Source organism: Euprymna scolopes, chromosome 20 (assembly GCF_053919585.1).
Source record: "Euprymna scolopes isolate OS-2025 chromosome 20, ASM5391958v1, whole genome shotgun sequence".
Lineage (NCBI taxonomy): Eukaryota > Metazoa > Mollusca > Cephalopoda > Sepiida > Sepiolidae > Euprymna > Euprymna scolopes.
In genome coordinates this window covers 80655332-80760698 of record NC_136501.1, presented here as the reverse complement: position 1 = coordinate 80760698, position 105367 = coordinate 80655332, and the positions used below count along the sequence as shown (strand labels likewise).

Here is a 105367-nt window from a genome sequence, read left to right as displayed (position 1 = left end):
ATAAAAGAACTGGTTCTGGTATAGTTGCAAGAAGAAAAAGCTGCTGTTAACCAAGGAAAAAGTTTATCAGGCATGTGTACACTCAGCATAATGATGCATGGAAGTGAAATCTGATAACTGCTGCACAAAAATGATACGATGAATGTGTAATGTGAGTTTTAAAGATAGGCTTAGATCTGATGCTTTCAGAGAAAGATTAAATCTGGTCAATATAGAGAAACATGTCCTGAGCAGGAAATTTCATTAGTTTAGTCACATTGAAAAAATGGGTAAAGGCATTTAGATTAGTAGATAATAGTGGATCTTGTTGGGATAAGAAGGTCAAAGAAAACATAGGAAGAAGTGATACGGGTGGATTTAAGAGAAAGAGGGATAAATAAAGACCTGGCCAGAGATAGGCTCTTTTGGAAATCAATTTGTAAAAGCCGTCCAACATATGTCAACATGTAAAACGGACATTTAATTAATAATGGTGGATTCCTTTAAGCTTCAGATTCTTCACAATGTAGGTCCATCTCTGTAACAAATTCTTTGTTAATCTTACGCACATAAAAATAATGAACGAAGATGCTGGTTGATATAGCAAAAGTAGTTGCAGTTGCCTTTTTATTGGGGGAAAAAATTTCTTTTTTATAATTAATAAAATCTGAAACTTTGCCAGAGGAAAGAAAATTAGAATCTGTATTATTTGGATTAGTTGAACGACTATCCTCATCTTAGTTGTTTTCACCAACATTCTTCAGAATTCCTTTTGAACTTGTAAAACTTTTTGTTGTATTTGGAAACTTTATAACTGAATCCTTTATGCAATGTGTGAGTGAATAATTATAAATAATAATAGATTAAAACACCATTATGAAAAATGAGGAAAGGAAAACCGAAAATTGTTTTATATGTTTACCAATATTTCATCTTTATTGCTTAAATTAGCCCCCCCCCTACACACATGTATATATTAATAAGTAGTAATATTACAAATCTAAACAAGATTAAGTTTAAAACTCCCAAAATGTATACTATAATTATGTACAGTGGTTAATGACATTGATTACAGTGACAATCCTCTAGGGGTTTAAGAATCAATCTTTACTACAAGCAATAATGACTAAAAATAGTATAATTAATTAACACTTCTACTATATCATGACTGATAGAATGAGAACAATCTAACCGCAGGAATTAAGTAAAGGATTTAGTTCGAAATTTCATATAGGTTCAGTATAAAGATCCCCAAATTGTAAAATATTTGCATGAAGAAGGTTGGGTGTTACACTGGTCGAAACATTGTGAATTGTTCGTATAATCCAAATAATTCGAATTATCAATCCTCGTCTCAAAAATTCCGAAACAGAAAATTAGAAGTTACTAAAATATATGTAACTCAATTGAGATCTTTTGATATTTACAATTTTCCTCAACAAAAAAGTTTGTGTTTCACAAAGATGAAGCCAATTACAATGATCTTCATGCATTAACAAATAAATGGCTGCAGTTGTTCTTGATGTAAACTTTAAACTTCAGTTGACAGTTTTTTTTTTGTCGAAGTTCAGATGTTCTTAAAGTAACATGGACGGCAACTCTTTTCAACACAAATTGGTTTCAGTTAGCTACATTAAAAAAGATGCATTATTTAATGAAATTGAAATTCTTTGAAAATAATATAATTGCCATTGCTCATAGGAGAATCCATTAATTCTGTGTGTTGGTGTATAATTTGATGGTGTAATTTGAAGAATGGACAGAAATTAATATTCTTCTCCTTCTTCTTCCCCTTCGCCTTCCAACGAATCAATTCCAACTTCTTCATAGTCTTTTTCTAGTGCTGCTAAATCCTCCCGGGCCTCAGAGAACTCCCCTTCTTCCATGCCTTCTCCAACATACCAGTGAACAAAAGCTCTTTTGGCATACATCAAGTCGAATTTATGATCTAGTCTGGCCCAGGCTTCTGCAATCGCTGTGGTATTACTCAGCATACACACAGCACGCTGCACTTTAGCAAGGTCACCTCCAGGCACAACAGTTGGTGGTTGATAATTGATGCCGACTTTGAATCCTGTTGGGCACCAATCCACAAATTGGATGGAGCGCTTAGTTTTAATCGTTGCTATAGCAGCATTCACATCCTTTGGTACAACATCACCTCTGTATAACAGACAGCATGCCATGTATTTACCGTGACGAGGGTCACATTTAACAAGCTGATTTGCAGGTTCAAAACATGCATTTGTTATTTCGGCTACAGAAAGTTGTTCATGATAGGCTTTTTCAGCGGAGATCACAGGTGCATATGTGGCAAGTGGGAAATGAATCCGAGGATAAGGGACTAAATTCGTTTGGAATTCAGTTAAATCTACGTTAAGAGCGCCATCAAATCGCAATGAAGCAGTGATAGAACTGACAATCTGGCCGATCAACCGATTAAGGTTTGTATAAGATGGGCGTTCAATATCAAGATTTCGTCTGCAAATATCATAAATAGCTTCGTTGTCAACCATAAAGGCACAATCAGAATGTTCTAATGTTGTATGGGTTGTTAGAATCGAGTTATAAGGTTCAACAACAGCCGTAGAAATCTGTGGTGCTGGATAGACGGAGAATTCTAATTTTGATTTCTTCCCGTAGTCGACACTGAGTCGTTCCATCAACAAGGAAGAGAAACCAGAACCAGTACCACCACCAAAACTGTGGAAAACGAGAAATCCTTGAAGCCCTGTGCATTGGTCAGATAACTTTCGGACTCTGTCAAGTACAAGATCGATTATTTCCTTGCCAATGGTGTAGTGACCACGGGCATAATTATTGGCGGCATCTTCTTTTCCAGTGATGAGTTGCTCTGGGTGGAAAAGTTGTCGGTACATGCCCGTACGGACTTCATCTGCAATTAAAACATTAAACGACATTAAAATACATTTCAATAACAGTAATTTTAAAATACAACTTTTTCTTTCTTTCATTATCAACTACTTGATATGTCTAGCTGGTGGTTAGTTAATAAAGGCACAATGAAATAATATATAACAAGTAATATAACAAGTCACAATTTTAATTAGAAAACATGTCTCAGTTAATTATTAATAAAGTCGATTAGAGTAAAGTCAGTTCTCCATTTCTTTGTGATTAATAAGTTTTTAATGAAAACACTTAATTCTGTTTTGCAAGATGGCAAATATTGGGGAGTGCTCATAAAGAAATTGTATTTCTAATCGATTTTAATAGTTAATCCTGATTGATATTTTATTTTTGAGTCATCATAAATAAATGAGAAGTCACCCATTAAAAAGATATTTTTATATGCATTCGTGTTATACATGTTTTGATTGGATAATAGTTAATATTAACCATTAAGAAAGTGAGAATTCTATAGTTAACATTAAAAATACTGAAGATATAAATATTGCTAAAAAATTTTTTTAAGCTTATGACAACTTCATCTGGATTCTTCCTTCCAAACAAACATGACAATATCTTTTAAAAATGTACATTATTATAAAATATCTTGTAGTAAAACACGGTTTTAGTGGTCTTGTAATCTGACGTCTGGTTACCAGTTTGCAAATACAGGGTGACTCCTTCCCCAAAATGTTACCCATGGATCGCTAAGAAATTCACAATCCTTTCTACAATACAACCATATTTGATACAAATAAACTTTAGTCAGTGTCTGACTTGTCTATCAAGTTTCAATCATAAACAAATCTAAACAATACCACCCCAACTTTTTTTTGTATGGTTTTATCTCGCGTATTGCAGAAAAGATTATGAATTTTATTAACGATTTCATGTGTGGGATCTTGGATAATCTAGATAGCAGCGGCCAGCACAAATATTAAATGCTTAGCATTACAAGAGCTATAACCAGCTGAAATGGCTCAGCTGGGAGAACGTCAGACTCAAACTTTAAAAGTCATGGTTTCAATCACAGGTCTGTGCATCAGATTTTTTTGTTTTTGCTGGAAATAATATTATTTACTATAAATAAATAATATTATTTACTATAAATAAATAATATTATTTACTATAAATAAATAATATTATTTACTATAAATAAATAATATTATTTACTATAAATAAATAATATTATTTACTATAAATAAATAATATTATTTACTATAAATAAATAATATTATTTACTATAAATAAATAATATTATTTACTATAAATAAATAATATTATTTACTATAAATAAATAATATTATTTACTATAAATAAATAATATTATTTACTATAAATAAATAATATTATTTACTATAAATAAATAATATTATTTACTATAAATAAAGCACTATAATGCAATAACATTACTAAAATAAACGCATTTTCGTTTCTTCATAAAAAATCAGTTAATTAAATATTTTATTATTTGTTAAAAAAAATTGTGACTTTTTGCAAATTTACAGCAATTTTTAAACATTTAAACTGTTGTTGAGCCATTTATTTTTAACTAACTTTAAATTCTTATGCTTTAAAAGATAAAAAGTTTTGGAAGTAATTTACATTTAGTAATTTTATAAATACAAATTGTAACAACATTACCTTAACAACAAATAATTATAGTTTTCTTACAAATTGCTTTACTTAATAAATTAAGTGATATTGTAAGAATTAAATTTAACTTGGAAAATTATATTTAATAACAAAAAAATACTATTTTCATAAAAATAAAATGTCACAGTAAAAAAAACAACAAAAAAAAAAACAAACAAAAAAAAAACAGAAAGAAAGTAAAAATAGTCCCGAGCAACGTCGGTTATGTAAACTAGTTAGAGTATAAAATGTACGATGTATAAGTGTCAATAAATCATCAATTATATATCTGTTAAAATAAAATAATGGTGCTGCTGCTACAATTGCAGCGTATCGCTACAGATCAGTCACCGCCATTGGTTATTCATTGTGCAATACTGCATTAATCTATTTCAACAACAAAGTCAAATAATTTAATCACGGAGGTCACCTTGGCTTTACTTTGATTTTACTACTAAAACTGGTTACTCAGTGATTTGATTGATGGGAATAATAGAGACGCATTGTGGGGGTATTTCCATCTTTCAGACGTATTAATCCTTTAAATTAGATTATTACTCGTACTAGTAGTTTTCACGCAGGTTTTCACCAGTGATTGCTGTTGGCGTTTCTGCTGTTTTCACACAAATTATTATCAGTAATTGTTCACTGACAATAACAAGGGGTGTTCTCTTGGAGTTCGAGTGACAAGTATCTTCAAATTTCCAGCACTCTACACCTCTCTCGATTATTGTAAATTTTTGCATTATCGCTAGTAAGAAATTCTCTATAATTTCAGTGGCAAGACCTTCTGCATCCTTCGAATGAAGGTCTGATCAACACTCCTCCTCAGTCTTTTAATCCTTCTTAATTTTTTATGACCATTTTATGTGCTATCACAGGATATAAAATGGTAGCACAGCATGTTTGTGTGTGTGTTTCCTATGCTTTTTACTTCTTCCAAGGCGAGTGAGCATCAACTTATGGAATTTTTGACAGTTTTAGTTCTTTTGAGTTCTTTTTATTCATTTATTTTTTCTATTCGTTTGTTAACACTTGTTAATTATGTAAGTTGACTTTCGTAATCAAAGCTCTTATTATTTTTGCTGTTTTTGTATTGTCTCAATCTTCGCTTTTATTCAAATTTCTTCTAGTCTTTTATACAGGTTTTCTGCAATTGCTCTTAGTGGTCCTATAATCATTAGTATTGCAGTTATTTTCTTTATGTTCCATATTCCATTTCTCTTCTAGTTCTCTGGTAAGAACCATATATTTGCTTTGTTCTCCTCCTTGCGTTGTCTTCAATCTCTGAGCTGCTGGGATAGCGAATCTATGATTTTTTTTTTTGTTTTGTTTTTTCTTCTTATTGATTATTATCATGCTAAGTTTCATTGCTTGGATGCATTTGTCTGTTTGCCCTGTCATGTCTTAAAGGCTTTGTTGATTAGCATTTTCCTATACTGTCCTGTATTTGTTTGTATATCATTTGTCTGCATGTTCAAATTGCAGATGTTTGCATAGTTTTCAGTGAACTGCCTTTCCCATGCAATCGTGTTTTTTCTTGTATTTTGGGGGGAAGGGTCTAGTTTGCTGCATTCACTTATATGATTTACTGTTTCATCTTTTTGTCCACACGGTGTTTGCTGGAGTCTGAGTGACAACAAGTCTTCTAAGATTTCTTGTGCTCTCTACCTCTTTTGCTAATCATTACAAATGTCTTTGTATTATCGCAACAGCTCCTTACCATTTATTTCTTGCTGACAATAAGCATTGGACTTCGCTAGAATTTAAATGGCAATAAGCCTCCTCAAGATGCCAGTACTCTCCACACTATTCCAGTGGAGGTCTGGTTAGTGTTCTTCCTCCTTGGTCTATTCATCCTCTTCCTTCATGACTATTTTATGTGCTATCAGCCGAGGCCAATACTGGTTCTTTTTTTTTAGGTACAGGTTATGAAATTTCTTGTAATTTTAGTTTCCTTTTGTTGATGTCTGGTGTTCTATGTTTTATGTTTATGTTATATTTTTATTGCAACTTTCATGTGACTCTTATTTTATTTCGGTTGCTTTCCGCATTTGAGGATTTCTCTTAAAGTTTGAGCTGTTTTCATCATTGCTGTCCATTTTATAATCTCAGTCTTTCCATTCTTCCAATTTTTCTACAGAGTTTTCATAAATATTCCTAGTGCTTCTATGATTATTGGTATTATATTAGCTTTCTTTATGCATCATATCCCATTCAGCTGTCTGGCACTTGTTCTGTTTTATTGTCTCCTTGATCTTTATCTAAAATTTAGCAGGATTTTCTTTCTTCCTATTATGACATCCGGTTTCCTTGCTTGAATGAGCTTATCTGTTTTTACTTTCATGTACTAAAGGATTTTGAGATTTTCATTTTCCAGTTTGTATCTGAACTATTTGTCAAGGTGTTCAAAATACAGCTTTTTGCACAGTTCCCAATGTACTGCCTTCCGTACATAGTCATTATATATCATTATATTCTTATATTCCTTTTTAGCAAATTTGTTGCATTCACTTATCATGTATCAATACGCTTGTTTATTCGCATCAACCATTATCATCCTGATTTACCTTCTAATGAAAATGGAATATTCTAAATCTCCAACCGTTATCATGCTAATTTCCCATTAGAATGAAAACTAAAGAATGTTCCAAAATGCCCAATAAACAATTGTTTAAGATCAACAGAAAAGATTTGATGTCGCAATCCTATCAAGTTCAAAAGATTAATTTAAACATAAATATATATCATATAACTATAACCAAAGGAAAAAATGAATTATTTTTCTACTTAGATGTATGAGTTTTTTGTGTTTTAACATGTTTTTCTTACAAATAAATGAAGTCAATAAAAAATACAGATGAAAACATAAATATGAAACACATAACTAAGAGCAAAAGCTTACTTTTCTGGATAAGTTTTTGTGTTTAAAAATTAAAGTAAAACTTTATATATTTTCAAAATATTTTATATATTGAAATTTATATTTAATATTGTTCCTTTTGCTTTGTGTTATGATTAATATGTACAGAAAATTTTATCGTTTAAAACCTTTATAAATATTTAGAAATTTGAATTTAGATATTACCTTATTTCAATATAATAAAATATTTTTTTATATATATCTCTTATTAAAATTCCAAGAAAATTTTAATTGCTGATATTTTTAAAACTCAATTTATGATGAGTTTTGATTGAAACTTGAAAAGGACATATTTTTCCTGATTTTCAAACACATTGTATATATTCAAGTTTGCATTTGAATAAAAAATGTTTTCTTCATTTTGATCTTTTTATACTTGTAATTTTATAGGAGTTTTCGGAAAACATTATTTCAGTGAATACAAAACCATTTTATTAGGATTTTTAATGCATAAAATAGCTTTTGCCAGTCTTTCAAAATGTTCATTAAATAGATTATAGCTAATGATTAAATGAAATTTTGTTCCATGTGAACACTTTATTAAACATTAAGGAAATTTTTTTTTTTATTTGTTTCACTAAGATATGAAGAAATAATTATTTTTCATATATATATCAAAACACTTTTTCCAAAAATGAGAAAAAGTATTAGATATGGTATGACTGTAATTTATTAATACAGTAGATAATCAAACAATATTCTCTCTTACAATTTACAAGATTGATTGAATTGTTTTTTATTCAAAATGAAATATGAATTTATTTTCATTTACTAATTGGTTGTGTTGATGCAAGACATTTTAAAAGTCAATGCACCAGATCTTTGCAACCAGATTCTTTACAGTATTCAGAGTTGATATCACTCTTTGAAAAAGTGATATCAATTCTGAATACTGAGCAATATCCTATGGAATACAAATTCTGCAAATCAGATTAGCAATATCCATTTTAAAGATAACAATCAAAATGAGAGTAAAGTCAGATTAATTTGAATAATGATAACCATCAAAACTCATCTAATAATTTCTAACAATCAATATCTATTGCAAAAATAACAATAAAGATGTGATTAGAAGTTCAAATAACTTTAATAATCATAATAATCCAGACAGTCAATTTCATAATGAAATAAGAATTTTATATATGAAATTTTGAAATATATTTCGACAAGTGTTGCCATATGCCCAAATCATATCCTTTTATTTTTTTCTTAAACCAAATCTCACCAATCACACTACTTAATGATTTATTCAATCATTAACTCCCATTTCAAATTGACCCTCATTTTCTTACCATTATAAAAAAAGATTGCAAACAGTTGACATGTAACAGGTTTCTATTAAATCTTATTACTTATATACCAAATTATCAGATTATTAAGAACAGATAGTGACATAATTATTACTAACTACTAAACTTAGTAATTTTGATTAAATTATAATCTGCAGAAAAAAGATGTCGCACCGTACTTTTAATTTTTGTAATAAAATCTCAAGCAGTTCTTCATATTTGTTTACAAAAAAGCTTATTTTTTAATTCAATATTTCACTGATTATTTGCTGATGTGATGAAAAGGTTCTTGCTGATGTGTGGGTCGATGTATTCAATTACTGTGAAATTTCCACGGGTTCTTCTTCTTCTTCTTCTTCTCGTTGTTGTTGTTGTTATTTATTTATTTATTTATTATTCATTATTTTTTTTGTCTATATTTAAAATTGATAAGTAATTTATCATTGTGTGTGTGTAAATCTTTCCTTTCCATCATTTATGATTTCTTAATCTTTTTTTAATCTCCATTCTCATTAGCAGTCTAAGGTCATCTCATATGAACATGAATTAATCCATATTAGGAGAATATCCATGACACGTTGCTTAAATCGTGATTATCCTTCAATCGGATTTGTCTCTTCTTAACAAAACATCTGCGCTTCTCTTGCCATCATATTATCATCATCATTATCATTTTCATCATTATCGTCATCATCAAGCAATTTGCATCTGCTAATCAGATTGTCTGATCTTTCCAAAAAACTTGGCCGATTGTGTAAACTATTCATTTGTAAAAACTAGACTTGATGGTATATTGGGCTTCGTCTATTATAATAATAGATAAACGCCAATAATAAGTCTAAAGCTGAGTTAATCAACGTTTGTTTCCTTAAAGCTTTATTCTTATTTTTAATCACATAAAATGCATGTTAAAATACTCTTCAATTCTCAGATTACATTTTACTTAGCCACCAATTTGAATTAACTCACTAAATGTATCATCTCTTACTAAACTTCTATCTGTTGTTTGACCACCATTATTTAATATGGTTTTTATTACTCTTATTTCTTTTACTTTCTCTTTCTTTTTTCTCTCTTCTCTCTTTTTCTCTCTGTGTAAATTAACAACTGAAGACAGTAAAGATAGAAAAGAATAAAAATATAGTAATAGTCTATATAATGAACACAAGTAGTGATACTATTTAACACATAGTTTAAGAAGAAAACAATGAGCAAGTGAGTGAGAGAGAGAAAGAGACAGACAGACAGACAGACAGACAGACTAATTTTAGATTTTGTTTAATTTATTTTTTTGAATATTTAACTAGCTTTTTCAAACTCACTTTTTTCCTCATTCAAACAATATAATCTGAGCTCAATCCCCAAACAAGTCACACTATTCTAGTATTTTACTATGAAAAAGCAATTGTTCTTTGGAATTATATATTTTGTTTGGATTATCTATATATCTATAAAAGTGAAAGTGTCTGTCTGTCTGTCTGTCTGTCTATCTGTGTACATTTCCCTACACAATAACTCTGTCAACTTTAAGTCTACAGACTCGAAATTGGATATACAGGGTAGTGAGATTTGGGAAAATCTTTGTAATCGGTTTTCAGACAGAAATTTGGCTATTAAGGAGTCAAAGTTCAACGATTTGACCTTTGAGAACTCTATCAAACTACTCCGCCAATGTTGGGTCGAAACACTTGAAATTTTAGATACAAATTCTTTGGACATGGATCTAACTTAATAACTTGTTTTGAGCATAAAAAAATAAATGTTAAGGGGTCATAATAATTTTAAAAAATTTGACCCATGCGATCTCTACAAAATTACTAAAGACAATTTCTGGTGTAAACATTTGAAATTTTACCTAAAGGGTATTCAGAGATACGGCAAGCTTTTTAATCGGTTTGGGTCGAAAATTTTAGCTAAAAATATATAAATGTATGTATGTATGTTTGCATGTCTGCCTAAAACTTTCGACAGAGGCGACGGATTTTCACAAGAATCAGTATCGTTTTGAAGCTCGACCTTTCAGACGACAAATACCGAAAAATTGGCTGAAAACATTAATTTTTTCACCCCCAACTAGGCACTTTTCTACACGGAGGGTTGCTTTTTTCACCGATATTTTTGAAAGTCATCCCCTCTTTTCGATTGTCTAGCCTTAATTTAAACCTACATCACTTCCAGTTTGGCGGTGGTCATAACAGCAAAGACGTCACATTTTTTCCCTTTCTTTTCCTCATTCACGGTACGGGTTCAAGCCTGCCTTACTACTACCATTTTTTTTTTTTTTGCTCAACACACACCTCCAAACACCCGGGCAACGCCGGACACCCATCCTAGTTTAGTATATAATTCATTGTATGTGCTACAAGATTGGATATTTGTATATTTTAGTTAAAAAGAAATATTTTTAACCATATGAGAAATAATTGGATATTTAAATTGTAGAATTTTGTAAGGAAAAACCTATTTTTTATTTCAGTTTTTGCTTTTTACATTTTTTCTTGAAAATGAAAGATTTTAAGGATGTGTTGGTAGATCCGAAACATCCCTCTTTGGTCTCCACTACACAATTAGCACAAGCCGGCCAGAGGCTTACTTGGCCAAAAACTTGGTGAGACGACAACAACTATGCAAGGCAGTAATTGCTGAGAATGCAGTTAGGAGATTTGGAGTTCCTATTCCATTGCGGTTACCACCTGATGAAGGCCAGAGGAATAGTTGGCTGAAACGTCGTGAAACAACCAAAAAGAAGATGAGGATAATAGTTTGCAATAAATAAAATTAATAAATAAAATGAATAAATAAAATCAATAAATAAAATCAATAAATAAAATAAATAAATAAAATAAATAAATAAAATAAATAAATAAAATTAATAAATAAAATTAATAAATAAAATAAATAAATAAAATTAATAAATAAAATTAATAAATAAAATAAATAAATAAAATTAATAAATAAAATAAATAAATAAAATAAATAAATAAAATAAATAAATAAAATTAATAAATAAAATAAATAAATAAAATTAATAAATAAAATTAATAAATAAAATGAATAAATAAAATGAATAAATAAAATAAATAAATAAAATAAATAAATAAAATAAATAAATAAAATTAATAAATAAAATTAATAAATAAAATAAATAAATAAAATTAATAAATAAAATTAATAAATAAAATAAATAAATAAAATTAATAAATAAAATTAATAAATAAAATAAATAAATAAAATTAATAAATAAAATAAATAAATAAAATAAATAAATAAAATTAATAAATAAAATAAATAAATAAAATTAATAAATAAAATGAATAAATAAAATTAATAAATAAAATAAATAAATAAAATAAATAAATAAAATTAATAAATAAAATTAATAAATAAAATAAATAAATAAAATTAATAAATAAAATAAATAAATAAAATAAATAAATAAAATAAATAAATAAAATAAATAAATAAAATTAATAAATAAAATAAATAAATAAAATTAATAAATAAAATAAATAAATAAAATAAATAAATAAAATTAATAAATAAAATAAATAAATAAAATAAATAAATAAAATTAATAAATAAAATAAATAAATAAAATAAATAAATAAAATTAATAAATAAAATAAATAAATAAAATAAATAAATAAAATTAATAAATAAAATAAATAAATAAAATAAATAAATAAAATTAATAAATAAAATGAATAAATAAAATCAATAAATAAAATAAATAAATAAAATTAATAAATAAAATTAATAAATAAAATTAATAAATAAAATGAATAAATAAAATCAATAAATAAAATAAATAAATAAAATTAATAAATAAAATAAATAAATAAAATTAATAAATAAAATAAATAAATAAAATAAATAAATAAAATTAATAAATAAAATGAATAAATAAAATAAATAAATAAAATTAATAAATAAAATTAATAAATAAAATAAATAAATAAAATTAATAAATAAAATAAATAAATAAAATTAATAAATAAAATTAATAAATAAAATAAATAAATAAAATTAATAAATAAAATTAATAAATAAAATTAATAAATAAAATAAATAAATAAAATAAATAAATAAAATTAATAAATAAAATTAATAAATAAAACTCATCTCAATAATGAATTCCAATTAAATAATATAAATCTTTATAATGTTACATAAATATGTTTACAGAATAAACAAATTATTTCTGTCTGCATAACAAAGGATATAAATTATTTCTAAAATGTATCAATAGTGATCGAACGTCAAAATTGTAGCACAGGTCAGATACTCAAGCAAAATTTTATCAACTTTGAATTCGAAATCTAGTGTTAAGAATGATAGCGAATTCATATGATAGAATTTATTGCTTGATTCATTTAATTATCCGTAGGAGGTGTGATTCTGAATAGGTTATACACTCTCCGAACCACAACACCCCAGATTGTTATTTTTAGAATGATCTCAAAGATAATGTCTATCAAAACAATCCTAAACTATTCCTAAACTGAAGAGGATAATACAAGCCAAGAGAAGACTATGTCAAATTATTGTTGACAATTTATGATTATGAACAGTGATAAAACAAAGACTGTTTGAACTTAGTGGACAAGTCAGACAGATTGAAGTTTATTTGAACTTAGTTAAAATAGGAAATTAAGAATTTTATTAACGATTCCATGGGTGGCATCAAAAGAAATCTTTTTTTACATGTTTTAGAATATTTTTATATGCTGGATTATTTCTATTTATTTGCCTCCACACGAGGGCAGAGTTAGACACAAAATCGGTTTTTAATATGGGTAAAGTGTTACAAGAAAAGGCTGTCCCTTTTCCATGTAAATAAGAAGATCATTAGATAAGTGAAAATGAGATTAGGATAAGCCGAGACTCGAACCTTGTAAGCAAGGTTAAGAAATAGAATGTTAGAATTTAGCTATTGTTAAATTCTATTGAAAATAGTTAGATATTGTTTGTATTGTAAAAAGAATTGATTGTTCGTTCTTTTATGAAAACTGAATTAAAAATATCAGCTAAAAAGAATGAACAATACAAATTAAAAATTTATTGTAAAAAATAGGTTAAGTTAAAAAATAGTTTAAGTTAAAAAATAGGTTAGGTTAAAAAATAGGTTAGGTTAAAAAATAGGTTAAGTTAAAAAATAGGTTAGTTGAGAATTCTTTGTTTGCAGAAGTGTGTTTGGAACAAACGTGTGCTTAACCACGTGAGTTGGTCACGTTTTGGAACCACACATCTGACGTCATAGCAAAAAGGGACTTCTCAATATAGGAGCTAGTTTTAGTCAGATTAAAGCAGTCTGGTAGTCGAGTTCGAGAGTCAGCATAGTTGGTCGGAAAGAGTTGACATGGTCAGAGGAGGGTCCCCTTAAAGGCGAAGGGGTAGAAGTTTAACCATGTAGAACAAATGTGAATTCCTGACGTCATCATCATTCGACCGGTCAAATGACCTAAAGAATCACCATCGATATTTGTAACTGTTGTCTTCGTGTCATTATTCCACAAATTGAAGGTAATGTGTCAATCATCTTAATATGAACTCTATGTAACCTTTACAAGAAATGTATCTCTCCTCCTCTCTAATATATGTTATAAAAATCCGCAGAACTGTATAAATGTCTCTCACCCTCATCATTGTTATATATATGTCCCCGCCGTCTCTCTTCAATATGAATGTCCCCATCATATCTTCTTTTAATATGTACTCTATGCAACAAAAGTCCAGTTTTCTAAAGAGGATCACTCTTAACTGAAACAAAAATACAAATTGTCTTAGTCTGAAAAAACCTGTCGTTCCCTAGTCAAAGACAGAAAAAACCAAGTGCAGGATCAAAATAGAAACTGCACTTTGCTCCCAGCCAAAAGGACAAGGAAATGGATAAAATATTTGATATTTCAAAAAAACATGAGAAACTGGAATAGAGGAGAGAAGATTGTATGACATTATTGGGGGAATTAGAAGGAATTTTGAAAACGAGAACTAGAAAGTAGTCAAAAGCGTCAGTGGAGAACAAATAAAATTTTAGGGTGAAGTAATAACTGATATAAAATTTTAGGGTGAAGTAATAACTGATATAAAATTTTAGAGTGAAGTAATAACTGATATAAAATTTTAGGGTGAAGTAATAACTGATATAAAATTTTAGGGTGAAGTAATAACTGATATAAAATTTTAGGGTGAAGTAATAACTGATATAAAATTTTAGGGTGAAGTAATAACTGATATAAAATTTTAGGGTGAAGTAATAACTGATATAAAATTTTAGGGTGAAGTAATAACTGATATAAAATTTTAGGGTGAAGTAATAACTGATATAAAATTTTAGGGTGAAGTAATAACTGATATAAAATTTTAGGGTGAAGCAATAACTGATATAAAATTTTAGGGTGAAGTAATAACTGATATAAAATTTTAGGGTGAAGTAATAACTGATATAAAATTTTAGGGTGAAGTAATAACTGATATAAAATTTTAGGGTGAAGTAATAACTGATATAAAATTTTAGGGTGAAGTAATAACTGATATAAAATTTTAGGGTGAAGCAATAACTGATATAAAATTTTAGGGTGAAGTAATAACTGATATAAAATTTTAGGGTGAAGTAATAACTGATATAAAATTTTAGGGTGAAGTAATAACTGATATAAAATTTTAGGGTGAAGTAATAACTGATATAAAATTTTAGGGTGAAGTAATAACTGATATAAAATTTTAGGGTGAAGTAATAACTGATATAAAATTTTAGGGTGAAGTAATAACTGATATAAAATTTGAAGGTGAAGTAATAACTGATATAAAATTTTAGGGTGAAGTAATAACTGATATAAAATTTTAGGGTGAAGTAATAACTGATATAAAATTTTAGGGTGAAGTAATAACTGATATAAAATTTTAGGGTGAAGTAATAACTGATATAAAATTTTAGGGTGAAGTAATAACTGATATAAAATTTTAGGGTGAAGTAATAACTGATATAAAATTTTAGGGTGAAGTAATAACTGATATAAAATTTTAGGGTGAAGTAATAACTGATATAAAATTTTAGAGTGAAGTAATAACTGATATAAAATTTTAGGGTGAAGTAATAACTGATATAAAAGTTTAGGGTGAAGTAATAACTGATATAAAATTTTAGGGTGAAGTAATAACTGATATAAAATTTTAGGGTGAAGTAATAACTGATATAAAATTTTAGGGTGAAGTAATAACTGATATAAAATTTTAGGGTGAAGTAATAACTGATGTAAAAAGAAAAAAATTGAAATTGAAATGAAATTTGTGATGAACAACTCATGGATTGGATGCAGAAATTTCAATCATGGAATATGCTCACATCGCCCTTCTGGCAAAAACATTAAATATTGATTTAAGTGATGTATATCTCTGGACGAGGAGTGCTCAAAACTACTTTGTGTATATATTTATAAGAGGGGGGACATAAATTCGAATGATTTACTTTTACAAGTAATGAACACATTGCTTAGTGGAGTAAAATTTGCGACAACTTACCTAATGGTAATCACATGTACTCAAAATATTTAAAAGAATCCATATTTAAATATAGATTTGAATTGAAAGAGAGAAATGCGATTTCTTAATAACAAAAAATATCTTGGTCAAATTTTAGACAAATATGGTAGAAGACCAGACCCAGAATGAGCAAGTGCTATAAAAATATGCAAGCTCTAGAAAACACCACTACCAAGTTTTCTTGGTTTAGCAAATTATTACAATGTATTTATTTGAAACGTGGACAAAATTTGGAAGTGTCTTTTAATGAACTTTTAACAAAAGCAAAAGAAATTTGGGTTTGGACGATCAATAAGAAAGAGAGGTATTTAAAAAAATAAAAAAAACATTTTAAAAAATAAAAAAGAATTTAAAAAAATAAAAAAGCATTAAAAAAAAATTAAAAAAAGCATTTAAAAAAAATTTAAGAAATAAAAATGCATTTAAAAAATAAAAAAGTATTTAAAAAATAAAAAAAGCATTTTAAAAAATAAAAAAGCATTAAAAAAAATAAAAAGCATTTAAAAAATAAAAATGCATTTAAAAAATAAAAAAGTATTGAAAAAATAAAAAAGTATTTAAAAAAATTAATAAGCATTTAAAAAATAAAAAAAGCATTTAAAAAAATAAAAAAGCACTTTAAAAAATAAAAAAAGCATTTTAAAAAATAAAAAGCATTTAAAAAAATAAAAAAGCATTTAAAAAAATAAAAATGCACTTAAAAAATAAAAAAGCATTTAAAAAAATAAAAAGCATTTAAAAAAATAAAAAAGCATTTAAAAAATAAAAAAGCATTTAAATAAAAAAAGCATTTAAAAATAAAAAAGCATTTAAAAAATAAAAAAGCATTTAAAAAATTAAAAAGCATTTAAAAAAATAAAAAAGCATTTAAATAAAAAAAGCATTTAAAAAAATAAAAAGCATTTAAAAAAATAAAAAAGCATTTAAAAAATAAAAAAGCATTTAAATAAAAAAAGCATTTAAAAATAAAAAAGCATTTAAAAAATTAAAAAGCATTTAAAAAATAAAAAAGCATTTAAAAATAAAAAAGCATTTAAAAAATAAAAAAGCATTTAAAAAATTAAAAAGCATTTAAAAAAATAAAAAAGCATTTAAAAAAATAAAAAATCATCCTCATATCAAAATTATGTTGACACACTACAATCTAGATCTCAAAATCATTGTAACTTGTATGATATTTTGTTTCAAGAAACAATTGCAACAGAAACTGTTAGAATCAAAGACAATTGCAAAACAATAACATTTGGCACTGTTTCTTGAACTTGCCATCGACGGATCCATTTCAGTCATTCAATGATTTGGTTACTACTTTCCTCCCTGGAAACTGTGTCTAAAAAGTCCCAAAGGCAAAAAACTTCTGAACATGAGAGCATCCAAGTCTCCAGCATATTCTTTACCAAGACAATTTTTTGTTTCATCTCCTCCACAGTATCTTCCAGGTCTTCTACTATGGTTAAGGAAATATTTTTTTTCCATGTTAGTACACAAGCATTCAACCAATGCCTGGGTTTGGGACTTGGTTTTGAATCTGATTTATTTTTCACAGTATTTTTCACAGAAATGTAAATGCAATAGCAAAGACCATGTTGTAACTTAGAAATAAATGTCTATGAATTTTATTAAAAAATAATCTAAAAAATGATCTCAATCTCGAGATTATTTTCTTACTCTTGAGATTCCATATTCAGTTTTGATATCTCGAAGTTTAGATTTCCAGAACTGACAATCATTGATTGATTAATAGACCTACTTGCTTTAAGACCTTATACAGCTGAACCTTATTTTATGGAATATAGACCTTATTAAATACATCTACATTAATCTGACTTATTAAATAACTAGTGGGAGCTGTGTCGCGGTGTTGCCCGAGAAAGTATATTTCATCATGAATTTTCAGGCCTCATCATTAAACTATGGGAGTGAAATAAATTATGTTCCATTTTTAAGTGGAAATCGCTCAAGACAAGGCGTCAAACCACTTTATGTAAGGAGCTAACAAGAACGAAAGATGTTATCACAAGACAGGAGATGTCTATTGACCTTTTGAAAATATAAATGTAGGAGTCAGCAAGAAGAGAGTTCCACAAGCTTGCAGTTCTTAAAAAGAAGTTACTGGAATCGGAAGCTGTATTACGATGAGGTATTAAAACAATGAATTGATGGAGACCACTAGACTAACAAGCTAAACGAGCTGGAACAAAATAAGAAATAGATCAGATAATTCTGGATAAGACACATCATAACAGTATTTATAAAAAAGACTGAAGCTACAAATATCACGTCTGTGAGAGAGAGAGAGATTGCCATGTAGAAGAAAGGTTTGGGCTAATCGCATTACAGATACGTTTCTGCACTTTATCAAGAACCCTCAAATAGAACAGAGATTTACAACAGTACTCCATACTTTAATAGTTAAAAATAACCTCAAATGTGAAAAAGTGTTTAGAGCAATAGAGAGAACCAACTTCACAGGAAGTAGAAAGAGCAATGACAGATTTGATGAGAAATAATTTTTTGTCGATTTCTCATTGCCATACATGAGAATCTACAGGGGAAAAAATGACATGCCTACAATTAAAAGACACAAGCTATTTCAACAAGATTAAACAAAACAAGACATTTTTTATCCCAATCTATATCTAAACCTGCACTTAAATATGAAAGACAGATAATGTCTACAGTCTCTCATCAGATGGACTCCTTGACATCTGAAGCATTTACCGCGGAATCGTGAGAGTAAAGAAAAGAAAACAAACAAACAAATAGACGGGTATGTTTGAGTAGAGAAATGTCTGTTTATTCATCTATCATTCCTCACCTCGATGTATAATTATTTTGCAACCAAGTTGTTGGTATGTCCGGTGCAATGTGCATATAAAGTCCATTGGTTCTATGGAACTTTGATAAATTTCGGGAGAAAAACATCCCCCCCCCTTTTAAAAAAGAAAACAAAAGTATATTCAAGATCGCCATCTTCAATACACTATCGTTTTCTTTTCTTTGTTTTCTTTTTTTTGTTTCTTTTTTCAAGATACTTTTTTGTTTTCTTTCGTTATACTTTTGTATATTGAAGATAGCGATCTTGAATATACTTTTGTTTTCTTTTTGAAAAGTGAAACTTTGCTGTGCGTGATTAAAGAAAATAAAATAAAAATAAAAAATATTTAGATAATTTTTTTTAATATTTTTTTATTAAATATTAATTAAATATTTTTTATTTTATGTTTTAAAACTTTCATAATTCGTAATATCGTGATTTGACGGTGTAAATACTGATGTAACCCCCCTAGAGCTGTCGAACTTACATTTGAGTTTGCCAGGCTTAACTGCAAGACTGCCAAAAAACTCGTTTTTTCCTTATTTAAGAATTAAAATGCTTACACAAAATAAATTTAACCCGTTTTTTCCTTATTTAAAAATTAAAATGCTTACACAAAATAAATTTAACTCGATTTTGGTCTTATTCGAAAATTAAAATGCTTACACAAAATAAATTTAACTCGTTTTTTCTTTATTTAAAAATCAAAATGCTTACACAAAATAAATTTAACTCGTTTTTTCCTTATTTAAAAATTAAAATGCTTACACAAAATAAATTTAACTCGATTTTGGTCTTATTCGAAAATTAAAATGCTTACACAAAATAAATTTAACTCGTTTTTTCTTTATTTAAAAATCAAAATGCTTACACAAAATAAATTTAACTCGTTTTTTCTTTATTTAAAAATCAAAATGCTTACACAAAATAAATTTAACTCGTTTTTTCTTTATTTAAAAATTAAAATGCTTACACAAAATAAATTTAACTCGTTTTTTCCTTATTTAAAAATCAAAATGCTTACACAAACTAAATTTAACTCGTTTTTTCTTTATTTAAAAATCAAAATGCTTACGCAAAATAAATTTAACTCGTTTTTTCTTTATTTAAAAATCAAAATGCTTATACAAAATAAATTTAACTCGTTTTTTCTTTATTTAAAAACGAAATGCTTACACAAAATAAATTTAACTCGTTTTTTCTTTATTTAAAAATCAAAATGCTTACACAAAATAAATTTAACTCGTTTTTTCTTTATTTAAAAACGAAATGCTTACACAAAATAAATTTAACTCGTTTTTTCTTTATTTAAAAATCAAAATGCTTACACAAAATAAATTTAACTCGTTTTTTCTTTATTTAAAAATCAAAATGCTTACACAAAATAAATTCAACTCGTTTTTTCTTTATTTAAAAATTAGAATGCTTACGCAAAATAAATTTAACTCGTTTTTTCTTTATTTAAAAATCAAAATGCTTACACAAAATAAATTCTACTCGTTTTTTCTTTATTTAAAAATCAAAATGCTTACACAAAATAAATTTAACTCGTTTTTTCTTTATTTAAAAATCAAAATGCTTACGCAAAATAAATTTAACTCGTTTTTTCTTTACTTAAAAATCAAAATGCTTACACAAAATAAATTTAACTCGTTTTTTCTTTATTTAAAAATCAAAATGCTTACACAAAATAAATTTAACTCGTTTTTTCTTTATTTAAAAATCAAAATGCTTACACAAAATAAATTCAACTCGTTTTTTCTTTATTTAAAAATTAGAATGCTTACGCAAAATAAATTTAACTCGTTTTTTCTTTATTTAAAAATCAAAATGCTTACACAAAATAAATTCTACTCGTTTTTTCTTTATTTAAAAATCAAAATGCTTACACAAAATAAATTTAACTCGTTTTTTCCTTATTTAAAAACGAAATGCTTACACAAAATAAATTTAACTCGTTTTTTCCTTATTTAAAAACGAAATGCTTACACAAAATAAATTTAACTCGTTTTTTCTTTATTTAAAAATCAAAATGCTTACACAAAATAAATTTAACTCGTTTTTTCTTTATTTAAAAATCAAAATGCTTACGCAAAATAAATTTAACTCGTTTTTTCTTTATTTAATAATCTAAATGCTTACACAAAATAAATTTAACTCGTTTTTTCTTTATTTAAAAATTAAAATGCTTACACAAAATAAATTTAACTCGTTTTTTCTTTATTTAAAAATCAAAATGCTTACACAAAATAAATTTAACTCGTTTTTTCTTTATTTAAAAATCAAAATGCTTACACAAAATAAATTTAACTCGTTTTTTCTTTATTTAAAAATCAAAATGCTTACACAAAATAAATTTAACTCGTTTTTTCTTTATTTAAAAATCAAACTGCTTACACAAAATAAATTTAACTCGTTTTTTCTTTATTTAAAAATCTAAATGCTTACACAAAATAAATTTAACTCGTTTTTTCTTTATTTAAAAATCAAAATGCTTACACAAAATAAATTTAACTCGTTTTTTCTTTATTTAAAAATCAAAATACTTACACAAAATAAATTTAACTCGTTTTTTCTTTATTTAAAAATCAAAATGCTTACACAAAATAAATTTAACTCGTTTTTTCTTTATTTAAAAATCAAAATGCTTACACAAAATAAATTTAACTCGTTTTTTCTTTATTTAAAAATCAAAATGCTTACACAAAATAAATTCAACTCGTTTTTTCTTTATTTAAAAATTAGAATGCTTACGCAAAATAAATTTAACTCGTTTTTTTCTTTATTTAATAATGAAAATGCTTACACAAAATAAATTTAACTCGTTTTTTCTTTATTTAAAAATCTAAATGCTTACACAAAATAAATTTAACTCGTTTTTTCTTTATTTAAAAATTAAAATGCTTACACAAAATAAATTTAACTCGTTTTTTCTTTATTTAAAAACGAAATGCTTACACAAAATAAATTTAACTCGTTTTTTCTTTATTTAAAAATCAAAATGCTTACACAAAATAAATTCAACTCGTTTTTTCTTTATTTAAAAATTAGAATGCTTACGCAAAATAAATTTAACTCGCTTTTTCTTTATTTAAAAATCAAAATGCTTACACAAAATAAATTCTACTCGTTTTTTCTTTATTTAAAAATTAGAATGCTTACGCAAAATAAATTTAACTCGTTTTTTCTTTATTTAAAAATCAAAATGCTTACACAAAATAAATTCTACTCGTTTTTTCTTTATTTAAAAATCAAAATGCTTACACAAAATAAATTTAACTCGTTTTTTCCTTATTTAAAAACGAAATGCTTACACAAAATAAATTTAACTCGTTTTTTCCTTATTTAAAAACGAAATGCTTACACAAAATAAATTTAACTCGTTTTTTCTTTATTTAAAAATCAAAATGCTTACACAAAATAAATTTAACTCGTGTTTTCTTTATTTAAAAACGAAATGCTTACACAAAATAAATTTAACTCGTTTTTTCTTTATTTAAAAATCAAAATGCTTACACAAAATAAATTTAACTCGTTTTTTCTTTATTTAAAAATCAAAATGCTTACACAAAATAAATTTAACTCGTGTTTTCTTTATTTAAAAATCAAAATGCTTACACAAAATAAATTTAACTCGTTTTTTCTTTATTTAATAATCTAAATGCTTACACAAAATAAATTTAACTCGTTTTTTCTTTATTTAAAAATCTAAATGCTTACACAAAATAAATTTAACTCGTTTTTTCTTTATTTAAAAATCAAAATGCTTACACAAAATAAATTTAACTCGTTTTTTCTTTATTTAAAAATCAAAATACTTACACAAAATAAATTTAACTCGTTTTTTCTTTATTTAAAAATCAAAATGCTTACACAAAACAAATTTAACTCGTATTTTCTTTATTTAAAAATCAAAATGCTTACACAAAATAAATTTAACTCGTTTTTTCTTTATTTAATAATCTAAATGCTTACACAAAATAAATTTAACTCGTTTTTTCTTTATTTAAAAATCAAAATGCTTACACAAAATAAATTTAACTCGTTTTTTCTTTATTTAAAAATCAAAATACTTACACAAAATAAATTTAACTCGTTTTTTCTTTATTTAAAAATCAAAATGCTTACACAAAATAAATTCAACTCGTTTTTTCTTTATTTAAAAATTAGAATGCTTACGCAAAATAAATTTAACTCGTTTTTTCTTTATTTAAAAATCTAAATGCTTACACAAAATAAATTTAACTCGTTTTTTCTTTATTTAAAAATTAAAATGCTTACACAAAATAAATTTAACTCGTTTTTTCTTTATTTAATAATCAAAATGCTTACACAAAATAAATTTAACTCGTTTTTTCTTTATTTAAAAATCTAAATGCTTACACAAAATAAATTTAACTCGTTTTTTCTTTATTTAAAAATTAAAATGCTTACACAAAATAAATTTAACTCGTTTTTTCTTTATTTAAAAACGAAATGCTTACACAAAATAAATTTAACTCGTTTTTTCTTTATTTAAAAATCAAAATGCTTACACAAAATAAATTTAACTCGTTTTTTCTTTATTTAAAAATCAAAATGCTTACACAAAATAAATTTAACTCGTTTTTTCTTTATTTAAAAATCAAAATGCTTACACAAAATAAATTCAACTCGTTTTTTCTTTTTTTAAAAATCAAAATGCTTACACAAAATAAATTTAACTCGTTTTTTCCTTATTTAAAAACGAAATGCTTACACAAAATAAATTTAACTCGTTTTTTCTTTATTTAAAAATCAAAATGCTTACGCAAAAAAAATTTAACTCGTTTTTTCTTTACTTAAAAATCAAAATGCTTACACAAAATAAATTTAACTCGTTTTTTCTTTATTTAAAAATCAAAATGCTTACACAAAATAAATTTAACTCGTTTTTTCTTTATTTAAAAATCAAAATGCTTACACAAAATAAATTTAACTCGTTTTTTCTTTATTTAAAAATTAAAATGCTTACACAAAATAAATTTAACTCGTTTTTTCTTTATTTAAAAATTAAAATGCTTACACAAAATAAATTTAACTCGTTTTTTCTTTATTTAAAAACGAAATGCTTACACAAAATAAATTTAACTCGTTTTTTCTTTATTTAAAAATTAAAATGCTTACACAAAATAAATTTAACTCGTTTTTTCTTTATTTAAAAATCAAAATGCTTACACAAAATAAATTTAACTCGTTTTTTCTTTATTTAAAAATCAAAATGCTTACACAAAATAAATTTAACTCGTTTTTTCTTTATTTAAAAATCAAAATGCTTACACAAAATAAATTTAACTCGTTTTTTCTTTATTTAAAAACGAAATACTTACACAAAATAAATTCTACTCGTTTTTTCTTTATTTAAAAATCAAAATGCTTACACAAAATAAATTTAACTCGTTTTTTCTTTATTTAAAAACGAAATGCTTACACAAAATAAATTTAACTCGTTTTTTCTTTATTTAAAAATCAAAATGCTTACACAAAATAAATTTAACTCGTTTTTTTCTTTATTTAAAAATCAAAATGCTTACACAAAATAAATTTAACTCGTTTTTTCTTTATTTAAAAATCAAAATGCTTACACAAAATAAATTTAACTCGTTTTTTCTTTATTTAAAAATCAAAATGCTTACACAAAATAAATTCAACTCGTTTTTTCTTTATTTAAAAATTAGAATGCTTACGCAAAATAAATTTAACTCGTTTTTTCTTTATTTAAAAATCAAAATGCTTACACAAAATAAATTTAACTCGTTTTTTCTTTATTTAAAAACGAAATGCTTACACAAAATAAATTTAACTCGTTTTTTCTTTATTTAAAAATTAAAATGCTTACACAAAATAAATTTAACTCGTTTTTTCTTTATTTAAAAATCAAAATGCTTACACAAAATAAATTTAACTCGTTTTTTCTTTATTTAAAAATCAAAATGCTTACACAAAATAAATTTAACTCGTTTTTTCTTTATTTAAAAACGAAATGCTTACACAAAATAAATTTAACTCGTTTTTTCTTTATTTAAAAGTCAAAATGCTTACACAAAATAAATTTAACTTGTTTTTTCTTTATTTAAAAATTAAAATGCTTACACAAAATAAATTTAACTCGTTTTTTCTTTATTTAAAAACGAAATGCTTACACAAAATAAATTTAACTCGTTTTTTCTTTATTTAAAAATTAAAATGCTTACACAAAATAAATTTAACTCGTTTTTTCTTTATTTAAAAATCAAAATGCTTACACAAAATAAATTTAACTCGTTTTTTTTTTCTTATTCGAAAATTAAAATGCTCACACAAAATAAATTTAACTCGTTTTTTCTTTATTTAAAAACGAAATGCTTACACATAATAAATTTAACTCGTTTTTTCTTTATTTAAAAATCAAAATGCTTACACAAAATAAATTTAACTCTTTTTTTCTTTATTTAAAAATCAAAATGCTTACACAAAATAAATTTAACTCGTGTTTTCTTTATTTAAAAACGAAATGCTTACACAAAATAAATTTAACTCGTTTTTTCTTTATTTAAAAATCAAAATGCTTACACAAAATAAATTTAACTCGTTTTTTCTTTATTTAAAAATCAAAATGCTTACACAAAATAAATTTAACTCGTGTTTTCTTTATTTAAAAATCAAAATGCTTACACAAAATAAATTTAACTCGTTTTTTCTTTATTTAATAATCTAAATGCTTACACAAAATAAATTTAACTCGTTTTTTCTTTATTTAAAAATCTAAATGCTTACACAAAATAAATTTAACTCGTTTTTTCTTTATTTAAAAATCAAAATGCTTACACAAAATAAATTTAACTCGTTTTTTCTTTATTTAAAAATCAAAATACTTACACAAAATAAATTTAACTCGTTTTTTCTTTATTTAAAAATCAAAATGCTTACACAAAATAAATTTAACTCGTATTTTCTTTATTTAAAAATCAAAATGCTTACACAAAATAAATTTAACTCGTTTTTTCTTTATTTAATAATCTAAATGCTTACACAAAATAAATTTAACTCGTTTTTTCTTTATTTAAAAATCTAAATGCTTACACAAAATAAATTTAACTCGTTTTTTCTTTATTTAAAAATCAAAATGCTTACACAAAATAAATTTAACTCGTTTTTTCTTTATTTAAAAATCAAAATACTTACACAAAATAAATTTAACTCGTTTTTTCTTTATTTAAAAATCAAAATGCTTACACAAAATAAATTCAACTCGTTTTTTCTTTATTTAAAAATTAGAATGCTTACGCAAAATAAATTTAACTCGTTTTTTCTTTATTTAATAATCAAAATGCTTACACAAAATAAATTTAACTCGTTTTTTCTTTATTTAAAAATCTAAATGCTTACACAAAATAAATTTAACTCGTTTTTTCTTTATTTAAAAATTAAAATGCTTACACAAAATAAATTTAACTCGTTTTTTCTTTATTTAAAAACGAAATGCTTACACAAAATAAATTTAACTCGTTTTTTCTTTATTTAAAAATCAAAATGCTTACACAAAATAAATTTAACTCGTTTTTTCTTTATTTAAAAATCAAAATGCTTACACAAAATAAATTTAACTCGTTTTTTCTTTATTTAAAAATCAAAATGCTTACACAAAATAAATTCAACTCGTTTTTTCTTTTTTTAAAAATCAAAATGCTTACACAAAATAAATTTAACTCGTTTTTTCCTTATTTAAAAACGAAATGCTTACACAAAATAAATTTAACTCGTTTTTTCTTTATTTAAAAATCAAAATGCTTACGCAAAATAAATTTAACTCGTTTTTTCTTTACTTAAAAATCAAAATGCTTACACAAAATAAATTTAACTCGTTTTTTCTTTATTTAAAAATCAAAATGCTTACACAAAATAAATTTAACTCGTTTTTTCTTTATTTAAAAACGAAATGCTTACACAAAATAAATTTAACTCGTTTTTTCTTTATTTAAAAGTCAAAATGCTTACACAAAATAAATTTAACTTGTTTTTTCTTTATTTAAAAATTAAAATGCTTACACAAAATAAATTTAACTCGTTTTTTCTTTATTTAAAAATGAAATGCTTACACAAAATAAATTTAACTCGTTTTTTCTTTATTTAAAAATTAAAATGCTTACACAAAATAAATTTAACTCGTTTTTTCTTTATTTAAAAATCAAAATGCTTACACAAAATAAATTTAACTCGTTTTTTTTTCTTATTCGAAAATTAAAATGCTCACACAAAATAAATTTAACTCGTTTTTTCTTTATTTAAAAACGAAATGCTTACACATAATAAATTTAACTCGTTTTTTCTTTATTTAAAAATCAAAATGCTTACACAAAATAAATTTAACTCGTTTTTTCTTTATTTAAAAATCAAAATGCTTACACAAAATAAATTTAACTCGTGTTTTCTTTATTTAAAAACGAAATGCTTACACAAAATAAATTTAACTCGTTTTTTCTTTATTTAAAAATCAAAATGCTTACACAAAATAAATTTAACTCGTTTTTTCTTTATTTAAAAATCAAAATGCTTACACAAAATAAATTTAACTCGTGTTTTCTTTATTTAAAAATCAAAATGCTTACACAAAATAAATTTAACTCGTTTTTTCTTTATTTAATAATCTAAATGCTTACACAAAATAAATTTAACTCGTTTTTTCTTTATTTAAAAATCTAAATGCTTACACAAAATAAATTTAACTCGTTTTTTCTTTATTTAAAAATCAAAATGCTTACACAAAATAAATTTAACTCGTTTTTTCTTTATTTAAAAATCAAAATACTTACACAAAATAAATTTAACTCGTTTTTTCTTTATTTAAAAATCAAAATGCTTACACAAAATAAATTTAACTCGTATTTTCTTTATTTAAAAATCAAAATGCTTACACAAAATAAATTTAACTCGTTTTTTCTTTATTTAATAATCTAAATGCTTACACAAAATAAATTTAACTCGTTTTTTCTTTATTTAAAAATCTAAATGCTTACACAAAATAAATTTAACTCGTTTTTTCTTTATTTAAAAATCAAAATGCTTACACAAAATAAATTTAACTCGTTTTTTCTTTATTTAAAAATCAAAATACTTACACAAAATAAATTTAACTCGTTTTTTCTTTATTTAAAAATCAAAATGCTTACACAAAATAAATTCAACTCGTTTTTTCTTTATTTAAAAATTAGAATGCTTACGCAAAATAAATTTAACTCGTTTTTTCTTTATTTAATAATCAAAATGCTTACACAAAATAAATTTAACTCGTTTTTTCTTTATTTAAAAATCTAAATGCTTACACAAAATAAATTTAACTCGTTTTTTCTTTATTTAAAAATTAAAATGCTTACACAAAATAAATTTAACTCGTTTTTTCTTTATTTAAAAACGAAATGCTTACACAAAATAAATTTAACTCGTTTTTTCTTTATTTAAAAATCAAAATGCTTACACAAAATAAATTTAACTCGTTTTTTCTTTATTTAAAAATCAAAATGCTTACACAAAATAAATTTAACTCGTTTTTTCTTTATTTAAAAATCAAAATGCTTACACAAAATAAATTCAACTCGTTTTTTCTTTTTTTAAAAATCAAAATGCTTACACAAAATAAATTTAACTCGTTTTTTCCTTATTTAAAAACGAAATGCTTACACAAAATAAATTTAACTCGTTTTTTCTTTATTTAAAAATCAAAATGCTTACGCAAAATAAATTTAACTCGTTTTTTCTTTACTTAAAAATCAAAATGCTTACACAAAATAAATTTAACTCGTTTTTTCTTTATTTAAAAATCAAAATGCTTACACAAAATAAATTTAACTCGTTTTTTCTTTATTTAAAAATCAAAATGCTTACACAAAATAAATTTAACTCGTTTTTTCTTTATTTAAAAATTAAAATGCTTACACAAAATAAATTTAACTCGTTTTTTCTTTATTTAAAAATTAAAATGCTTACACAAAATAAATTTAACTCGTTTTTTCTTTATTTAAAAACGAAATGCTTACACAAAATAAATTTAACTCGTTTTTTCTTTATTTAAAAATTAAAATGCTTACACAAAATAAATTTAACTCGTTTTTTCTTTATTTAAAAATCAAAATGCTTACACAAAATAAATTTAACTCGTTTTTTCTTTATTTAAAAATCAAAATGCTTACACAAAATAAATTTAACTCGTTTTTTCTTTATTTAAAAATCAAAATGCTTACACAAAATAAATTTAACTCGTTTTTTCTTTATTTAAAAACGAAATACTTACACAAAATAAATTCTACTCGTTTTTTCTTTATTTAAAAATCAAAATGCTTACACAAAATAAATTTAACTCGTTTTTTCTTTATTTAAAAACGAAATGCTTACACAAAATAAATTTAACTCGTTTTTTCTTTATTTAAAAATTAAAATGCTTACACAAAATAAATTTAACTCGTTTTTTCTTTATTTAAAAACGAAATGCTTACACAAAATAAATTTAACTCGTTTTTTCTTTATTTAAAAATCAAAATGCTTACACAAAATAAATTTAACTCGTTTTTTCTTTATTTAAAAACGAAATGCTTACACAAAATAAATTTAACTCGTTTTTTCTTTATTTAAAAATTAAAATGCTTACACAAAATAAATTTAACTCGTTTTTTCTTTATTTAAAAATCAAAATGCTTACACAAAATAAATTTAACTCGTTTTTTCTTTATTTAAAAACGAAATGCTTACACAAAATAAATTTAACTCGTTTTTTCTTTATTTAAAAGTCAAAATGCTTACACAAAATAAATTTAACTTGTTTTTTCTTTATTTAAAAATTAAAATGCTTACACAAAATAAATTTAACTCGTTTTTTCTTTATTTAAAAACGAAATGCTTACACAAAATAAATTTAACTCGTTTTTTCTTTATTTAAAAATTAAAATGCTTACACAAAATAAATTTAACTCGTTTTTTCTTTATTTAAAAATCAAAATGCTTACACAAAATAAATTTAACTCGTTTTTTTTTCTTATTCGAAAATTAAAATGCTCACACAAAATAAATTTAACTCGTTTTTTCTTTATTTAAAAACGAAATGCTTACACATAATAAATTTAACTCGTTTTTTCTTTATTTAAAAATCAAAATGCTTACACAAAATAAATTTAACTCTTTTTTTTTCTTATTTAAAAATCAAAATGCTTACACGAGATAAATTTAACTCGTTTTTTGTCTTATTCGAAAATTAAATTTTTTTTTTTTTTTTTTTTTTTAATAATTAAAATGCTTACCAAAAATGATATAATTTGAGGTTCTTCTTATTTAAAAATTAAAATGCTCACAAAACATAACCCTATTTTTTTCTTATTTTAAAATCAAAACAATTGCTAATAAAATGAATATAACTTGTTTCTTTTTTCTTATTTTAAATTAAAATACCTGCCAAAAATTATATAATTCGGGGTGGGGGGTGGGTCTTATTTAAAAATTAAAATGCCTACCAAATAAATCTCGTTTTTTTTTTTCATATTCAAAAATTAAAATACCTAACAAAAATGATATAATTCGAAGTATTTTCTTATTTTAAAATTAAAATGCCCACAAAAAATAATATAACTGTTTTTATTTTATTTTAAAGTCAAAACAATTGCTAAAAGAAATAATATAACTCGTTTTTTATTTTAAAATTAAAATTCCTACAAAAAACTCGCTTGTTTTTGTTTCATGAGGGACTAACAAGAGTTTTTACCGTCTAGAGTTGCGTCCCTTACCGGTGTACGGTTTTGCTTTGTTTACAAATGTTAAATAAAGACGCCATTATGTAAAAGCCGATCGCCGATCTATCGTTATATCTTTTTTTTTTTTTTTTTTTTTTTTTTACACAGGTATCACCACATTATCAAGGCCAAGAGGCCACTCAAGGATAAGGGGGTAAAGAGTGTACAGTAGAAATTGGACAATATAGTAATCATTAGTAATGAAAATTCGGTAAATTTGATAACGAGTTTGTATTACTGTGTACACATAGATTCGAAAAAGTTGTCAAAAAACAAATATATAACAAATAAATGTTATCAAACGCAAGATAAGTTACTTTTCTGCCAAACTGGATATATTTTTTGTGTTTTTATTCAATGTAACATTTTTATTCAGCTCGAAAAGCATACAGTGTTTATCGATGTATTGGAACATTCAAGATGGCGTCTTATTCTCTCTTTAACACGGTAAGTGTGGGAAAAGATGTTCTAAATAAAAAGCCGGATAAAATACTGTTAAAAACTCGCTCAATATATGTTACCGTGACATAAGTTGACATATATTCGGTTGTTTTTTAATAGTATTTTGTCTAGTTTATTATTTATAACATCTTTTCCCAAACTTACCGTGTTAAAGAGACAGTCGGGCGCCATTTTGAATTTTCCAATACATCGGTAAACACTGCATGTTTTTCGAGCTGAATAAACATGTTACATTGAATAAAAACACAAAAAATATATCCAGTTAGGTAGAAAAGTAACTGATCTTGCCTTTGATAACATTTATTTGTTATATATATATATTTTGACAACTTTTTCGAATCTATGTGTACAGTAATACAAACCCTTGATAACTTATATGGAACGGCTCATCAAGAACTTATTTACGTTAGACTTGAAGACAACCATATTGTAGTCAGCCAGAAAGCAGGAAAACGGAAGACAATTCCACAGGCGTGCAGTTCTAAGAAAGAAGCTTTGTTCATGGAATCTACGTTTAGGTTTAGGCACAGATAAAGAGTGGGGGGAATTATTGATAGTGTTTTCAGCTAGACGAGTGTTTCTTGTGAAAGTTAGGCTCAGTCGAACACTTTCCATGAAAGTAACGATACATCAGAGACAAACTCGCAACATCTCTTCTGTGAGATAGAGGTTGCAGGGAAGAGAAAAGGACATCTATTAAAGGAAGTCTATTTTGAACTCTATCAAGGCAGGACAAGTCCTTTCTAACAGCTCCTGCCCAGATGTGGCAACAGTATTCCATCCTTGGACGTACTTTTCTAATCCATTGACATCCTCGATAAGATAACGACACATGGCGGCAGCGGTGGGATGGAAAGAGTCCAAGATGTAGAAAAGAATAAGAAGTGGAAAGTTGCAGAAGCAGATAACTTTATTGTTCTTGTTTCGAATTCTAATTTATACGTATGTCACATGGACGAGAAAAAAAATGTCGGAAGCGGACATGGAAGAAACAAACAGATCAGTGGCTGGCATAAGGCCTCTAGCACTCCTATGTATGGAAGACAATTTAGCGGCGAATTGGAAGTTGTTTAAACTGAAATGGTATAACTGCGCCATTATTACGTGTTTGATGAAACAGTCATTACAATATCAGGAGGCACTTTTGCTTCATACGTTGGGAGACGATGCATTGAAAGTTTATTACAGGTTTCAATTTTCAACACCCGAGGACAAAAGAACACGCACCGAAATTATTCAGGCATTTGATAAATATGCTATAGAGGAAATGAATGAAACCTACGAGTGTTATGTATTTCATTCTGGAAAGCAAGGAGAATCAGAGACTGTGGAATCTTTCATTACGGCACTTCGGACGTTGATAAAAACGTGCAATTTTTGTGACAATTGCGTTTCATCAGTACTCAGGCATCAGGTAGTACTGGGAATACACAACCCTCAGACACAAGCCGAGTTATTGAAAATAAGACAGACTTACAAAAATGTATTGACATCTGTAAGCTGTCTGAAAATGCTACAGTCCAGAATCCTAAGGCCTGAAGGAGTGAACAGGGTTGATTTTAAACCCAGGAGAAAGACATTGGTATAATCTGACTGAAACTGCTGGGCGTGTGCATTGCGGCATGGAGTGAGCAAAGAGTTATGTCCTGCATTTGGTAAAACCTGTTATAAATGTAAGGGAAAAAACACTTTGCTGTGAAATGCAAAGTATCAAGGAAAAAGAAGGTGCAGACTGTCAAAACCCAACATTATGACCAGAAAAACGACATTAGTAGTTGTTCAGACTATGGACATGTAGACGGCGTAACAATAAAGGAAAGGGTGAACGTTGTAAGTCAAAAGGTGATAAAAGTGGAAATGATGGTGAAAGGAAAACCAATGCCTTTCAGCTCGATAGTGGAGCGTCTGTGAACATATTGAATGAGAAACACGTGATTGGAAAAACACTGGAACATTCAAATAAGACTCTTGTCATGTGGAATGGAGCAGAAGTGAAGCCATTGGGAAGGTGTCGAATAAAAATGATAAACCCCCAAAACTGGACAAACGTATGCATCAAGTTTGTCATTGTGAAAGAGGATTTCCATCCCTTACTTGGAGCAAATGCAATCCAGAAAATGGAACTTGTCACAATCAATAACGACAAATTAAAAAATGGTTGCCCAAATGAATGAATCCAACAGCCAGTACTTAGACAGCATTATCAATGACTTCAGAGATGTGTTCAAGGAAGAATTGGGTCAGTTACCAGGAGAGGTACATTTACAGGTGGATCCAGGAGTAACACCAAATGTTGCAGCAACACGAAGAATACCAGTGGCACTTAAGGACAAGCTAAAAGTCGAGTCAGAAAAACTGGTTAAGAAGAATGTTATTGAACCAGTGAGTGACTCAACACCATGGGTAAATGCTTTAGCACGTAGCTAAGAAAAATGGAAGCCTACAGATATGCATAGACCCAAGACCACTGAATAAAGCTTTGAAGAGGGAACATTTTCAGTTACCTACACTGGACGATTTACTATCAGAACTGGCTGACAGCAAGGTATTTTCTACCCTGGATTTACGAGATGGATTTTGACATGTGAAATTAGATGAAGCCAGCAGTCGCTTAACAACATTTTCTACACCATATGGTAGGTTCCGGTGGGAAGTTTTACCTTTCAGGATTGCTCCAGCACTGGAGATATTTCAAAAGACCCTTTTTGACAATGTGTCCGATTTAGAGGGGATGGTTAACAAAGTGGATGATCTTCTGGTAATTGGGAAGAGTAAAACTATGCAAGAAGCAACAATTGATCATGACCAAAAATTCAGGAAACTGTTGCAGAGATGTCGTGATCGTGGGATGAGATTGAATGCTGAAAAATTGAACCTACGACAAACGTCTATATCTTTCCTGGGGCACATGATACGTCTGATCCTGGGAAAGTAAGAGCCATAAAAGAGATGCCGTGCCCAACAGATGTAAAGGGAGTGTAACGATTGGTTGGATTCGTTAATTACCTGGCAAAATTTTTACCACACATATCTGACGTGATGGCCCCAATCAAAAATTTAGTGAAGGCAGATGTGCCATGGACATGGTCCCAAATCCATGAAGAGGCTTTTGGGAAAATTAAAGAGTTAGTAAGTGAGGCACCAGTATTAAGATATTATGATCCCAACAAATCTTTGGTCATTCAATGCGATGCAAGTGAGAAGGGCATGGGGGCTGCACTACTGCAAGAGGGTCAACCGCTAGCCTATATCAGCCGTGCACTGACTGACACAGAAACTCGGTATGCACAGATTGAGAAGGAACTACTAGCAGTAGTCTACGCATGTAAATGGTTTCACCAATATACGTTTGGTCGACAGATAACAGTACTAACTGATCATAGGCCACTGGAAGCGATCATGAAAAAAGAATTGGTGAAATGATCAAAAAGACTGCAAAAAAAGCTGATGCGACTACAGGCTTACGATGCTACAGTTCTGTACCATACAGGTAAGAAAATGTTCCTTGCAGACACGCTATCAAGAGCATACATCTATGGATTGGGCAGTGAATATATGGACGATGAAGATGATGTCAAGGAAGCAGAATATATTCCTGTAACAGAGAGAAAGCTGCTTGAACTGCGCTCAGCCACGAAGGAAGTTGCAGTTGCAGCAAGTAATTCTGGAAGAATGACCAGAAGACAAAATACATCTTGACCCAGAGGTGAGACCATTTTTTAATATATGGAGTGAAATGACGGTGCAAGATGGGTTAATTTTCAGAGGAAACCAGGTAGTGATCCCACTGACACAGCGGGGAATGTTGAAAGAAAAGCTGCATTCCACACACCTGGGAGTAGAGGGATGTTGCAGAAGAGCTAGAGCATGTTTGTATTGGCCAAATATGAACAGTGACATAAGGGACTACGTTTCAAAATGACCCACATGTAGAAAATATGAAGTAGCCAATCCGGCAGAACCATTAGGGGTCCATGAAGCCCCTGATAGACCCTGGGCAAAAGTTTGCAGATAGAGACTATCTCTGCACAGTTGATTACATGAACAACTTTTGAAAAATCGATCATCTTCTCAATACACAAGCAAAGACAGTGATAACTAAACTGAAACACCATTTTGCACAACATGGAATACCAGATGAGGTGGTAACTGATAATGGGCCTCAGTTTAGTAGCCAGGAATTTTCTACCTTTGCAAAAAAGTGGTGTTTTACACATACACCGGTCAGTCCATACAATAGCAAGGCAAATGGTAAGGTGGAATCTGCAGTAAAGATGGCAAAAAACCTTTTCCGGAAAGCGATGGAAGATAAGGCTGACCCATACCTAGCAATGGTGGATCACAGGTATACGCCAGGCGCAGGGGTCTCTTATCACCAGTTCAGAAGCTGATGTCAAGGAGAACAAAAACACTTCTCCCAACCAGAGAGGATTTTCTCAAGCCAGAATTGCCCCAAAATCTAAGAAAAATGGTGAAGCAAGACCGCAGGAAGCAAGAACATTCTTTCAACCACAAAGTAAAACCACTGAAACCATTGTATCCTGGAGATGTAGTACAGATGAAACCACACATAAATGGTAAAAAAGGTGGAGGAAAGCAGTGGTATGGTGGTGTCTGGATGAGCGATCATATCATATAAAAGTGGATGGGGAATTATATTGACGGAAAAGTAGATTTGAAGAAAACTGCAGAGACACCCCCACTCACATTAGTAATACACCAGCCATATGAAGTGCAGAGCGAGTTACCCAAGAATGCAGGGCGGGGTACAGAAGAGATATGCACCACAGAACCACCTCAATATGAAGGTGAAATAAGAGAAAGCCCAAACCCAACCCCATCCCCAACAAAACCAAGCCCGGAAAAGTTGCGGACAACACTGTTGGGAAGAATAGTAAAAGATTTTGTAAGATTCAGGGATTTCACAACATAAGTGAAAGGGCAGAATAATCCCTGTTAGGTATGAGGGTAGTCAGCCCAATAAATGCCTAGATTACTATATTTTATAGACTCTGTTTTCATTCTTAGACTTTTTGTGTTTTTTTTGTTATGTTTTGTTCTGTTTTGTCATTGAGAAAAGGGAAGATGTTGCATGAGGGACTAACAAGAGTTTTCACCATCTCGAGTTGCGTCCCTTACTGGTGTACGTTTTTATTTTGTTTACAAATGTTAAATAAAGATGCCATTATGTAAAAACCGATCTATCATTATGTCTTTTAGAATCCATTGATTCCTCAATAAGATAATGACAGGGTTTTCTTATTAAAAAATTAAAAAGCCTACCAAAAATAATATAACTCGTTTTTTTTCTTATTTAAAAATTAAAATACCAACCAAAAATAATAAAACTCGATTTTTTCGCATTTGAATATTACAAATTACTACCAACAATCATATATCTCGTTTTTCTTTTTTTCTTATTTAAAATTGAAACACCTAGAAAAAAAATAATATAACTCATTTTTTATTTAAAATTATAATGTCACTATTTTAAGGATGCATAATCTTCTCCTGGGAAAATAATCTATTTCAATATTTTTCAAAAAAAAAAAAAAATAATAATAAAATAAAAATGAGAATAAACCTCGAAAGCAATTTATTAAAAATCAAGTTCTTATAAAATTTCAGAAACAACTATCCATAAAAAAACAACTGACAAACCAGAATCAAGCATTGGTTTTGTAGGAAAAATGAAATTATCCATAAGATTTGAGAAACAGACTCGCTTTACTTTATATAATAGATATCGCTTGTGCATATGCCAATATTATCTTACCTACAACGGTTGGTTCTAAATCTACAAATATTGCTCTGGGTACGTGTTTCCCAGCACCCGTCTCGCTGAAGAAAGTATTAAAAGAATCATCCCTTCCTGGTTGCATTCCATGTGGCATTTGCCCATCCGGCTGGATCCGATGTTCCAGACAATACAGTTCCCAGCAGGCATTGCCTATCTGCACACCAGCTTGCCCGACGTGGATGCTGATACATTCCCTCTGTCGAGAAAAAAAAAAAAAAAGAAAGAGTTAAGACATGAAAAAAACCTTTTTATTGAGCATAGAACGTACGATACTGTTTAGGGGATGGCTACTACACAGCGAGACATGATGGAGTATGCAAGTACCTCCATTGGACCATCTGTAAAAAATTAAACATCCAATGTAGTAAAAAATCCTGGGAACATCAACCTGAAAGAACAGTTGGAAATGACTTGTATACCATACATTACGACGACCATGTAATCCTTACGGCCACCTACCTTGAAAATGCTGCTGTGAAAACTGACATAGATATATGAAATAAGTTAGAGAGAGTTGCAAGCTTGATTGAAGTGAGTGTCCCTAATGATCCCTAATGATCCCTAATGATGGAGGTCTGAACAGAGCTGAAAGGGAAAAACAGACCAAATATCAAGGTCTCATGTACGATATGAAAAGAAACTGGAATCTTAAAGAGATATCAATCATACCAGTTATCATAGGTGCCACAGGGCTTATGAAGTAGAGCATGAAGTTTTACTTAACTAATATTCCTAGTGAAACAAGTGCAAAAGAGATCCAGACAATTGCACTTAAGGGAACAACAAGGATACTGAAAAGAGCTCTCGGTTGGTTTCAATAAAAAGCAGGGTAATTTTGGCAGCTGGTTTGGCTGCCCCATACCCAGCGTCACAATCTTGAAAGGAAGAAAATTAAAAAAAAAAAAAAAAAATTAGAAATCATTGTGGTTGTATATTCAATGTTTTTGATTTTAAAACCGCTTTTGGAGACAAATATGTAATTGTGAGTTAAAATTAATATTAAAAAAAAAAAAAACTTGTAGCCATACAGTTTCTTCTTATAATTATTTACAATTATTCTTTTTACTATGATTCTAAGTAAAATTAAAATATTTACTAGTAATGCAAAAGGCTAATCGACTTTCTAAACTAATAAATTGCCGTTATATTTTTCATAAATTCACTTTATTCACTGTTTAATTTGCTAATTTTCGTTGAAATTGTTCTAGAAACTAAAGCTATCTCCCTTGTAAATATTTAGTTTTGATGGGAAAGTGTGCTATTGTCTCAATTTGTTAATTTTTATTTTTTATTTTCTTCCTTTGAAGATTGTGACGCTGGGTATGGGGCAGCCAAACCAGTTGCCAACATTGCCCTGCTTTTTATTGAAACCAACTGAGCGTTTTTTTAGTATCCTCGTTATTCTCTTAAGTGCAATTGTCTGGATCCATGTGACAGAATCTACATTTGTTGTCATTACCGATACCTGCCATCTTCTTGAATGCATTGGTCATCAATCCCTGGTCTTGAGCAGCCATTACAACCCTTTCCTGGGTGGAGGGATCCCCTTTTGAGCCAGTCCAAGGAACCTTCTTTGTCTATGTATTCTTGGGAGAGTTCCCCACTCTCATGACCCATGTGGTCTTAAATCCAGGAACAAGATTCAGCCTCTTATTGATACTATCTTCAAACTAGTTGGATAATGTCCAACCTCTTTCATTCTGAGCATGGTTTTTAAACCCCGATTACTTTTCAGATTGAGGTAATCAACTCAAACAATGGTCAAGAAAGCAAAGAATTTTGTACATTGAAACTACATAACTTTTCATTTCCGTTCATTCATACACTTAATATCTAACAATTTGGACATTTCTTGATTGTCATGAAACATTGTATTTCTGGCTTAAAATGCAGTTTTCCTAGTTATTTTCTTTGTCTACTTTCATACATTTATATGCCTTTAATAATGGTTATTGGTGTTTCTAACATATATCGACAAAAAGTAAATAAATGTAAATTTTATGTTAACCTTTTATTTTTTATGCTTCCTTTTATTTTTTGCCACAAGAATACAACAAGAAAATGCTCGTTATGTGTGAAAAGAATAATATATGCCCAACACGTAGGCAACTAAAATGCTATCAAATATTCAAATTTCATAATGTTAAAAAATTGGATAATTGGCGCTTCTACAGAATTGGGACGAGATTTTGTAGTCGATCAATGGAGTTTTCAGATAAAAAACAATGGTTTCAACTGATTTTTCAAAGTATGCAGTCGAAATTACCTGAATATTACTGAATTATTAAACAAAACTTTAATAGTGTTAGCAGGTGAAAAATTGCCGCCATCTTGTTTAAATAAAAAATTACCTCCCTTTTGAACCCTCCTGTGTCTTACAATCGTTTCCATCAAATTCTATTTTTTATTTTGTTTAATAAATAATTTTCTACCTTATCGATTTTCGTAATTTTTGGATATAATCATTTTAAAAATATGAGGAATACATAGATATTGTTTTCATGTGAAATTCAGTTTTATGATTTCCGAAATTTCGTCCCAATAGTGTAGAAACGCCGTATAATCTTTATTTTCTGCTCTTGTCTCCACCACAAAAATTTTTTATGCATTTTTTTACTGATATACTACTACTACTACTAGTACTACTACTACTACTACTACTAGTACTACTACTAGTACTACTACTACTACTACTACTAGTACTACTACTAGTACTACTACTACTAGTACTACTACTACTACTACTACTAGTACTACTACTACTACTACTACTACCACCACCACCACCACCACCACCACCATTAGTATTATTTTTATTTATTTTTTTTTTCTCTGTATTTTTATTACAAATTAACCTTAACATCTTTTTAATGCTGGTGACATCTGTTTTCATTTTTCTATCTCATGACGTGTCCCAAATTGTCCCTTTCCCTACGGGTTTTCTTGATAATGAGTTTCATCAACCATTTTTACTTGATCTTTTCTCACTTCTCTTCCTGAATCATGTTCTATTTCCTCTTCCTCTTCATCGAGTTCTTCTGATCACGCTGTTGTTAGTGTTGAGATTGATTGAGATTAAAGTGATCATCGCTTCCATAGGAAGACGTTTAACTACAGGAGGGCTGATTGGAATGGGCTTCGCAGCTTCCATGGCGTCCTATTTTTGGTATGTCTCTGAGTGCTAGTGCTAAGGTTTTATATTGGAATTGACACTTTCATTCTTTATCGCCAGTTTCAAAGCAAATCACATTCTCTTTCCTGGTTTTCGGCTTCCTACAGAAGAGCTAGCAATGCCTGTAAGAGAGTACTTTTGGAGGCCAAGTCTAGCTATTCTGAAAGGATTTGTGACTCTATCTCATCTCAAAAGCTTGGCTCTTGTGGCATTTGGAGAATCTATAATAGTGGCAAGTCTACTATTTCTCCTTTTTTTAATGGTCTCAAGGTCATTTCATCTTCTAGGAATAAGGCTAATCTCTTTGCTCATCTTTTTGCTAATTCTTCTATCGATGATCCTGGTGCTGTTCTTCCAGATTTCCCTTTGAAAACTGACCAGACTCTTGATTCTGCACTCCTAAGATCTTGACCAATCTAATGCTTCTGATTTGATTCCTGTTCTTAAGCGTTGAAAATTTCTTCTATCCTCTTGAAATTAATCAATCTCTGTCTTTCCTGTTTCTCCTCTTGTTGGAAAGAGTCCTCTGTTGTCTCTTTCTTTAAAAATGCTGGTAATCGATCTTAACCCAACAAAATATTGTCCTATTAGTATTCTCTCTGTTATTAGCTAAGTTTTTGAAAGGTGTGTCAACAGCAGGCTTGTTCATTTTCTGATAAATCTGGGCCTCTTTGGTGATGTTCATGGCTTTCATGGTTCTGTTGTAACTGAAGTAATCTGTCAGTTTATGGATAATTCAGGCAAGTGTAGGATCATTGCACTTAACATTTCAAAGGCATTCAACAGAGTCTACTGTACTGCATAAACTTTGAGGTTATGATATTGGTGGTAAAGTTTTTGACATTGTTAAGTCTTTTCTTTCTGATCAGAGCTTGTGAGTAACTCTTGATGGAGTATATTTATTTTCTTTTTCTATCAATGCCGGTGTTTCTCAGGGCTCTATTCTAGGTTTAATACTGTTTCTACTCGATATAAATGACCTTCCAGAGAATATTATTCAGAAAATTTACATTTATGCTGATGACACCATTCCCCATTCTGGTATTGCTTCTCGCCCATGTGTCTCAGAGCAGTTGAAATATGCTGTTGATTTAGAAGTTGAGTTGAGTTCTATTATGGATTGGGTTAAGAAATGTCTCATTTCATTTAATTCTGTTTAAACTCGGCTATTGTCTTTCAATCGTAATCATGTCCCTTTTCTTCCTGAGATTTTTATGGATGGTTCTACTCACAATGAAAAATTAACTCTAAAACTTCTTGGTCTTTCTTTCTCATCAAATCTTTCTTGGACTTCATAATCCATTGCTCTTTCTGATTCTCATAAAATTGGTTCTATCGCTCTAAACACGTGCTCACACCTGACGCCATTTTCTATCAGACCATGCATGGACTACTGTTGTCATATTTGGGCTGGTGAATCTGTATCCTAATTGAAGGTTCTTGATAAAATGCAGAAAAATATCTGTAATTTGATTGGCCTCATACTTTCTTCTTCACTGCAACAGATGTAATGTTGCTAGTCTCAGTTTTTTCTAGTAATACTATTATGGTACGTGTTTCCCAGAATTGTCTGATCGATTCCCTGTGTTTCAGCTCATTTGACTCGTTGGTCTCAAGGTCTCCATCAATTCATTATTTTAATACCTCATTGTAACACAGCTTCCTATTCCAATAGATTCTTTTCTAAGGACTGCAAGGTTATGGAACTCTCTTCCTGCTCACTGTTTTCTTCCACCTACAGCCTTGGTCTTTTCAAGACTAAGATCAATAGGAGATATCCTTTGCGATAATCAGCTTTCATTCTTGTTAGCTCCTTACATCAAGTGATTTCATGCCTTGTCTCGAGCAATTTCCATAAAAGTATCAAAATTTAATTAAAAGAATCTGAAATTATACTGGAATTTATAAGTGACTCGTAAGTGTGGTTATGATCACTTTTCTCTTTAAGGATTCCATAAATATATACAACCACTGCTTCTTTAGGGATCATGTGATCCAGTCCATATAAGCTCAAACATTTAGTGCTCCAATCTCTTTTTCTATTTTCACCAACGGTTGACTGCATTACAACACAAGCTCTCAGGCGGCTGTCACAGCAACAGCACCCTCCTCCCACAACTGAAACAGTCACTGTTCCGGTCAAACATGCACACCTGGTAATCTAATTTCTTTGAATGCACAAACTCTATTTCTGTAGATATTTTTTCACTGTTTTGTATATCATTGTTTAGTATTTGCTTAAGTAAAATTGTTTAGTATTTGCTTAAGTAAAATTGTTCAATTAATATACACGATCGTTTTCTCTTTTCTTCAAAAGCTTTTGCTCCATTTCAACATTCAAGATTTATCTTTGAGTCTAATTTCTATTTTCTCTTGAGCATGAATTTAGCTTTCTTTGCAGATAGAAATCTCAGATTTATAAATTTGTTAGAAAGATTGTAATACTTCATTTGAATCAAGTGATACTAGCAATGCTTGTTCAATTCAATTCACATGAATCTTTTGCATCGATGATTCAAGAAAACAAAATCCTGATGTTCAGAGATTCTATTTAATACTGGCACAATAAAATAATAAGCACATTTATCCTCATTTGTCATGCCCGATTATAACTTGTCACTCATGCTAATAAAACTGCATGTAATATCCTTTTAAAAGTTCTCTTTATTTTGTCTCCCTTTTCATTGACATGAAGACATCGCTAACAACAACAGTATAAAACAACACACATTTTTACCATTAGAGGCATTTTCTGTCACGACGAGAACAACGTTCAGCGACTTTACTGGCAGTGATCCATAACGACTATGATAACACTAGCAGCAGCTATTGATCCTGGTTTTACTTGCAGTGCAGCAGTGGCAATTATGATCTTGCTCACAGAACTAGCAGCAGCTTCCTATCCTACTCACAGAATTAGCAGTAGCTCTGAGCTTCAATCCTGCATGCAACACCAGCAGAAGCAGCGATTTCAATAGCCAAAAATAATCATCCTCGATTATTGCAGTAGCAGGGAGGTGACAATGTCTCAGTGGTTAACGACACAAATTGATAACCTAGGTGTGCCAAGTTTGAACCCAGTTCGTTCCACAGAAATACTTTCATTTAGCAACGTTGGCAACAGTTATGTGGTCTCTCTCATAAGTACCCAATATCCTTCTATAAAGAATTCTCAACAGAAAGATATCAGGAAACGAATGCCAACAAAAGCATCATAAATGATGCTCCACAAACAAACAACAGCAGCAGCAGCCTTACTGTATGACATGTTAATGTAGACATATTTATTTTCATGAAATGAAAAACACTATTCACACACACATTTGTTCTTTTTGTTCATCGCATCTTTTTCAAAATGTTTTACTTGTGATAGGAGTTGTGCAATATTAGACAACTATCTCAATCATGCCACTATTTCGACTACAAATTCAACATTCTTTAAAACTGAAGCTAGAATAATAATTCTTCATATTCATTTTACTTCTTTTATAGACTGACATGTGTTGGACGGCTCTTAGAAATTGATTTCCAAACTAACTTATCTCTTGCCTGGTCTTTATTCATTTAATTTATTTTCTTAATCATTTTTACTTCTGTGCCTTTCCCCTGCCAACTGATCCTGCAATTCTATATCTACTAAACCAGTTTTTTCGATGCGACCAAACTAACAAAGTCTCCAGTTCTGCTCACACTTCCCTATACTATCCAGATATAATCTTTCTTTAAGGTCATCAGATTTACACCTGTCTTTAATATCCATCTTATCATTTTTCACATTCATTTTATAATTCAATTTAATATATTAGCAAAAGATTATCCGTGTAAAAACGAGTTATGAAATAGGGGTGGGGCTATATATATAGGGGTAATCACCCAAAGACCGATGACCATGGCCTTAAAATATTTGGACATCTTGAGGCTAGTCACAGCTTTCGGCACCTTGTTCTACAGCATAACCTAAAAAAGAAATCTTCTAATGATTCAGCTAAAATTGTCTCCTGTACAACTTTTTGAATTTCCACGAAACCCCTTCTGTGGAGTTAGTGAAAAAGAAGAAGAAGAAGAAGAAGAAGAAGAAGAAGAAGTCACACAGCACATTATAGTTGCCATGCATGATACTAAAGGATAGAAGGAGGTCGTTACACAACCACTTACACTCCAACGAATACAGGTTGAGGGCCTCTAGCTGTTGTTCATAGTACTTTGTATGAAGTCCATAGCCCATCCATATTGCCAGCATTTAAACTCACTCTACCTACTGCATATTTCAAACAAGATAGGGAAATGAAACCGGAATAACATATTCCAAAATGGGTAACACCAGCAGTGACACATATGGCAGAGGAGGGAATGTTATGCTGGCAAAGAAGCATGATCCCTATTTGCTGACTATATTTAGTAGTTTTTTTTATTTCAAGCAAAAGTTATCTTGTTTACTTATTTACTTTTTTTTTTTTTGTAAAAAATTACTTGGATGTTATTTTTTTTGGTGGGGGGGGGGAGATAAGTTTTGCTTCGATTAGTTGTTTCGTTTTTTCCCAATAAGATTTATCTCGCAGGTGACAGCAGTATAAAATCAATTATTATCGATAAAAGTAAGTTACTCCCAAGGGCGATGGTGGGTATCTCTGCCAGTATATATATATCAGTGTCATATAATCGACTTTTCATAAACCGTTCATTTTGCGCAGTAAAGTAATATCTAGAATCAATTAAAGGATTAATACGGAATGATGACAAAAGAACAAGCGCTTTCAGATGAGTACACTATTACAGATTAGTCAAAAACATGATAATGTGGATTTGTTATTTTGATGTTTTTGTTTTGTAAAAGTTCTGTAGAATCTGTATTATGAATATTGAATAAGTCTTCTTTCGTTTTGATCTTCTTGTGTGTGTGTGTGTGTGTGTGTGTGTAGAAGAGGAAAGCATAAGTGAAGTCTTTTATAAAGATTATTTAAATACTGCAGAATATATATATATATATATATATATATTCTGTTTTAACAAAAACCAAGACTTCAAAGAATGGATTGATAGCAACAAAAAGTGTATTTCATTGTTAGTTACAATTGTTTCAAAGCCATTTGGACAAATTCAAACATTTTTGTTGCTATCAATCCATTCTTTGAAGTCTTGTTTTTTGTTAAAACAGTATATGAATGCTCAATTATGAAATATGATAATTTTGTAGCTTACAGTTTAAGTCATCTCTTTTTGGGTTAAAATTTATTGGTATATGAACGATTACTGAATTATATAAACCGAGAAAATTCGGAATACTACAAATAAGACTATATATATACACACACACGCGCGCGCTTTCTCTCTCTCTCTTTTCTCTCTCTCTCTATCTATATATATATATATATATATATGTATGTGTGTGTGTTTATTTATACAAACATTATTGGCTACATATATGCATTCAAGTTTCTGCTGCAAATTCTTTAGCTAGATCTTACAATGACACAATATTTTAAATAATAATTCTTTTATACAAAATTTTCCTATTATTTGAAAAGGACTGAAAAATGAAATAAAGATAACAAAGAAAGAGTAGAAACAAGAAAGAGGGTACAGGATTTAGGCGTTAGGAGGAGTGGGTGAAGGGAGCTATCCTCCCGATAAACTTGAGAGGATTACTTTCTTATGTAAAATCCTAACAACTTAATCTCCATTTTATTATAGTGAGATGTTTATTTATGCCAACAGTGGGAATCTTGGAATTGGAAGTTGCGTTACGTAAATAAACTTATGTTCAAACCGATTACAAGATTCCTTTTTATTTTTGGTCCTGGATATGACCTTAAACTATATCCGATGGTGAGGGCCCCAGCTTGCAGGCCTTAGGGAGTGTGGAGCCACCCTTTAATTGCCATTGCTCCCAGGTCCACTCTGACCCAGAGTGGTAGTACCTGTTAGGGTCCCAACTATGGGTTAAATAGAATACAACTTAAAAAACAAATACACTATATTAAAAAATCATTCTTCAAAATCACCAGATTTGGCATTAAATAACCTGAAAAGGGTTGATATGCCGTAAAACAAAACAACCAACCAACTTTTTATTTAAAAAAATTTTTCTAATGAACTTTTTGTGTTAAAATCCAAAAACTTAACGTATGTTCCATATTTTCGATTTTTCATCGAATCATCTTCAAGTTACAAAAGCAATGAACAAAAAAAGCTGAAGAAAAGAAGAGAATTTAAAAAGATGGCTGCAAAACACGTGAAGTCAGTTAGATGCCAAAAGAATAAGTCTAATTTTATTGTTATTATCAACTAGTAGTTCAGCCCGGCTTTGCTTGAGCTCTATGCACTGTTCATAATGTATGTGCATATGTATGTTTCGTTTTGATCTTCTGGTGTGTGTGTGTTAAAAGTTTGACTCATATCCAGGTAATATACATCTAAAATTTCATGTTTTTAGGCTCAAAATTGGCGGAGGAATTTGGTAGAGTCTGCAAAGGTTAACTCTTTCAACTTTGATCTCTTGCCAGACAAATTTTCGCCCAAAAACTGAGGTAAAAGCTTGCTGTATGTCTGAATACCATTTATGTAAAATTACAAATGTTTAGACGCAAAATTCGCTGAATAGTTTGCTAGAGACAACAAAGGTCAAATCGTTTGAACTTTGACCTCTTGGCAGCCAAATTTTCGGCCAAAAACCGATTAAAAAGCTTGCCCTATGTCTGAATACACTTTATGTAAAATTTCAAATGTTTACACCAAAAATTGTCTTTAGTAATTTGGTAGAGACTGCAGAGGCCAAACTTTTTTTTTTAAATTTGACCCCAATTTTGACTCTTTAACATTTATTATTTTGGGCTCAAATCAAATTAAAAAGTTTGATCCATTTTCAAGTAATCTACATCTAAAATTTCAAGTACATAGACCCAAAATTGGCAGAGGAGTTTGGTAGAGTTTTCAAAGGTCACATCGTTGAACTTTGACCCCTTGACAGCCAAATTTCTGGCCGAAAACCGATTAAAAAGATTTCCCCAAATCTCAATACCCCTTATGTAAAATTTTGAGTCAGTAAACTGAAAATTGACAGAGTAGTTTGGTAGGGAAATGTACACACACACACACAGGCAAACAATTTTACTTTTATATATAGATTCTATATATATACTAGCAGAAGTACCCGTCGTTGACTGGGTTCAAAAACAGCCTACAGAAAATGGACTGTGATTGATGAAAGTATGATAGGTTATGAAAAGGAGGGGGGGGTGTAAAGAGATAGGTTTTGATACTCAAAAATTTTACCCTAAGCAAAATATAATGAAAGTAAAGATAATTTTCGCGAAAATATATTTTTTTATATCAACTTTGTTTCCATTCGTAGCCAAGAGTGACCAACAAAATGATGTTTCCTTACAATCAGAAAATGTTATATATATATATATATATATAATATAAATATACAAGAAATAAATGTTACCATAGTCAATAAAAATTACTTTCATGGTAGAAAAGTTCATTGGTTTGTATTTTTAAGTAGTTTGTAAAAACATTTTTTTTTTTTAATTCATGAACCGGTTTAAAAAAAAATAAAAATGGCAGCGACTTTGAAATGGAGAGCCCCATTTTCAATTTGAAGGAGGGGCACCTGAGCATTCTGTGTTAACAATTTAAGAGAGTTCCGTCAACGTAAGGAATATTTATAAACATATTTTAATGTTTTCCGTTATTTTGTGCTTGAGGAATATTCGATTGTGGCATGTGTAGTTTATATAAAAATTCATTTAAGTAGTTATCGCCTCAAATTTCGTTTTAATTTTGGTTCGCTGAAATTATTTCAAATAAAGAGCATTAAAAGCTATTTCAAAAATCAAAATCAAAACATGAACTGAACTTTAATTGACTATGGTAACAGTTATTTCTTGTATATTTATTTTTCGGGTAGTCGTTTGTTGGCTTTTCTGCTAAACACTCTTACTAAATAATATCGACGAAATATCGAAAAACAAAGAAACAAAAACAGTTTTGAAAAATAATGAAGCTTTACTTACTTTAGTAAAATAATCCGAAACAGCAAAATGGGATATTAAAAAAGTAAACACGTAATTACTTTAGTTTTTTAAAGCAAAGAATCGATATAAATATGAATAAGAAGAAAATGGCGCCCTTTTCAAGCAGAACAGCTTTGTTTCAGTTTTACAGTATTGAAGCTGTCGGATTCAGGGTTGTACTATTGTAATGTAAAGAACACACAAAAAGGGTTGTAATAAACTGAATTCCTTTTAGTATACTGACAAAAAAGCCTAAACAGATATATAAATAAAAATATTTTTATAATTTATCCATTTATCTATTTTCGAAAGAGTGCCACGTGCAAGTGGAGAAGGAAAAAAACAGAGTTATGCAAAATTTGTGTCGAGAATTGTCTAAAGTTCTGACTTTTTGGGGGGCTTTCACTTTGATAAGAACATGAATTTATGAGGTGAATTTATTTGGCACAATATGATTCAACTAAAAAAAATAAATAAAAGCTAACGTGAGGGTCTGCAATAATACCTTAACTTTAATCTAATTAAGGTGTTATTGTGGACCCTCAGCCCTTTTAAAAAACCTTGTTATACTTTGTGACATATTTAGTCAGGTGCGAACGAACACCCCATAATTTTATTATACCATATTTCTTCAAACTGAAACATAATTATCAAAGTATACTTACACAAATAGATATGAAAAGTCTTTGTTAAAGTTTGAGCCATATTTCCATGGAGTACAGGCGCGAGCGCAGACCCCACAATTTTATTATACCATCCCTATTTAAGTTGAAACATACTTATCAAAGTATTCTTATGTACATCTATATCAAAAACCCTTGTAAACGTTTTTTTAGTTTTTATTTCCATACTTTGGGGGCAGACCCCACAATTTCCATACTTTTGTGCAGACCCCACAATTTTAATGGATCATCATTATGCCAGATCAAACATACCCATTCCTGGTCCTCAATACATCTTCTATCATTATATGTAATCAGTTTTTTAAAATAGTCAACCATATAGGAGCCTATTCGTGACCAGACACACACACACACACACGTTCAGCTTTATATTATAGATATATAGATTGGGGATATGTATCAGTATACAATATTTTCTATAGCTTTTTCTTCTAATCTGAAGTTTGGTTGCATTTGATTAAAATAGAATATTTTAATAAACTTCGAATTGTGATGTTGGTTATTTGTAATGGTAATTTTTAAGTTTGGAATCATAAAATTTATTTGTTCATCAATGATATAATTAGTGAATTCATTATTATAAGAACTTGTTTTGTATTTTTAATTCATTGAATAGTGTTTTGGGTGGGAGATTAGTTTTCATTGTTTAGTAGATATTTAACAATGGCTATTTTGTAGCTCTTGTGATTGATATAGAATTCAAAATGGTTTAAGTAGAAAGGTTAACCGTATTATTAGATGTTTCAATAAGAATAGGATTTTAATATTTATGTTTATTTCTACAGTGAATTTAAGAACAGAATTTTTTAAGAGTTTTTTCTTTCCTGAGGTCATTATTATCAGTTATAATAAGAATATCATCAATAAAGCCTATAATATCAATAGCATTTTATTATGTTATTAAACTATTTATAAAAATATCATGATTAATGGATTGCCAGCAGACCATAAACATTCCTGGAACAAATGGAATTCATTCTTAATTATGAATAAGGTCTTCATTTTTACCGAATAAATCGTCACGCTTGCAGTACTGTGTGCCTTCCCTAACTGCAATGACACTACACCAAACCTTAAAGACCACGCAGCAACTATTGCAGTTGCACTCATTATAACCCATGGTGCTGTATACACTGCTGGTGCTTCAGTTTGGACTGTCATAGTTGAGAAAGTAAAACAGCCAACCATAACTGCCTCAAGCGAGGATTGAGCCTTCTTTTAATTATACTGATTATGAAGAAGCTGCAAAGGTATCAGAGCATGACAAAGTCATCCAACTGCTCGAGTGCTGTGATGAACCACTACGCAGAGACTTCACCCACACATCCTGTGCCAATCTAACAGACAAATCCATAGATTAGCATGAGCCATCCAGAGATTAGCCATTGATAAGGAGAACACAATGGCTGCGATGATTACACAGCACAACATGAAACAAGAAATGAACGAACCGGTGTCACATTTTGTTGCTCACCTCTGCAGATACATGCAAATTTATCATTACATTCGCAAATTGCAAGTACAACATCAACTATACTGATGCTATTGTACATGATGTACTGAGCCGAGGCATTGCCAATTCTGACATTCAGTTAGACCTCCTCTGGATATGTCATTGGAGAAGTGTTTCAATTTATTGAAGTTAAAGAAACTGGGAAACGATCAACTTTGAGACTCATAAAATGAACTCAGTAGAGGCTGCACATTCATCATATCAGAGAACCAAGCAACCATTACATGAGAACAAACAGGGCTTATGTCCATATGACACAAGAAGCACCGCAAGCATCTGCAGCTCCCAGTGCCCTGCATTTGAACACAAGTGTGAGTGCTTTAAAATCATATGTCGCAGCAAAGGCAACTCTGGCAAAGCAAGACTGACACAGATGGAAAAATTTAGCAAATGCTGTGTTTGATTCTTTAAGTAATGAAAAAAATAGTGCATCTAAGAATAGTGTATGCAAGACTAAAAGTAAATGTAAAGAGAAAGCATCATGAGTATGACAGCTTTTCTGGCACTTGGATCAGGAAAAACTCTAAATAAATCTGACAATTTATAAATTGATTTATAAATCTCACTAGGGAGGCTCTCCCAGGAGATCATAAAGTTTTAGGCATGTTCAAGAGCCTGATCTAATACTCATGACGATGCGGATGCATACTGCAATGAAGAGCAGTATCAAAATCTTAGCGGCTATTCTACTATGCTTCTCCAGCAAAGATCCACACAAACAAATCATCAAAACAAGGCAAATGACATAACACAGTCGTCAGACAAATTATTCTTAAGTAGAAAAGCCTGTGTCGACCTTGCCACTATAAAAAGTGACTTTTCTATCCTGCACATAACACTATAAAATTACAGTTTTGACAGCATATACACAACAGACAAATCATCATGTGGGTGCCTAATGCACTGACCCTCTCCACTTGTACCAAACATACTGCCATTTACAGCGATAAAGGAAAAAAGTGAGAAATTGCAGCAATTCTTCCCCAATTTTTATGGTGCTAGCATATTTAACACCTGTGAGCACCAAACATTACATATGCTGGACTGCCCTTCTGTTAAACTAATGGTGAATCCAAATGTAGAATCTATCGTCTATTGCAAGCTTGTACCAGTTTCCATGCAAGAAAAGACTTGACCGAAATGTACAGTTGGGTGTCATTGAGTCAGTGTCCATCGGAAAACCCATCGTCGGATGGTTATCTGTGCAAAGAAAAGCGGTTAACCTGGATACACCATGGATCTTCAAGCTTTGAATGCTCATGCGACCCATGAAATACACCACACACCATCACCAGGTGTAATTAGTACCCTCTGATAAGAAGAAAACTGTCCTCGATGTGAAGAGGACCACCACCTTATCATCTGTCACTCCTAGACATCAGTATCACTAAAAACGAGCACCACAGCAACATGTGGCGATGTAACAAGATTGGCACAAACATCCCAAAGAAGATTAAGTTTAGGTTGATGATGCTCAAATTTAGGTTGACAATCCAGAAGAGAGTCTTTTTCAGACACTGAATTGGTTGAATATTTGTGGGAGAAATGGCATCACACTGACAAGTTTATCTTTGGAGGTTGTTGGATTTGCTGAGTTTGAAATAACAATGCAGGAAATACTTACAGATCATTTTAGATTTCCTGACATCAAAAATATCATGGATGGTTCAGTCTCATGAATCAAATTGCATACACTTTCAGCATAGCATACCACATGTACCAGTTTTAAGGGCTTCTCAAACTTAACATACAATTCAAGTAAGGACTTAGTATCTATCTTTTAAAGTTGAAAGCATCAATCATTGTTAAAATTGAACACAGTGTCTGCATCTTTGATCCAAACAAATCAATATTCTTGGCTACCGACCGATGAAAATCTAGTATTAGATTTTGTCTATTACAGAAACATTGTAACTGCATTAAAAAGTGAGTCATTTTGTTGTCAGTCTAATTGAAAGTTTACACTGGTTGGTAGCCAGTGCACCCATGCAGCAGAGTCACAATACACATTGACAGAAGGTGAAACTTTTGCTGCTGCTGACTCGCTATATAAGGTTAGATACTTTTTTCTAGGCTCCAATCTCATAATTGCAGTTGACTACAAATCTTTGCTGAGAGTTTTCCTTGAGAAATCACTTGAAAACATCTCAAACATGCACTTATAGAATCTCAAAGAGAAGATTCTATGCTAGAGATTTACCATGGTGTAAAGCATCGTGCCATTCACTGCCTATCATGCCATCCGCCAAGCAAACTTTTCAGCTCATATTACCTGACAACCTAGCATCGTCACTGTAAACTGTGATGCTTCCCTATACTTAACCCAGCTAATGGTTGACCTTCAGCCATATGACACCACTGAGATTGATATCAAAGAGTGCATAACTGCTACCACTGCTACATCACTTAATGCACTGAACAAATCAATCACATAGGATAGAATACACACTACCATACTCAGCAATGAAAATATACTTGCCATTTTCAAATTCATTTAATCTGCTTTGCCTGAATTTCGCCATGAGTATTTTTAGTTTTGTGATGACCTTTAAATTATAGATGGGAATTATAATCTATAAGAACTACATCATCATTTCACTCTCACTATAAGGTGAGGTATTCCATACTTTACCTTCCACCCATCAAGGAATCACATTTATGACTGCCAGGGCTCAACCATCTGTATTTTGGCCAGGGATAGCAGGCATTATGCTTGGCTAAAATACAGTTGTCTTCAATGAAACAGTAATGCACCATCTAATCATACCTCCAACAATCCCTCCACCGAGCCCAGAATATCTTTTTCAGTGCCTATACATATCAAGAGCAGAAATACCTCGTTATTGTGGACTATTATTCTTACTAGCAAATAATTGTAAGATCATCTGATGGGATTTAAGGACTCATTTCCTGTTTCAGATGCACCGTCGTAACATATGGCATACATGTTGAGTTGGTTTCTGATAGAGGACCTGAGTTCATCACTCAACAGTTGATCACTCAACATTTCTTATTCGATTGAGTATTCTAACACAATAACCACAGAAATCGGTGTAAAGGTTGTTAAGCATCTGCTTAACAACACAGATCTCCCCAGAACCATTGATATGGATACCTTCTACCATGCCAGATAGAGACACTAAGCCATCATCTATCATGCTTATCTTTGTGTGCTCCATTCATGATTTTATACTCATCATTTCCAGTAAGTATAAACCGCATGAAACATGGTGCAGCACATGGAAAGCATGTGAAGAAGCTCTATGAAACTGGCAAATGAGATGCACTGAACGACTATCAGAGCATACAAAATGGCTCCCACAACTTATCGTTGGTGACCACTGCAGATTCAAAACCAAATTGGACCTTATCCATGAAAATGGGATAAAACTGGGGTAGTAATTGAAGTTCGTCAATTTAACTATTACATGATAAGCATTGATAAATTGAGAAGAATGACACTCTGAAACAGAAAGTTCCTACAGAAATATGTTCTAGTGCACCCCCCTCCCCAAAGCTGACGATTGATAACAACATTGGTGGGCAATATGCAGATCCCACCTTGAAACTGATAATCATTTTGAATGACTTGACTACACCGAAATTCATGGAACCCTAGAAATCCTCTCCTACATGAAAGGAGACTCCAACAACAGGATAAAAAATCCCACTAAGTAGGCCTCCAGGGATAACCAACAACAAACAATGATTGCCGGAACCTTGAGTCACCAAGTAGAACTCCACAAGCCAAATCCTCTATTCAAGAGACAACACCATCCTCCCTATGTATGTTGACTGTGCCAAGACTATCAGATCAAGCCAAGCATGTGCCAAAGTGGTTTGAAGACTACATCATGATGGTTCAAACCCCACATGACTCATATCCAATATTTCCAGATCATTCTCTGACAAGCAATGGGAGAAATAGAAGAGTATCAGGATTAATGCATTTCTAATTTTTTTTTCAGATCTTATTCATTATCAGCAAACAATAAACGAAGCAGTAATATAAAACTGCCTAAAGACGATCGGAGAAAATCAGTTAAAAAAAAAAAAAAATCAGACAAAAAAAATGTGGAACTTTCCTACACAAATTCGACCAAGACGTAAGAATGACCATTCGCAAAATGAAAAAATTACAAAAAAAAAGATCATTAAGCAAAAACACTCTGTGCTATTTAACAATATCTGCCTGAATGAAAACATACTGCTTAAATACACAATATATATATATATATATATATATATATATATATATATATATATATATATATATTAAAATAAGGGGTGGTAACCAACGATGTGTATTTTTTAACATTATTTTATTATTCCATGTCTTGGTTTTTCATTGAGAATTATGTAATTGTAATAATGTTTTTAAATAATTGAAATCGTTTTTAACGCGTTTCAGACTTCTGTGAAGCATCCTCTTCAGAAATTATTTAAAATGCTTATAATATATTCAAAATGTGTTGGAGATGATAAAATAGCATTTTCGTAGTTCATTTGAAATGTTTCCAAGAGGTGGAAACGTGTAAGTGTCTACTATTCATTGGAATGTTCAATTTTTATTACTGTTTTATTGGGCTGTGGTCACTCCGGTCTTGTGTTTCTCTCTCTCACTCTCTCTTTCTGCTTGTGTTTTTTCTTTTCCTTTAGGGTAGGATGTGTGTATGTGTGTGTTTTCTTTTTGAAGAATGTGTGTACTGTTTTATAGTATTATGAAGTTATTTGCTTCCCTAGGAAGGTAACTGTGATCCAAGGTCGTTACTAATGTGCGAGGTGGGGGGGGGAAACCAGCTCTTCTGAAATAAGGGTAGGGGTGTTTTCATTTAATTTTGATATTTACTTTTTTGGTTCTTAGATTTTAGTATTGTGAGTTTTCGTTTCAGTCTTAGACTGTTCGGGTATTCTTTATATTATGTTTGTTTAGATAGAGGGGTGTATTTATAAATATGTATAGAGGATTTTTTAATGTTTCTATTTATTTGTCTCCCCATGTGGGTATGGTCAGATCCAGGACCAGTTCCTAGTGCGGGGAAGATCTCGTTCCCCAGTGGGGAGGGGCCAATTGGAGGGGTATAAGTATGGGAGGGGGGATGATAGAAGGGATGATAGTTTTCTCAGTCATGAGAGATTTCTCCTCCACTAACTGAAGAGAGAGCGAGGTGTTGGAACAGATATTACACTTTGGTTCTAGGTGTTTCCTAGTGTTGTTGGTTTCGAGGTTAAGTATGGTTGGTATTGTTCAGTGTGTTGTATTGGAGATAGGGGTGTTATGTCTGTGTGTGGTTGTATGCACGCACGCGTGTGTGTGTGTTTTAATGTATCGGTTCTGATTTATGTGTGGGTGTGTATATGGAATTTCTTAACCCATTTTATATATATATATATATATATATATATATATATATATATATATATATAAGGTTGGTGCAAAAATAATGGCGTTTTTTGACGGTTAACTATATATATATAACCGACATTATTTTTTGCACCAACCTAATATATATATATATATATATATATATTTCATACTGTTTTTAGGGATACAAAATTTAAATATAACAATTAGGAAGGGAAGACTTTTATGATTCATGATTAAAAGTAAATTTGTATATATATAAATATAGATATATTTAAAGGAGGTTAGAGCAATTTTCTATAGAGCAGAGTGTATTTTAATGTTATAGTAAAAATACTAATTTAATTAAAATACAGGAAAAGAATAATGCTCGTTGTAAAGCTGATGTATCAAAGCTCAATAGGCAAATATCCTAGAGCTATTATAAAGAATTATAAATTATCAATCACTTTACCAAATATAAATATATATATATATATATATATATATATATATATATATATATATATATATATATATTCCTTTAATCTTCTCTCCAAAAAGGGGAAAAAAGGGGAACAGGGGAGGAATGAAAGAGAAATGGGGAGCCAGCTGACCGGTTCCGACCCTCGCTTCTCAAAGCTGTATTGAGGGAATTTTTAAAACAAAGAATGAAAAAGCGATTAAAATTGCGTTTTATTCAATTTACGGGGAGGGGGGAGTGGGAAAACGATTGAAATAAAACAGCGTTATGGTCTTTCTTAGAACTGCACACCTGTGGAACTCTGTTCCGTCTGCCTGATTCCCACCGGACTACAACTTGGATGTGTTCAAGTCCAACGTTAACAAATTCCTAATGAACCACCCCCTTAAGTAAACACTTCATCAAATCTCCACACTAACGTAATGTATTTGCAATAACCCTTATCCCTGAGTGGCTTCCGGGCCTTGATAAGTGGTGATCACTGTGTAAAAAAAAAAAAAAAATACTCTAGAGATTATTCACGTTTAAACCCAGGAGGCATTCCCTTTGCTTGAAAAGGGAAGGTTCTCTAAGTCGAATGTGAATAGTCTCCAAGATCTTAAGGTGATATAGTGAATGAGCACGACTCAGAATAGAAAAAGAGTCCACTGCACAAGACGGGTTTTTAAGTAAATGATCAGTAATTGAAGACCCGTATGTGTTAGTAGCATGTGTTAGGATGCATTCCATTGAATAAGGAGAAAAATGTGTTTGCTTCCGTTTGGTTATTAAATAAACAGAATGTGTTGTCAACATATCGGAAGTACACTAATGGTTTTATGGGTCCAGATAGTAAGCACTCTTCATAGAACCCCACAAAAATATTCGCCATGGTCGGTCCAAGTACTGAGCCCATGGCCACACCATCTTTTTGCCGATACATAATATTGTTGAAACTAAATTCCACAGATGTCGTTGCAAATTTCATAAGTTCAATAAAGATGTTTTCAGGAATAGGAGGAGGTGATATTCGGCTCCAATAAAAAAAATCTGCACAGATATTTATAGTTTCCAAAACAGGGACACAAGTAAAAAGATTGCTAATGTCATAAGAGCACATAAATCTATTAACAATCTTAGACTTTTTAATAAAGTCAGCAAAATAAAATGAATCTTTAAGACAATATTTACTATAATGCTGTAAAACAGGTTGTAAAATGTCAGAAATCAATTTTGAGACCTTGTGTTGCGATGATCCTACCATGGAAGATAGATCCAGAAGGTCTTATCTCACTAGCTACGTTCGTTGGAAGTACACCGTTTTTGACCGTTTTTATATATATATATATATACATATATATATATATATACATATATATATACATATATATATACATATATATATACATATATATATATATATATATATATATATATACTAGCTGTACCCTGCCATGCGTTACTGTGGCATAAATGGTGTAAATCGAATAAAAAAATGCATGTGTCTGATGTTTAATTTTCCAATACTTGTGGATACACAATATTCTTGGCGGTTCCTGATTCAGTGCAAATGAAGAGATTTCCTGGTTTACCGACTCTAGAACATGCAACATATAATTGCCCATGTGAAAAGCAATCAGTATGTAAATATAAGCCACACAATTCTAAAGATTGTCCCTGTGCTTTGTTGATCATGATATCAAATGCCAGTCTAATTGGGAATTGCAATCTTTTGAATTGAAATGGCATGTCTGTAGGAATCATAAGAATGCATGGAATCAGGACATCCTCACCTTTGAAAGGCCCCGTTAAAATTGTGGCTTCTATTAGGTTAGTCATTAATTTTTTTACTGAAAGACGTGTGCCATTGCAAAGCTTGGGCTGGTTAATATTTCGCAACAGGATGATTGGCATGCCAGTTTTCAATTACAGTATATGTGGTGGCATCCCTGGCAAATCTAGCGAATTCAAAAATTCTGTTGGATAGTTGACTGTTTCGTCTTCTTCAAGAACAGTTTCGACAGAGTTGTATGTGACTAACTCACCAGGAATGTTCAACTAAATAGTACTGTTGAGTTCATGAACATCTTTGTTCTTGGGTGCAAGAATAGCTCGTTCACTCAGCCAAATGGGATTCTTATAGTTAATTTGGTTGTCTGCAAATACTTTTCTAATCAAGTCTTGTCACTAAATTACAGAAGTTTTGTGGCAATGAAATTCGCTCTGAGGTAAGATTAGCCAGCATTTTCCATTCCCAATTTTCAGTAATTGATTTAAAAATAACTCTGCTGAGTGATCGTTTTGCTGCTGGACATGCATATTTCTAGTCAAATGGAATGTTCTCACATGTCGCCAAAAAGTGGAATATTTGAGGAAAGCATTTATTTCATCTGCTGGTGTTGATCAAGGAATTATAGGTACTGTTTGCCTGAAATCTCCAGCTAGCAATAATACTGCATTTCCAAAGAGTCGGTCATTTCCATGCAAGTCTTGCAATGATCGATCAAGAGCCTCCAGTGATTTTTTGTATGCCATTGTGCATTCATCCCAAACAATAAGTTTACATTTCTGCAATAACTTTCCCATATTCGATGTTTTGGAAATGTTGCACATGGGAGTTTCCATAAATTGCATATTCAATGGTAGTTTATAAGCTGAATGAGCAGTTCTTCCACCTGGCAGTAATGTTGCAGCTATTTCAGATGATGCAAGAGCTAAGGTTATGTCATAATGTGATCGAATGGTTGCCAAAATTAATTTAATTAAGAAGGTTTTACCAGTTCCTCCTGGTGCATCTAAGAAGAAAATGTCTGCCACCCCATTATTGACAGTCTGCATTACTTTGTTGTAAATATCTTTTTGCTCAGGAGTTAGTTGTTTAATATTTGAATGAATGTACAACAAAAGGTCATCTGTGTTGTAAGTTTATTCCCAACATAATTCGAAATCAAACAAAGTCGCAGCAGATGATGGCATTGCCAAATTGAGTGAGAACTTTGTTTGCAATTTCTAAGCACAAATTTTCAATCCATATTAATGCCTCATTATAAATTTCTGCTGTAAAATCCAGCAAAACTTTGCATTTTCATTGCGTCTTTGATGTAAAATATCTTTGGCCAGGTGTGATTTATATTTCTCCCATAACTCTATTGGAGATGAAAGGGAGCAAGTTGTCAATATGATCGCAAACAATGCACGAATTTGAATTAGATGCGATGTGTTACATGCACCATTAATGCATTCATCCCAATGTCTGTCATTCTTCAATAAATTCAGAGCTTGACATGCATTGCGAAAAGTGGCATGTGTAACACCGTTGACAATATTTAATTGCTGGAAAGACGTTGGATCACGGACATTTACCAACAGCATGCGAAGAAAAAAAACATCTTGTTTGGGATGAATAGTATAAAGTCATCCTATTGTGTTTTCTTTGGAAATTGCAGGGTGTTTGTCTACTCTATCTCCTCGTTTGTAATACATAGGTACTTCCGAATAGAGCAGTGTTGATGCAAAGGCATCATTTTGACGTAACGTGAAAAAGCCGTTAATGTTGTTGCTGGTGGATTAAGAGCTACTGTTGCACATTTGAAGTTGTAAAGTAAACACGTCCATTTTCTAAATGTACTGATAAGTGAACAATAGCCGGACTTCATGTATGGGAAATGAAAGAATTCGCCATAAAGCTTCATTACTGCTTATATATCTTCCAGCTTGAAACTGCAATTTCATCGATATGTATGTTTGCATTCCTATTATTTCCTTGAGTTTCCAAACCAAAAACTGCCATATCGCTGCCTTTATTCACATACTTGCAAATGTATTTGATGGACTTAACTGAGTTACAGTATTCCACATTAATGTGCGATTTGTAGGCTTTTGAAAGCAAAGGTGAATATGAAACAACCCACCGGTTATCGACTTCAATATCACAATTGCACGTTTGTATGATTGCTAATTTACCGCCATTATCTGTAGATCTTCTCCTGTATAAAGGATATCTATCATTTCCTGTAACTGTGTCTGATAGTAATGCCCAAGGATATCGCTTAGAGCATTTTCCACCTTTCATGCATGGTGAATTTGGATTTAATATACCACAAGGTCCATGTATCATATTTTTTGTCACAACTTCATGCAAATCTTTATCAATGTCAGCATCAGGTATTTCAGCACGTATTACATTGTCGATTTGATCTGGACTGATTTTGTTATAGAGCCAGATTAGTATGTGTGAGTGTGGTAATCCTCTCTTTTGCCACTCCACTGAATACATCCAGCAGCACACAGACCCAAAGACTTTATGCTTAACAATGAAATTTCAGCTTTTGTCTGAAAACACGTGCTGTAATATCATGCCTATCACTGATGATTGTCCAAGAAGTAATAGTTGTTGTATATCATCCCAAGCAGGGTTGCATGTGAATATAATGAACAGGTCAAGGCGGCCATACTGACGAACATATGCAAAAGCATCTTAAGTGAACTCATGCATATGACGTTGGACTACTTAAATGTGAAGATGGCAAAGTCGTTAGTCTTCCAATGTTGGTTGTATTACCATCGATTTGAACTGCATCTCACAAGTGAACATATTCTTCAGAGCGAAGTTTGGACTGATTCAAACGTATGAATAGCAAACATTCAGATTCAATTTTTTTTTTTGTCTACGATGTATTTGTGGAAAATTTGGCAGCATTTCAGAATGTGATTGGTTTCATTTCCCCGAATCATTAATCGGTATGAACAATAGTTCATTGCGCTGCATTTTTTATGTTTCTTCACCACTAACTGAACTTATCATGTTAACATTGAAATGATATCCATCAGCACCATCCCAGAAAAGGATTGGATATTGCAGGGCATTGTAGCATCGATGAGTTTCAGCAATGTTTGTCAATTGATCATTTCTCTTATGAAGGACAATATCCCTTGGTTGAAATTGATCTCAAACTATAACAATTGCCACTTCAACTATAGTTGGAGCATTGAATCTTTGCACGTGTTCTCCAACAGGAGCTTTGTCAGCACGAATAACAATCATGTGTGTATCAGATGGCATCATTTCAATTGCAGTTTTGAATAAATGCACTAAATTGTTTTTATTATGAAGCAGCTCTTGCAGTTCGGAAACAATGGACCTTCTTGTGCCTGTTGAAATTCCAGAGCGTGCATTCAGTTTATCATTATCACCGATGAAATACAGTTGCAGAAATTTATGATGACCATCTGGAAGCAGAGATCCAACTTTATGGTAAATTTGTCCCTTAACTTTAAAAGTTGGCATGAATTGTGCTGTAATGATTTCTGCACCGAACAACGTCATTTGGAAGCATGAGTTGTATTTCCTGATGTTCGATAGAAAATGCTTTGATTCAGCAGTATATCCAGCAAGCAAAGTTTTTAATGGTTCTGATGGTTCTCCAAGTTGAGGTAGTTTAATTTTTCCGTTGGCACAACACAATCCTTTAGTTTCCCCCCTTAAGTTTCAGAGCTTTGCAGTAGGGACACACTTCAGCCATAGTGCCGATTTGAACCTGGTGACTCAAACTGTAATTATAATCAGGGTTATAGTGGAATGCAAGCCGATCCCAATCCCGGCATGGTTGAGCATGGAGTCGTGTTTGACGCTGATCTTCAGTTTCTCGTTGATGTTTTTCCGCATGTCTCATCTCTCACGTTTATTCCGTCGAGATCGAAGCAGATCTGTATTATGGGATTGTTGCCGGCTTGATTCGGCACTGCAGGTACGATGACCTAAGTGTGATATGCGTCGGGTCATTTTAACGGAAAAAACTGTAGCACCAACGGTACTTATTAAGAACGTCTTCTATATATGGGAAAAATTGAATAGGAAATAGAATAATAGGGTTAGATCAAAAGAACAGCAAAAATGGAAAAGAAGAAGTAAATGGAAGTGAAGAAAGTAATAGGAAAGTAATGAATATGTTTTGTCCTAAACAGTAACTGGACAATTTGTTAATGTAATAATCGACGAAAAGAAAGAATTTTAAGATTTTCTGCTTTTTGTTAAATAGGGAAAGTGACGTGACAGAAATGCACGTGAAGTTACTGATTATGTAAAAAAAAAGCATGTAGGAAAAAATTCATTTACGGTGGGTTTTTTTTCAATTATAAAAATAGAATAATCCTGTTTTTATAATTAAAAAAATAAAAAACAAAAAAAAACACCGTAACTCAATTTTTTTCTACATGCTTTTTGTAATAGAGAAAAGTAAAAAAGCAAATAAAAAAATAAAATAGCAAACAGTGAGATGCGTGTATAGTTTTGAAACAGATATAAAGAATGTAAAAATACTTGGAAAGAAAAAAAAAGTGAGCACTGATATATCAGCGGCACACTTGTGTGTGAATAAAATTTTAAAATAAGTCAAGTATTACACCACTAATGGTAAAAAATAATCTCTAAAGAAAAAGCAGGAAGCAAAAAAAAAAAAAAAAAAAAAAAAAAATCAATGCAAGTAACAATGTCGAAAAAAGTTTGTTTAATATGGTAATATTTTTTATTTTTAAATATTAAAAAAACAGGTTTTGCTCATGAAAAAGGATGAACAAAACATATTCGGTGTAAACCGGAAGTTCCTTTGTGTATTTTTTTTCTTTTGTAATTTTTAATTTATTTATATCAGCATTTCTTTCAACTTTAGTGAGTTTTTTTCTATCACCGCTGGGAGCATGGTATCGGCTAATTGTTCTTGTGCTATTAATTCCATACTTAGTGGGGTGGAATCTAAAGAAGCAATTGTTGCACGAGATAAAGCGTCAGCTACAATGTTTTCCTATCCTTTGACATATCGTATATCGGTGGAAAATTGGGCGATATAGTCAAGGTGTTGAATTTCTCGGGGACCATATTTGTCGACATGCGTGTGTAGAGCAAATGTTAAAGGTTTATGGTCAGTATAAATGAAAAAACTCCTACCTTCGAGTAGGTGTTTGAAATGTTTAATTGCAAGGTAAATTGCAAGTAACTCTCTCGAAAAAGTGCTGTACTTAGTTTGCACTTTGTTTAGCTTGGCAGAAATTGTTGTGTTGTCAGAAATTTGATGAATGACAGCTCCTGCTGCTATTTCAGATGCATCTGTCATCAGTTTCGTTGTATCGCTATCTTGGATGTATGTTAGTTTAGTAAAATTCGCCAAAGCAGTTTTCACTTGTTTGAAATTAACTGTTGTTTTTTTGTTCTGTTTTTTAACATGTCCGTTAATGGCGCAAGTAACGTTGAACAGTTAGGCAAAAAACGCCTGTTATAGTTAATTATGCCTATAAAACGGCATACTCGTCTGACAGATGTGGGTAGTGGGAAATTTGAAATAACATTTGCTTTTTCGGGTAGAGGTGATACTCCGTCCTTGTCAATTAAATGTCCGAGAAATTTAACTTCTTGATGGCCTAAAACGCATTTTTCAGTGTTTAGTTTCAGACCAAAATGTGACAGTCTTTGGAAGGTCTGTTCTAAGTGTTGCTTGTGTTCGTCCAAGTTTCTGATGGCGATTAAAACGTCATCCACATATTCGAATATGAATGGTAGACCTCTGAAAACTTTGTCAATTAACTGTTGAAAGGTTTGACAGGCGTTTATAAGCCGAAAGGCATCCGTAGGAACTAGTAAAGGCCGAGTGGTGTGGCCAGTGCAGTTTTGTGAATGCCTTCTTCTGCTACTGGTATTTGATAATATGCCTTTACCAGGTCCAGCTTGGAAAATATAGTGGCGCCTTGCAGTCCGTTGGCGAAGTCGTGGATATGGGGCATAGGGTATCTATCCGGGAACGTTTTTGCGTTCAACCGTCTGACATCCCCGCAAGAGCGCCATGTGGTATTATCCGCTTTCTGTACCATGTGTAGTGGTGATGACCAAGCACTTTTCGAGGGTCGGATTATTCCCATGTGTAGCAGGTTTTGAAACTCGGATTTTGCAAGCTTGTATTCATCCGGTTTTAAACGTCTGGGAGTGGCATAGACGGGTTGTCCCGTGGTCTTAATGTAGTGCTTAGTGCTATGTTTGGTGGGGTCTATATTTTTAAATGGCTGGGGAAGTTGCGAATATTTTTGTAGTAACTAGCGGACGTGTATATCTTCGGGTAAGGCAGTGCTGATTCCAGTGGTTAAAAATTTCGAGGTAGTTCCTCTCACTGAAATCTTAGTTTCGTTCTCTGTCAATATGTGATGAGTCATGTCGACAGCCAGGTTGAAATTGGATGAAAAGTCTGCCCCCAAAATAGGAGTGATCACGCCGGCTATGGCGAAATTCCATAAAAAATTCCTTTTCTAGAGCTTCCAGCGACAGTTGTCATCATTACTGGCTGGAAAATTCGTTTCCCTGTGTTGGTTTCTTGAACGAACAAGGTTTTGCACATCGTCTAACGTTAGCACTGAATATTCTGTAATAGCAACATACATTTTGTCTATCACATGAAACGGGTCGACTTCTTCTGGAACTTCTCCTTCTGTACCATTGGCGAGTGTCATTGTTGTTTCTGGGGTAACGTCGATGCGTTTGGAGAACGTCCGCCACTTGTTGTGAAAGCTTTTCCACGGTGGACTTCCGCTAATTCCTTGTCTCGGGTTTGAACTGGTTGCCGTTAGTGTGCTTCGGAACTTTTGTGTATCTGGTCAGCTATGTTGGCGAGTTTTCCTATCGCCGTCTCTTCCGACATTGGTGCGAGGATTTGTTTAGTTGTTGCGGGTAGTTTATCCATCCAAAGGCTTCACATAATGCTGTCCGACATTTTGTTGTCTCCCAGCAAGGCTTTTATGTTACGGAGTAACTGCGACAACGTGCGGTCTCTCAATTCAACTTGCGCGAACAGGTTTTGCAGCATGGCTTCATTAGAAACGCCGGTTCACTGTAAAATTGTCTGCTTGAGTGTGTCGTATGGGTTTTCCTCCGGCATGTTTTCAAGCACATCTAAAACTTCTTCAACAATCTCCAAAGGCAGTTTTTCGATGAGGTAGCAATAACGTGCTCGTTGTGAAGCTATCCGTTTGGCATCAAATAAGTTTATTGTATTTGAACGAACCATGTCTTTGTATTCGACGAGTTGAAGGGTGGAATGTTTAATGCCATTGTTTCGTGCTGGGTTTCTGTCACTTGTAGCTCCATTGTCCTTTTGTGTTTTGAAATTCGTTTTCTATTTTGTTTTGCTTTTTTAGAAAAAACGCGCGCTTCCTTCAAAAACATCCATTTAAAAAAAAATTGAGGGGTCACCAACTTTGTTGCGGACTAGCATAATATGATTTACACACTAACCGCTATAAAAGAAAATATATTAATGGAACGAATGGAAGAAAGGAAGAAATACAATTGTTGAATAAACAAACATGTCGTTTATTTTCCATTGGAAAAATGGTTTAGGGAAACACATGTTCAGTTCAGTCGTTGACGACTACGTGCGTGGAAAAGGGATAATGTAGTAGAAAGAGAAATAGCAGTCAAGCATGTAGAAAAAATGAGAGGGAGAATTGACCTCAGTAAATTTGCGTGTGCATGATAGCAGTCGGCGACGTGGGAGTGTCTTCAGACCACAAGCTGTGGACTGACCTTGTCTGGCCGAAGAGCCAAGGCAAAAGAAAAAAGAGGAAGTTGAAACATATTGCTGGCTTTTATACCGGAATTAATGTTCTGACTATGCATGCCTGGATTTCACTTAAAAGGAAGTGACGTCACTAATGTGGGCATGTTTGCGTGCGCTCGAACGTGCATGTGTGTGTGTGTACATGAATGTGTGTGTACGTGGATGTGTGTATACGTGCATGTGTGTGTGTGAAAAAAAAGTATTTTGCGCAATTTCTAGAAAAATAGATATAAAGAAAGGCAAATAAAAGTTGAAAGTAAAACAACAAATTAAATCAGTTTATTTTAATGGAAGCAAAAAAAAACAAAAAAAAAACAATGGAAACATTGTTAGTGACGTAACAGAAATGCACGTGAAGTTACTGTTTATGTTTTAAAAAAAAAGCAAAATTGAATTACGGATTTATTTTTCAATTATAAAAACAGGATGTACAAAATAGAGAAAATAAAAAAAAACAAATAAAAAAATTAAATAGCAAACAGTGAGATGCGTTTCTAGTTCTGAAACAAAAAAATGTGAAAATACTTGGAGGGGAAAAAAGCGAGCAACGATATATCGGCGGCACACGTGTGTGTAAATATAATTTTAAAATAAGTCAATTATACATTACACCACTAATGGTAAAAAATAATCTCTAAAGAAAAAGCAGGCTGCAAAAATTAAAACCGAATTGATGCAATTTTTTTATATTAAAATATAACAGGGTTATACTTATCGATAAGAAACGTCACTAAAGCAGATTCAATATAAACCGGAAGTAATTCTGGTAAGTAGCCCCAGCTTTAATCAGAACGGAAAGTGACGGTGTCGAAAAAAGTTTTTTTTGATATGGTAATATTTTTCACTTTTTAATATTTAAAAAAAAGGTTAGATACAATCATTGTTTCCAAATATGATGACAAACGGACTTGTAGTTTTCTAGTTTAGTAATGTCGAACAAACCAGACGTTTCATATATATATATATATATATATATATATATATATATATATATATATAATGCCGATAAAAAGAAAGCAAATTTAAGCTAAATTTAATGTAACTGCTTAAACAACCTATACCTCATTTGATTCGCCTTTTATTCCTCTATAATGTTACCTGTTCATATTTGACTTTTTATTGAAATATCCTAATGTTCACATCAATTTTTAAAAATTAACTTCAAATCGAGAAAGCAAAAAGAAACTCCACACTTTGGAAAATTGTTATTTAAATGTAACTTTAGAACATTAATACAACAAAAGTACAACAGGAATACAATGAACTAGTTATTATTTAGTAGCATAGCCCTTTTCCAATTTGACAGCCTGCAATTTGGGGGCATTTTTTAAAATTAGTCTGTGGCAATATTCAAGTGAAAGTGCATCGCACTTCTCTTTAATTTTTGTCCAAAGTTCTTCCATATTTGAAATTTTATTATTGGGTAGCTGTTTCTTGATGTAATGCTACATGTTTTCTATAAGGTTTGAGGTCTGGATATTTTACAGGTCAATCCAAACACCGAAATATCATGCTCTTCAAAGAACCTCTTGGCATTGCCAGCTGTGTGAATGGGAGCATTATCCTGCATGAAGGTGGGATCATCATGCAAATTCCGGCCAAACTTGGGTAGAAAATGCTCAGTCAACATTAATTAATGTACTTTGTCGAATTAATTCGATCTTTCAAGCGACCTATAGGCCCTGAACCATTGATACTAATAATGCCTCACACCAAAACTGAACCTCCACCACCTTGGAGCACTGAAACTGTGCACCTAGGATTAAATTCTTCATCCTTCCTTCGACAGACATACTGTCTACCATCACAGCCTAGTCTATTGAACTTGCTTTCATCGCTAAAAATCACTTTTGACCAATATGAAGAGTAATGATTTTCATTACATCTGACAAAGTCTAGATGGCGCTTTCTGTTCTTTACAGAAATCATTGGCTTGCATCTTGGAACACAGCTTCGCAAATTAAATTCCTTCAACCTGTTCTTAACTGTAGAAAGGGAGCACTTTTTAACAACATTACACTTTAATTGGATTTGGAAAACCATTTCAAATCTGTTCCTGAGGCTGTGAATCTTGATAGGATTGTCTTCCCTGTAAGAAGAAGAACGACCAGATTTAGATGCATCACGAACACTGCCGGTGTTTTGGTGCTTTTACACAGTCATTCATATCGTTTTCTCATTTGCGGCCAATTTCTTGATTGGATAAACCAGAAATTAATGAGCTCCTGACGATCACTAACAGAGATTGAAAGTATATGCACTAAATGTTACGTTGTATAACCTAGGAACAACAACAATTACGATTAGAAATGCTAAAAGGTGGATATTTTAAGCTGGTTTTAAGCTGCTTTGTTGCTGTGGAGTTTGTTTTTACCTTCTCGATTTGAAGTTAATTTTTTTGATTACGGTGAACACTAAGATACTTCAATTAAAAGTCAAACATGAACAGGTAAAATTATAGAGGAATAAAAGGTGAATCAAATGAGGTATTAAACCAGTTACATTCAATTTAGCTTAAATTTGCGGTTTTTGAAACAATGACAAGTGCAGACTTTTTTTTTGGGGGGGGGCACTGTATATATATATATATATATATATATATATATATATATATATATATATATATATAAAGAAGATACGAGTTGTATATATTATTGATGGTTATATCAATTGTTTCTTTTACAGATACATTAGTGAATAAGCTTTGTACGTCATATATATATACTAGCAAAAGTATCCGTCGTTGACTGGGTTAAAAAACAGCCTACAGAAAACGGACTCTGATTTATGAAAGTATGATAGGTTATGAAAAGGAAGGGTTGTAAAGAGATAGCTTCGAATTTGGGGGTATCAAAACCAAAGCAAAATATGATGAAAGTAAAAATAAAATAGATAAACCCCATAATTTATTATACCATACCTGTTCACATTGAAACGCTTATCACAATATTCTGTGGATCTATATTAAAAAAACTTGTTAAACTTTGTGACATATTTTCATTCTATGGAGATCATGCGCAAACGAACACCCCATAATTTTATTATACCATATTTCTTCAAACGGAAATATAATTATCAAAGTATACTTACGCAGATAGATATGAAAAGTCTTTATTAAAATTTGTGCCTGTTTCCATTCTTTGGAGGCCAAGCGCGAACGCAGACCCCACAATTTTATTATACCATCCCTATTTAAGTTAAAACATACGTATCAAAGTATTATTATGTATATCTATATCAAAAACACTTGTAAACGTTTTTTATTAATTTTAAAATTTTTTATTTTCATACTTTGTGGGCCAGGTGCGTACGCAGACCCCACAATTTTAATGGATCATCATTATGCCAGATCAAACATAACCATTCCTGTGTCTCGATACATCTTCTATCATTATATGTAATCAGTTTTCTATAATAGTCAACCATATAGGAGCCTGTTCGTGACCAGATACACACACACAGGCGTTCAGCTTTATATATATATATATATATATATATATATATATATATATATATATATATATAATAATCCAGCATAATGGAAAATGAAAGGAGAAAAACTGAAAATTATTTACATATTCATCAACGTTTCATCTTTATTTCACGACTTTCTTAAGATGACTGATTTGAAGAAACCAGAGAAGTCAATATTTGAAATTATATGGTGTGTCTATGATATAAAACAAATATGAAACATATACTCTAGAATTCAAAATATGTAGTGCATATGATTTGAAAAGAAATTATTTTTAGAAAAATTCAGAATTCTAAGTACAAAAAAGAAAGAAAAAAAAAAAACGGACACATATTCACTTCTTATGATTTTGAATTATACAAATCTAATGACTACCCTTAGAAAAAATTGCAAATTATTTCTCATCTTTTTGCAACTTATTAAAAATATACAAACAGGTGAAATAGAAAAAAAAGCATGTTTTATAAAACATACAAATATTTACAAAATAAATTTAAACATAGTGGATCTCAGTAATGTCAGATTGGTACAGCTAAAACAAACAAACAAACAAACAAACAAACACACACACACACACACACACACACACACACACGACACCAGCAGGAGCAGCACCACCACCAACAATAGCCACCTGTATTTTCCAGTGAGCGATCACTGGTAATGAATTGTGTAAGAATTCCTAGTGAATAAATAATAAATGAATAAATAAATAATAATAAGACATGAACAGAGAAACAGAATCTCTACTGACAGCAGCACAGAACAATGTGATTAGAATGAACCACATTAAAGCTGAAATAGAAAAACACAGGAAAACATTAAATGTAAACTCTGTGGATAAAAAGACGAAATGATAAACCACATAATAAGCGAATGCATCAAATTATCCCGAAAGGAATATAAGGACAGGCACAACCACATGGAGAAGGCAGTGCATTGGGAACTCTGCAGATGACTGCATCTCGATCATACAAACAAATGTGTCAAACACAAACCACTTGTACTAGAAAATGAAAACCACAAAATCTTTTGGGATATGGAGATACAAACAGATAAATTCATCAAAGCCAGAAGACCGGATGTCATAATAATTAACAAAAAAGAACCCGTCAAATTGTAGATTTTGCCATCCCAACAGACCACAGGGTGAAGATCAAAGAGATAGAAAAATGAAACAAATATGCGGAACTTACCAGCGAACTAAAAGAAATATGGAACCTGAAGAAAATCAACATAATACCAATAATCATAGGAGCATTAAGAACTTGGAAACAAGACTAGGAGAAATCGGAATTAAGGGTTGACTCAGACTATGCAACGGACTTTAATGCCAAAAACAGCTTAAATCTTAAGGAAAACCTCCAAGTGCAAAACTAAATCTACATTGCAAATAAAAAGTCATATAGAAAATGCAGCAGAAGTAAAACAAAAGTAAAATCAATAAAACTCAAATTGTAAAGTTGTAGACAAACTAAATGAGATAATAATAATAATAATAATAATAATAATAATAATAATAATAATAATTGACAAGTAGTTAAATTCCTTGAGAATCAAGTACAATATCACCGTACTCCAGAAGTCAATTCTGTTTGGCACAGCAAACATCCTATGATTTCAATCTAATTGACCTTTTGAAAATGCTCACTAGCTTTTTAGTGAAAAATTAACTGATGTAAAGCATCACAACACTGAAGTTAACGAACGTAAAAATAATTCTTGACCCCCCCCCCCCACATACAAAAAAATACAAAAAACAAAAAAAAATACAGGCAAAAATATTAGTTGGTACTGCAAAAATGGCTGTGAAAAGTTTAAGTGGATAAAAAGACCAGGGCGGGATAACAATATGATGACCTCAGAGGAAAATTAAATCTGAGCAGTATATGGAGAGGTGTGCAGAACAGAAGACTGTATTAATATTTTAATATGAATTAAAAGAATTGCAAGAACAGTTGATATAGCTGGGTTAATTAGAAGGGGAAGAGCACAAAAAATATGAGAGGAAATGATAAGGATGGAGAACGAGGGATAAATAAAGACCTGGGCAAAGATAGATCAATTTGGAAGTCAATTTCTAAAAGCTAACATATGCCAATATATAAAACAGGCACAGTCAATAGGAATCACTGACTTTGGCTTCTTTATATTTTCATAATCCTATTATCTTGATAGTTACTGGAGGGTTAGGGTTAGGGTTAGGGTTAGAAGCATTTTTTTTTGTTTAGAAAGATTAAGTGAGGTTTAGAATGTTCAAGGACCTTATCAATTTCTACACACATGTCCCGAAGAAGTTTGACATTGTCGTTCTGCTGTACCACTTCTGGCTTATGCTCATAGCACTTTTCCTTGTAGTCTAATTCATAGAGTTTGCATGCATTCCAATGTAGTACCTGAGCGATTTTGTCATATCTCAATTTTTAATATTAGTGTTAAGCTATCATATGGCATTCTGACACAATATCAGCTAAGGTTTCTTCTCTTTCATTACACAATCTGCACAGCAGCGACTGCAATTTTTGTCACTGTAGTGTTTGATGGATGCTTGTTTCTGAACGACCATTAAGTTGCTGCTCTCAGTAGTTCTTTCGAGATCACCTCTAACCAACCAATTCCACCTATTTCTAAATTTTTAAAGAATGCACTGTGTAGTTTCTTTTCAAATAATTTTTCCCTTTTCTCTTGCAACCTTTGATTCTTTTTCACTACAGTTCTTCACATTTTTTCCTTTTTCACTTAACAAAGAAATATAGTTATGCTGAAAACATCTCAACACTAAGTAAACCTTGATCACTTTCCTTTCTACATAGATACAATCGATCTACATCACATTTCAAAAGCTCCATAAATAAACATTTTGTGTGTTTTTGTGCCCAAAAATTTTAATTCATTTAAATTCCAGTCAAGTATACGAGCAATATATCGAATAGCTACTGCTCTCTTATTGATATCATTGATTATATTCCAATTGTGCAGTTTCAGAATAACCCTTAATCTTCTGTTGTATTTAATTGTAACCTGTTTTTTTCCCTGCTTCCAATATTCGCAAATATTTGTAACTCTTCTCACTGTCAAATTCTTTATAGATTTAAGTTGTCAAGGCCAGCTGAGTAGACATTTTATAAGAATAGCATATTTGGTGATGCTAAATTTCATTTGCATGTCGTCACTAAATAATCTGACCATATCAAGTTGATTTTCATTCTTTCCAAAAGCTTTAAGATCATCTATGTGGTTTACTGTAGGAAATCTTTTCCCAAGGTTATATTCTCCTTTCACATTTTGTAAGAGACGTGTCATCGAAATCAAACTGATGTCAAAAAACGAAGTGGAAAGACTGTTATCTTAGAAACTTCTGTTAATTTTCAACTTTACCTGATTTATTAGGTAAAGTTGAAAATTAGTTAATTGGTTAATTATTATTATTATTATTATTATTATTATTATTGTAATGATGATAATGATGATAATGATGATAATGATGGAGGAGGAGTAAAATTTGAGAATCTACCTAATTTAACTGTGCCTTACTCTCATAAAATCAGAATTAAAAAGTTTTCAGGGGGGGGGAGATCATGTGACTTAGAAAACCTATTTAACGAAGGTATGCCCTACCCCTCTGAAAATCTGCAATGAAGTTCACAGATCTAATAATCTAAAAGTAGGACTCTTTTATGAGTATAGATTAATTGATTACTTTTGAAAATCTAATATGTCATACAGAGAAAGCAAGAAAGGGGGTACAAAAAGATTTCATTTCGCCTGTTCCCTATTTACTCGCATCTGATCTCTCAAATTTGATCTCCAAAAGATTGACTCATCATTTAATATCCTGCGTATCAGTTTAATTTGGTTAAGGCTCATATATGCTTAGTTTAAGGAAATATTTAAAAAATCATGTGAAGTCTATAGAGTGTGTAAGGAGGTCATACATTATTTTTTATAAATCTGGTTCATTATTTGACTTTATAACTTTATAATTATTAATGGCAGCCTTTTTAATTGTACAAAAGTAAAAAAAGCACATAGTTATTGCAACTATAAAGGTTGAAGATAGTAATTTATAAATAGGACCGTCTATAATAGTCACCTAATGTTTCATTTACAAATTCATAAAGAGCTAAAGGCTTAAGATGGAAACTTAAGAGATATTCTAGACATACTGCTATAAGAATAACATAAATTATTCAGTAATTACAGCACACCTAAACCACTCATAAAATATCCACAAGATCAGTTATTAAAGAAGATTGTGTGTCAGATTAATCTGAAATGTTGTCCACAAATATGCAATGTGTAAATATTAAAATGATTAGAAAAAGTCAAGGAAAAATGTTTGAGCTAAACAAAATGAAGAAATGGAGAGTGAAAACTGTTCATGTAACTCTTAACATTTGGTTTCTTATCTTTCTAGATTTCAATCAGACGTCTATTTATGCAGGGTAGTTTAAGAGAAGGGTTCATGAGCATCCCCTTATAACACTAAATAATCGCTAAAAGTCTCAATAGTTAGAGCAAGGTCCAATAAGAACAATGGTATGGCATAAATGTCTACTCCACAAGATCTCCAGCTATGGTATAGCTGGAAATGTCTTCTCAGTTATCAAATCATTTCTCTCTGATAGGTTCATAAGAGTAGTGGTTGATGGGCAGAAATCAGAAGTTCACAGAATAAATGCTGGTCTCTCAGGGGTCGATCTTGGGCTCAACTCTCTTTTTGATCTACATAAATGATCTTCCAAATCACATCCTAATATCATTTATAGACATTTATGCTGACGACACTACCATCTATGGCAACACTTCAAAAGCTGTAAATGACTAAGTTCTCTCTGATTCTCTCTCCTTTGATCTTGATCATGTGGTACAATGGAGAAAGAGGTGACTAGTTAATTTTAATGCATCTAAAACCAAGCTTCTATCTTTACATCATTAACGCTCTGATACCCGTCTGCCATCAATTGAAATGAATGGCTCTCGTGTTGGGGAGGCTCCATGTTTTGACAAGCTTCTGGGTCTGACCTTTACTCCTGGAACATGTACATCAAATCTGTTGCCAAGGTCGCTGGAAAAATGGTGTTATCATTCTACCACTCCAGAAGATATCTAACTGCTAATGCAATTCTATACCTGTATAAGAGCCAAGTAGGTCCAAAGATCGAGTACTGTTACCACATCTGGGCAGGAGCTGTTAGAAAGATCTCATCCTGCCTTAACAGAGTTCAAAATAGACTTCATAGTCTAGTGGGGGATGCCCTTTTCTTTTCCCTGCAACCTCTTTTCCACAAAAGAGACATTGTGAGCCTGTCCCTGCTTATCGTTATTTCGATGGCAAGTGCTCGACTAAGCTCCAATCTATGGTCCCTCTCAATCAAACTTTCATGAAAAACACTTGTCTAGTTGAAACCACTATAATAATTTTCCCCACTCTTTATATGTGCCTAAACCTAAATGTAAATTCGATGAACAAAGCTTCTTGCGATTACTGTGGAACTCTCTTTTGTTTCCCTGCTTCCTGTCTGACTACAATATAGTTGTCTTTAAATTCAATGTAAACAATTCTTGATGAGCCGTCCCCTTAAGTAATTCAATTTATCAAATTTCCACTACTAACGATTACCACGATGTGGTTCCATTGACTACTGTACACTCATTAACCTTTATCCTTGAGTAGCCTCGGGGCCTTGATAAGTGGTGACTCATTCGTAAAAAAAAAGATCATCTAATCCTAAAATGTAGATGATACATATTTCACATGCATAAAGTCACCATTCGACTGTTCATGCAGTATTGTTGCCACTGATGCACCAACCACAAGTTCTCCCTCTAATAAGTCCCACATTGTCTGTCAAGCTCTAATCTCTGTCACATTGCAGCAGTATTGCATCCCTGTGTTTGCTTTAGAAATACTTCTGACCAACTCGACTGGGACTCTCCTTTTACTGTAGAAATCCCTAGATGCTAAAACATTTTCTAGACCAATAACTTCCTTCCTCGGTTTGGAATGTCCTCCCACCCCTAGTTTAAAAAACCATACCAACATGGAAAAATTTAAATGTAATACAAGCAATCATTTTGTTGTCCAACTATTCTCTCATACTTTCCCCTTATAAATCTGGTTCATTTATCTTTTTAGTGACAATATGTCTTGTTTGGGACAAACAAAAGTTTTTAAAATTAAAAGTCATTTTTTTTTATCAATAACTCGAATATATGCACCATTGCACCATCTAACAAAAAAAGAAGTTTATCATGTAAGCGGTTGAAGTAATCATATAATTTTTTTAAAGAATTTATCATAAAATCATGTTAGAATAAGTTTATCATATAATAATTTGAAAAAATATTTATTATATAATCATTTTTAAATAAGTTTATCATATGATATGCAATTTCCTTAGCGTGACTGGATACAAATACTTAATATAATCAGATAATACTTGAATAAGTAAAGATCTCGGATCTGTAAAGATCTCGGATCTAAACATGACATTAATGCAGGTCGATGCTTGGGCCTTTATGATTCTTGATATTCATAAACGACCACCTTAATGTAATTGGGTCTGATTAGTATATTAATTAGACGTGTGGAAAAAAAAACGAATATCACAGGTATTGTATGAATCTTTACAAAATAACCTCGAATCTGTAGTGGAATAGTGACGTAAATGGATGATAACGTTTAAACGTTTAATGCTACCAAGACAAAATTCATTTCCTTAAACAATTGCAATTGCCACCGATTGCCAATTAAATTTATGTTGCCCTGAGTTCAAGGCCAGATGAGTGGACTTTTTATAATAAGAATAGCGCATTTGGTGGTGCTATAAATAAACGTTATATATATATATATATATATATATATATATATATATATATATATATATATATATATATATATATATATATATATATATATAAAATGAAAATTACAATTGAATTTACCAAAATGATCCAAGATGGTAAAATTAAAGTAAATTATAAATATTAAAGAATTAATATTTATAAACTTATCTCAGCCAGATATAAAAGCTCGATAATACCAAATAGGAAATAGAGCTTATAATATGAGCAAACAGTTATAGATAGTCTGGTGGAAGATAAAAAAATCCAGTGACGGTCCATTATCCATTAATGTGTAATCACCTTTTTCTTTACCATATTCCCTCTGCTTAACTTATTTTGTTTTCAAGTAAGATCTTTGACTTATTTGTTGTTTCATCAAATACTTTTCATGCAAAATCCGATCCTGCATTTTGCTAATTCCTACCCTCTGATGAGAAGGGGAGTATTTCTTCGAAACTCTGCGGATTAAGGACTATCCATTTATCTAGTGTTTCCTTTTCAAATTAAATATGTTTTTAACTCATTTCAAAGTGTTTTTTAACATATTTCATTAACTGTTTGCTCATATTATAAGCTCTATTTCCTATTTGGTATTATCGAGCTTTTATATCTGGCTGAGATAAGTTTATAAATATTAATTCTTTAATATTTATAATTTACTTTAATTTTACCATCTTGGATCATTTTGGTAAATTCAATTGTAATTTTCATTTTATATATATATATATATATATATATATATATATATATATATATATATAGAGAGAGAGAGAGAGAGAGAGAGAGAGAGAGAGAGAGCGAGGGAGAGAGACACAGATACAGACACAGACAGACAGACAGACACAGACACAGAGACACGGAGAGAAAGACAGAGAATATTATTTTATATTTAACTATTTAATTTTATATTTAATTTTATATTTAATTTTATCATGGTTCACACAATGTAAACCGAGTCACATTTTTTACTAGTAATTTAAGATCCATGTCTCAGAAAGTAGCAAACATTTTGCAAGGATATATATGCTAAAAATGTCAATAAGTTCCGGATCGGTGCGCTCATTAAAGTAAATAATAACTTAGCGAATCAAATTATACAAAGTCATTAGCAGAAATTAATGAATCTACATTGTGTGGTGATGCTGGGGTAAAGGTGGAGGGTTTAATCTCCCCTCCCTCGTACGCATTAATGATGCAACAACGTGAAAGGACGGAAAGTCTTAAATCAAATCGTATCGAATCAAAAGAAAAATGATTGTTTTTCATTTTTCTTATTCTCAGATAAGAATCGGTCGGGTTTCTTGAACTTCGAAAATATATCTTACTAGCAAAAGTACCCGTCGTTGACTGGGTTCAAAAACAGCCTACAGAAAATGGACTCTGATTTATGAAAGTATGATAGGTTATGAAAAGAAAGGGTTGTAAAGAGATAGCTTCGAATTTGGGGGTATAAAAACCAAAGCAAAATATGATGAAAGTAAAAATAAAATAGATAAACCCCATAATTTATTATAGCATACCTGTTCACACTAAAACACTTATCACAATATTCTATGGATCTATATTAAAAAACCTTGTTAAACTTTGTGACGTATTTCCATTCTATGGAGGTCAAGTGCGAACGAACACCCCATAATTTTATTATACCATATTTCTTCAAACTGAAACATAATTATCAAAGTATACTTACACAGATAGATATGAAAAGTCTTTATTAAAGTTTGTCCCTATTTTTTTTTAAGAGCCTAGTAGGTCCAAAGATCGAGTACTGTTACCACATCTGGGCAGGAGCTGTTAGAAAGATCTCATCCTGCCTTAACAGAGTTCAAAATAGACTTCATAGTCTAGTGGGGGATGCATTACATTTTCACCCCAAACAAGGCAAATTGACACTTTGGTGTAGGGGGCTACTATCAGGGACAACAGCTACTGGGGTACTATGTAGGGATTTGGGTAGCAAGATGTTGGTTCACGTTACACTTGAACTTCTGCACGTCAGTACTGTTGGGGAAGCAGGGACCTGGAATGGAATTCCAGAGTCTAGCGGTTCTGGGGAAGAAACTATTGGAGTAAAAAGATCTTTTACATTTAGGGATCTCTACAGTGTGGGGGTGGGATTTAGCAGCCTGTCGGGTTTGTCGAGGGTGCTCACGTCGTGGGGGCACAAGTGATTGCAGTTCGTCAGAGCATTCACCACTAAAATACTTGTAGAAGAGGCAGAGGGATGCAACATTTCGTTGATAGGACAGAGGCTGAAGCTTAGATGCCAGTTCAGGGCCTATCAGGTTTGCGACTCTCTTTTGAACCTTGTCAAGGAGCAAGAGACTAGTAGCAGATGCACCAGCCCAGATGTGACAGCAATACTCCATACATGGGCGAATGGTGGCCTTATAGAGGTACAGGATACTTTCGGGTGTTAGTAGTTTTCTAGCACGGTAAAGAGAGCCCACCTTTCTTGCAGCGGCCCTGGCAATGCCTTCAATGTAATTGTTCCAACTCATGTTTCCTGTGAACGTTAGGCCAAGGAGTTTGAAAGATGTACTCTCAGATAAAGAGTCGTTGGCCATTGCTATAGGTGGTAGAGAGGGTTTCTTGTAATTATTGAATGAAACTAGTTTAGTCTTGGCAGCATTGAACGTGACCAACCACTTTTGTCCCCATTCCACCACAGATTGGAGGTCTTCCTCTAGTGTTTCTGCCATTTCTTTAGAAATGTGTTCATTCGTCTTCCTGTCATGCCTGCCATAGAGTGTAGTGTCATCAGCATATATACCCATCTTAGAGGCAGTTTTGTCGGGAAGGTCATTTATGAATATCAGGAACAATAGAGGTCCAAGGATAGAACCCTGGGGCACACCCGCATTTATATCATATTGTTTAGATGTACGACCGTCGAGGACAACCTGGATTTTTCTCTTATCTAAGAAGGATTTAATTATGTTAAGTATTCTACCAGTGATGCCGTATGATCTAATTTTCCTGAGGAGTCCCTCATGCCATACCCTGTCAAAAGCCTTAGATATATCTAGAGCTACCGCTCTGCCCTCCCCCGCTTTGTCCAGTGAATGGTATATACGTTCAGAGATCACAGTTAGGATGTCTGCTGTGGAATGGGCTTGTTTAAATCCATATTGTTTGTCAGTCAGAAGTTTCAATTCCATGGAGGCCGGGCGCGAACGCAGACCCCACAATTTTATTATACCATCCCTATTTAAGTTAAAACATACTTATCAAATGATTTTTATGTACATCTATATCAATTGTAAACGTTTTTTTTTTTTTTAATTTTTTTATTTTTTATTTCCATACTTTGTGGACCAGACGCGAATGCAGACCCCACAATTTTAATGAACCACCGTTCTGCCAGATCAAACATACTCATTCCTGTGTCTCGATACATCTTCTATCATTATATGTAATCAGTTGTTTAAAATAGTCAACCATATAGGAGCCTATTCGTGACCAGACACACACACACACACATACAGACATTCAGCTTTATATTATAGATATCTCTATAAAATCACTATCCGACTATGCATCGGAGCTAGTGCACCAATCGCGAGCCCCCTCTCCCTCTGATAGATCTCACTTTGTCTGCTAATCTTCAGTCTCTGTCACATTATAGTAATGAAAATTCTTCCAACTGACAAGACCTTTTTCCTTTCACCCTGGATTCTGAAAGATTTTCTACACTAATAGCTTCTTTCCTTAGATAGTTTGCCGTTGGAATGTCTTCCAACATGGAAAAAGTTAAATGTAATGTGAACAAACATCTTGCTGTCCAACTATTCCCTCAGATAAATCTGGCTTATATATCGTTTAAGGGGCAATATACCTTGTTAGCAAAATATTTTTAAAAAATCATTTATTTTCTCATTAATTCGAAAATATGCAACATTTAAAAGAAATTTATCGTATAATCACCTTAGAATAAGTTTATCCCTTATGAATTTTAAAAGTTTATAATATAAACATGCTAACTGAAATTTTTATATAATCATGTTAACAGAAGTTATATACAGTGAGTGTTAATACATGCATTTAAAAGAAGTTTATCATATATGCATAAAAAATGCATAAAAATATTACATAAGTTTTAAAAGAAATTTATCATATATGCATAAAAATATTACATAAGTTTTAAAAGAAATTTATCATATATGCATAAAAGTATTACATAAGCTTTTAAAAGAAATTTATCATATATGCAGAAAAAATATTATATAAGCTTTTAAAAGAAATTTATCATATATGCATAAAAAATATTATATAAGCTTTTAAAAGAAGTTTATCATATAATAATTTTAAATAAGTTTTCTCTATATGCACTTTAAGAAGGTTTAATATACAAGCATATGGGGTCAATAAATGAAATTATCATAAATTCAATTTTAAGAATTTTTACCTTTACAAATCTAAGCAAAATTAAAAACTAAAATTAAGTTATATAGGTAACAAGAATGAATATATTTTTCAGCAGGCAAAATTATATGTGTGTGTGTGTGTATATATATATATATACCCGATCTCTTAAGAATAAATAAATAAATAAATAAATAAAGTAAGCGATGCAGCGTTTATTTCGAAGTTTGCCGGCATGTTTACCTTAAAAGAATCAAAATGACTTACCATGATTTTTGTATGCAAGAAATGAAAATTGGAAGGTGTTTGGAAGAATATGACGTTTTAAAATTCCCTTAAATTTTGTTTTCTGTCTTTTCTTTTTTTTTCAACTGGAATAAAGTAATCTTCTTGTTCAATTGTTCAAAATGATGTTTGCCTCTGTGAGCTCACGCAGACAACAACGAGTCCGTAAGTGAGAAAGTGAATACTGCAACAGCTGAGCCACTGATCACTTGTATATATACCCTCTCTCTCTCTCTCTCTCTCTCTCTCTTTCTCTCCTTTTGTCCCCCTCACTTTTCCACCTCTTTCTCTTTTTCTTCCCGCTCACTCTTTCCCACCCCTCCATCTTTCTCTCTTTCTTTCTCTCTCACTCTTTATTTTATATATATATATATATATATATATATATATATATATATATATATATATATATATATATATATATACAAGAGTGAGAGAGAAAGAAAGAGAAAGAAGGAGGGGGAGGAAATACATACACACACACATATATTTTGAGAGAGATGTCACATAAACATACACTTTCTCTAAGAGAGTGTATGTGTGTATGTGTTGGAGAGAGAGAGAGAGAGAGAGAGAGAGAGAGAGAGAGAGAGAGAGAGAGAGAGAGAGAGAGAGAGAGAGAGAGAGAAAATAAGTAAGCATCCTGACCCTGGCACCACACATTAATGATGTGTGATGGTGCATCAGCCACACACACACACACGCACACACACACACACACACACACACACACACACACACACACACACACACACACACACATCTTCGTGATCGCGGTAATATGACGACGACGTTGGTGACGATACAAGCATTGCGGGATTAAAACATCGGCTTCATAAGTTAAACACTAGGGCCTAAAAAGCTAGTAGATCTCTAGTGGAGATTGTTAATATATTTTTGATACTGTAAAAGGTAGGACATTTCTAATACTACTTCGAGTAAGTAAAACCTTTCCCAATTGTTGGGGGTAAGATAGGTCCTTTATTGGATGTTCCCATCTTTTAGACTTTTATTTTTGCCCTTAACCTCCTCAAAATATTTTTTGCTATACTATATTTTATTAGCAAAGGAGGAGATAATATCTGGGAAAATGACACAGTAGAAAAGGCCACTGTTCCATGAATGATAGGACGTTTTGTGGTAAATGCATCAGGGTCATGAATCTATGTAAAATATAGAATTAAGCTAAACAACTCTTCGGGTCAAGATCAAAGTGTAGTATCTGTTCTTTAGATGCTGCACTTCAATTTCTTGTTCTCTGTCAGTGGAGGAGAAATCCTTCACGACTGAGACAATTTTTATTTTTGTTCCTTTTCTTCACATTAAAAAAACGACCCTGGTGTCTAACTCTGCCCCGTGGGGAGACATTGTAAATAGGAACTAGTCAGAATCAAGCCCAAGGCCAGAAAGAATACGAGCTTCAATTTCAATCTCACACTATCCATGTACTTCATAATTGAAGAGTTCATGCCCTTGTTGCACAGTATAATTCAGTGAAGATAACTTGAATACGACTCAAACCCTAAATATACTGAACAGACAACTTCTTGTAAATATTCACCTCAAAATTATACTTCTCACTATTAACTACAACTGATTTTTTTTTCGATTGCAAACATTGGTTCTTGGATATGACTAAATAAATCTGAAAGTAAAACTAGCTATAACTATATGATTGTACTCTAACTCGCTAGAATAAATATTTTTCAGGCTTTAATTCATTTGCGTTTATCATTTTAAGGTTATCACTTTTTAATTTATAAGTAATAGATAAAACTAGTAGAAGTTGAGTCCTGGTGTTGCTGTGGAAAATGGAGGAAAAAAAACCCCTCCTATTGCGCTACATTTTTGTTCATTTCACATTGATGTTAGTTTTTGGCTTACAACTCTGTTCCATATAGGACCTTTATTTTGAAATAATAATGAAAAAAGAAAAAAAAAAAGGAAAAAAAGAGGGCTCTGTCTTGCGAGAAAGTAATTTTTCTTTCGAGACATTTCAGCACTCGGAGCAAACTTAAAATTCGCTCGGTGAAAATACAACGAATTGGATCACATTTGAAATAAGCATTATTATTTAAGTTAAATAAATAATTACTTTAAAAAAGTTAATTTCAATACTGGCACTCACTTACGTTGGGTAATTTATGACACTAGAACTCAATAAGTTAGGTAATTTATGACACTAGAACTCAATAAGTTAGGTAATTTATGACACTGGCAGTGTGATTTAAAAAAACAAACAAATCCATATTCACAATAGCTTTTTTAATATACATGCGATATCTCTCAAAAGATGAACTACTTTACATTTTGCAAAAGTACATCTCCTTAACTAATCGTTTATATTATTTTCTACTTCAATGATTGTTTTCATTTTACTATAATTCCTATTTCTATAACAAATATTTTAATATAAATAATGATGAAAATGTAGCATTTTTAGTGAAGAGATTCTTTCCACTCCTTTCCAGTAAATTTACTTATGGAGGTTGCAATCGTTATGTTCTTCAATTTCCCTGAGAACACCAGGATACAGGTTCCAATAGTAAAATGCACTTCTCGTTTTATAATAAAGTCTCGGAACAATAAACCATATAATAAACGAATGCAGCGCAAACTAAAAAAAAAAAAAAAAAAAAAAAGCGAAAAATTGGCACAATTAAGTGGGGAATTATGCAAACAATTGCATCACTGACAAATGGTACAAGCACAAACCGGCAGCAGTACTTGAAATAAAAACTCACAAAATCCTATGGGGCATGGATATACAAACGGATAAACCCATTCAAGCAAGAAGATCAGATGTCATACTAGTTAACAAGAAGGAAAAGTCCTGCCAGATTGTAGATTTTGCCGTTCCAACAGACCATAGAGTGAAGATCAAGATGACAGAGGAGTGGAGCAAATACATGGAACTGGCCAGAGAGCTGAAAGGGATCTGGAAGATGAAAAAAGTCAAGATAATACCGCTAATAGCAGAAGTACTAGGAACAATATCAAAAGATCTTGAAAAAAAGAATAGAAAAAATTGGAATTAGAGGAATGGCTGAGCAGATACAATGTATAACAATAATGAAAACGGCGGAAATATTAAAACCCTGAGCTACAGGCACAAGCCGGACATACAGAAACTGCTACAAATGTAAAACAAAGGAATATCATGTAGAATCATGAAAACTGAAACTTGATAATTGTACGTTAACCCCAACTCCTCGCCGTTGCCCCCTCCTTTGTTTTATTTGTGTCACCATAAACTGGCGCCACAACACACACATGGAAAGGAGGATGGAAACACAGAAGAAAGAAAGCACGAGCCAGACCTCCGCTAGATGAGTGCAAAGAGAACTAGGACCTTGGGAAGGCTTATTGCCGCCCAAATTAGAGTGAAGCCCAATCGTTGCTGCCAACGAGAAATCAATAGTAAACAATTGTTGCAATAATGCAAATTCATCTGAAAGGTTATCGAAAAGGTGAAGAGTACTGAAAATCTGGAGAGACTTGTTGTCTCCAGAGAACGCTACGTCGTTCTCAAAGAGAAATCTTTGATGATGGCCTGTGTGACAACTCCTAGTGAATATATAATAATAATCTTCTGATGTCCTATTTTTAGTGTGTCCATTGTTTGTGGTGTATATCCCCTCCATAGCAACTGGACTCAACTCTTTCAAAGAATTGATAGATTGAACAAAACTTTGTTACTCGTCCACCAGCTGTGTCAACTGGTATTCAAATCTTTTAGTTTATTTTTTTAGCTTTTTTTTTTTTATTTCACATTTTTGTTGATTTTAGATTTTGATTTGACATATTTGGATAAGAGTTTTAAAAAATTTATTTTCAGGTTTCAGTTTTTCATAGTGCAGCATGGATATGCGATATAGACAACGCTCTTGGGGCCAAGAGCCATGATGAAAATTTAAATGCTATAAGTGTCACATGAGAAAAACTTGAATGTTGAATGAGAATGGGTCACTGCTAAATTCAATAACAATGTGTTATACATGAGAGATATAAAAATTATGGTTAACAAACAAAACAAATTTACAAGTTGTGAAAGAAATTTGGAGTGATTAATTACGGATATCGAGGTGGAAAGGAAATCAGTTTTACTTTAGATATAGGATTATAAACTTATTCTTTCTATTAAATCCTTCCCAAATATATTAGAATTATTAATCACTAATTCAAACATCATGTGGCAGAACATAAAATTAGGTTTCATAACTTTCGAATGGAGGAAATCAGTACAGTTATATTTAAAGCTGATTAACATTAAATTATTCTTGTTAAAAAGTGGATTTTCATAAATGAAACTGATTTCTTTGTTCATTCACTATTTATTAATAATTAATCATTTTGAAGATTTAGTTGATTTTTAGTTTATTCTTGGGATCAGCATCTTGAATTTGTAATATAAGACAAACGGCAACAAATTGCAGTTTTAACAATTTATCAAAAATGTACTTTATAATGATACTAGCAGGCCGCCCAGCATTGCCCGGTCGTAAAATACGCTTAAGTATGATATTGTGATTAATGCAGATTCCGTATTTATTATTTATTGAACCCAATATATAATAATGATTTAAAAGGTTAAAAAAAAAATAATTTGTGCACCACCAAACCAAAACGTTTAGCTTACGATTTACTTTTTCCTTTGATGTAATGCCTGAGCTACGAAGACATGCTTATTGCAAGGCAAACATGGACCAATAACTATTACGTTACACATGCATATACGTAATGCCACCGTTCAACCTTCACCTGGCAAATTCCATTTCTTTAATTTTCACACTTTTGCACCGATTTTCCCCAATTAAAACCCAAGTATAAAATTTCGCATGAGTTCGAATACACTATATATTAAGTTTCATGTCTGTAGACCAAAAACTGACAGATGAGTTTGTATGTATGTTTTAATGTGTCGGCTCTGATTTATGCGTGAAGGTGTGTACATGTATATGTATGTGTGTGCGATTATGTTTTGCCTTTCGTTTGTGTGTTGATATGAAGCTCTACTCAATGTGGGAGTGAATCTTGTTATGAAAATTTTTCCTGTGTAAGTAAGTAAAAGTAATTGTCTGTTTGGAAGATTGGCATTATTTTGAAGCTATTTCCACTGTCTGTATGTATGTGTTTTGAAACATAGACGTGTCTGTTTTCTGAAATTTTAATGTTGCTCTTGCGTAAGGTCACTCTATTGCTGAGGTTTTTGATGGCGCCTATGTAAGATTTGTTGCATGTTGTGCATCTTAGTGCATACACTACATTTCCGGAGGTGCAATTTAAGTCTTTTTTATTTTGAATGTTTGTGTTGAGTTTTTGAATGTGCATGTGTTTCCTTCTATTATTATGTCACAAACTCCACATCGTTGTTTGTTGCATTATGTGACCCTTTTGTAGTGTGTTGATTGAATTTAGAGGAGATTAGGATGTATTTTGTGTTGGTGTTTGCTTTTTATTATTTTTGTTGTTTTAAGTATGTTTTTTAGTATATCATTCTGACTGAGAAGGATAAAGTTTTTTGTAATATTTGTAAATATGAACAGATAGAGCAAAAATACGGACACAATACCAAAATACTCTTCATAAAATCTTGGGTTATTTCTATTGTATGTAGAGACGTATGCTAGAATTTGTTCTTTGTTGTGTTTTGGGGGGATTTTTACTGGAATTTTTTCTGCTAGTCCAATACCTTTACATATTAGTAGTGGTAGGTATACTCTTTTCCGCGGGTTATTTGCAGTTTATTTAGTCAGGTTGAACAGAAATGTCTGTCTGTGACTACAGTGCAGACTCTGCATGCCAGGGAATAGGCTATGGATTTTAGACAGTTTTTTAGAGGGTGGCTTTTGAAGTGGAGGTATTGTTGGGTGTCTGTAGGTTTGTGGTAGATGCCTGTGATTATGATGTTTTTAATTTTTCCTAGAATGTCGAGTAGTTCTGTGCAGCTTTGTTCAAGAGTGAAGTTAATTTTGGGGTATAGTGTGGAGCTCTCTGATATCCCCCATGTAGTTTTCCAGAGGATAAAGCAATCGTCCAGGTATCTCTTCCAAGATTTTATGAAGAGTATTTTGGTAATGCGTCCATATTTCTGCTCTATTCTTTCATAAAGGGTCTCTTCCAGGTGTAAGCGGCGTATATTGGTGCAATTTTTGTACCCATTGCTGTGCCTAGTATTTGGATGGAGTTATCATTATTAAATTCGAAGGAGGTGTTGTTGCTGTCAGTGTTTTGCTACTATGGGTCTGAATGTGAGGTCATTGGGGTTTGGGGTGCTGACTTTTGTATGTTGATGGCATGTCTTACCTTGTTAGATTTGTGTATTTTAGGTAGTCCATAGAAGATGTTTGTTTTTGTTGTGAAGTTTGTGAAAAAGTATTTTTCTTTTTTAGTTAATGCTATATTGTATGTTGTGCAAAGTTTTGTGATTTTTAGATATGGCTGTGTTGTCTATGTTAGAGCTAATTGTTTTGTAATAGTTTTTGTTCCCTAGTGATTCTAAAATTTTCGTTTTATAGTAGTCTTTATTCATGATAACCACCGCACTACCTTTGTCTGCTTCCTTTATGTTGTCATTATTTCGGGTGTTTTCGAGTGCTTGATTTTGCTTTCGTGTTAGGGTTTGTCTTTTTGTTAGGAATTAAGATTCCAGAGCAAAGATTCAAAGAAGGTGTTTAATTCCTTCATATTGTTTTGCTTGTTGGAGAAGTATGTTGATTCGTTTTTCACTAGAGAATCGTCTGAATTTTCGTTCAAATTCTTTAAGGTCTTTCTTCAGCTCTGCTATATTATTTTTGAGGGTCGCTTTTTGTAAGTGTCTGTGGATAGATTTATGACATATATATATATATATATATATATATATATATATATATTCAAAGTGTGAAATGATACGATTATTTCCACAGTCAAACAACATCACAGCTCATACAAGTTATGAAAGCCAATAACCCAGAAGTCCAAGACTCGGGTTTTACCCTCGTTTGAGCTTATTAGTTGAACACATTCAAACTCAGGATTCAAAACTCGAATATCTTGCATGTGTTGTGGTTATTACCTGAGCAAACTTGCCACACACAAGAAAATCTATTTGCTAACATAAATCAAGCAAACATGGCAAAATTCGACTATAGAATGTGCCTACTTTGTCTCAAACAAAGGGTGTGGCCATTGAACCACTCAAGTCGATGTCTCACAGGATTTTTGTACAAGCTATGATGATATCATCCAATAAGCTAACCTAGTGAGCAAATTAATATTAGAATTTTCAGAATATGATATAATTATTTTTACAGTCAAACAAACGTCGAAAAATTCTATTATTGAATTTGTACCAGTGAAATAGGTCACAGTCATTTCTGACTGTAAGAGCAGAATCTCCTTTATTTATGATTAATGACAAGTTATTGATGAGAATTAAAAACTAAAATCGATTGAAAATATTTTTTTCTTTAGAACACACCACAGACTAATATTTGTCAAAATGACTAATAAAGAACTGGAAGATCTTTTTTAGAAGAAGAAGAAGAAGAAGAAGAAGAAGAAGAAGAATTGCTTTTCTGTGTGTTTGTCTTTTTTCTTTTGTGCAAAAAAGAAAAAAATAAGTGTAAAATAATATTTTAATGATTCTATTACAGACGAATGCATTTTATTGATTCTATTTGCAGTAAATGTCGTTGGTGCATACATTTACATCACACAATTAAGATCCGACTTATTGCTTTTGCTTGTTATACACGTATGTCGCATCTTGATGATACTCTCATTTTTTATGAAATCCAATGCATTTGAAATACGATTTGATGCTATAAAATGCCTTCAGAAACAAGTAAATAAGATGATGTTTCCGGGCTTACTGCGTGTGAACAGTCAACGATCTCAAGTTGGATCTTTTGTAGAAGAGCCCATCACTAAAAAATAGACAATAAAATGCAGTAGGTATAGTTAAATAATGTTTTGGAGTTTTCTCAATAGGATGGAATCGTTTAATGGCATAAAAAGATGATTCCTTATATTTTTGCCGAAACATAAATTCATATAGACACCTATCCATCATTCTACGATGTATCCCATAGTGACATTTATTCTACAATTTGTACAGCCTAACACAAACTCTAATTGTAACCTTCATCCATTATTGAAGAATGCATAACACAATGATATTTATTACATATATTATATATTTTGTACAGCCTAATCCTAACTATCGACTATTTCACGAATGTTTCTTCTACATTTTATACCTTAATCCTAACCTTATCGCTAGCTAACCTTATACTAACCTAAACTTTAACCTTAGTCAAACCCTAATCCAACTAATTATAAACTATCCACCATTCTACAATGACGTTTAGTATTAAATCCTAACCCTGTCCTCCATTCAATGATGCAATACACAGTGATATTTATTTTAAATTTTGTACCACTTAACCCTAATACTGACTCTAAACTTGAGTTAACTCTGACCTTTACTATCATAATAATAATAATAATCTTAACACTGGTCCAACCATAAGCTCTAATACTAAATCAACTCTTCACCTAACTTTAACAACCATTTCACAAGCCATGCTACAATGAAGCATATTCTACATTTTGTATGGAAGAATTCTGATCCTAACATGGTAAACTCTAACCTAACCATTTAATGATGTACACCACAGTAATGTTTATTCTACATTTAATACAGTCTAGCACTAATCCTAATTCTAACTGTAGTCATACTCTAACCCTAACATTAAAACTAACAATAATCCAAACTGTACTCTAGCCCAAACACTAATCCTAATTCTAAGTCAAGCCCAGCCCTAATCCTTACACTAACTCTATTTCTACCAATAATTTTAGCCTAATCTTGATTCAAATGCTAAAACTAACCTAACCTAGCCTTGACTCTAACCCTAGTTCAATTCTAACTCAAAACTATAACTCTTAAGCTAAACTTACCTCTAACACTAACCCAGTCCTAACTCTAACTCTAACCTTAGTCAAGCTCTAATGTTTCAATCTTACATTTCACCTTAACTAAATCCTAACATTAACCCTAAATCTAACCCTATCTAGCCTTAAAACTAACACTAACGCTAACACAAACTCTAAACTTAGTCCAACCATGATCTAAATTGAAAACCTAGGCAAACACTAATCTGAACTCCTAGTCTAGCCCAATACTAACCCTAACCTTAATGGAAGCTCTAACTCTAACCATAGTCAAGCCTAACCCTAGCCCCAACCATATCCACCATTCCACAATGTATTTCAAATTGATGTTTATTCTAAATTTTGTACCATCTTACCCTAACCTTAGCCTAACCCAAACCATGAACCTAACCCTAATTTTTACCAGAACACTAACCTTAACTCAACCCCCAGATCAATTCTAACCCAAACTCTAATTAACCCTAACCCTAACCCTAACCCTCCATATAACTACCATCCCAAAATCCAATTCAAATTGATGTTCATTCTACATTTTGTACTACTAAACCTAACTAGTTCATCTCTAACACTTACCCTCAGAAACACTAAACCCTGGGACCCTACCTCAATATTAATCCTAACCTTAACTTTAATCCTGCCTGATTCCTAATCATAACCCTTACTTTAACTCTAACTCAAATCCTAATTCTAAATCTCACCCTAATCTTAATTCTAATTCTAGACTTAACTCTAATCCTAGCCTTAAGCCTATCTTAACATCCTAGCCTAAGCATAAAACTAACCCCAATGCTAACTCTTACTCTCACTTTAGCCCAGCCCTAAATATAATTCTAACTCAAACCCTAGCCCAGAGGTGCACACCCTTTTTCCCCATGAGACCTACTTATGACATGACTGTCTAAATGATCTTCTACCACCTACTAAAACTACAAAACACATTATTTATAAATATATTGTAATAAAGGTGTATGTTGCATTATTGCATCAACCCATACAGCTGTACATTTTTTGTCATTACCTTACTCTGATGATTTGCATTAGATGGAATCAGTCAGGGATGCATAGTCCAGACAGTAGCTGCTAATAGCCAAACTCAAGCAGACTTATAGATGCTCATAATCATGGTGGAGCAGTATTTGGACTTAACGATCTTCATGTGGGAAAAGGCTGACTCACATAAATGAGTACACCCAAAATAATGCAGTCAAGAAGGTAGCATAGTTACTATTGTTGGGGTCCTTTTACAAAGATTATCAATGTCTTGCCTTTTCAGTTCACGTTGATGATATTCCATGCTGTCCAGGTTCCAGAAACATTAATTCCTGTTGATTCAGCTTTGCTGTCCAGTTCCCTAATTCCTGTCAATTTAGCTTCTACAGCTGTCTAGATACATCATTCCCATGCTTCCTGCTTCTGGAAATTTCATTAATCCTCTTTCTCCACTTATCCCTTATTTCCTCTTATATTTATGATGCAATAAATACAATCTCTATTTTGCAACAGCTCATGTGTGAACAGGCTATCTTAGCTGATAGCTTATTAAACGACATACACTGGCCGCATGATGAAGGACAATACTAGATTAAAGGCACCCAAAACTGAATCCTAAAATGGAAAGTGGTTAGAGAAAAGCTAAAGCTGTAAACAATACACTTTGCCTTGGATTAAAAGCTTATATTGCATGCACACTGGTTAAAAGGGAAGTGAGCCCAATTAAACTTTCAATCTCACCAATTAAAGTTAAAACAGGTGAATTTATCACTTGGTCGTAAAAACAATTTCTTATGCTTAGATTATTTTCTAAGAAACAGCTGAAAAGAAATCAATATTTCCAATCATAAAAAGAGAAACCAATGATAGAGACAGTTAAAATGTCCCACCCAACTGCCCACACCACAGATGCCTGTGAGCCATAAGATTCTCAGAGACACTGTTCCATTTTCACTGGACTTTCAGGCTAAAGAGGGACTTTAAATGGTCAATTCACTCTCACAAAAGTATAATCGCTCTCAAACTCAGATAAAATATCTGGAAAATTAAAAAGGAACTCGAAATTACTCTTCCTCCTAATACACAATATAAAATTATCGGTAGTGAGCAAAAAAAAGAAAAAAAAAGAAAAAACTTTTTTAAGGTCAACTAATTTGTACACTAGTGCACAAGAGGCATAACGCAAGGTCACTAGCCAATCGCCCATCAAGGTCGAAAATAAAAAAAAAACATCAGAAATTGCAATTTTATGCAATTAAATTGCATTATATATATTGACACTATTATTATATATATTGATAATAGTGATAAAAAAATAATAAAGTTGAAAAGTAAATCATAAGAAAAGAATTGAAATTATCTCCCTTTTTCAGGAGAGAAAAGACAGCTGTCCAAATTATATCCTTTTACCAAGTGAAATAAAAGAAGAGATGATATTTGCTAATTGGGATAAAGGTGAAAAATGGGGAAGACGATTGTGGCTGCCCTTTTTATTGGAACTACATTTTTCTACATTGAAAGCCTTGTTCTTGACTTTGCCCTATATAAATCAAGACAATTATGTTATGGCATAAACTGTAGTATAACATTGACAAGCATTCAATCAACTTCCCCATTGACTCTGAGTCATAATTATTTATAAAACCGTTGACCATTGCTCAAGGACTATCGAAAGGTTAAGAATTGAACCCAATGGCACTTGACACTCAGAGTTTGTTGAACTGAATACAATTAAAGCTACCTTTGACGGTAACCTGGCACAGAAAGTCCTCATCCATACCAATACGGCCCATCCTCTGCCTGCACCTGCCATAGCTACAGCAGCACCAGCTAAGGCAGAAAAAGTCAAACAACCCACGGTTCAAGTGAGGACTTTGCTTACTTTGAGCAGAGATGAGACTATAAATCCATCTACCACTTACAGGGTACAGACGTAGTCTTCCAACTCCTCAAGTGCTGTGACGACCCTTTGAGAAAAGACCTCACAACAGTGTTTGGGTCTCTCACACATTCTGATGAGACAACCATCCTGTAAAAGATAAGGACTCTCGCTGTATGACAGGAGAGTGTCATGGTAGTAAAAATTCAGCTACAAAACATTAAGCAAGACAGGGATGAACCAGTTCATGAATTTTTTTGCAAGGCTCAAAGGGCAGGCTAGTGTATGTCGGTAGTAGGCTGTGCAACTTGTCGAAATTAGCTACAGTGACAACATAATCCACGATTCTTTCATCTGGAGTATCTACGACGATGCTATCTGCCTGAACATACTGGGACAACTCCAGATAGCAGAGCAATTACTTGAGAAGACTGTCTCATTCATTGAGGTCAAAGAAAGTGGAAAACGCTCTGCTGACCGCCTCCTCATGAACAGCAATGAGCCTACCAACTCTGCTGCAATTGCCAGCTCATACAGGAGATAGAAGCAGAACAGTTTACAGAATTCTGATCGTCAGTATGACTCGATCACTTCTCCAGGCAAATTATCCTGTGGTTACTGTGGACGATCTCACCAGAAGCCAACTTCAAGAGCAGACAGAGTGAGAGTTTGCCCAGCATATAACCACACATGCTCCCATTATGGCATACGCCATCACTTTAAAAAGGTTTGCCGACACAGTCAACAAAAACGTGATCCTGCCGCAAGTGATAGTACCACAGCTGTATTCAACACCCACTGCTCTATCAAAACACCTTCTTCCTCCAACACAGATTCAGAAGCTGTTTCTGAGACACAGACTCTTGTTCTTGAATACCACATATACAATGACCTGTGCAGAGCATGGAAACATTGCACATCTGATCCACAACTGTTCATATTACAGACATCGGCATACCCTCTCACTTTCATAATTGTGATGCATTCAGCTATGATTAAAAGGTACTTTTCTTAAAAAAAAATAAATAAAATATTGCAACTTTTTTTATAAGACCCAGGACTGCACCATAATAAACAAAGTCTCTGACAGCATAGACACAGCACTCTCCCTTGACACTAGCGCACAGGTACATGTATTTGGTGACTTTAATGCTCACCACAAAAACTGGCTTGGATTCTCTACTCACACAGATGTAGCGGGCAGCACAACACATAGTTTTGCTATATCTCACTCCCTATCACAAATGGTTACGTTTCCAACCCGTTTCCCTGACCAGCAAGAGCAACAAGCATCACTTCTAGATCTGTTTCTGACTACAGTTCCCGAGGGTGTACAACAAATGCTGACAGCCCACTCGGGAACGCTGACCATGCAGTAATAATGGTAGAAATCGCCCTAAATTCTAGACCCAAAACTGAAGAGCCAGTGCTCAAAACAACGAGATATTATAAAAAAGCTGACTGGGAAGCCATCAGAGATCTTATCAGAGATGCCCCATGGGGAAATATTTTTTCTCTTCCTGCTGAACAGTGTGCAAATGAGACCACTGAATGGTTCAAAACAGCAATGGAAGCACATGTTCCCATGCGGAAATTTTATAGCAAGCCCCACTCTCCCCAATGGGTTACTTCGACTTGCGCAACTGCCATTGCTCAAAGGCAGCATGCATACCGCAGATTTAACTGACATATGTCCAGTTCAAACAAACAGAAGTATATAGAAGCTAAAAGTAACGTTAAGAAAGAAATAGCGACAGCTAAGAGAGAATTTACTGAAACCACTAAAAAACGCGTCGAAGCACAAAAATTAGGAAATCGTGACTTCTGGAAAATCTACAACAGTGTAGTAAATAATGGGCAATCAACAATTCCCCCGCTAACCAACAATCATGAGGTTGTTTGCTCAGCAACCGACAAGGCTAATATGGTTTGCCTCGAACTCCACACTGGACCCTACCAACCACCCCCTGCCTGACTTTCCTTTGCGGACAGACGCCACACTAGACGATCTAAAAATCACCCCTGCTCAGGTACATGCTATCATAAAAAACCTTGACACGTCAAAAGCATGTGGACCTGATCTCATCCCAGCTGTGCTATTAAAAAGTGCTCAGCCAAAGTAGCCCCAGTTCTCTCCAAACTCTACAACAAATGCCTTAATGAATCATGCTTTCCGGGCTGTTGGAAAACTGCTTCTGTGGTACCAATATTCAAGAATTCTGGCGAAAGAACTGACCCATCAAATTATCGCCCCATTAGCCTTCTCCCACTTTTCGCCAAAATATTTGAGACCATAATTAACCATGCTCTAGTCCGGCACCTTACAGATGCTAAACTTCTGACTGACAAACAATATGGATTTAGACATGCCCGTTCCACAGCTGACATCCTCACTGTAATCTCTGAACGTATATACCATTCACTGGACAAAGCGGGGGAGGGCAGAGCGGTAGCTCTAGATATATCTAAGGCTTTTGACAGGGTATGGCACAAGGGTCTCCTCAGGAAAATTAAATCATATGATATCACTGGTAGAATACTTAACATAATTAAATCCTTCTTAGATAAGAGAAAAATCCAGGTTGTCCTCAACGGTCATACATCTAAACAATATGATATAAATGCGGGAGTGCCTCAGGGGTCTATCCTTGGACCTCTATTGTTCCTAATATTTATTAATGACCTCCCCGACAAAACTGCCTCTGAGATGGGTATATATGCTGATGACACTACACTCTATAACAGCCATGACAGGAAAACAAATGGACACATATCTAAAGAAATGGCAGAAACACTAGAGGATGACCTCCAATCTGTAGTGGAATGGGGACATAAATGGATGGTCACATTTAATGCTGCCAAGATTAAACTGGTTTCCTTCAATAATTACAAGAAACCTTCTCTGCCACCAATAGCAATGGCCAGTGACTCCCTGTCTGAGAATACATCTTTCAAACTGCTTGGCCTAACATTCACAGGAAACATGAGTTGGAACAATTATATTGACAACATTGCCAGGGCCGCTGCTAAAAAGGTAGGCTCTCTCTGCCGTACTAGAAAACTACTGACACCTAAAAGTATTCTGTACCTCTATAAGGCCACCATTCGCCCATGTATGGAGTATTGTTGTCACATTTGGGCTGGTGCATCTGCTACTAGTCTCTCGCTCCTACACAAGGTTCAAAAAAGAGTCGCCAATCTGATAGGTCCTGAACTGGCATCTAAGCTTCAGCTTCTGTCCCATCGAGAAAACGTTGCATCCCTCTGCCTGTTCTACAAGTATTTTAATGGTGAATGCTCTGAAGAACTGCAGACACTTGTGCCCCCACGACATAGACACCCGACAGGCAGCTAAATCCCACCCCCACACAGTAGAGATCCCTAGATGTAAAAGATTTTTCTACTCCAGTAGTTTCTTCCCCAGAACCGCTAGACTCTGGAATTCCATTCCAAGTTTCTGCTTCCCCAACTGTACTGACATGCAGAAGTTCAAGTGCAATGTGAACCGACATCTTGCTGCCCAAATCCCAACATAGTGCCCCAGTAGTTGCTGCCCCTGATAGTAGCCCCCTACACCAAAGTGGCAATGCGCCTTGTTTGGGGTGAAAATGAAATTAAAAAAAAAAAAAATATATATATATATAAACTTAAAAAAAAGAAAAACATTCACATATTTTAATAACAATTCTTGAAAATTAAAAATAAATTAATATTAGTTTTGTTATTTTTTATTTGGTGTATTCCATTTTTGTTTTTTGTTTTTTGTATTTAACGATAAATGTTGATGCTTATTTTACATATTGTACATCCTAACACAACCCTAACCCTAATCTTAACTCTAACACAACCCTAACTCTAACCCTAACCCTAAGACAACACTAACCCTAACACAACCCTAACCCTAATACAACCCTAACTCTAAGCCTAACCCTAACACTAACACAACCCTAACTTTAACACTAACCCTAACACAACTCTAACCCTAACATAACCCTAACCCTAACACAACCCTAACTCTAACTCTAACAAAAACCTAACTTTAACCCTAACCTAACACAACCCTAACCCTAGCCCTAACACAGCCCTAACCCTAACCCTAACACAACCCTAACTCTAACCCTAATCCTAACACAATCCTAACTCTAACCATTGCCCAAACTTAATCCTCACATAAGTCCATACTTTTCTACCAGTGATTTTATCATGTCCTATCATCATTGGAGTAACATTTCGCTGGTAGCCTTTGTGTGTACTCTAGTTTTTCCAGTGAGCGTGTCTACTAACCAGTGATACACAGTTACCGAGTCCGTTTTTAAGTGTATAAATTTGCACTTCCAGTGTACCGCAATGCTGCATCAAGTTCAGCCAAGTTTAGCATGTCGTTCGTGGATCGCAGCCAACATGCATCTTCGAAGACATCACGTTCCAGGAACATGCCGGTCGCCAGGGAACTTGAGTCCACTCATACTTTGACGTCATGTCTGTCTACACACCATAGACTTTTTGAAGGATCGCTGTGCTTCACCCTGGTTATTTTTTTCCTGGGGCATTTGTTGAAGTGGAACATCCTCTTTGGTGTCATCCCATCCTTGGGTTACAGTGTTGGCCCGTCACTTTATGATTCCTCTTGCTGCTTGTAGCCACCCATACACTGGCAGATGCCCGATCAGTTTCCTGCACAGGGAGAAAATGGCTCGACATGTCACAGTCTCTGGAACATCTGGAATCATACTACCATGCTTCCATCGCAGAGTGCCATACTCTCCCCAAACATCTAATCCAAGCACTTGTGCGCCATCTTCAAGCCACTCTGGTTCCTTGCTTTCCAGTCCAAACCAAAGAAAATGTTGCTTCACTTGTTCCGAAGGCGCCACGCTGCTGTTCATCTTGAACAGTTACATCTTTGGGCAAAACATCCTCGACAATTGCCTGCATAATGGATGAGACTACGTTAAGCCTAAATCCCATCCTACTCAGGCAATATCTCTCCCCCTCCACAATCATGGTCTGGAACAGCCATAAAGAATGGTGCACAGGTACCTGAAGAACAGGCTGGAGAGCTTTGTTAACACAGCGTACAACTCATCTATCGACTCATCCGAGTGTAAGGTGCGTCTTGAAAACTGCTTGTATGTCTCACATGGGTCAAACGCAAAGGCCTTGTGCAGTGCATCTTTCACCCGTGTTACATTATTCTTCTCTGCATCTGTCAGCTGTTGGTAGATGTCAAAAGCTCCTCCAGCTAGTCGCAAGGGGATGACCTGTTCAACTCTGTCAACTCTCAAGAGCTTGCAGATAAGGTCCACTCTCTCTAACCAGTCTACAATAGATGTTGTGCTGTCATATTCTGGTACTAATTTTAGGTCGAAAAACCTTCCTTCAGTCATAACGCTGATATAGCTTGAAGCAGAATGTTCTATTTTCAGTTCTTTTTTCTTACTGTCCTTTTCTTCCTGACCTTGATTCGTGATGCTGAGTATTTCCCTTCTTCACCCTCTTTCTGAAACAAACAACATGAAATCTCTCTCACTGACTGAAGCAAATGAAAAAATACTACGCACACCGAAAAAATATGACGTCTTTTATATCTGCAGGGGCGCAAACTAATGCAAATGAGTACAAACCGGATTTCCTGTACCATCATGTAGGTGCAGTGTCATTTGTGCATTAGACGTGATAGTGTTTGGCTCATCATACATTGTCTACTACACAAACAGCAAGAGATATTGGCAACTGTGTATTTGTTATGTGGAAATAGGTAACCAACCCAGAGCATTCTACATAAGGAACCCAGTCACCGGATTCACCAGACTTTTGAACAGAGACTTCTCCCTGAACGTTAACATGCTTTATTTGTCTCTATGTAAATGCGTAAACAAACTTCTCTTTCAGTATTTGTACGGTGAATTGATTTTTTTTCTTTTACAACATTTCTCAAGTGCTGACATTTTTTTCTTTTCGTGACGAGATCTGAAGGGGAACATCTTAATTTTTGGAACAAAATTTTGTATACGTTGACTTTGTATATTTTTGCGTTTAAAAAAAAATGTCTTCTGAACAAATAACAGAGGTAACAAAAACGTTAACTGAAAGCTTGATCGCTCAACAAAAAGCTCAAATTGAATTTCAAAAACGGATGCTGATTCAGCAAGAACGTTTTGAATCACTCGTCATTCAACAAATTACAGAGAATCGTCTCTTATATGAAACTGTGTTGTCACAAAAATCTGAAGATGGCGCATCTAGATTTTTTTCGGCAGAGGGTATAGCCAATTCTTTAGCGGAGTTCAAATACGACCCAGAACAAGGTGATACATTCCCTGCCTATTATCGTAGGTTCGAGACGATTTTTACAAAAAGATGTGAGAAATGGTCAGACGAGGAAAGAATCACACTCCTACTTCAGAAATTGGGTACGGAGGAAAACACAAAATTTGCGAATTTGATTTTACCAAAGAAACTGAAAGATATTTCTTTTTCGGAAACTGTTTGAATTTTGTACTCGATATTTGGTGAAAGAGACAGCCTTTTTCATACAAGGTATTGTCACATATGCGGGTAAAGTCAACGCCCAGTGTGAACTATTTAAATGAAAAGATTTGTCAGTTGACATGTTTAAGTGTATATTTTTGTTCAGGGACTGACAGCACCAAAGTACATAGATTTAAGATTTTATCAATTATAGAGCAAGATCCAGAAATTAACTTAAAAAGTGACAGAAGAATGTCAAAATGTGAAAAGGGATACCACTAGGATAAAGGGAAAAACTACACACCACGTCCTAATGGTAAAACAAAAAACATTTCCCAAGAAAAAAGGAAAAAGTTTTGGATGTTGGAGATGTGCAGGTTCGCATTTAAGAAAAAAATTGCGCTTGTGCCAAATGTGGTTTAGTCGGACCCCAAGCCTCCCAGTGCCGAACTAAACAAAATAAACAAAGACAAAAATTTAAGTCTAAAGTAAATGTGGTGTTGTCAAAAGAAGAAGTGAGACAAGAAAGTAAAAGAAAATTTGTCAATACCAAAATAAATGGTCACATAGTGAAACTACTTTTAGATTCAGGTAGCGATATTTCAATTATCGACGAAGTGACCTGGTAGAGGATTGGGTGTCCAAAACTAGGAAAAACATTTAAAATTGCCAAAGAAGTATCCGGCAAGAGATTAAAATTCATGGGAGAATTTAATTGCAGTGTATCCCTTGGATCAAAAACTTTTTCTACAAAAGTGGCAGTTGTTCCAGGTATAAATTCTTGCTTCTTCGGAATTGATTGGATCGTTTCGTTTGATTTATGGGAGCTACCCATAAATTCATTTTGTAACAGTGTGAGTGTAGCTGAAAGGAAAAATTCCAAACAAAATGAGGATTTTCTTACGGTTTTAAAAAATGAATTACCCAGGGTTTTTCTGAGGGCTAGGTATGTGTACTTAGACCAAATGTGGAACCTGTTTTCAAGCCAAAAAGAAACGTGACTTTTTCTTCAAAAGAAGATATTGAAATTGAACTGCAGAGACTACAGGAAAATGGTGTAGTCGAAAAAGTTGACTATTTTGAGTGGGCAAGCCACACTGTATATGTTAAAAAGAAAAATAAGAGGATTCGGGTATGTGCTGATTTTTCTACAGGTCTCAATGACTGTCTTATGCATCATAGTTATCCACTCCCATCCCTTGAAGACATTTTTACAAAGCTGAATGGAGGGAAAATTTTCTCCAAAATTGATTTATCTGAGGCTTACCTTCAGGTAAAAGTCAGTGAAGAATGTTCAAAGTATTTGTGTATCAATACCCATTTAGGACTCTTCAGACTCAAAAGGTTTCCTTTTGGTTTGAAAGTAGCTTCAGCGTTATTTCAGCAAATAATGGACACAATGCTTGTGATTTAGGTTTTGCAATCGCATATTTTGATGACATTCTTGTAAAGAGTAGAAATGTGCAGGAATATAAGGAGCAGTTTTCCAAAGAATTGAGGAATTTGGTTTCAAATTGAATGCTGAAAAATATGATTTTCTTATAAACAGATAAAATATCTGGGTCAAATCATTGACAGCCAAACCAGAAGACCGGATCCTCAGAGAACAGAAGCTATTGAGAGGATGCCAGCACCTAGCAATGTTGCCCAGTTACAATCTTTTGGGGGTTTAGCACAATATTATGCTATCTATATCCCAAAAATGCATAAGTTGAGAACACCGTTGAACGAATTATTAAAAAAGTATGAAATTGGATTTGGTCAAAGGAGTGCCAAAGTGCATTTGAAGAGATTAAGAAATGCCTGCTATCTGATTTAGCACTGGTACACTTCGATCCACAGAAGGAATTTATTGTGGCATCAGATGCAAGTGATTACGATATAGGAGCAGTACTTCTCCATAGAAGACGAACCAATGAAGCTAATAGTTCATGCTTCCAGATCACTTTTGCCTGCAGAGAGAAACTATTCTCAAATTGAAAAAGAAAGTTTAGCAATACTTTATGCAATTAGAAAATTCCATAGATTTATTCATGGCAGGAATTTTATGTTGCAGACTGACCACAAGCCCTTGTTGACTATTTTTCGATCTAAAAAAGGCATACCCACTCACACTGCAAACAGACTTCAATGATGGAGCATAATTCTGTTGAATTATAATTTTAAAATGGAGTACATTTCATCCAAAAATATCGGACATGCAGATGGACTATCCAGATTGATTCAAAAGTGTGCAGAACTTTTAGAGGACACAGTGATAGCTGCATTAAGAGAGGAAAAAGAACTCTCCAGACTGCTGTGCAACACGATGCAAGAGTTACCAGTGACTCTATATGACATCAATAAGGCAGCAGAAACAGATGAATTCAATGTAAGAACAAAAAAACAGGTGCAGCTAAATGAAAAGTCAAAGAAAGACTAAAAAATTTCGCCATTTTCGATTTGCTCACAGACTTTATTGTATGCAGACAGAGTCGTCATACCGACCACACTACAAAACCGAATGCTAAAAGAATTCCATAGTGGTCATCCAGGCATGTCCAGAATGAAGGCCTTGATGCATGGATATACATATTGGCCTAGTATGGACTGGGACATAAAAAAAATGGTAAGAGAGTGTCGAGAGTGTCAGCTAGCAGCAAAGGCGCCACCTGTAACAGATACAACCGTGGCCAAAGACAGAGGCACTATGGATGCGGTTACACATTGACTATGCAGGTCCGTTGAATGGACATTCTTTCTTAGTGGTTGTCAACAGCTTTACAAAATGGCTGCAAGTGCTTAAGTGTAAACATCCGACATCGGGTAGTACTATAGATACATTAAAACATCTCTTGAGTCATTTTGAAGTACCTAAAACTATTGTCAGTGACAACGGCACCCAATTTACCAGCAAAGAGTTTGAAGAATTCTGCAACACCCTATTCCTTGAACATTTAACAACTGTAATATACCAACCAAGATCAAACAGCCTCGCAGATTTGTTGACACGTTCAAAAGAGGTTTAAGAAAACACCAAGGCATGGACACTGATGAGAAGAGGCTTGAAAATGTTTTGTCTGTATACAGGATCACTCCTAACCCAAACACGAATGCCAGTTTGTCACCAGCTGAACTAACGTTCGCATGGAAAATCAGATCCGTATTTGACAGGATTTTACCAAATGCAACCAAAACAACAGCAACGAGAGAAAATCATTCGACAAGGTTCTATAAACCTGGTTACAAAATATTCTTCTTGAACTATAAGACTGGAAAAAGCTTTTGGGAGGAGAGGATGATTATGAAAAGAATTGGGCACATGCTATATTCGGTAAGAAGTAGTAAATTTGACTGTCGCAGGCATATGAATCAGCTAAGACCTCGACACACTGATGACTACAAACAGGCAAAAGATAATGAACTGCCCTTAGAGCATTAGTATGACTCTTTTGATATTCCTCTACCCATAGCACAACCTATTTCGAGAGTAGTATCTTCTACTCCAGGTCAGAGAGTACCAGTTTCACCACCAACTCCACCCCCTCAAACGGTGTTGAGGAGAAAAAGTACAAGGGTGAAAAGAAAAGTTAACCGACTGAGCCCCAGACATAAAAACAAACGGTATTAAGCAAAATTCTCCAAGGAGAAATTGGCTTCGGTGGGAGTGTTATGTGGAGATAGGTAACCAACCCAAAACATTCTACATAAGGAACTGAGTCACCAGATTTACCGGACTTTTGAACAAATGTGCAGTTTTCCATTGACATTAAAAAATGGAAATATTTTTTTTTAAAATATATATATTGTACGTACTCGTCATGGGATAAATACGTAAATAAACTTCTCTTTCAGTATATTTATATTTATTTATTCCTTTCACGGAATACTTTATCTTTGTCCATATAATAGGACATATCAGTATTCTTTTTCCATTATCACAGATCATAAACCACTGGTTACAGTTGGTTGTGCTAAACCATTACATTTAGCATCATGCCAGAGCCTTTGTGGTACAAAGACTCATCATATCCCCTAGATCATAATACCATCATATGTCATAAATCAAGGACAAAGCAGACAACAAATATACACATATAACTAAACAGGTGTGATGTTATAGTACCATAGAAACTATTCGCCTCACACTGCCTGGGATTGGATGTGGCCCTTACTAGTCTAGGCACTCTCCTGAATAAACTTGTTATCACACTTACTCTATCGTTCAGCTCTGATTTCTTAACAACGATCACTTCAAATACTTGCTTGATTTAAATGCTGTATTGATTGGATCCGATGTGCAATATGGATTGGTTCCCTGTGTCAGACTTTAACCAAGTAGAAACAGTTTTGTGGGAGGAACATGTTCTTGAAACCTTTTTTAAAGAATCACATGAATGCTTTGTACGCTGTGAGTTAAAAAGGAATCCTTGTAACTCTGAACACTTTCTTTTTGGTGTGCAAACAAAACCCACCGTAGACTCTGACTACGAGCATATTGACACAGGGTTATAACTTCCAAAGATGGCGATATTTCAGTACATGAACTTAATCCTTGATAATAATAAAGAGTTTGTTAGATTGGCAGGCTTTGAATGAAGCTCACCAATCTCACAAGCTCCCTAATCCAACACGTGTATGTAGGATTACACGGAAAATTTACCTCATCCAGACATGGACTCATAACACGTTTCTTCATTCATCAAAGCACATGAACATTTAATAACTTAATTACTAAGCTTTTTCATTTACTTTACGAAGATAAAATATGTTCGAATGGAAGTTGTCATTTAAATTACTTGTGACTAAACGTCTTATTTCTAAAACTTTTTAGTTTTTGCTTATATAAAGAATCTTAATTGCATTTTATAATTATCTAATTACAAAATACAATTAACATTCATTATACACTTATTATTAATTTGTAATTCGATATTTATTTTTATTGTATATTGAAGCTCGTTTATTGAGTACTTGCCTTGTGTTTGACTTCACAAAGCAATTATTTCAAACTTTCTCATTTGTTTTTATGATCCATTTTTATTCTGGAAATTATTTCCAAATCAATTAAATTCTAAACTTTAGAAACCACACACACACACACACACACACACACACACACACACACACACACACACACACACACACACACACCATTTCTATGTAGTAATCAAAATAAAAATATCAAAATAAAAACTCATTGTTAAAGAAATGGAAACGAGATTCTAAAAGCACAAAATTCTGCTGGATGATTTACATAACAAAAATTCATTTAAAAAATAATAAAGCGTTTCTGTTTTCTATTATTGATGACCTGTATTAATAATATATGCATTGACACGTCCATTTCAAAAGATGAGATCATCCGATCGCCAACAATGAAAAGCAAACAAAAAATGATTGAAAATTAACTATGATAACAAACTACCAAGTTTTAACAATTTTTTAAGGAATTGGTCAAAAATCGAATTCTGTTATCCCCCAAATTGAACTTATTTTAATAACCTTTGCATTCATTTTATTCTAGTATAAAATTGTTACAATTGTAAGTTCTTTTCTACTTTACCGTTATTGGGGGGAAACATACAAAACAACATAATAGAACATACCATAAAGATCTTTTTACTTACCACTCGTTGTGGAGATCTACCAGAATGGTAAGTTATGAATTAGTCATAGGATTATTCCAAAATTTTTCATGATTCCAATACAATTACTGATTCTGTTTGAAATTTCCGATTCCGATACAATTACCAATTCCAGTTTCAATTCTTTATAGATTTCTAAATGAAAAATATAGAATAAACAGAAAAATTGTTTTAAAATACGTTTTTAAATGCACATAAAAAGAATGTTCTTGTCTTTTTTTTCTAATTAATTACAGATTTAAAATCCCTTGTCAGAGAAAGAGTTCTTAAGTTTTGTTGATCTATCCTCATGTTGTGCTGTCGAGGTCGCGTTAGCTGACATTGTAGAACTCTCTATTATTATTATTATTATTATTATTATTATTATTATTATTATTATTATTATTATTTATTAAGCTGGAAGGCACGCATTCACCAAACATGAAGTTGAAAATGTCCGTTTATTCTATTGTGGTTAAAACAATCAAATGTTAAATTCGACACTCTACTGTCAAAACTCAACTACAAATCTTGACGCTCTGCTATTAAAATTCAACTCAACACGAATCTTGACGCTCTGCTATCAAAA

General features: G+C 32.1%; 1 protein-coding gene across 4 annotated transcripts; it reads right to left on the bottom strand.

Moving 5' to 3' along the window:
• Nucleotides 1-570: 570 nt before the first annotated feature.
• LOC145241487 (tubulin alpha-1A chain-like) lies at nt 571-105123 on the bottom strand. Of its 4 annotated transcripts, none has more exons than XM_080104486.1 (3): nt 104782-105123; nt 37106-37325; nt 571-2875 (listed from the first exon to the last, which is right to left on the bottom strand). In XM_080104486.1, exons 2-3 carry the CDS (start codon nt 37221-37223, stop codon nt 1746-1748), a joined length of 1248 nt encoding a protein of 415 aa, XP_079960612.1. In that variant the 5' UTR covers nt 37224-37325; nt 104782-105123; the 3' UTR covers nt 571-1745. The 4 variants fall into 4 exon arrangements, with proteins under 4 accessions (XP_079960612.1, XP_079960611.1, XP_079960614.1 ...); XM_080104485.1 differs by lacking the exon at nt 104782-105123 and adding an exon at nt 80875-81104; XM_080104488.1 differs by lacking the exons at nt 37106-37325; nt 104782-105123 and adding an exon at nt 19097-19116.
• Nucleotides 105124-105367: the final 244 nt, after the last annotated feature.

What these genes read in the sequence shown, in the direction of transcription:
- LOC145241487 (XM_080104485.1), bottom strand. An exon ending in TTTAGAACCAACCGTTGTAG is followed by an intron (nt 2,876 to 37,105) that starts GTAAGATAATAT and finishes TTTTAATTGCAG; the next exon opens with ATGAAGTCCGTACGGGCATG.